Source organism: Apodemus sylvaticus, chromosome 16, assembly GCF_947179515.1.
Source record: "Apodemus sylvaticus chromosome 16, mApoSyl1.1, whole genome shotgun sequence".
Lineage (NCBI taxonomy): Eukaryota > Metazoa > Chordata > Mammalia > Rodentia > Muridae > Apodemus > Apodemus sylvaticus.
The window spans coordinates 34698246-34842424 of NC_067487.1; the positions used below are offsets into that span (position 1 = coordinate 34698246).

Here is a 144179-nt window from a genome sequence, read left to right on the forward strand (position 1 = left end):
ATGTGTGTGTGTGTATACACACAGAATTTGAACATGTGTGTTTATACATACATACATGTGCTCATGTTAGCACTACTAGTAAAGGAGTCTATAAGCTATGATACACTTAATAAGTACATCTGCACCCAAATGTGAGGCTTTTTAAATTTTATTTTACTTTTTAACTTTCTTCAGTATTACACATGCATAATGAGTATAATGAGATTTACTGTATTCATGTTCACCCTCCTACTATGACCCCATAGACTTCTCCCACTCCTTCTTACCTCCTATTTCTTCCTATCTAATCTGCCTCTTACTTTTAAGTTAGTGTGTATGTGTGTGTGTGTGTGTGTGTGTGGTGTGTGTGTGGTGTGTGTGTTGCAGAGTATTTACTTTAAGCTGCGCCCTGTTCCCAGAAATAATGGCTCTGAGGCTTTATGACATTTATAAACACCTTAGCCGTAAGCTTTGGCTTGTTCTCCGGCTACCTCATAACTTAATGTCCATCTATGCTACCCTAAGTTCTGCTGGTTACGACTGCTTGGCTTTCATGTGTCCCTCATGTCCCAGGGCGAATCCTCCCACACTTGGCTCGATCCAGATCCTTTCTGCCAACTGGCTGTCTCACCCTCTGTTCTACCCTTTCCTAAAGGCCACAGGTTTTTCAGTAACAAGAATATGTGATCCTGTATCAAAGAACTGTAAGAAAGACATCAAGAGAACATGAGCTAGTCGTTTGAGGGATCACTCTTTGACCAAATCTGGAGCAATTGAGAAATCATCTAATGGCAAATATAGTGGAGAGACGCTTGATCTGCATACATATTACTGTCAAGAAATCTTAATGAAATGTGCCTTCTCCTGACAGGGGAAGACCTGGTGGATGCCATTTTCTCCAACTGATCTATGTCAGACCCATTAATATTAGAATCTTATATCTGCTAGCATCTTCTGTTTCCTGAGAAAGGCTTCTAGAAGGATACCTTCAGCCAAGTTAAGAAACATGTCACTAACCAACAAGGTTGTTCTTTTTTAATGTCAAGGTTAAGCAAGACAAAGACAATCTGGGAAACAGCCTCAATCCAAGGAATTTAAAGGGCCAAACAACTCTCTACACGTGCTAAGAGTTCAGATCCTGAGCTATGAAGAAAATGGCTATGAGCACATTGTTAGGACAAGAGATGAAATTTAAATAGGGTCTATGGGCTATTTGAACTTGTACATGCAGAAAAAAACCTGTTAAAAATATTCTTAAAGCTGGGTGGTGATGGTGCAAGCCTGTAATCCCAGCACTCTGGGAAGCAGAGGCAGGCAGATTTCTGAGTTCGAGGCCAGCCTGGTCTACAGAGTGAGTTTCAGGACAGCTAGGGCTATACAGAGAAACCCTGTCTCAGAAAAAAAAAAACAAATCCAAAAAACCAAATATATTTATATGTGTATATATAATGTAATGTGGGGCTTGAAGAAGTGGCTCAGCGAATAAGGCAATTTCTGTGCAAGTCTGAGTCTCAAATTGGGGTTCAAATCCCGGCACCCATGTAAATGCTGGATGAGCATGGTGGTCTGCCTGCAGTGCGGCATAGACAAAGGAACCCTGGATGAAGTTGACTAGTCAGACTAGCCCAAATAGGAAGTGCTGGGTGCAAATGGAGCATGGTGTCTTGCCTGTAGGAAAGCTCAGAGAGGGGTGTCTGAAGCAAGCAGCTAGTCAGACCAGCCCATTTCAGCAAGCTCTGAGATCAAATAGCAAACCTTTTCTCCATGCATAAGGTGGACTGACCAAGAATGACTCCTAATATCAACCCTGGGTCTACACCTGCACCTACACACATGCAAACACATTCTCAAGCAACACACACACAGACACACACACACACATACACACACAAACACACACACTAAAAAAATTAAGTAACTTCTCCAAGCATATATTGAAAGTCAGACTATTTCATAATATTATCAATTAACTAAAGTTTTTAAAATACGTTCTTTAAAATTAAAATGTGTAAGGATACATTAGTGTAATTTTTAAACTTACATTAATTATCTGATATATTTGTATTTGTGTGTGTGTGTATCTGTGTGTTGGGAATGTATTTGCATATGTGCTGGTTCAGGTGGAAGTCTACCATGTCCGGATAGCTCCTCTGAGTTCAACATAAAATGGAGGACTCCCATTTTTTGGAAGGGCTTCCCCTTATTTGACCTTGTTTAGGGAGCCCTACCCCAGTCTTCTCCCAGAGAAACATCACTTAGTTCTTGGCAAACCTACACGTTCAACTTCCTCTTTCCCAGTAAGAACCTGCCCAGCCGGCTGGAGAGATGACTGGGTGGTTAAGAGCACACTGACTGCTCTTCAGAGGTCCTGAGTTGAGTTCCCAGAAACCACATGGTGGCTCACAACCATCTGTAATAGGATCGGATGCCCTCTTCTGGTGTGTCTGAAGACAGCAAGAGCATACTCACATACATCAAATAAATAAATAAATAAACAAATAAATAAATAAATAAATAAAGTTTTAAAAAAAGAAAGAAAGAAAAGAAAAGGACCTGCCCAGCAAGTACCTGGGATTCCTGGAATGCCTCTCCTTACAAACAAAGCATTCATAGTACGTTAATCTCCAGCTAATGATTTTACATTCACCCTCAAAACTCCTTCCCACGCTCCAAGGTTCACATACAGCCCTTGGTCACCCTGAATAAAGCGTGCACACCAGCTGTTTCACTGAAGATTGTCTAAGAGATCCGTTTCATTGAGTAGTGTCAAAAAGAGCTGTAACACAAAAATTCTTTGGAAAAGGCCTCACTTCCCTCCAACCCCCACCCCATTCTACCCAGCTCCCCCAACCCCTAACCCCCCCTCCACCACACTCACTCCCAACTGGATCAGGATCCTGCAGACCCTGGACTCTGACTCATCCTTCCAGGCCAGGGAGCAGCAGCAGCAGCATCTGGACGCCCTGATGAAGGAAGCAGAACCACAGCTGGTCTCGAAGCTGTGTGTGCATGTGTGTGTATGTGTATGAGAGTGTATGTATATGAGAGTATGTGTATGAGAGTGTATGTGTGTAAGTGTATGTCTGTATGTGTATGGGTGTGTATGTTTATGTATATATGGTATATGATTATGTGTGTATATCTAGTGTGTATGTGTATGTATGTGTATGTTTATGTATATATAGTATATGTATATGTGTATTTGTACATATACTTAATCATGTCCTTAGCTATATCAGTTTATAATAACACATCCCTTGCAATTTCTACTTTTTAATATGGACTTTTCAAAACTTACCCATAAAGCTCCCTGAAGTTTTCTTTACAGTTGAACTCATGATGAATAAGTTGAAATTTCTGACTGTTTCCCTTGGACCATTTTTAATTTTGACTATATAAAAACATTGAAGAAGCTTCTATATTTACAGGTGCTGAGCATTCTATGGCTCTGCTGAATAGATCCCATTTTAAAATTTTAATTTTTAAAATTGAAATCTGTTATATTTGAGACCAGCGTGTAAATATTTTCACAAACATTGTTTTGCCCTCATTCAGGGTACTTGCTTCAACAGTCATTTTGTTTTATATTCAAGATCTTATCCTAGACCCAGCAGGACTAGAACTCACCATCTAGATGTCCTTCTGCTTCTGGCTCTGGCTTCTGCCCCCAAGTGGCTGGGGGCACCACGGACACCTGCAGCCTTGACTGGCCTGGCGTCTGTTCACTGGTTGGCACCAGGGTCTTGAGCAGGGCAGGCAAACACAGCAGTTTGGTTTTTGTTTCCTGAAATGAAACTCCTTCTAAAACATGCTCTTTTACTATCCTTGTAAGTATTTAATCACAGAGACTTTACAAAATCATAGACCTTCTCGGGTGCAGCCTACTCCACAGTAGAACGTAAACTTTCCAGATTAAAAGTAAACTTCTTACCAGTTGAGTTTTCCCTCATGATGAGTTAATCACCATGTGAGCATCCATCAGTCAACTGGTATGTTTCCTCCCCTGCTTTTATATGAATAAATATTAGTTTCCTGTGTTTATGGGCTTTGTTCTTAATCATTGCAACTTATATGCTTTAAAAGCTGTGGAAGCTAACTAATGGTTTGGCTGGTCCTTTCATTGTCTAATTTGACTAAGTGCTTTCAACTGATTTTTAAACAAAATGCAACCAAACCAAAAGAGGTTTCTTGAACTTAGTTGACATTTAGTGACTTTCCAAGTAATTAAAAAAAAAAAAACTCAAACATTTAGAAGCTCCAATTAACGATACACAACAAAGAAAAATGTACACTGTCAGGCTAAAGATTCTGTTTATGTTTTAACATCAGCTTCATCACCACAAAACATCCAACTTCTTAAATACATGCAAAAATATTTCTACCCAAAAGGCCCTGGATTCATCTCCACAACCACATAGAAATTGTGTGTGTGTGTGTGTGTGTGTGTGTGTGTGTGTGTGTGTGAGTGAGTGAGTGATTTAACCACTAACAGTTTTATTTCAATAGGTAAAACTGTGCAGCAACTTGGGGACAATTCTGTGTGTGTGCCACACTCAGTCTGAGCACATTTATAATCCATAGATGTCATACTAGAACATAGGTCTATGTGTGAATGTGTGTATGGTACATCCATATATGTGAGTACACATGTGTGTGTGTGTGTGTGTATGTGTATACATACAACTGGAAGACAGAGGGAAAGATCTCAATTGTCTTTTATCCAATACCATCTCCCACTTTTTAAAACAGAGTTTCTCATTGGCCCAGACATGGTTAAGTAGGCAAAGCTGATTGGCCAGAATACACCAGCGCTTAACTATCCAGCAGTGGAGTTGGTAAGCTCCAAGAACCCACCTCCCCTGCACTGGGATTGCAAGCATTTTTCATCACACTTGGCTTGTTTGTTTGTTTGTTTGTTTGTTTGTGAGAGTTCTGAGGATTATACCCAGCTCATTATGCTTGTAAGGCAAACACTTTGCTGACTGAGTTATCTCTCCAGTCATAGAACATAGTTTTTAACACGGTGCTATGTTCTTCCAAAGTTTCTTTTCAAGCTGTTATCAGAGACATTCATGATTTCATTTTCAATGTTGAGTTTTTAATCAAATTTACCACAATTATATCAGATGCTACTCATTCAACAAATAAATTTTGGAAACTTAACTTTTGCATTCATAAAGTGTCATGTGGGACAAAATTAATCTGTGAACTGGAACGGACTGGATTGACTTCCTCATTGAAGAACCAGAGGACTTAAATGTAAAACTGGAATTAGTTAACTGTTTGCAAAATTCTTCAATGGCTCATGGGACCAACAGCTGAAGATTATTTTTACCAGCCATGGCTATTAAAAATGACTGAAATTAATTTAGGAAAACAGACATCTCAATGAAAAGTCACTTCAAAGCGTGATTGTATAAACAAACGTTTGCACAGCTGCACATGTCAAACTGTTTTCTTTGAATAAAATCCTCTTAAAATAACTTCTAACTTTGAAGTAGGCGCTGGTGCTTCTTTGGCAAATGTCTATCTTCTGCTTTTTATGTTACTGACATCACCAAAATCCCCAGATGGATGGCAAATGTCATCAAATACTCTGTGCAAAGCCTTACTTCACTGTCATCTTAGCAGCTTTCCATGACAGTGACAAATCACTAAGATAAACACAGTCACAAAGATGAAGAAGGGTTTATTTTGGCTCACGGTTTTGTAGGCCTCACACTGTGGTTGATTGGCCTGGTTGCTTCAGGCCTAAGGCAAGGCAGTACATTGGTGGGGAGCATTTGGTAGAGAGAAGCCACTCAACTCACAGCTAGTATATAAAACAGAAGGAATGTTAAATGAACACTTTCAGTGACTGAAGACACCTGACACACGCACACACTCTGCTCCATCTTCTAAAGATTCCATGACCCTGAGTGTCAAACTGGTGAGGAAGCCATTGGTGCATGGCTTTGTGGGAAAGCACTCCAGACCCACAACAGGACAATCATCAGCTATCTTGAGAAACTACATCCTAAACCTCATTTTCCACTTTTGGGTTTTTGGCTTTGTTTCACCATTGGTTTTGTTTAGGGTTTTGCTTTTCATTTAGTTTTACTATGCTGCTGAAATTACTACACAAATTTTGAATTGCCAGGTTGCAATAATAACACCATTTGTCTTAGTTAGGGTTTTACTGTTGTGAACAGACAACATGACCAAGGCAAGTCTTATAAAGAACAAAATTTAATTGGGGCTGGCTTACATGTTCAAAGATTCAGTCCATTATCATCAAGGTGGGAGCATGGCAGCATCCAGTCAGGCATGGTGCAGGAGGAGCTGAGACTTCCAGGCAGCTAGAATGAGGGTCCTTTTTTTTTTTTAATAAGTATTTTATTTTATTTTTGATTTATCGAGACAGGGTTTCTCTGTGTAGCCCTGGCTGTCCTGGAACTCACTCTGTAGACCAGGCTGGCCTTAAACTCAGAAATCCACCTGCCACTACCTCCCAAGTGCTGGGATTAAAGGCATGCACCACCACTGCCCGGCAAACATTTATTTATTTTGTATTTATATGAGTACACTGCAGCTGTCTTCAGACATACACTGGAAGAAGGCAGCAGACCCCATTACAGATGGTTGTGAGTCACCATGTGGTTGCTGGGAATTGAACTCAAGATCTCTGGCAGAGCAGTCAATGCTCTTAATCTCTGAGCCATCTCTCCAGCCTCTTAGAATGAGGATCTTAAACCCACACCCACAGTGACACACCTACACCAACAAGGCCACACCTCCTAATAGTGCCACTCCCTGAGCCAAGCCTATACAAACCATCACACCATTATATTTTTCTATATTTTTCTATATTTTTAGGTTTGTGAGTCCAGCACATACTTCTCGGTGTAACCCCTCCCATATTTCTTACTGATGGATAGTTTGAATCTCAAGGCTTTGGGAATCTTCCTGGCCGTGGCCCTGCACATAATGAGGCATAACTGACTAGACAGAGAAAAGGTAAATAAAATAAAAAATCTGCCAAAGAGAAAGAGTGAGCTGGAGTGGTGTAGACAAGAAGAGGCAGACTGGTCTACATAGGGAACTCCAGGGAAGCCAATGCTACATAGAAAGACCCTGCCTCAAAAGGAGAGGGCTCTTAAATAGCTCTGCTTTTTAAAAACTTTTTATTAATTATTGAAATTGCTAGCTTTGGATTATTTGTCATGAAACTAACAAGTATGAATTTAATGATTATAGGTTTGAATTTCAGCACGGCCATTCACTATCTGTATCCTTTGGATAACATTAATCTAATTCTGCTTCATCTGTCAAACAGAAATCATAATGAATATTCTATACCATGGGAAAATCAAGACAGTTAAATGGTATAACTGGTAGCTTGTCCAATATATAATTATATAAATAAAATATTGCTGTAAAATGTTGGCCTGGGCATATTGTTTATTGTATAAATTACAATATTATTCAATGAATACAATGTATTCAATGTTAAATATTACTGTTTATAACAATTAAAAATTGTTATGGTCTTTATCTATAATGATAAAAAAGATTCCTTGACATTCCAACAAAGATCTCTTTTTACAGAGAGTGGGATTTAGCTCAATTGGACAGAATGATCTACAAAAAAGAGAGGGAAAGGTCTCCTTCTAGGTAGGTAGGCAAATGAAAGGTTCAACAGCCACAAATATACATGCGATTGATTTCACAACTCCAACTATATGAATGAAATTAACACAGAAATCTTACTTGACTCCTTACACCCACATCTTTTTGGTGTGCATTACTTTTGTGCTTCAGGCCCATGATATTCTTGTGCATGTCTACATCAGTGTGTCTACCTCAAATATCAGATTCCTGAGCAGAAAACACATCTTCAGTTTAGCACATTGAAGAAACTCAAAAGCATAGTATCAGGAACCAGTGGGAGTCAGGAAGTGCTTTCCAGTGGCGGTCTTCCTAGCAGTATCCAACGTTCATTAAATACCCTTTAATATTTATTTATTTGTTTGTTTGTTTGTTATTTGTATGCCAATGGTTAGCTAGGTGGGGCACTGCTCCAGCACACGTGGGACGTCAGAGGACAACCCTGTGGAGCTGGGTTTTTTTCCTTCAACCTTTAATTAATTTCCAGGAATTGAACTCAGGTCGTCAGGCACCCATGGCAAGCGCTTTATACACTGGACCACCTCGCTGACACCCCACTAAACACCCTTTAAGTGTGGATGCTTAATAATGGCGGCAGCTAAGGCTCCACTGAGGTTCTTACTGTTCCTGGCACTTAATGGTGTCAGCAGCCTTCTCAGTGTGTAAGCCTATTTAACCCTCTATCACGCTGCAGACGACGCTGCTTTCATACTTACAACGGAGAAATGGAGCCCCAGGAATGGTACGTATTTAATACCTATCTGAGAGTCAGAGATGGGTTATGAACACAGAGGTAGCAGCACTACCATGCGTTTGGCTCTAGCCCCAACTCTCTGCATGCAGAAGGCACTAAGGACCACACACAGCAGTCTCTCTGGGTATCTGCACTCCCACGGGATACTCCGGGACAGAACTCACGGCTGGGAACATATCCCAAGATGACACACCCCAGAGGCTGTATGAATCCTGCTCCATTTAGGAATGTCACCTGTTTCAGAGTGACAGGCAAAGCAGGCTTCCCACATGACTCCCGCTCTGCCAGATCCCTCTTCCTTCCAGTAACACCAGGTGTAGCTACCTGACACTTTATATTTGGATACTGGAGGGGGCGGGGAATGCAGCATCTAAGTCTCTCCCTCACTGCACAATCTGAAGCACCCACCCCAGATGTCCTATTCACCATTGTTCTGGAAGCCATCCCGGTTCATCTTTCCCTCTCTCTACTTTGTTTGTTTTCAAAGCTCTTTCATCACAGCTTTTCCCTCTGGAACATAAGAGGGACAAAGGTGAAGGAGAAACGGTCTCGTTTTACCACATTCTCCACAGTGCTGGCGGCCTGCACATCTTGTGCCGTGACACATCTACAGCCCTGACCTGATATAAACGCCCCTCTTCCTGCCGCCCCTGGGCCAGGTCTAACTGCCACGCAATTAGTTAGCCTCGCCCCCACTCCCCACCCCCAACCCCACCCCACCCTCACCCCCACCACTTTGTTCCATTTCCCCTTCCTAAGAGGTTTTTCATCACTATTAAGCACTGTTCCAGAGATCGCTACTGGGCAGCGCTCATCTGCTAAGAGCCGCAATCCATGCCGTCTGCCAGACTCTTCCCCAAAAAGCCAGCTGGGCGGTCAGTTCTTCAAGAGGTCAGCTCATATCTTCCCTCATCCAGAAGCACAGTCATGCCCGAGTGGTCACTAAATGTCTCCACATACATCATTTCATCTACAGCTATTCAGGGAGAAATACGTCACTCTCTCTCTTAGAGCCCATAGCTGTGGCTAACGATGAGTACCTGAGAAAAAGATAGCTTCCGCGAGAAGCACTGAATACTCTCTAGGTTTATGCGCATCACCTCAAAGTCCTGAGAGGCTATTTGTGGATGCCACACGGGAAATGGGTACCAACTCTAAAACCTCAGACTCCAAAAGTGTTATCCTTGCTGCTACTGCAGCTAGAGCGTGAAGCTGTAGATCTATCTCTACCTTTGTTCCCCACTCCACAGAACCTGACGTAAACAACTCTCGTCTCCTTTAATTATCTTCATAGCTCCCCTGCTCCATCCATCACTACCCACCGGGGTAAAGCCAACATCTTGCTCATACTTAGAATCAACTCCCTCTCTCCCACTTCACAGATGCCCCCCAACATTTACTGGGTAGAAATACTTTGAGATAGACAAGGCTCATATATATACATATACACATACATATATGCATATATGTATATATTCATATACATCCTATACATACAAGTATGTTTGTGTATTTATTGATATTTAAGCTTAGGTTCGTATACAAACGGGACTCCAAAAGAAAATCTTCAAACTCTATCTCCCCGGCATTGTTAAAAACAACAGACAATTATATCTCCTGCTCTTCCACTGGGCATCGTAATAACTTTTCCTATTATAGCATTCCTCACAGTGTGTCAGTACAATATTTTCTCTGTCCCATCTGCATCCTTGAGGATTAGTGCTCCAGTTACTGGTTTCTGTGATACTTTCGTACCCAAGCAGATGTTTCTTGAATGAATGAAGATAGCATTAACTAAAAATAGTCCACTAAACCGCGAGGCGGGATGGTGTTGACTCTGTCAGTGTCTTGGAGCTGTAGAATGCTGCTGTTCAACGATACTTTAGACGGGAACGCTCAGATGCCTCATTTTCAAGGGAGAAGCTGGAGCGCGAGGTCACTGCCACGAACCAGAATTTAGACCTCCCGTCTTCTGGTTCTAAGTTGAGGATTCTTATCCTTTTGAGAATTTGAAATAGATAGGAGGGACGATTTTTAAAATCTCCCAAAATGTCTCCCTTTCTCCACTAACCTCAGAAACGTATCCTCAAACTGTTACCCTTCGGGACCCTATGGGAACTAGGGAAACTTTGCACTGAGATGAATGAGAATGTTTAAGTTGTACCCCGTGTTTTCCTCTCCTCTCAGCAGTTGCCTCTGCTTGGACTGTACCTTCCCCCGATAGCAGTTTCACTATGAATGACTTTCACTGCTAGGATCTTTAGTGGTGAAATTTCCACCCAATATAGATTGCTAAAACCATGAAAGCATTTAATCAAATCATAGCATGGCTATACAATAACATAGATTCTACACAACAGTTATTCAAAAGCTCATTAAAATTGTATTTTGATATAAAATTTTGAAATCAAAAATATTAACTATTAATGAATATATACCATATACCAATCACTATATAGGGGTTATATGTCTGTGTGTATGTGTGTGAAGTACTCTATCTTAGTCCTGATAGACCTAGAAAAGGAAATATTACCAGAGCCTCCATTTTATAATATGAGGACAGTGAGGCCAAAGAGAAACCGAGAAACTCACCCAAAATAATACAAATAAGGGGAAATTAGGAACTTTGGGAAAGGGGCTGGAGAGATGGCTCAGTAGTTAAACGCACTGACTGCTCTTCCAGAGGCCCTGAGTTCAATTCCCAGCAACCACATGGTGGCTCTCAACTATCTGTAATGGGATCCGATGCCCTCTTCTGGTGTATCTGAAGACAGCTACAGCATACTCATATACATAAAATAAATAAATAAATCCTTTTTTTAAAAAAAGGAACTCTGGGAAAACACTTATAATGTTAAGTTTTTAAAATTAGTTATTATTCTATCTGTTCTACTCAAAGTCAATGACAATTTAAGATTGTTTTCACAGATACCAGAAACAGGCATAGCTTTTGTTTTTCTAAGAATACTCGATATTTTTCAGCATTCTATGATGGACAGTCTTCTTATTTTACTTGCTTCTTTTGTTGGTTTATTCATTTAAAGACACAACTAAAGCTTTTTTAAAAGCCATTTATCTTACTCGACCAGAATTTTTAAAAGGGAAACAGGTTTGTCTTAGTGCATTTTTGGCTGTCACTGAATACCAAAGGCCAAGTCGTTTGTAGAGAATGGAGGTTTGTTCAGTTCATAGTTCCAGAGCCTGGGAAATCCAAGCAGTATTGTGTGGCAGCTGGTGAGAGTCTTCTTGACACACCACAGCGTGGCAGAGGGTATCTATCACATGACAAGGCAAGCATGCCAACTCCAGGCCCTCTCCCTGTGATGGCTATTTCTGGTTGTCAGCTTGACTACATCTGGAATGAACTACAATGCAGAAATGGATCCTGTGATCCAGATCTTGATGCTGGAAGACACAGGCTTCTGACCTGGATCTTGACATGGAGATATTGAGGTATAGGGGCCATGAAAAGCTTAGGCCCAGGCAAGGTAGTACATACCTTTAATCCCAGGAGACTGAGGCAAGCAGATCTCTGAGTTCAAGGCCAGCCTGGGATACAGCAAGTTCCAAATCCAGACACAAAGGCACACACCTTTAATCTGGGCCTATATGAGGACATTGGAAGAAGAGAGACTCCCTCTTCTTCACCTGCTTGTACTTGCTTGCCAGCACATCTGTTGGAACCTCCTTCTTCAGGATTGCAGCTTATACAGAAAGCCAGACGAAACAACTAGCCTTATGGGACCGACCAACAGTGTCTAGATTCTTGGACTTCCCATTCACAGCTGCCCATTGTTGGGTTAGTTGGACTGTAAGTTGTTACAATAAATTCCCTTAATGTATAGAGACATTGCATAAGTTCTGTGACTCTAAAGAACCCTGACTAATTCACTCCTTTTCTTATCAAGCCATATTGCCAATCTACCCTGTCATACCTCCCAAAGGTCCCACTTCTAAATCCATTAACATGAACTGGGTTATTCTTGTGGTTTGATATAAATCATTCCCCCCACCCCGCAGGCTCAGCTTGACCATCGACCATCACTCTGTTTGCTTGCTCACCGGGACAACACACACACACACACACATGTTTTTAAAAATATTTTTTATTTTTTTGTGTCTTGTTTGCAAGTATACATGTGCAGAACATGAATGTCTGATATAACAGAGATCAGAAAAGGGCATCACATCAGACCCCGGAACTGGGTTTGCAGAAAATAACCCAACTAGTTTCTCTGAAAGAGTAATATGTGTCTTAACTACTGAGCCATCTCTCTAGCACCATGGCATTTGATTTATCTTGAGATTTTTAATTACATTTTTTTCTTTTCCCCATTATTCATTTATTCACTTACATTGCCAATCACAGCTCTCCTCTCTTCCCAGTCCCTCTCTCACAGGACTCCTTTCCCCACCTCTTCCCTTAACCTCTGAGAAGGGATAGGCCCCTCTGGGTATCCCAAACACACACCTCTGGCATATCAAGTCTCTGCAGCATTAGGCATATCCTTCCCACTGAGACCAGGCAAGACAGACCAGTTAGGGAAACAAGATGTACCGACAGGCAACAGAGTCAGGGACAGCCACTGCTCCAGTTGTTGGGGCATGCACAGAAAGACCAAGCCACACATCTGCTATACACGAGGAGGGGCCATCGCTTCACCATCTGTTTGCTCTTTGGTTGGTGGCTCAGTCTCTGGGAACCTGTAGCGTATAAGTTTGTTGACTCTGATGGTCTTCTTGTGGAGTCCCCATTCCTATCATAAGTTTTGAAAGTGTTCTTTTCTTACTATGCAAGTCAGGCAGGCAGGCAATGGCAGGAAGCATAGAACATGCTTGTGCAGATATGAAACCTGAAATTTAATTTAGTAAAAATTTAAATTTTTTATTTATGTCATGTATTAACACACATGTTAATACATTAATTATATGTTCACTGGGACTATATTGCTTTCTATCTTTAGAAAACACCCCAACTTCCCATAGCTATTTCCTTCCAGGGGTGTGCACACATAGACACTCACAGACAGAGCAACAAACACAGTCACCGGCACACACGCAAGTGTAGGACATGGCTGGATCCCCACAACGCTTGTATAAGAAGCATGGTTTTCATTCTCCTTCTCTGACTCTTCTTCCTCTGCCTGAATCACACAGTGTCCCCAGGACTCGGTCCTGTGCCTTACTTCTCTTCCAACTGCTCCTCCTCTGGATGACGTCAACCCAATCAGATAACAGGCAATCCCAAAATGCATTTCTCTAGCTAGGATTCTCTAGCTCACACAAGGCAACAATGTTTACAGGTAGCTCCTCCCATTTTATCTGGGGTGAGGGAGGCAAAACTCTGTCCATCAAGTCTTTCAAAATAAATTGTTTTAAAAGGGGGAATGAACAAAAAAAAAAATGTGCTTTAAAATACTTTCCAAAATAGTTTAAGAGAGATCAAATATGCTTAATTGAAATGAGTTTTGTATCATGAATATGTGTAATAAAAATAAAATCATATATTTTGGTAGTCTTCTCTACTTATTTATTTATTTTTTACATTTGGGGGAGCACATTCATATCATGAAATGTGTGAAGGATAGAGGGCAACTTGCAGGAGACTGCCAGCGATCAAACTCGGGTTGTCAGGTTTGACCATCTTGCTGCCCAGCTTATTTTTCTTCAAAGTACAGTAAAATCGGACCCCCAACCTAACTATCCCAAACAACCCCCAATACCAAGAACAGGAAACATCTTTGTCTCTCTAACCAGGCTTAGCCTATAAAGGAACTGAAGCCCCATGAAACGGCACAGCAAGCATGTGCCTCAGGGAGGAAAGGCAGCCTGGCTCCCAAGCCCCAGCCTTGAGAAGTCACCCACATCCCACGGCCCCTCTGATCTCTCTTACTATGTCCCTGTGAGTCACAGCAAAGGCAGCTGTGTTGTTACTTTTCTCAGTGCTGTACACAATACCTGGCAAAAGGAAATTAAGGAAGGAAAAGAGGGAGGAAGGAAGGAAGGGAGGGAGGAAGGAAAGGAGGGAGGGAAGGAGGAAGGGAGGAAAGGAGGGAGGGAGGGAAGGAGGGAGGGAAGGAGGGAGAGGTAGAGAGGGAGGGAGGGGAGGAAGGGAGGGAGGGAGAGAGGGAGGGGAGGAGAGAAGGGAGGGAGGGGAGGAAGGGGGGGAGGAGAGAGGGAGGGGAGGAGAGAAGGGAGGGAGGGGAGGAAGGGAGGGAGAGAGGAAGGAGGAAGGGAGGGAAGAAAGAAGGGAGGGAAGGAGGGAGGGAGGGTAGGAAGGGAGGGAGGGAGGGAGGAAGAGGGAGCTTCTTGTGGCTCACAGTTTGATGGGACACAGTCTATCATGGTAGGAGGTACGGCTGTGGGAAAAGGCAACTTTACATCTGCAGGCAGGAAGCAGAAACAGGAATCCTGATGCCCAGCCCCCCATTTTCCTTTATCTTCAGTCCAAGTTCCTAGCCCCTATTCTCGGTTTATCTTCTTCATCAACCAACACCTTTCAGGAAACGTCCTCACCCACATCCAGAAGCGTGTGTTTCCATGGTGAATCTAAATCCCATCAAACTGAGAATGAAGATAAACTACAGAAGCAAACAACTGTGCTGGGTCTGGGTTTTGAGTTTTGCTCCTCCAGGACTTTGAGTCCTCAGCATTTGCCATCTCAGTAAGGTTTGGCTCTCTTCGTGCGTCTCAGCAGGGAAGGCTGATCTAAAAGAAGCTAAAAGTCTGTGTCCTCTCATGGAAAATATGCTGGAAAGAGATGGCAACCGAACACTGCCATCAGAAGCCCTGGCTCTTCTCTCTCTGTTCACGGTCATCAGCTTCTGCCTCCAAAAGTCCTCCTGGCCTAAGGTGGAACCTATAGTTCTAGCCTTCAAATGCATCTTCCAGTCTCACATCAGAAAGAAGCAAGAGAGCTGTGAAGCTCTCTTCTCTCTTTAGAAAGCCTTTCCATGGTGGCTTACGCCTGGGTTCTAGCACTTGGGATGCTGAGCCTGCAGGATCAGCATAAGTCCGAGGTCAGTAGAGGCTGCATAGCGTGTTGTAGGACAGCTTGAGCATGCAAACATAAACACAGAGTACCATAGACAGTCTCCCAAGCATTCACAGACCATACCCCGAAAACAAACAAATACCTTTTCAAGAAGTGCCACACAACCACTCAACTTAGATTTTCTTAAAACCTCATTGTACAAGCAACCAAACCAAGATTCAAAGAAAGCAGGAGTTATAGTCTGTAGTCTGACTGGTTAATCCACACCTAAACATGTACATTTGTTTCCTACATCAGAAACATATGTTCATCTGTGAATGTTCTATTTATAGTAGTTAAAACATAGAAAGAGCCTATGTCTCTCAACTGAAGAATAATGAAAATGTGGTACCTATACACAATTAAATTTGACTCAGTTGCAAGGAAAGTGAAATTATGAATTTTACAGATAAATAGATAGATCTGGACATCATTATACACAATGAAGCAACCCAGACCTAGAGAAACAAATACCCCATGTCCTCACTCATGTGGATCTTAGTATTAAGTCTTTATATTTGCACGATTAGCCAGGAGTGTCTGTAATCTTTAAGAAACCAGAAAGGAACCATTGATGAGAGGAAAGAAAGATCTTAAGGGCAGGTAGCAGAACACAGGTATGTAAGAGGAAGCAGAAAATAAAAGGGGAAGAGGTTTGTCTTAGTCAGGGTTTCTATTCCTGCACAAACATCATGACCAAGAAGCAAGTTGGGGAGGAAAGGGTTTATTGAGCTTACACTTCCATGTTGCAGTTCATCACTAAAGGAAGTCAGGACTGGAACTCAAGCAGGTCCAGAAGCAGGAGCTGATGCAGAGGCCATGGAGGGATATTTCTTACTGCCTTGCTTCCCCTGGCTTGCTCAGCCTGCTGTCTTATAGAACCCAAAAGCACCAGCCCAAAGGTGGTACCACCCACAAGGGGCCCTCCCCACTTGATCACTAATTGAGAAAATGCCCCATAGCTGGATCTCACGGAGGCACTTCCCCAACTGAAGCTCCTTCCTTTGTGATAACTCCAGCCTGTGTCAAGCTGACACACAAACCCAGCCAGTACAAGGTTGGAGTAGGAATGGTTGAGCAAGCTATGACTAACTCTGAGGATGTTTGAAAAACTCATATGGAGGGCTGGAGAGATGGCTCAGTGATTAAGAGCACTGATTGCTCTTCCAGAGGTCCTGAGTTCAATTCCCAGCAACCACATGGTAGCTCACAACCATCTGTAATGAGATCTGATGCTCTCTTCTGATGTGTTTGAGGACAAATACACTGTACTCATATACATACAATAATTTTTTAAAAAGATTTCTATATGTATACATAAATATATATATGTATATATTTTTAAAAAGAAAAACCCATATGGAAACCTACTGTTTTATAACATATACAGATAGAAGCATATAGCTACATAAGGACTTTATTTGTAGCTAACCTATACAGGAGATAAATTCTCCAGAATCCATAGATTATCAGATAAAAAAAGTCCTGTGTCAAATATAGAATACCTCCCCTAGAGTTTGTTTGGTTGGTTGGTTGGTTTGGTTTTTTGGAGACAGGGTTTCTCTGTATAGCCCTGGCTGTCCTGGAACTCACTCTGTAGACCAGGCTGGCCTGGAACTCAGCAATCTGCCTGCCTCTGCCTCCCAGAGTGTTGAGATTACAGGGGTGTGCCACCACAGCCTGGCTCCCCTAGAGTTTTTGAGTGGAGATGTCCAGGAAAGCCTCCCAGAAAAAAAAAAAAACAAGCTATTCCTATTTCTTTTGGTTTCCCAACAGAACTTGATGGTAAGACCTTATCGTTGAAGTTACTGTGGTCACAGGACAAAGAGAAATAAAGCTAAAACTGACCAGGAGGTTTTCTCCTTGCTGGTCAGTTTCCATGGTACTGGAAGGAGCTAAATAGGCTTCTTGAGGGCAAAAGTCATCAGTAGTCATCCTCAGCTGTGAACTACAATTGTGTTCGGCACAGAGACAATGTCCTCACGGGTATAACTGTTGCTTGAATGCTGTGAAAGTGACAAACTGCCTTCTGTTTGGATTTAACATTCACATCACCAAGAAAATGCATGCCTGGTTCTGTAAACCCATCCAAGAATCCATGGTTGGGGAGTTCCCAGGCCTTGGGGTGAACTTACTACTTTTGTTCTACTAAACAGACATGGCATCCAGCTGCCTTCTAAATCTGTATTCCTATCCACATAGATTAATGCTGCCCTCACATTCATTAGTGAAGTTTCTCTGTGCAGTGGACAATGGTCAGTAGAGGAACTCATACAACACTGACCAAAATACAAGGAAAAAGTGTTAGTGGAGTTTTCAGTCACGTCAACAGCCATAGCTTGCTCCAAGGGTCAGGGACCATCAGAGAAGGTGCAGAAAAATTGTAAGGGACACATGTTGGGAAAATCTGGAGCAAGGCGATGTCTTCCAGATACAACAGGACCACTGTATTCATAACCTCATAGCAGCCGTGGTTGTCTGCACAAGACCTACAAAAGATCAAACCATTCAACATTCCACCATGGAGTGGGAAAGGCTTCAGGTTGAGCCCCCAGCCCTACTGATACCTGTAAGGTAAGAGCTGTTGAAGGAAGAGGGGAGTCAGTTTTCTTTAAGAATGTGGCCTCTTTAAGAATTTGTCATTCCCATGACTTATGTCTTTGAATATATGAGCAGCACGCATTGATGGATTCTTTTTTTTTTTTAATGGGGTGGTGGCAGGGAAGTGGAGATGGATCTGGGAAGAGATGGTGGGGGTAAAGGGGGGTGTGAAGATGATTATTACACATGGTGTGAAACTCTCAAGGCATTAATAAAGCAGTTTTTAAACCTCATTGTATAACCAAACCAAATTGCAGGGAAAGCCAGAAATATAGTCTATAGTCTAACTGGCCAATCTCCACTTAGGCTGTATATTAGTTGATTAGAAGGGGTGAACAATTATCATCATAGGGCAATCGTGTGGATGCCAAAGAACAACCTCTGTATCATCATTCCTCCAGTATTCTCCATCATCTATCTTTCTATCCATCCATCCATCTATCTGTCTATTTTTCAAAAAAGTTTTCTCACTGGCCTGGATCTCACCAGGTAAAATAGTCTAGCTAGCCAACAAGGCCTGGGGATCTGCCTGTCTCTCCTTCCCCAGCACCAGGATTACAAGTACCTCTTACCATATTTGGCTTTTTAAATATAGGCTCTGGAAATCAAACTCAGCTCTTCATACCTATAAGGTAAGCTTAACCAACCGAGATAACCTACCCTGTCCCTCAGTGCATATGTTCTGAACATATCTTCTCCTGAATAACTGAGTTCTTTGTCCCTCTACCTAATGATTTTTCTTTGGCCTTGTATCTGATTTGCTTTTTGACCTTCCAAGATATGCATAACCATGATTGTCCTCAGTTTTACAATAGGCTAATGTCTTAATCAGGGTTTTTATTCCTAGACAACACAACATGACCAAGAAGCAAGTTGAGGAAGAAAGCATTTATTCTGCTTACACTTCCACATTGCTGTTCATCACCAAAGGAAGTCAGGACAGGAACTCACACAGGGCAGAAACTTGGAGGCAAGAGCTGATGCAGAGGCCATGGAGGGGTGCGGCTTACTGGCTTGCTTCCCCTGGCTTGCTCAGCTTGCTTTCTTAAAGAACCCAGGACTACCACCAGCCCAGGGATGGCACCACCAACAATGAACCCTTCTACCTTGATCACTAATTGAGAAAATGCCTTACAGCTGGATCTCATAGAGGCATTTCCTCAAGGGAGGCTCCTCTCTCTGTGATAACTCCAGCTTGCGTCAAGTTGACACACAAAACCAGCCAGTACAGCTAATGATAATAGCTACAGCTGACACGGCTCTGACGCACCATCCAATACAACAGAAATTAGGAGTTTTACATGATCCATGGTCCATAACCAGCTGGAGATAAGTCCCATCCTTCTAATGTATTGCTGGATATAATGGGTCCCCATTATATCCAGCAATTGAGTTGTAACCAGGAATGGTATGTGTTACATTGAGAAGATCAAACATAGATAGCTACAGTATTCTTACATATAATAATAAATAAACCTTTTTAAAAAAAAAAAAGATCAAACACATCCTCCTCTGATTAATTCCCTTTCTTGATATCTCAGGTGTGGTAAGAGCTGAAGGAACCACCTTGGTCTGAGAGGTGGAAGCTATGTGCCTCATAGAAAAATCAGTACAGCTCAAACCTCTTACATCTACACAAAACCATGGTCTTTGACACTCTTTGATACAGAAACTTAGTTATGCCCTAAATGAATGTAATAACGTTTATACTGGGGGCTTATTATTGAGTAGACACTGCATATCATATCATTTAATCCTCACAATAACATTACCAGAAAAATAATACTAAACAAGAAGAACCAGACACAGAATGGCTTTGTGACTTGCCCAAGACCACACAGCTAGTAAGTAAAAGACTTAGACTACTGTCAAATTGATTCAGAGGCTAAACTGTTAATGACTTCCTGTATCTTTGTTTGGTTCCATAGCCAAAATAGAGGTAGCGTATTTAAGCTTGAGAGGAATCTTCACAAACTCTGGGAAACATAGCATGCTGAATAATCATTCGCTGAATGAATGCTTGGTTGGTCTTACATTAGAAAAATTGTTTTTGTTTTGTTTGCTTTTTGGTTCCTAACTTCAGCATGGTGCAATCGCTTCTTTCTACCCAGCAGACCGGAAGCCCTATTTCATGCAGAACACTCTCCTAGTTGCTTAATAGCTGACAAATTTATCATCAGAGAATACCATATACGCGAGCACTCAACTGTCTGTGTCTCTATCCATCCTAAAACACTATCATCAGAGAGTCTCCAAGCAGTGACTGAGGAAAGTACGCAACCTGTTGTAATCATCGGTATTTATTTACACAGCTGTACTTTCCCGTGTTCAAGCAAAAGACTGTGGCCCAGAAACCAGAGATGGAAATAAAATTAGGGGGCTTTTTGATGACTGCTGTGCTGGATCCTGCAGCAGCCTGGGCTCTCAGCAGGGGTGTGGGGTCCAGGAACTTTCAAAGTCTGCCTTTGTGTTAAGGGTGCTGGGTACAAATGAATAGTGCTATGGCCTTTGGGCTGCGGGAGAGGTTGTTTTAAAGTCCTGCTGTCCTGCTGTGAGGACTGAATGTGTTCCTATCCTTGGGGCTCTTATCTGGAGCCCCAAGATAGAAAGGGGATCGAGCAGTCTGCCTGGACTGTTTTCGGGATGCCTTTAGCCTTCCCCTGGGAAAACCTAGCTGCAAACACAAATCAAGAGGAAGTTGAAGAATTTTTTTTTTTAAAGGGGTCGTCAAACAGTCAGGCTTTATTTCTTAGAGTAGGGAGACAAAAAGAAGAAATCGGAGCCAACTTTCTTTCTAATTAAGTTCCACGGACCTCCCAAAATACAACACAGATGCCATGAGGAGCACTAACAGGCTCTTTTAGTTGAGAGCACTTGAACTTAGTCGCAATTAGAGAATGGTTTTTGAAACCGAAATTTTTAAATCAAAATACACAGAGAAAGACCTTTTTAAAAAGTGATGTAATTCTTCGGCAAGTTAAGCAATAAAGCTTCATTCTTTTTTCTTTTTTCTTTTTCTATCAGCAAACTCAAAATAAATCCATTCTTCTTTTTCAACTTCTGGCTAATACACAGTTAAGATCAATTCATAGTATCATCTGCCACAAACATAAATTGGTGGACAATGTGTAAGTCTTGGGGCTCCATAGAGCCATGTTTTAGGATAAGGTACAGAGGTAAGAATGGACATGTTAAGAGGAACACAACCGCCCAGTCAGTTTGGGCACAGCCAAATCCCACGGGAGAGGAGAGGAGTGGGCAGATGTTGGGTGATAACTCCTGACTAAATCTTAGTTTCAGGTTCACCAAGCCACAGTAACATTAGGTCTTTTCTTTCATACTTGGAATCCATATTTATAATCTCATGGATAACTTTATGAGGATAAAGGGGGCACTATGTGGCCAGCACAATATCACTCAGACCGTCAAATCATAGACTGGATTCCAAGAAAGACAAATGATGCTATTTTGAGGCATGGGCCAGCAGAAGAGTTGAACTCTTAGGGAAAACTAAGCACTCAATGTCTACAATGTTATAACAATCATTATTTGTAAATCTCTTCAAAGAAGAAAAACAATATAAATTGATGACGGTGTGTTTATTAGGCAACCTTGGAAATCCTTACCTTATTAGAATACATCAGCTACTTATAAATACAAACTTATTTTCGAAATGTATTTGTGGGTTTATGTGAGCATGTGCGCATCTGTGTATACCAGTACACATGTCTGTGTGCACATATGGAACCCATAGAGTGGCCCCTTCTATCACTCTACACTTATTCCTTTGAGGCAGGGTCTCCTCCTGCACCTGGAACCCGCATTTTCTCATCACAGTCAGAAGCCAGCAAATCCCAGTGTTGTCCTGTTTCTACCCACTGAGCTGGGGTTACAGGTGCTTGTCGGGTTACAGGTGCTTATGGAGTCCCAGGTGTTTTGGGGGTGACAAGTGCTTGTGGGGTTACAGGTGCTTCTGGGGCCACAGGTCCTTGTGGGGTTATAGGAGCTTATGGGAAAGTCCTACTTATTATGTTAATTCTGGAATCTGAACTGTAATCCTCATTATTGCAAAGCAAATGCTCTTCACCAATGAACCATCCCTCTAGTCCATATGTTCACATTAATAATAATAATAACAATAATAATAATAATGCAAGAATAGCCAAGACAGTTGTAAAGAACAGAACAGTAATGTTTTTACATTATAAAGCTATAAAGGTTAAAACTATACTAGTATTCATATAGTGAGTATGCAAACAAACCAGTGGGTTGAATTAGAAAGTCCATAAATAGACCTATATATTGTAGAAATGTGCTAATTATAAACATGGCGTGTAAATCAGTAGAAAAAGTGAAGCCTGTTGTTAAATTGTGTTGGATAAGCCATCTAGAAAAAGTAAGTTGTATTCATACTGTATTCTTTATGGCAAGATAATTCCAGCTATGGTAAACACTTAAAATGAATGAAGTACTAACATCCAAAGAGAAAAATCGGTGATTTGTTTAAGGACTGGGAAAAGGTTTTCAGAGGACCATAAAAAATTCTCAGAAATCATAAAGGTAAAGAGTGATCATTTCACCTACATAAAAATAAAAACTAAGAATAACAAAACCCACCAGGCGGTGGTGGCGTACGCCTTTAATCCCAACACTTGGGAGGCAGAGGCAGGCAATTTTCTGAGTTCGAGGCCAGCCTGGTCTACAGAGTGAGTTCTAGGACAGCCAGGGCTATACAGAGAAACCCTGTCTCAAAAAACCAAAAAGAAAAAAAGAAAAACAAAACAAAACCCACAGAAATCACAATAAAACCAACTGACAGATTGAATATAGTTGCCAGTAGTTTTAAAAATCACTCTACCGCCTTTGCACAGGAGATGAGACCATACTCCGGCCTTTCCCAGCTTAACTCCACCAAGTCACTAGCACCAACCCAGCTTCTCTCTCTCTCTCTACCCACCTTGCTCCGCGAGGGGACTGCTACACCAGCCCTTGCCCCAGGAGGGGGTCACATTACCAGCCCCACCTGAGACCTTCAGATACAGGAGGGGATAGGGCACACAAACACTCAGCTTGTCACTTTACAGCTTGCCTTTCGTGGCACAAGAATTGCTGGGCACAGAATCTCCTGGAAAGGTATGCCCTTATCAATTAATCCCCCCCACACCCCATCCCCCATCTCTCCTCCACATCCTTGGCCACCGGCCGGTAGCAGAGGCCACTGGTCCTAGCTGTCCCAGAGGCCTTACAGGGCTGCAGCATCTCTTTTCCTCCAAGGCACGGCAGAAAAGCCCCTCTCTTTCCCTGTATCCCCCTTTTTTCTCCTGAGACCTGGAAGTCCCACCTGTACCTTCCATCCAGCAATTGACTCCAGGTCTTCTTTATTGACAAAATCAAGAACCAATTAGAAAACCAGACCTTAGTATCAGCACCTCCCCCTACAGAATACACACTAGAAACAAATCACAGATGAAACACAAACATGTCTTATTACATAAAGCTTCTAAAAAAAAAAAAAGACCAATAACTTAAAAGATGAACACACAGAAGACATGTCACGGACAAGTGTCCACAGAGTCACAAGGCTATGCATGCCTGCCATTGGGAAAAGCCATCAACAGTCTTCCCAGCTGTGAACTGTGTGAGCACAACACCCACATACCAGACGACTGTGCCCACAAGTGCAATAGTGCCTCAGACAAGGAGGGAGAGGATGTAACCAACTGCTTTCTGATTGGATGTGAGGCCCATCCCATGGGAGGGGACTCATGCCTGGTATTATGGACCTGGTTCAAATCTAATGGCTAGGGAGAATCTACTACTGATACTTCACAAACTTGACATGTAATCCAACCAATGGCCTCCCAGTGTCTACACAGACTGTAACCATAGAATAACACTGCTCTCTGCCTTGGTCAGAGAAGTTTCTTTTCATGGTGGGTGAGAATTAATGAAGGCATTCTCAACAGATTAAAGGGCTGAGAACAAGTGACTGTGGAGTGCTGAACCCTAATCACCTACATCGAGGACACATCTGTATCCCCTCTGCCAAGGCTCAGAGAATATCGTTGACTTTCTATTGCTGTGACAAAACACTATGACCTAGGAAATGTATAGAAAAAAAAAGCATCTAATGGGGACATGACATAGTGGTTATTCCTGGTTGTCAACTTGACTTTATCTGGAATGATCTGGATCGTGGATTGGAAATCTTGAGGTATAGTGGCTATGAATCCCAGAAGACAGGGAGATCTCTGAGTTCACCATCTGGGACATAGCAAGTCCCAAATCCAGGCATGGTGGCACACACCTTTAATCTGAGCTACACCTTCCAGAGACCTACATAAGGACATTGGAAGAAGGTTTACTCTCTTCTTTGCCTGCTTGCCTCCTGGGACTGAGCAACTACTAGATCCTTGGACTTCCATCCATTGCTGCTGCTGACCATTGTAGGCAAGTTGGACCACAGACTGTAAGTCATCAACAAATTCCCTTACTATATAGAGACTGCCCATACGTTCTGTGACTCTAGAGAACCCTGACTAATACACATGCAGTTTCAGAGGGTGAGTTCATGGCCGTGGTGACAGCTGGGAGACAGGCTCAGCATTGAGGCAATAGCTGAGAGCTTCCTGACCCAGAAGCAGGAGACAGACAGAAAGCTAACCTCAAAGCTGGCCTCCCAGTGACACGCCTCCTCCTCCCGCAAAGCCACACCTCCTAACCCTTCCCAAACAATTCCACCAGCTAGAGAACAGAATCTCCAAACACATGAGCTTATGGGGGCCATGCTCAGTCAAACCACCACAGTCACAGAAAAGAGAGGGAAAAATTTAAAACCAGGGCTGGAGAGATGGTTCAGCGGTTAAGAGTACTGACTGTTCTTCCAGAGGTTCTGAGTTCAAATCCCAGCAACCGCAGGGTGGCTCACAACCATCGGTAATGAGATCTGATGCCCTCTTCTGGTATGTCTAAAGACAGCTACAGTGTACTTAAATAATATAATAAATAAATAATTTTTAAAAATTTAAAGTCAGAGGATGAAGAGAGGTGCTATGAAATTCTTCTAGATATGATATCATTGTTGTGACTCTGAAGGCACAGCTGCTGTGACTGCATACACAAGGCCTGCGAAAGGCTTTTGTCATTAATGGGGGAGGGAGTTACCAAGCTCATCTCTCCCTAAGAAGCTACTGGCAGCTACTAGTTGAGAAAGGAGTCATTTTCTTCAGTGCTATGGCCACAGCTTCAGTAAATAGACCCCCAACTCATGCTCATTTAAACAACCCTAATTAAAGTCAGTGAGATACGTGTATACACATGGCGAACATACTAAAGTATGGGAGGGAAGAGATGTAAAGGCTGTCTGAAGGAAAAGAAAAGAAACCGGAGTGAAGTGGAGGGTAAGCAGACCGCAACATATTACATACATGCATGAGTTGTTAAAAATAACATTAAAACAAGATACAGCATAGAATAGTTTCTAAAGCTATCATACACTGCTCAGTGTCCTGCATCAGGGAGATAAGTAAATAAAACTCACCCTACACCAAATAACTCACAGAGGAAGCAGCAATATCAATGTATTGTTTTAGGAGTAGAAAACAATAACTTCTACTGAGAATAATTTGGACTACATCAGTCAAATATTTCATGTGCACACAAAATTCCCCTCTTAGAGCTGCCTCCTGCTAATGTGTCTTCCTGTGTCCAGAACAGCATAAGGAGGCTAGCATTGTCTAGAGCAATTCACATAAGAGAAAAAGATTGGGGGGCTGGAGAGATGGCTCAGCGGTTAAGAGCACTGACTGCTCTTCCGAAGGTCCTGAGTTCAAATCCCAGCAACCACATGGTGGCTCACAACCATCTGTAATGAGATCTGATGCCTTCTTCTGGAATGTCTGAAGACAGCTACAGTGTACTCACATATAATAAATAAGTAATTAAAAAAAAAAGAAAAAGACTGGAATCATCTGAATGACTTATTAGAGAGCGGTCTTAGTTAGGGTTTCTATTGTTGTGAAAGCACACCATGACCATGGCAACTGTAAAGGGCTGACTTACAGTTCAGAGGTTTAGTCCATTACTGTAATGGCATGAAACATGGCGGCGTGCAGGCAGGCATAGTGCTGAGAGTTCTACTTCTGGATTCCAAGGCAGCAGCATGAGACAGTGAGTCACTGTGCCCAGACTGAGCTTCTGGAAGCCCCTCCCCCATTGACACAGTCTCTTCTGACAAAGCCACACCTACTCCAAGGCCACACCTCCTAATAATGCCACTTCCTAGGGACCTATGGGGGCCATTTTTCTTCAAATCACCACAGGACCTTATTACTTAATGATACTTATTACTTAGCATATGACTTATGGTAAGCAGTTCTCATGTGTGTGTGTGTGTATGTGTGTGTGTGTGTGTGTGTGTGTGTGTGTGTTGTTCACTAATATACCAAAGGTGAGAGAAGTGCTTCACATCTGGTACAATCTCAATAAATACTTATTCAGAAAAGATTGTTCTAAGCAGAAATAAAAAAGAATGCAGAATCTTTTCAGATATAGAGATGAGATGATATTCAAATACTAATAAGGGAAACAGAAATATGAAAAAGCATGTAATATAAATATTAAAAATATACAATATAATATAATATTTGTGTATGATGTATATATGTTTCCCTTTTTTACATATAAAATACCTGCACTAAAATACAAAAGAAATAAATGATGTGAGTTGCTTATAGAGAGGGAACTTAAGAGCTGGGATTAGGTATGTAAAAATACAGAAACATTTCTTTTTTTTAAAAAAAAAAGATTTATTTATTATTATATAAGTACACTGTAGCTGTCTTCAGACACTCCAGAAGAGGGCATCAGATCTCATTACAAATTGTTGTGAGCCATCATGTGGTTGCTGGGATTTAAACTCAGGACCTCTAGAAGAGCAGTCAGTGCTCTTAACTGCTGAGCCATCTCTCCAGTCCCAGAAACATTTCAGTACATAACAATGTGTCCTTGAATCTTGAATCACACAAATATATCTATTCAACAAATATAAAAATATAAATGACTCACTATCTTAATCATACCGATGGTTGTACATGTCTATATAAAGCTAAGACTTACCTAACTGTTCTAGGCCAGCCAGATCTACAGAGTGAGTTCCAGGACAGCCAGGGCTACATAAAAAAATTAATTAATTAATTAATTAATTAATTAATTAAAAAAAACAAACAAAACAAAAAATGGCCTCACAACCAACCAAATAAATAAACAAATAACAAAGTTGAAAGAAAATATTGGCAAGTACAGTATACTTTTATAACTTCTGAAGGGAGGAAACCTTGCCAAGAAATACTCAAAACCTGGAAGCTATAGAGAAACAAGAAAGAATGAAAGATTCGCCATTTAGCAAATCAAACTCCTGACAGAATAAAAAGTCTCCCCATCAAGCTGAAGTCCCTGATAGTATTGCTTGTACCATATCAATGTTCCCCCCAAACCCCCCAGACAGGGTTTCTTTGTATAGCCCTGGCTGTCCTGGAACTCACTCTGTAGACCAGACTGGCCTTGAACTCAGAAATCAGCCTGCCTCTGCCTCCCAGAGTGCTGGGATTAAAGGCGTACACCACCACCACCACCCAGCAAGCATATCAATGCTAATGAGGCATCTTCAGATGCATGAGGAATATAAGTAATGAGGAATATGAGAAATCCTCAGCCCCTCTGCCGCACTGCCCCCCAACAAGACCAAGGACATCCCTTCTCACATCATGATAAAATGCATATTAGCGTAAAACCAAACCCAAAAGAGCACAAAGGGACCCATTCTTCTTTGAATACAGATGCACATTTTGTACCTTTTAAATTGTTTTTAATTTATATGTATGTGTGGGCGCATGTGGGTGTCCCAGAAAGATAGCAGTGTCAGACACCCTAGCACTGGAGTTAGAGCTGTTTGTGAGCCACTTGGTGGGGATGCTGGGAGCCCAGCTTAGGTTCTCTGGAAGAACAAGTGCTCTTAAGCATGGTGCCATCTCTCCTGCCCAATGCTTTGTTGTAACCCAATAAATAGAGATAGCACCAAGTCTAAGAAGTACTCTGAAACAGTGGAAAGCCTAAAAGACCTTGGAAATGCCTGGGATAATAATTGAAAGATAATATGAAGATGGCTGTGGTCTTCAGCCAAAAGACAAAGTCCAGAAACCAATGTGATATGCTTCCTCCGTATCAAGGAAGGAATATGCGAAATTTTGTTTAAAAGTTCATAAATAAACTTGCAATGCCTTTCCCACCCAAGTTCACAGACCCACATGTTCTAGCTGTACAACTTGGAAGGTTTCTGTGATACCAATGTCCCAGGGAAAGATCTTAACATAAATCTAGAAAAACCTGGTATGGCAAATCAATTTATCCATCAAGTTGCTTAAAGTTAGATAAAGAAACAGAACCCCTAAGCTCCGACTTACCGCTCAAATACAGGACTCTGGGCTTTTGCTTGGCCGGCCCTCCAGAGTCACATGACCCAAAGCCCTTAACAATGGGCGTCACTGTAAATGAACACAGTATCTCCAACCACTGCTTTGAAAAAAACCACTCAAAGAAGGTCTGGGTGGTGTGATTACATTCTTATCAGGTGTGTTTCTAAAATCCCGGAGAGATAAGAAATTAACAACAAGTGTGTCTGAAACCAAACCTAGTACACTGTTCGGTTGTTCTGAGTTCAGGAAGCATCTGAGACTCTTTGGCATTTTAAGTTCTTTTACAGTTAATATAATTGGCATTTTAGACTCCAAATCAGCGCCTTCCTTCCAGATTTCCACGGTCTCCATAGCTTCCCCTATGTAGACCCAGGTGAGGGCTCCTGCCCCAGATTATTATGGGATGTAACATTTGCATCCCATTAAACCTCTAGGGATATGCTGATAAACCCAAATCTAATCTCTAGCCAAGCCTCTCCCCTGAATTCTTACTTCTGTATCTAAATTCTACCCAACTTCCCTGTTTGATTACCACGTTTGAACTGCCTGACCACACCCTGAATAACCTGCTCACAGCCTTCCCCAAATCAGTAAAACTAGACTCCGCCAGTTGTTCAGGCCAGAAATCCTTTGATATCTTCCTTTCGGAGCCATTGAATGCTTAAGACAATTTGGCAGCTATGTGAAGCCAAGATCCGACAAGGTATTATACCAGCCTTTGTAGCTTCCTGGTAAACTTTCACTGTCGATGTTCAAATAACTCCATCTCACTTCCAGTCTTTCCCGTTCCATTTATGAACTGTCTCAAATGCCAGACATTCTCGTGCTTTCTTGGCACATCACAGAGCTGCAAATTCCATGTGACTGACAAGTCCCAGATGTAGAGTACCGAGCCTCGTCTCTCTAGAATGTCATTGCCACCTGGACGCCCCCATCTGGAGCCGTGAGAGGACCCAAAACAGGGCTCCTCAGAAACCCAAGCTCCCTTGTGTCTGCTCATTTCAGTTCAAGTCGGGCTTCAAACCTCTACTTCACCCTTAGAGATCCTTCTTTATACCCACTGTCCAACACAGAGGCAATGAGTTCTGTCCAGCCAGAGGGCCACACACTTGAAGATCTGTGATGGGGTTTTATTCTGTTTTCTGTTCCTAGCAGCTACAGGAAATGCTTACAGCAGCTACAGGAAATGCTTACAGCAGCTTCAGATTTGCGGGATTGACTTTGGTCATTGTTTGCTTGAGGTTTTGTAAGTTTTTGTTGTTGATTTTAGATTTTGGAAATGGCTTTTTTTTTTCCCCAGACCTGAAACTTGCTAAGCAGGCCAGGCTAGCTTTGAACTTGTGGGAACCCTCTTGCCTCTTCCAAGTGCTGGCACTACCATGCCTCTCAGTGAATGCTTTCTTGTTAGAGTCAGTTCCAGAGAGAGTGGAATTTGCCTGGAAAAAAGACAAGCAATAGGAAGGTGCCCTCTGCGGGCCTTCTTTCCATCCTCCATCCCACCCAAGTTCACAAGAGCAAGCCCCAGGCTGGGACCACACTGATATTACTTCTAAGCCTTAAATTTCTGGAAGCAGGAGAAAGAGCCCTGGAGGAATCTGAAACCAGATAGAAGAAAAAAACCTTTAAATCCAAACAGGCTTTAGGGAAAGACACAAGTCCAAACAGCCATCTATCTAAAAAAGGGAGACTGTATTCACTGTGTCCGTGATATGAGGGACAAGTTCATTTTAAATCAAGTATTACATCTAAAACATGTCGCAGATGACAAAAACCACTGTTCTAGGTGTAGTCTTTTCTGCCAGAGTCTGAAACGCTAGTGATTGTTATTCCTTGATAAGTCTATCTTTTTCAAGACAGGGCTTCTTCTAATGGAATAGGAAAAAAAAAAAAAAAAAAAAAACAGAAAACCAAAGCCAGGATAGAAAGGGGTGGAAGACAGGGCAGACATCCTGGGGTGCAGGGCTGAAGAATCCCCATCGCTGCCTGACACTGTTCCTTTGTTCCTCCTGGAGGCTGGACAGCTCTTGGACGATGGCTGTGTTGTGTGGCAAATGCTGAGCAAAGACTAAAGCTTTCTACAGTGTGTCTCAACGCAAGCCTACCCTTGACCTCCGACTGCTGCAACTGCTTACTGGGAAAATAAAGTATGGCTGCTCTGTTTGCTTCTTTTCCACTTTGACCTTGTACTCTCTTATACAGTACAGTCCCTTCTCTCTCCTCTCTCTCTCCCTCTCTCTCTCTCCCTGCCCCCAACCTCCCCTCCCCCACCCCTTCCATATATCACACACCTTTTCTCTTTTCTTTCAACAGGCTAACAGAGCACCTTATAGGCCTTCCCCTGACCTCCCTTTCAACAGTATCTTTGCTCCTGACATTTTCCCCCATCAGAAATGCCTTTTCTTGCTGTTCCTTACTATGAAAAAGTTGTTCATCTTTTGAGTTCCATCTGACATGCTGCCTTTTCTATGAAACCTTTCCCCACCCCGCCTCCATGACAAGAATTAATCTTTCTCTTACTTGCCTGGGTAATTTTATTTTGATAAACTAATGTTTACTTCACCAACCTGTTTATGAATATACAGAGCGTTGTGCAGGTTCATTAGGTGTCGTGTAATATTTCTATACGTTGTATAACGTTTAAATTGGGTTAGGTAGATTCATTCCTTAAACATGGGTTGTTTCTTTATGGTATTAAAAACAAAAAACAAAAACAAACAAAAAAAAAAACCTTTCAAAATCCTTTCTTCTGGGCTTTTGAAATGGACAGATTTGTTCTTACCTGTACCTTGCCCTTGTGCAATAGTGCCCCAGGGAACTTAGTAGTTAATCTCCACCGTCTGCTCTTTTTCTGCCTTTATCTCCTTCTGCGTCTTTTCCCTGCTGTGTTTCCTTAAGGACTGCCAATGTCCTGAGCCCCCCCCCCCCCCCACATCCAATCTTCCATCTACTGCTTTCAAGTGTCTCGGGGTTTTCAGAACTCTAAGAACAGTAGTTTCCCTGGGGATGTTATCTCGATGAAGTGAAATTGTGAGGCACCGTGCTCCTGGGCTTCAGAGGCTTGGGGTAAGTCCCAGCTGCATGTTCAAGCAGCTTCAGACCTCTGCACTTGCTAATTCTAGGAATCCAAGTTCCTTCATTGCTAATGTGGGAATAATAGAACTTTACTAACAATCAGATTGTTGAGACAAGCGAATGAGGTAACTAACTATAAAGGACTTTGGCACAGTGCCTGGCATCGAAGAGACTTAATGAGAGGTCGATATTTTTATGGTTATTATAGTATTCCTTTTTTAAAAGATTTATTTATTTATTTTGTACATACGAATACACCACCATTGCTCTCTTCAGACACACCAGAAGAGGGCGCCAGACCCCAGTACAGAATGGTTGTGAGCCACCATGTGGTTGCTGGGAATTGAACTCAAGACCTCTGGAAGGAGCCATCTCTCCAGCCCTATTATAGTATTCTTAACATTAAATCTCTGTACAGAAACTAAAATATTCTTACCATGTGCTAATGTATTTTAAATAAATTGGACTGGAGGGGAAATTTCACAAGTCCTGCCAATTCCATCTAACATGACTCTGAGGAGCAATCATTCTGTAGACTTGCTACCAAATAGAACTAGAATGTGAGTCTCGAAATGTCTACTAGTTATGTCAACAGAAGAGAAGGAAACATGTGAGATTAATCTCAACATGCGTTTATTTTATTTTTTAAATTTAACCTGTTTTCGGGCTGGAGAGATGGCTCAGAGGTTAAGAGCACTGACTACTCTTCCAAAGGTCTTGAGTTCAAATCCCAGCAACTAAATGGTGGCTCACAACCATCTGAAATAACATCTGATACCCTCTTCTGGTGTGTCTGAAAACAGCTACAGTATACCTACAAATAATAACTAAATAAATCTTTAAATTAAAAAAATAACCTGTTTTCAATGAAAGTTGAGTTTAAGATCATTCTATTCCTGAATCATCTCAATGCACCATTGCTTTTTCCTATCTTTCTCCAGTTTTACCTGGTGGTGGCCACCTTGCCAGGGTGGATGCCAACCTGGACAGTTGTGCCAGTAACCTTTTCCTGCTGTTTTCATTAAATGTAAAGGGCATTTTTCTTCCTGGGAACCTGGACTGTTTTGCTAGTCTACTGACCCTTAATATCCTCTCCCAACCAGATCTTCGTTCTTTAGGATGGGCAGGAGATTGGGCGTTGTACTTCGGTCACAAGTCTCTGGGAAGAGGATAAGACACAACCCTCCTGCTGGTGTGAATTGTGCTGAAATGCTTTTCTGGGCTCTTGCTTTAGCAGGAATTACCAGGAGAATGAACATCACTTAGCAGCCACTGCCCCAGCAATGGATGGAAAAGGGAAGGGTGACGGACTGTGCTCAATCCAGCACAATAAAATAGTATTGCAATTTTATTGAAATTTTATTTATGCAATTTTATTTAAAATAAATTTATATTGCAATTAAAATTGTATTGCAATATAAAATCAAAATAGGTGGTTGTTAATGAGACACTGTTCATTTGGAGGAAGACGGTGTCTCAAAACTCAGTGTGTGTTCGCATAAAAGGAATTATTCAGTTACCAGCCAAACTCAAGTTCCAAGAGACTGGTAGCTATCACGCTGGGCACCGTAACTCCACAGCACTACATGGAAAACTCCTGCCTCATCCCGAAATCCTGTGATATCAGACAAGCACACAGTGCAACTGGTATCACAGGACAATATGTTTTCCTGAAAATGGTTAATATTGGGCTACCAGACTTAGATCCTGTTCTTGGCGCTGCCATCTACTTGGTTGACTTTAGGCAAACTAAATTTTTTTTTGTTGTCATTTCAGTTCTTGCCTTCATCCTGGGATTTCACTGGGTTACAAGGCCATAAAACACGATCAGTCTCTCAAACGGATCTGTCTTAGTACTGCTTATTTCTCTCATTACTTAAATGACTGGTCATCTGCATTGATTTCACTTCAGAAACTTATTATTATTTTCCTTGCTGAGGAGGCAGTGGAATAGGACTCTCCTTTGCCTCTTCAGTAACCCGGAAGTGAATTATCTCATGGAGGTAACATTTCCATTATGTAACCAACCCAGAGCATCATTTCTCCCCTAATCTTTCAGCTTAGTACCATCTAGCAGAAGGCGGGACCTTGGTTCAGGAGTAAATCTTAAATGTATGCTATAACACATAAACTAACTTTATTCTGACCTTAACCCCGGGGTTACTGGAACAGCATCCAACCCAAAAACCATTTCTGCCACTGAGGTTGACTTGTGATCAAGGCCCAGACAGCTGCTACCATCCCCCTACTTTCTCAGCTCAAAGCTGCGTTTTCTGTTGCTTGAAAATTTGCATATTTTCTCAGTGCCTGTTCCTGATTCACAATAAACAATGCTCAGACCTCCTGCCAAAAAAATGTCCAAACGCGAAATAGTTGCTATAATAGTCGTTTTTGTGATGGCAACTTTGAGCTCTGAGCTTTTAAATTATAATTACTTTTTTTTCCCTTTACAAAAGATGTGTATCTGTCTTGATTGCTGTAATTATGATTCTATACCCGCAAACAGTTATAAAAGGCTCATGTCATCGCTGCGCCTTGTGAAACGCTTGCCTTTCAGCAAGCATCCTCTGGTGACTGTATTATGTTTGTGTTTAATTTGTGGCTGAGGAACCTAATGAGAAGTTATTAATCGTTGAGTATGTATAAAAATGTGTGTCCTTAAATAAACAGACCAAGGAGGAGAGGGCAAGGCCATTATTAGCATGATGTGATTTAGAATTGCTAAAAGGGACTTGAAATAAATAATCTAGTTGAATCTAGCATTATGGATGACAGTCAAAATTGGAACTTGACACTGAAGAATTATGGCTTATGTTGACCTGACTTCCTTGTTCGTCTCTGTTTCCAAACTGATGTGCAGAATCAACCGATGGACCAGGGGGACTTGGCAGAAAGAGAAAGAGTTACTGAGGGAGGCTTGAACCAAGCACCCTACCCACTCAGGTAGAGCAGCCTGCTGGAGTGTGTTTTAGATGGTGAAGATTATGAGAGGAAGACTTTACCTTTTTCCTTCTGGAACGTTGAGGCTTACTGACGAGCTTTCCTCAAGGGTTAGAGTCATGAAAGGACTGGGAGAGAGAACTAAAGCACAGTGAAGGATAATGAGTTAGAAATTTATGCCAAGGGTCTAGGGAGCACAAGGGACTGACAGCTACCCAGCTGGGCCTGGGAGTGGAGAGTTGGCTTGCCAAAAGGAAACACAGGTGAAGGACCTTCACCCTTCACTTTCATTTTCTCTACTTTTCTTTCCTATCAGTTCTTTAATAAAAAGCTACTGCAGCCTTCTTTTGGAAGTAGATGAAAAAGATTAGAAATTGAAGTTCCGAGAACTATTTAGGCAGAACTCCTCTTTTCACTATAATCCTGGGGAAGTTGCTTAATCTCTACAAATCTCCACTTCAACATCTGGGCCCACAGGACTAGTATTAACAGAAAATATCTCCAAAGTACTGTCATGAAGATCGAATTGGATGGTCTTAGGGTTTTATCCTTGTGAAGAGAAGCCATGATCACAGCATCTCTTAGAAAGGAAAACATTTAATTGGGACAGCCTTACAGGTTCCGAGGTTTAGTCCATTGTGGCAATGTCAGGAAGCATGGTGGTGCGCAGGCAGACACGGTGATGGAGAAGGAGCCAAGATTTCTACATCTAGATCAGCAGGCAGCAGGAAGAAAGAGCCACTGGGCCTGGAACACGTCCTAATAGTGGCACTCTCTCTCTGAACCTATGGGGCCATTTTCCTGCAAAGCAACACAGATGGCATGTATAAAAATGCTAATAAAAGGGCAGGAGGAATGGCTCAGTGGTTAAGAGCATTTGCTGTTCCTTCTGAGGATGAAAGTTGGGGTCACAGCACACAACCCCAACAGGTGGCTCACAAGCACCTGGAACTCCAAGTCCAGGGGATCTGATGCCCTCTGATCTCCCCACATGCACACAAAACAAAAGTAAAAAATGACTAACACAGCTAGGAAAGCCTATTTTAAAAATTACTCCCATGATTGACACTTGCTATTATGAAATACCCTTTCCCAGTAAACCAAGGCTTCAGTGCTATAGAAATCTGGCTTGTGCTAAGCAACTGGGAAAATACACTTTAAAATTTAAATAATATTAAGAGCAGTGATGGAATTTGTACTACAAAGTAGATCCCCTTGTAGCTTTCTTATGAAGGAAATACATCCATTGGGTTGTCTTAAAGTTCTGACTAGTCCAATTCTGAGCTACTTTGTAATAAAAATAAAAAGACTCATGGACTCCTCCTCTTTTTCATTTTCTTCTCTGGGTCTCTACCTTGGCTCTGACCTCTTTTTAGAGTCCATAAGAGGTTAAACCATTAGACTATGCCAGAGACACTTGCTGTAATAGAAAAGAGTGAGGCATGCAGGCCAAATGGCCCAGAGAGAGAGTATCTAGGAAGTGGCTGTGACTCCTCATTACTGATGCCTTCAAAGCTGTTGAGCCTCCCGCTTCCTCAATAGAGCACCAGTTTTCATGAACGTGAACATTCTTTTGGTCATGTTTCTCTTTTAAGCTTCATAACTCAAGGGTTGCTCAGTAAAGGCTTTACATCCTATCTAAAATAAAAATTACCCCTGTAATGCTTATTCTCATGTCTCCCACTGCTCAAAAGTATAGTTCATGTTCTTCTTTTAAGAGAATGGGGTTGAGACTGGGTCTTATTCTATGGCCCAGGCCAGCCTGGAACTCACTGTGTATCCCATGTGATGCTCTGGGATGTTCTTGCCTCTTCTCCAGGAATCTCCATCCTACCCACAGTGCCGCGCCTTACATCTGCCAGTGGGGGGCCCATGACTGCAGGGATCCAGCAGGGATCCACATAGTTCTCGGCCTCATCTTGTCCTCAATCTCATTAGGACACTGGCTAATAGGGCTCCCCCACAGAATTCCCATAACCCTCTCTGGTCTGCTGCATAATGTTTATGAATGTGTGGTTATGAAAGAAACCAACTCTTGAATCACAGTGATTGCTTCGTGTTGGTTGACTGAACACATAAACCAACAAACACTATAAACCTATTAACTTCCACAGTTAACACAGTTGCATTTTTTTTAGTCCTCGGAGGATTTTAAAATAAAATCCACTCAGTTAAAAACACAACAACCCCGGGGGTTCACCACAGATATTTCTGGGTTATGTGTGTATGTATACAGCAAAATAAAAGACCATCTACCCTCAGATGCATCTGCTCCTGCTCTATCTGGTCTACAGTGACACCTTGGGGGTAAGTCAGGTCCTTCCCATTTTCCTAGAGTTAGACTGTGAACTCTATAATCTGACAGTTGTGTAGATGTCTTAGTATTTATGCTCATGGTCACTCCTACTGCCTCCCAGGTAACGGAGTGGGGTGGGGCTCATTTATAGATGAATTGCTTTGTTGCTTCATTGTCTTGTTTTTCCCAGGAGAATTTACCTAAACCACAGGTAGCCTTTGCATGCTCAAAAGTTGGCCACTCTACTAATAAAGGAACAGCATTTGCCAAGCTTGTGTGTTTGTTTGGGGGGTTATTTGACTTTTTTCTGCAACTCCAGTGCTAATGTTTCCAGGCCTCTGTGCCCAGTATCAAGTGCTTGAAATGTAATACAACATTTGGTTCATAATGGTTTTGATCCTTCACTTATTTGGTGCTTCTATTAAGGGGGAAGGGGAGGTCATTTCAAAGTTCAGTGGTCCTGCTTATAAAGTAGAGGGATGAGTGGGAGAAGTATCCAAAACAAATCAGATTGCCCCCAGGACGTTACTGCAATAGTTGTGTTTTGTTTTTTAAGTACATGCAGAAGACGTAATTTCCAATATTTGGCCCAGACCCAAACCTTGCAGTTCATATGAACTCTGAACTGAGTCTCTTTGCATCTCATTTTCCCATTAGGTTTTATTACAACCAACAAAAATTTCAAGGGAGAATTACTTCCTTTCTCTATGAACACCAGACTCTTATGCTTTTTTTGCACAAATTGAAATAGTAAAATGGTACTAGTCAAACTGTAGGGATTTACAAAGGGGCAGGGGTGGGAGGAAGGGAGAAAGCCCAGGCAGGCTCTCCTCTGTGCAAACCAGAATGGTTTTCCAGGCTCCCCCCACTCCTCCGCCCCCACCCCCGCCCCTTTTCTTACTCTTTTACTGAGACTCCACTTAAAAGTGTCCTGTTTCCCTTTGGAGTACCTTTAAAATGCAAATCATACACAGAAAAGAAAAATGTAGCATAGTAGTGACAAAGGCATGACCCACTAAGATGATTGTCTTTGCACATCTAAGGTAGCCATAGGAAACAAGGAGCTGTGATTTATCACAGGAAGTGGTAAATAAGGGACACCATCTCTTAGATTATGTCAGCCAGTCGTAAGAGTTGCTAAATGCTCCATGTTGATCAGGCACAAGACAGACTCTCGCCCTCAAAGAACTTATCATTTAGTTGAGAAGCCCAGACTTGACCTGATCTGAGAAGAGCCCAGGCCAAGGCAGCATTTAATTAAGTGTTAAGCAACGGAATGCAGATGTTAAGGGATCTGAGGGACCAGAGGGAAGAAAGGACCATGGAGGGCTGAGGCTGACATGAGACTGAAGATTTTCACTAAATTGTTAAAGCGGTGTAATGGTAGGAAGCTGTTACAAGTGCTGCTAATTTGACAGGTCAGGCACTCTTACAACTAACCGTTGCGTTCCAACCAGTCACTGGCTGTTCCAAAGCACACACATGAATGATTAAGACTGGCAGGGGATGTTTTTACATAGCTCCCTGAATTTGCTAATGAGGAACAAAATTACATATCTTGTTGTTGGATGACAGACACAAAAACTGAGCAGACTTTGCCTGGGAATCTTAGGGAACCAGCAAATAGAATGTGGGTTGTGATCTTGGTTATGTTTTCCTGTTTCTAGTGAGCCATTTTCTTTCACCCCAACAAGCTTTTAAATCTGAGGAGGGAGGGGTAAGTCATTCTTAACAATTTTGCTTGTTTGTTTCTTTGTTTGTTTGTTTTTCTGAGTCACTGTATAGCCCTGTCTGTCCTGGAACTCACTCTGTAGACCAGGCTGGCCTCAAACTTAGAAATCTGTCTGACTCTACTGGGATTACAGGCATGCACCACCACTGCCCAGCGCAACAATTCATTTTTAGTTTATAGGTTGTCTATCTGTACAGTTCATTTTTCTTTTAAGAAAAATGGTAAAGTCAGGTGAGGTGGCCCATACCTTTAGTCCTAGCACTTGGGAGGCAGAGGCAGGTGGATCTTTGAGTTCAAGGCCAGTCTGGTCTACAGAGTTGGTTCCAGGACAGACAGTGCTATAGAGATATCATGTCTTGAAAACCCAAAAACCAACCAAACACACACAAAAAAAGAAAGAAAGAAAGAAAGAAAGAAAGAAAGAAAGAAAGAAAGAAAGAAAGAAAGAAAGAAAGAAAGAAAGAAAGAAAGAAAGCAGGAAAGAAGAGAGAGAGGGAGAGAGAGAGAGAGAACAAGAAAACAAAACAAGAAAAACAGCCAAGAAAATACCAGATACAGTCTCAAAACCGAGAGAACTGTCTAACTCCTGAAAACAGGGATGAAGTAATTCAGCATCCCTTAAAACACAGCAATCGAATAGCCACTTACCTTTGGAAGTCATGAGTGCGCATTTGCACTCTTGGTCTTAAAACACAGTTTACTTTATAGTTTGGCAGCCATCCTGATCCTTTTGTGTTTCTTACATTTTTCTGTCCGCAGAGCAGGCAGCCAGAGCCCAATCAGATTTCTTATATTGGAGTTTTAAACTGTAAAACAGGGGCATGTCTCACCTTGTGTTTTGAGTAATTTTATTCAAGTCGAGAGGGCGTCGGTGAGCCTCTCCTATACTTAATTGTATTCAGTATCCTTTCAAGATATTTCAGTTATGTCCCCAATGCTAAAAGGATGGGGTGCGACAACAGTTGTGTGGGCAGGCAAAAGAACACTCTCTGACATGCCCTGAAGGGGAGGAAACCTGAAATAAAGTGAGGTAATTAAACGTGGCCTTGCAGAAGTCTCCCAAACGTTCTAATCTGGACTTCCAGCGCGCGCGTGTGTGTGCGCGCGCGCTTAGTTTTCGATTCGTCCAGGTCCGGATTCTGCGTTTCTAATAAAAGTGACCTAACAAAGCGTGAACGTGGTCTAAGGAGCAAAACAAAGTCATAGAGCATGCTGCTGTTGTGCCGAGATTAATCAATATTCCGGGGAGCTCGGGCTCCCCCCTCCTCCTGCTGTTTTCATTTTCCCACTCCCCCTTTCCCCAGCACAGGCTCCGCCTCTTTTCTTAAATTGGCTGATAGTAAGTGGCGGTTTCCGAGCACATGCATGTTGTCAGGGCCAGCCTGCCCCGCCGCTCGCTGAGCTGTTACTCCGAGCTACCTGCTGAGGAATTCACCTCGACGTAGCCTGGGGTGTCTTCCACCCGCCCCAGAGCCAGAAAAGGTAAGCGCAGCCTCTGATAGCCCGCGGGGCTCAGTTTCGCGTCCCACTTTTCTGTTTGCCGAGCGCCGGAGTAAAGCTAGCCATATTGGTAGGTAAGGTCCTGTTAGCACGGAGAGCAGCCAGCATGCTAACTATGCAAACCCAGTCCTGTCTGGGTTTGAAATACAGTCATTCAAGGTTGGGGGGTGGGGGGTGGGATGAGGGGAGTAGATGGAGGTTCGAGATCTAGAATAAAATCAAGATTTAACTGGTGTACTTTAAGGGGGGAACTGACGGGTTAAGGACATCAGAACTATTAATTTAAAAACAAAAATCTGAACTCTTCTCTCTTACCGTCCTCTTTAAGCTTTTAATCTAGTGTAAAGTACTAAATACACTGCAGGTCTTACGATCAATGACCTTAACCTGCAATTTTATTTAAAAGTCAAAACTACTAAGTCTTTTTTTGCACCCTTGGATTTACCGAAAGCCTGCTAGTTGCGAGTTGCAGCTACCTCCCCCACAGACGCACACGCTGGCTCCGACTCTGCCAGATACACACGTCCACAGGCGCGGCCGGTCAGCACCAAAGACTAGGGATTAGGATTCATGCACAGCGGCAGGAGGAAGCCCATGACTTCCAGCAAGGAAAATGTTCTAGGCGTCTGTATTTGAATAACCTAAGAGCACTTTAAAGAAATCAGAAAGCACACGCTGTGATGTTTGGAATGAAAGCTGGATTCTCCCCTCCTCTGTTCCAAATATCCTAAATTTCAAAATACGGAGATGGTAGTGGAGGTTTCCTCAGAAGACTCGCGTGCCTCGCGGGTTTGCCATGAGCACAAATGTTGCTTCATGCTCCCACTTCTAATGATATGAGACTGGATTGTGATTTTTAGATCATTTGTAGATGTGCCCAGGGCAATGCGCTAACTTCACGGAAAAGCTTTCCCTATAAAAGCCTCAAATGCATTTCTACTGTCACCTGGACTCTTGTGCTCTTTTTATGGCCATATTTACAAGGTAATTGGCTCATGTTTCTTTCTTGGTGAAGTAAATAAATAAAACCAAAGACTCACACTGCATATGCCAATGGCTACATGTCAGTATCTCAGTTATCTCGCTTCTTTTTTTTTTTTACATAGTTATATCATCAACCAGATACAAGGCATCAGTTCTCAAGTGGAATTTTTAGTTCAACCGGGCACTTAATGAGTGCGTGGGTTGTGTGAGGCACTTGGCTAGGCTCTGAGGGACAGTGTGGGAATGTGGGTGTTTGGTCTCTTCTAACTCTGAAGGGCCCCTTACTCAGTGAGGGGATAGAGCAAACTGGAAATGGAACACAACTTTTTGCTCATCTATTCTTGTTGCATGTTTATTTTGTACACACAGGTCAGTAAAACACACATAATCTAGTCTGATATCCAAGCTCTTCGGTCTTTTAATTCTCCAGCAATTAGCTCACTGTCTGCCATCCTGTGAGCGGGCGCTGATTGCTCAGTCCAGGAGGCTGTAACTTTTTTCCTTTCTATTCCGCTCTAGTTGTCCTCTCTAACACCAAAGGGGAGATTTCGCTGTCTGGGGACAAGTTCAAGACACCGACGCGCAAGGACGCAATAAAAATTCCTAGAAAGATAAAATATGACAAAAAGCAACGGAGAAGAGCCCAGGATGGGGGGCAGGATGGAGAGATTCCAGCAAGGGGTGCGCAAGCGGACGCTTCTGGCCAAGAAGAAAGTGCAGAACATCACGAAGGAGGATGTCAAGAGTTACCTGCTTCGGAATGCCTTTGTGCTGCTCACGGTCACTGCTGTCATTGTGGGTGAGTCATTTGACCACAACCAAAATTACTAAAGCCCGTATATCCTGTTTCTCTGGGACTTTTGAAAGCCGGCGAGTGTTATCAGATAGACTGATTGTAGGTATTCAAACTGATAGTTCAGGATCTCCTCTGCATTTGAAGAAGTTGAGCTTTCTTTTTGTTTTGTTTCTTTTGTTTTTCCCCTCTCTGGAAACAAACAAACAAACCAAAAAAAAAAAATTGTTGGGAGCTAAACCCATCGCAATCTGAAAGAATGGTTGGTAAGCGTCTTTAGCTTCTGTTGATTGTGTGCTGAAATGAGAAATACCTTGGGAGGGTAAGAATGATAATTGAATCCCTGGGTAGGCTAGACTTGACCAAACATTATCGTTATACAATGCCTATGCTACTTAAAACTGATTTATACAAGAGGCCCAAGATGAATCATGGGCCTCTAATAATAATCATATACTTAGTTAGTGTGGCTTGAAACTGAGTATGGGTGCTTAAAAATGGAAGCCAAATCTGTCCTGTGTTTGGACGCTCTCGTGAAGTGACTTGGGAAGGTAAACTGGGAGATTGCAAACACAGGTCTCTTTCATTCATTGCCTCACGAAGCCTACCATAGCTAGCTATGTCATTTCTAAAATATTTCAGTCCCTTACTAATTTAGCATGGTTGGCGGCATTTCTTAATCTACATTAAGAAAACTTTTGTTTGCTTGGTTTACAGCTATTTGAAGTTTTAGTTCATTACTTAATGGACAACACAGATCTTACCTTAAAATATGGATTAAAAAAAAAAAAGAAAACTAAGTATCTAAAATTTTTGATCCAACCAGTGTAGACATCCTTAGGCTAGAAACATATAAACTGATAATAACTTCTAAAATAAATTTCTACCAACTTGCCTCTAAAAGGCACTCATGTAAATTTTTAATCACTCCAAGATATCCATAAATTTTAAAGAATTAATGACTTCATAAACAATTCAGAAACGCATATAACATATAGATATGACTTTGTCAAGAAACTTGACTTGACATGACTATGAATGACAAAAAGAGATGCCAGGAGAGGAAAATGTGTCATAGACTTTAGATTTATCCCATTTTAACACCTTTGGCCCTTCTTAGTAATTGTTGATTAATGAGTTTCCGACTCATTGTAGAAAAACTCAAAGGTGACATGTCCTGTTTAAGCCAGAGGAAATAATAGCTTTCTTCAGTAGGTTCCCAGCTTTGGATCCATTCCAGGAAAAAGGAGTTTTAACACTGTTGTTTTTTTTCCTGGGAGTCAATGCAAACTACCATGTTCTTGCTTCATTTTATGCCCTGAGACACAGCTCCTGTCAAGCCAAGAGATAGCATCATACTCACACTATTTATATAAGACTACCTTCTCCAAGGGTTTCGTGTGCTCTCACTTGTGGTGGTGGGTATGATACTACAGACTCCCTCATTTTGTGGATGGAATTCTCACAAAGAGATCAAGCAGCTGGCCCAAAGTCTCTATGCTGGAGAGGAGAAGCGACGTCAGTCTGGTGCCAAACGCTGTTCTCCTAACAGAAGAGCCATCTTGCTCTTGCCCTGCTGATTACTGACTTGGATGGGAAATGCTAAGAAGAGCAATGTCCAGTGGTGTGGAGGCCAGCAAGGCATCGCTGCTGATGCATTATAGTACAATGCAATGCACTATAGCATTAGCACGCTACCGTTGATTGACAGTTTGACTCAAGGGAAAGAACGCTCTCTCGTTCTTCTACAATTAGGTCTCGTTCCTCACACCCACTTAACGCATACCCACTTGCTCAGTATTAATACTATTTGAATGGTATTATTGCATGGCATCAATAAGTTTGCAAAAGAGACAGAATCGGCTATTCAAAATGGCGTTCTGAACACTCAAAGAGCTCATTCTGTAAGACAAGAATATGAGGAGACATGAAAGAATAGAGGAATGGAAAATAGAGGATTGTATGGGGAGGGAAGTTGGATTAATTGAGAAGGAAATTGTTAAATACGGAGACACAGCATTGCTCCTCGTGAGAAGAAAACACCAGGAATCGAGGGTCTGTTTTCTCTAGAGCTCTCACTTCCTAGCCCAGTGGGGCCTTTCCTCAGATTTGTGAGAATGGCTCTCAAAGTTGGCAGAGCTGGAGTCGATGAGTTGGCCGGATGCCCTTGGGGTTGGCTTTACTAATGGAAACTGAGGAGTTAGAAGCAGTAAGAAGAGGAAACACAAAGAGACACAAAAAAAGAGCTCATTGACAGTCAGAGAGACCACCGAGTTACACCAGAGGTCCTGAATAGCAAACAGACAACTTATAAGCAAACAGATTTAGAGAGGAGGAAGATGCCTTCTGTTATCTGTTAGTGTGTCTTCCACTGAAGACCCAGCCAAAACAAAGGCTCCACTTGTCACCAGAGGAGTCCATGTCCACATTAGCCCTTAGGAAAATAATGGGGAAGGAATATGTCTGGATGTCAGCTCTTTATTTGAACTTAAACCGGTAAAGGAGTCAAGACAGATGCTACCAAGTGAAGAAGAAATTATTTCCCCCAAATGTGATTGTGAACCATAGACAACAGTTTCCAAATTCTTAGACAGGGTCAGCAGTCAGGGAAAGGTGCTTAAACGTTTATCCAATTCATCTTGTGTTGTGTTTGTTTGTATGTCTGTTTCCAAATAAGATGAATATGCATTTAGTATGGAAATAGAAACTAGACAAAAATATTGTGGTCTAGGGATAGAAATGCATGACTCCATGAGTCTAGAATAAAGCAGAGAATTGCATTGATTTCAGCGCCGTGCCCTCTACAAGTACAAGCGTGCAGTCAGGTGCCATTTCTAAGCAGTGGCAAGGTGTGAACGTGTCGTGCTGTGACAAACCCTCGAATAATCAGGGACCGTTGGCAGCCAGATAGAAGGCGGCAGCAAGATCCAAGACCATTTAGAAGAGTTTATGAGGAAAACCTCCGACCACGTGTGTCTTCCCAGTTACTGCAAATGTTTGATTAAAACAACTAAGCGCTAAGAAGAGGGCTCTCAGGCTGGAGAGATGGCTCAGTGGTTAGGAGCACTGACTGCTCCTCCAGAGGTCCTGAGTTCAATTCCCAGCAACCATAGGGTGGCTCACAGCCATCTGTAATGGGATCTGATGGCCTCTTCTGAAGAGCCTGAAGACAGCTACAGTGTACTCACATACATAAAATAAATCAATCTTAAAAAAAAAAAAAAAAAAAGAGGGCTCTCTTCTTCTAGAAAGCACTTTCTCAATCCTGACTCTGGTTCATTACGTTAGAATGACCTCACATCCTGCTAAAAAGAAAGGGGAAATTCTTTGTTTTATTGAAGACACAGAATGTGTCAAGAGAACGTGTTTTCCCAACAACATGAGGTCAAAAGCAAGGGATGGGAATATGAACACAGCAAAACCCAGGTTTACCTTGTAGAGTTCCCACCGCTGGCTCTTCTCTTACTGATGGTCTTGCTGATGATACACACACACACACACACACACACACACACACACTACACACACATACACACACATTACACACACACACACAGACGCACACACATACACACACATTTATGGGCACATACACATTCACAGACATGTGTACACACACAGACACACACACATGCACACACACATTAATGGACACATTAAGACACACACACATACACACACACTCATTCACAGACACATACACATTCATGGACACACATTCACAGGCGCACACACACAGACACTCATTTACAGACACACACAGGCATGCACACGCTCATTCATATATGCACATATATACACATTCTCACACATGCACACACATACATTCATGGACACACACATTCACGAACACATATTCACAGACACATACATGCACACAGGTGTGCACACACTCATTCATACATGCACACACATATACATATTCACATGCAAACACACATTCATGGACACACATTCACAGACACACTGGTGTGCACACACACTCATTCACAGATAGCCCACACAGGCATGTACACTCATTCACACATGCACATATTCACACACAGGCACGCACACTCATTCACAGACACATACATGCAGGGAGACACACACACACACACACCACTCTAGCTCCAGCTTCATACAGTTATTCACACTCTGCATGCCGGTCTAGTTCTTGCTCACCCTCGATTTGCTGTCCCTTACCTCAAGACCTGTGCTGAGCCCTCCATGTGAGGAATGGGGAAGGAATGAGATCGTTAGAAAGGGCACTCGTGAGACGTGAAGACTAAATCAAAGAGGACAGTGGCCCTACTCTTACATGACCCAGTGGCTGATTGCACCGGCTAGCATACGAGAGAAAGATGCAAGAATCAGAGTGTGTTCCAGTCCTGAAGGAGCTGTTTGGAATCCCACTGAGTTCGAGACAGAACGTACCTGCTGTGACTAGACTGTGGCCGGGTTCACGTCCCCAAACACTCAGGCTGTTGCTGGCACATTGTAGAGGATGGGATGGCTTTGGATTATGGGAGTAAGCAGTATGTGAGGCCACCGTCCTGCATAAACTCGGCCCTTCAGCAAAGTAGTATCCTTCAGAATCGCCATCACATACTCTGTGCCTCAGACCCTTGCACTGCTCCAGATGGCTGGACTAGCCAAATAGACTAAGCCACAGGGATATAGTGTGGTTTGCTAGCAGCTGGAGGGCTGAGGAGAACTTCAAGTGAGACCACACTGGGCACCTGCTTGAGTCGTGGAGTGGGCACAGTCTGACACCCATGCTGATGTCCTTCCTGAAGCCCCTGGCAGTAGGCATCTCTCCACAGGCTGAACAACAGGAATCCAGAGAATAGTAGACAGTTTCTTAGGTTCCATGGTTTCTTCAACATCTCTGTAAGATGAGAACAGAACTTCAGAAAGCTGGGAGGGATGATAACCCTGACAAACCCTCCCAGACATGACCAAAGGCATCTGCGCTGCCGTTCATTAGAGGCTTCTGGGCAGAAGACTTGGGGCAAAGGAAGTCATCCCCTTGTCTTGGAGAAACAGCACAGGAGTTGGGAGCAAAGACTGAGTCTGCCTTACCCCCTCCCCTCACACACACTCAGAAGCAGACCCCCAGAAAGGTTATCAGAGCTGACGGGGGCAAATATCTGGTACGCAAGAGTTCCAGGGAGCTACTATCCCTGCACAGGTGGTCCTGTGCAGAGACTAAAAGGCGGTCAGAGCTCTGGCTTCTGTTATCAGACAACCAGTTTATAGACCAGTTTCATGATCCAAGCCTTTGTTCTGTTACATATAAAAACTCCCTACCTGGTTCTGTGTCCAAATTCTGCCTCACACAAGCCATGAAACCAAAGTGGATCCATAGTACATATAAGGGCCTGTGTTCTGCCTACTTGTTGCCATGGAGAGATGCATATATATTATACAGTTTTGGTGGGGTTTGTGGTCTAGAAAAAGCCAGATCCAGGGGTTTAGGCGAACTAAGCATGGGGATGAGAGAAGATACTTAACCTGGTTTGGGCTTAAGAATTGGGGTTCGTGTTTCCTTGGCCGGAGAAGAACGCCAAGGGAGTTGTCGGAAGAGACCTGATAGTTGTAAAGGGCTTTGAGAGGCAGGGATAAAAGCCAGACAGTGATACAATCATCATCCGACCCTTTCTGCCGTGGCCTCTTGAGCTGGGAGAATCCCCATGCGGCCATTATCAGAGCACAGAGTACCCAGCTCCAGTCAGGAGGTGACTCTCTCATGAGAGTGGGGAGTTTCTGGGAACACTGTTTTGTTAAATGTAATATACGCAAGAGTTTGGGGGTTTATTCATGTCACTTGAGGCCTAGAGGAGATATTCTCTCTCTCTGTTTCTCTCTCTCTCTCTCTCTCTCTCTCTCTCTCTCTCTCTCTCTCTCCACTCTCCTACTTTTCTCCAGTATTTTTGTGTTTCCTGCTCATCAGAGCTGGGGATTGGCAAGGGCAACAGAGCCAGGGAGAGGAATGTAACTTATTCCCAAGAGAGTCGGTCAGGTTGTTTTGAAGCAGACTGAAGACTTGATGTTCTTAGATTATCTCTTGGTTTTATTTGCTATGTTTTCCCCATTGTCAATCCAGACAGAGAGAAAAACCAGCAAGCCATTTCTAATTTTACTTTCAAATGGGCGATCAAATTGTTCAGAACAATTACCTACAGTCATAATGCCTTCCATTTTCACGAGGTTACAGTTTATGAAGTATGTACTCTCTGTAGCCATGTAAGCCACAGACAGCTTGCTCCCCCCCCCCCCCCAGCCTCCTGGTTCTGTAGCTTTCTGGAATGTAGCTTAAAAGCACTGAGCATCTTCAGGTCCTGGTACAGTCCCTGATCTCTACACACTCTACAATTGATGATTGAACACCAATCTCTTGGCCTCAGAACTCCTCACCACTTAAGTTTGAAACGATGTTCCCACTTCTAACCTCTGAGTTACAACATTCAAAGCACACTTTACCTTTCTCTAAATTATCAGGATGTATGGAACAGTATTTCCATGCCCACACTGACCAGAGCACGACCTTTTTCTGGGCCAGATGATCCCCTACTCCTTTGAGCCAGTTTCTCCAAAGAAACAAACCTTATCTCCTTGTGACTCTTAAAAGGTCATCACGTATCTGGTCACGTGTCTGATGGTTGGTGTTCTTTATTCAGGGTCCAAGGACATAGGGAGAGCACACTGCAAAAGCCATTTTTGCTCTTCTGTCAAAGTTCAGGGATGGAACCTAGGGAGTCTTTGTTGTTTTACTCATACAAACAAGACCGTAACGCGTTCACATTGTGCGGGGAGGCAAGCAGTGTTTAGGCACCGTCTTTTCTAGGCACTACATCCCAGGTGTGAGAGTACACTGTATTTACAGAGTAGCAGGGATGCTATCACTCATCAGGTATTTGATCTGGCATCCGGGATGCCGTATTCCTGCCAGGAGGTGAGGGAGCACACAAAGCATTTCAGGGCACCAAGTTGAGCCATCTTGCTCATTAAGTCTAAGCATTAAGAGTTTTATGTCAAAGTTCAGGGCAATCAAAACTGCCCTCTGCTCATTTCCTAGCCAAGAGGAGTCCTGCCTCCAAGATCAATCAAAAGCTATACTCTTCTTCAAACATGTGTGCTTGGGTCAAGGACGTGCATGGACTCCCTCGGTAGATTTATACAGCAAAAGTTGCCTTCCTTTTTTGAGGCTAGAAAGCCACATACTGTAAAACGTAATGTTAACTCTTGAAGTTCTGAAAAAGTTAACTATTGTAAAGGACCATTCACCTATTAAAGAACAAGAGAGACTCAAGCAACTTTTTGATGTCACAGAAGGTGGATAAAAGATCAAATAAGGAGGTTTAGATGAGACAGGGACACTATAGACGGGTAGAGGCAGAGAGGGAAGGCTCTCCCTCTTTTCCTGGGTAGCGAATCATATCAAAGAACTGAAAGTAAAATTAGAAGCAACAAATTGAGAAGCACAATCAGGCTTTGAATTTTAATGCTGAGTTCTTGTCTCCAGAGAAGCAACTCCATTTTCCTTCTCCCCAAGAGACTTCTTAGGTTCTCCTTCTTAGGCTTCCAGGCCACCAACTGCTGCCCTTCCCAGAGAGAGAGGACAGGGGCTGTCCTGAGAGAAAGGTCATCAGGGCTTTGTTAGTGAGAGGTCCTTGTAAGAAGAGGCTCGGGTATCCCTTATGAGGATGGAGATGGGCCATCCCTGGCCTCCTACTCAGCAAGGGTCACCAGAGGTCTTCGTTCACCTTACATTCCTTAAACCCATCATTGCTGCAAGAAGGAGAAAACCCAGGGATCCCGTGATTCACAAGCTTGCTGGTTCAATCCATTCAGTTCATTGATGAATGTGAGAGTAAAGGCAGCAGGATGCAACTTTAAATAGAGTCTATTAAAAGACGGCCTGAGACCTAAGAGACCTCCTGTGAGCTAAGAGACGGCCTGACACCTAAGAGATGGCTTGAGACTTAAGAGATGGCCTGAGACCTAAGAGACAGCCTGAGGCCTAAGTTGACTTTGTTGTTGTCGATTCATCTTTGCTTTCGTAGGTTTTCATTTTAGGTTTAGGAAAACAAAACAATACTGTCAAAAAAAACCTACTACTACTTTAGTCAGTAAAACTCCTACTATGTTATCAGTTCCCCAGCCGCCATGCTTCTCACAAGGTGCTGGGTGAAAGAGAGCATCCGGCCTTGGCCGCATGAGGCACTGTGTTTTCAGTTGGGGCATGGGGTACCTCGATTCTAAGGCCTAAGTATTGACTCAGCACACGCACTAATTAAGTTCAGAGTTCTTCTAGATTCAGCTCCCAATCGCCAAAAAAGATAGAGCTGTTGGTCAGAGTCGTCCACTCCCCAAGGATAACCATAGGCTTCCCCTCTACTGCTCAGACTAAGGAAAGTCTTCAATGAAGCAGTTTAAAGCACAACTTAAAAGAAACTAACTGAGAATGAAAAAGCAACTGCTTAGAAGAAATGAAGAGCTAATGTAGAAACAAATTCAATAAGTATTTTTTTTAAGTTGATAGATTTGGTGGCTTAGCCATTACTTGTATGTTTTTATTTAGTAAACATAAGAACAAGAATATACTTTTATTCTTTTATAATTCTGGGGTGTTTTTTTCCCTCTTGTACACATAGCAGCATGGTATAAAAACTTTGCTTTCTGCCTTTCTATTTCCCCTTGTATCTTGGATGTTACTTCTTATTGACACATAGAAATTCTTCGTTATCTCTGAACTACAGTGTCTGTGGGTACCATAATTTATTTAAGCAATTCATGGTTGATGAGCATTGTTTTAGCCTTTTTATCTCATTCATAAAAACACTGTGGTAGATAATATTGTATTGGATAAATATTGTATTATTATTTCATGCTGATAAAATAGATCTGTGTGTTATAGCCTTAGAAATGAAGTTGAGCCGGGCGATGGTGGCGCACGCCTTTAATCCAAGCACTTGGGAGGCAGAAGCAGGCGGATTTCTGAGTTCGAGGCCAGCCTGGTCTATAAAGTGAGTTCAGGACAGCCAGGGCTACACAGAGAAACCCTGTCTCGAAAAACCAAAAAAAAAAAAAAAAAAAAAAAATGAAGTTGATGAGTCTGAAGGAGTTTTGATAAGTATGTATAATTTCTGTTCCATAGAGGTTATAGCAATTCACTTCTTTGAATTGTAGGTTTCTGTTATTGTTTTAAGTTCTTTACTGCTATCACTGCCAGACTTAAGATAGAATGAGCTTGCCAGCATTCTCATGGGATTAAAGGCACAGTGGTGACATGTGCCTTTAATCCCAGCACTTGGAAGGCAGAGGCAGGTGGATTTCTGAGTTCGAGACCAGCCTGGTCTACAGAGTAAGTTCCAGGAAAGTCAGGGCTACACAGAGAAACCCTGACTTGGAAAAACAAACAAACAAACAAATAATGAATGAGCTTTAGGGGGGTATATGTCTCTAAGTTAAGGGAACCAAAGAAATCTTTATAAAGGAACACAATTTGGGGGGCTAGAATGAAGCAAATTCTGGTATTCTGTCTCCTTCCAAAGTTTGCATTTACCTCAGATGAGATGTCCAAAGCTGTTAATTGCATGAGTCATTGAACTTTTAAAGCACTTTCTTACCCCTTACTATCTACGACCTTCACTCAAACCAAAAGGGATGGAACAGTGTTTTGGGTTTTAATCTTTCTGCCTCAAACTTCTCCTTCAGTTTAGCAGTTCAGAAACTCATGTGTTATGCAACAAGGACTTTAGAAATAAGAGGCCCCTGGGGATCAGATTCAAAAAACTGAGTGCCACTGCAGCCCAGGCCCGGCCTGGCTCTCAGAGAACCATGAACAGGACCCAGAATCCTCGCGCCAATAGCCTGAGGATCTGAATACGAGAAGGGCTCGCTGAGTGTCAGAAATGAAGATAAACTCCAGAAACAGGAGTAGGTGATGATACTTGTATTGCACAGAGACGTGTGCATAAGTGAGCAGGGACCCTGAAGGCACGGAAGCAGGTAGGACTGGCTCACTGATTGTGCAAGCCTAGGGTAGGGTCGCAAATGGTCTTACAATGGGAAATTGGAAATGTTTGCCCTTACCTCATTCTAAGTCTCCACTCACTCACAGTAAAATCCTTTTCAAGGCAGGAAGTCAGCAGATTCTAAGAATGTTGGCTGTGCTCTTTAGTGTAAAAAATTATCTTTCAGAGTCTTTTTGTTTTGTTCTAAACAATAAATTGGACATGTAAAAGACCCTCCTGACTATTTGTAAATTAAACTTTCATTTCACACAGGGTTTTTTTGGGGGGGCAGTAGGGGTTTGGGGGTGATGCTGGGACTCGAACCCATGACTCACAGAGAGCTGCATCTCGATCTCACACACTGTAGTTAGAAAGCTTTTAGGGACAGAGCTCCTGGCTATTCTCAAAACTAAAAGGTTCTGAGACTGCTGCCTGCTCCGGCGTCTCCTCTCTGGCTGTCCGTCTGTCACCCTGAGCTGGTTCCTCTGAGGGATGAGGATGAAGCAAGGTGCAAACAGGTATTTCCCACCTCAGCAACAGGAAATACCAAAGGACAAAAGAGTGACCCAGGCCCGAGCTGGAATCTCTGAGGGCTGAGGGGGAGAGCTGAGAGGCTGCCTCCAACACAAAGAAGCCTCTTACCAGGAAGTGGTGGAAGTTTGAGTAGAAACAAAAGGCGGGGTATGGGGGTGGGGAATAAGGGCCCAGCAGAACTCTCCTTCAGGTAAATTCTCCTTGACCTCCTATGTCCTTGACCTGCTTGAAAAAAAAAACCAAGCAAATGAAAAGTTACACCCACCAGGGTCACCAGACTGGCCCAAGCTTGGCCTAAGACTTCTCCAAATTGAGAGACAAATCCTGAAATAGAAATATTTTATTCAACCCCTCAAATAATCATTTATTGCTATAAAACTAGAATAGAGGGCAGGAGAGATGCCTCCCTCACAGACTGCTCTTCCAGAGGACCTGGTTCAGTTCCCAGCACCCACACACCCACCCACAGGGCAACTCACAACCATCTGTGACTCCAGTTCCAGGAGGTCTTATGCTCTCTTCTGCCCTCCATGGAAAGGGAGAAAGGGGCCTTCAGCCTCCACGGGCAACAGACTCTCAAGTGGTGCATAAACCCACGTGCACGAGGTACCTGTACATGTAAAATTTTAAAAATTAAAAAAAACAACTGTAGTAGTCAAATCCGAAGAGACATTTTTTACATGCATATGAGAGAGCTTAGAGTTCTTTAGAAAAAATAAGCTGAATTCCAGTGAAAAATTTAGATATTTATGTAGTGCTTGGAGTCATGTAACTGCAAATATTTAGCTGAGGATTTTAAAGATCAAAAGGACCTTAGATACCACCAATTTCAACCTATTTCCATTTTTTCAGGTTAAAAAAAAAAAAAAGAACAACTCTAGTGAGATTATATGATTTGAAGACTTCCAGGGAAGGAGTCTGAAAGCTCATTTTTTGTAACATTGCTTACTACAACAGAAACAGCTTACCACACCTTTTCTCCCCATCGAAGAGAAGTTCTGTAGATTTCCTATGGGGATTAAATCATTTGCATAAACCCTTTGGTAGCCTAATTTGCTGGTGGTTCAGGCCCCAAATCATCATCCCTGAATTCAAGATCTTCCTACAGAGCTGCACTTGTTCTCTACAAGCCTAAAAGCCTGCCGTGCAAGTAAATTAAAGTTCTAGCAAAATCTTATCAGCCTTCATTTGGGAATCTAGAAACTCAAGCATATAGGATTTCATAATTTGTTCAAGATCCAGTTGCACGGTGCAGGAAGAAATCACACTGTTTTAAACAGAGGAGCTGTTCCTTGGAGTAGGACTGTGCTCACAAAGTGTAGTAGGAAATCAGATTGTCTGGTATCACCGACCCAAGAGATTCTTACCTTCAGGACAAGAGTTCCACATCGTCAGCCAAGAGAAAAGTCCCGTCCTTCATTCAGTCATTGACTCAGCAATACATTAAACATCTATTATGGACCAACAATTGTTTTAGGGACTTAGTATGCGTCAGTGAGCAGAACTAACAGAGATGTTTCTCTTGAAACGTGTGAGTTTTCTGGAGAGAGAGAGAAAATAAGTATTATAAACTGAGAGGGGAGAGATAAGAACTTCAGAAGCTAATGAAGCTGGCTTAGGAGGAGCAAAATTAAGATAGGCTTCACGAAGGAGATGCATATGCTAAACCGCGACTGTGGATAGTGAGTTAGAGGCGGAGGAAGCAGTCCAGCGGCATCACCAGCAGGAAGATGGAGGCCCAGTGCTACACCATCACCAGTAGAGCCTGAAGAGCTCGCTTAATTTTGGAGGTCCCCCAACTCAGGTTAAACCAAAGATTCAGGGCTTCAACGTGGAGGGATGAGGCAGCATAGAGCAGAGCACAGTATAGCATGCACTATAGCATCTCTTTAAACGAGAAAGTTGTCAGGGACCGAACAGAGCTAGCGGGAGGCAAGCTTCTCAAAGAAGTGCTGCAGTGATATTAAAGACATTCTAATGTCGATTTGTAACACAAAGTGAGGGTGTTCAGAGAAAGAATAAGACCTACTCAAGTGTGGATGTGAGCTTCTTTGTTTGTTTGATTGATTGATTGATTGTTTCTTTGTTTGTTGAGACAAGATGTCTCGGTGTGGCCCTGGCTATCCGGGAATGCACTCTGTAGACCAGGCTGGCCTCAAACTCACAGAGATCTGCCTGCCTCTGCCTCCTGAGATGAATTGTGTGTGACACCACCACCCAGTAGATATAAACTTCTTAAGGGAGAGTTGCACAGTTTAGGATTCTGTTTTGATGGCTTTCAAGTTATACTTCAAAGTCTTCCTAAGAATCTCTACCTTGATGTGTGAGGTCTTAAGGTGGTTCCAAAGGTGCCTAGGGTGGGATTATAACCTGATAGAGCAAAGCCAGGAGCCACTGGATTTGCACAACAGGTTTAGGACATATTTCTTTTAGCAAATAAAATTTGTGCCGAGATTTCTAGAAGATTATAAATTTGCAGCCTAGGAAAGGGAGAGAGGGGCCTTCAGTAAATGCTAATTGTGCTGGAATTCTCAATTTTGGGAGCAATTGATTCTTAGAGCCTTTAACCAGACTCCAGTATGAGGGAGTCTTCTTTTCCTACATCCCCATAATTTTCGAAACTTCCTCACAAAGAGCATACAGTGGGACCCGTCCAAAGTGATGGGAAAGCAATCTGAGGGGGGAGGGGCAACGGTACAAGCAGAAGCGGGGGAGGGAGGAGTGGGTGGTGACTTCCTGGTGCTGTGGAGCCCTCCATATGCCCCATCTGATGCCACCAGAGGCAGGTATCAATGACACCCTACTTTAGATGTTAAAGGGGTCCCTCTGGGCCCCTTTTATTATGTTATTAGAGAAGCTAAGTAGAAATAGGAAAACCAGCTGAAAGCCTCCCAGGCAAAGGGGAGCATTTATAGCTAAAGCCTTTATTTATTTATTTATTTATTTATTTATTTATTTATTTATTTATTTATTTATTTATTTATAGATATATACATGATACATAGATATAGATATATAAATGATACATAGATATAGATATATAAATGATAGATAGATATAAATATATAAATGATAGATAGATGGATAGATAGATATAGATATATAAATGATAGATACATAGATAGATAGATAGATAGATAGATAGATAGATAGATAGATAGATGATAGAAACAGATGCATAGATAGATGCGTAGATAGACAGACAGTTATGGACATACCTGTTTATATTTTATTTATTTATTTATTCATTTATTTATTCATTGGTTTATTTATTGATTGATTATTTATTGGTCAGTCAAAGCATAGGAAGTTAAGGCATGTCCAGCATCATGCAGGAAGGTAAAGGCAGAGCTGGCCTAGCATCCAGCATCGTTCACTCACCATCAGTAGAGTGTCATCGTGTGTAACGCATTCTCTGTGAACGCTCCCACACACTAGAAGCAGTGCACGTAGTAAGGCCCATAGACTGCTGCAGGTTTGAGAGACCCTGCCTGGCCTCCATATGTCACTGCCGGGGACTTGAGGCTTGTCTCTACGCAACAGAACACAGCAAAGCCGACTTCCTTCAGGCACTCTAGCCCCACCTGCCTTCTCTGGAGCCTTTCTTGGAGCCCAGGAATGACCCCAGAAGGCCTTCGTCTGCCAATCCATTCAATGCAAGGGCTTGTGGGTAAAAAAGAAGATTAGCAAGATGTTGCTATTCTAAACACTAGCATTCACCAGAAATTAATACAGTGACTTGGTCCTAACCAGCTACATCTCATCCTCTTTTATTTTCTGTGATTTCCATGATTTTATCAATTGACATTTTAGCAAGTTCTTAACACCTTTAACTTGCTGTGCATATTTAGGCTTAAAAAACAAGCCCATTTTGTTTTGGTTTAGAAAATGATAGGTTATTGAACTTCCAAGACAGTGGTCCTGTGCACTCTTCAGGGAGATGTTAAACGCCTGCGGGAATCCCTACTTCACTTTCATTAGTAAGAACCAGTATTTAAGCAAAAATTCACCACTGTTCTTAGGATCCAACCAGGCAGTGGATTTTCACTACCTTAAGTATCTCAGTTAAGAGATTTCCTAGATTCCAGATGTCACGTTTGAGCAAGAATGCTGGGAGAAGGCAGGCTAAGCCTGAGCACGATGACATCCGTGTTTCTCTGTCACCAAGCTACAAATGTGGATTAGCGTGTTTTGGCTCTCACAGAGTTATTCTGACTTCTATGGTCATTTTTGTAGACTAGCAAACAATAAAGATGTCTCCTTATTGCACTGCATTCTGGTGGCCACCATAATGCTTCGTGTTGGCTCTGGAACCATCAGGCAGTGTCTATGTGTCCGCTGACAGACATCAGTTTCTCAGGGAAGCCAGCTCAGTGCATCAGAGCTCATCAGAAGACCTCACCCTGTCATCGCTCATTGGTAGGGATAATAAGGTCACTCAGAAATCGGTGCATAAGATGGGGTTTCAGAGAAGTATAAATAAAAAATATATATATATATATATATATATATAAAGATTTGTTTACTTATTATATGTAAGTACAATGTAGCTGTCTTCAGACACTCCAGAAGAGGGCAGCAGATCTTGTTACAGACGGTTGTGAGCCACTATGTGGTTGCTGGGATTTGAACTCAGAACCTTTGGAAGAGCAGTCGGTGCTCTTAACCACTGAGCCATCTCTCCAGCCCTATTTTTTTCTTTTTCATTGCTGGGATAAAAATAGTCAGGAAACAGAAAATCTTTTAAAAGACGTATTTATTGTTATATGTAAGTACACTGTAGCTGTCTTCAGACATATCAGAAGAGGGCGTCAGATCTCATGAAGGATGGTTGTGAGCCACCATGTGGTTGCTGGGATTTGAACTCAGGACCTTCAGAAGAGCAGTCAGTGCTCTTAAGCACTGAGCCATCTCTCCAGTTCCAAACAGAAATTCTTAATTGCTTACAAAAGAAAGGGAAGGAAGGAAGGAAGGAAAGAGAGAGAGAAAAGAAAGGAAAAAACAAAAAGAATAGAAGAGAAAAGAAAAGAAAAGAAAAGAAAAGAAAAGAAAAGAAAAGAAAAGAAAAGAAAAGAAGAAAGGGTAGTTTTCCCATTCAGAGCATTTCCTCATGATCTGGTGCTGATAAGATAGCAGCCGACCTAAACCTGGAACTAGCCAGGAGCAGAAAAAAATGAAGAAAATGTCTTTGCTTCTCCCTGAGCATATGAGCGTGAGGGGAACTTCCTTTAGCAAAGCCATCTTAGCCCCGTTCTCCCACGTAAGCACTAGAACTTGTTCGAATTAGTTAACCTGAACAGTCTGTTTACCCCCAAGTGTTCTGCTTTGAAAGAGAACTAAAGGCCAGTCAAGTACAGTGTGATAATGGAGGCTCCTTAACCCACCGGTGTGACTTCGAGAGGCCGAGCACAGTGAGAGGCTGAAGCTGTGCCTTGGACAGCCAGGCCCCTTCAGCGGCTCACCGCGGGTCTTAGGCTGGCGGCTTCACCCTCTCTAACCCCAGCAGAGTGCCACTGTTTACCAGCTGTGAGGTGTTGGCCCTTGACCTGCCTGTTCTTGCTGATGTGCATACGGATAGTCCTGGCCTCAGCAGTATTTGTGAGGGTATGTGCTTATGAGAGACCTTGTCTCCCAGATGGAGGACACCAGCAGAATTATGGCCCTCTCAATCAACTAATCAAGGTACATAGGAACTTACAGAGACTGAAGCAGCATGCACAAGAACTGCATGGGTCTGCACCAGGTCCTCTGCGTATCCTTCCTCCCCGTCTTCAGCAAGACTCCCCAAGTTCCATCTGATGTGTGGCCTTGGGTCTCTGCATCTGTCTCCATCAGTTGCCAGATGGAGCCTCTCTGATGGCATCTGGGCTAGGCAGTGATCTCTGGGTCTAGTAGAAGAGCATTAGGACTCATTGCATTGGCTTTTTGGTTGCTATTGCGATCAGTGTTTGGCTTTATTCTAGGCCTCTGGGCTATGCAGTCTCTGGGTCCTGGCCCTCCAGGCAGTGCCAGGGGTAGGTTCCATCTCCTAGCATGGATCTCAAGCTGAACCAGGGAGGGAACCAATCTGTTGATTGGCCACTCCCACAATTTCTGTGCCACCTTTACCCCAGCACATCTTGTAGGCAGGATAAATTATAAGTCAAAAGTTTTGTGGCTAGGTTGGTGTCCCGATCCCTCCACCAGAAGTCTTGAATCATTATAAGAGATAGGACTCCTTGAGCCCCATTGTTAGGAGTCTTAGCTCTGGTTACCTTCAAAGATTCCCCGGAGTTTCCATTGCCCTACATTTCCAGTTTATCCCAGAGATGTCCCTCCCCCCACCCAAGTCCAGTTGTCTCTCCCAGTACTGCCCTCCATCCTTCCTCGACCTGACCCCCCCCTTCCTATCTCTCTCCCACCCCCCATCCAGTCCCTTCCCCTCATCTACATGTCATATTTGTTCTACTTTCCCTTTACAGTGAGATTTACGAGTCCTTTCCCATATCCCCACGCCCTTGCTACTTAGCTTCTTTGGGTCTGTGGATTGTAGCATGGTTATCCTTTATGGCTAATACCCACTTACAAGTGAGTCCATACCATGGTTGAGACAGGCTATTTTATTTAAATAAATTCATTTAATTACTTAAACTATTCCTTAAGGGGGGGGTTGGTGAAGGTAAACGTGGTGGCACATGTCTGTGATCTTAGCACTTGGGAGGCTGAGACAATAGAATTACAGGGCCAGCCTTGCCTATGCAGTGAGTTCCAAACCAGTCTGAGCTACCTAGCAACATGGTCTTAAAAAAGAAAGAGAGAAAAAAATGGGGAAAAGCAGATAAAAAGATCAGTGACTCACAGTGTGCCTGGTGTTCTCGACATCTCAGGGCAATCCAGCCATTCAGGCTGAGAGCAACATGCTACTTAAAGATACTGAGAACCAGGGGGATACATTTATCTGAACTACCTTAGACTCAGGCAACAAAGATGCATTTGCATAGAAGGGACTCTTACCAACATATAGTAGGAAAAGTACTGCCTTGTGTTCAAAGTCTTCCAGGTCAGCCACTTAGCCTGACTTCTTAGCATCATTGTATAATAGGCATGTGTTGCAAGATATTTCCTATCCATTCACATTGAGGCAGTGAGAGGCCAGTGATTGAAGGGGAGAGAGGAGGAGGAGCTAAGGAGGGAGAGGCTCGGTGGCCAGACCAGCAGAGCAGAGAGGAAGAAGCGGATATCCACATGGCTTCAGACGTATTTCTGGTGTTTTGGAGAGGTTAGAAATATTGGGATAAGACTTTATCATTGTAATTTGGCATTATGAAATTGGGAGTTTCTTATATATAAATATATTTGGTTAACTATTAAAGTTTAAGAGTCATGCTTTACTGGATACTTGGAAGGAGTGGTGCAGAGGCCTGGTGGGGCTGCACTCTATTTTAACCATTACCCACTACAGACATGATAATATCTGCCTAATAAAGTTGGGATGAGGGCTAAAGACTACCACTAACACAATAAGGGCTCAATAGATACCACTTTCCCCAATATAAGCCTGTCTTTCCCAAGGGTAGAAATGGCTCACTGGGTGAAACGGAGAATAAACACAGGTCCTAATCCTGGACAAGTCTGATTCAAAGTGTTTCCATCCTATCCCGCCTCACTCTTCATAGCATCCGTCAATCCCGAAGCTCTAACCTTACAAATGAATGCTACTTCGTCTCTGCTACTCCCACACAAAGAAAGAGCTTTTAGATGCAGATCGTAGGGCTAAGGTTGTAGCTCACAATGCACACCTAGCCTGTGTGAGGCCCTAATTAAATCCCCAGCAATAGAGGAGGAGGGAGATTTTTTTTTTTCAGTGAGACTTTTAAAAGGCCTCGTATTACAGAGATAAGTGTACATCCCTATTTGTTGCTGTAATATTCTCAATCGCCAGTAAATGGAAATGGGACCAATCTAGATGTCCATCAGCAACAGATGAATAAAAAAAGAATGCATGTACACAATGGGGCTACATTCATCCGTAAAGAAAAATGAAATTATATTTTCAGGAAAATGGATGGAAGTGAAATTATACCAGATTGAGAAAAACAAATTCCATATTTGTCTCTTATGTGAAACTGAGGTGTGTGTGTGTGTGTGTGTGTGTGTGTGTGTGTGTGTGTGTGATTACACTGTGAATCTAGAGGTCATGAAATTAGGAAAAGAATCAGGAGAGGAAAGAAGAGATCTTCAGAGTGGGGAGGGAAGAAGAGAGGGAAATAAAATCCATATATAAGAAAGCAGAAGTCGGTGATACCCCGGGGGAAACAGGGAGCTGGCTAGGGCAGGACTGGAGATGAGGAGCAGGTGGTGAAGGAAATGATACTATGTGAAAGTGTCAAACTGAACCTGTTACTCCGTATGCTAACCCACAAAGAAACTGAGACACTCTCTAGAGGAGCTGATGTCCAGGCTGCACCGCCCAGCAGGACCAGTCCCTTGGCTATAAGGAGACCATAGTGTCTTAGTCAGAGTTTCTATTCCTGCACAAACATCATGACCAAGAAGCAAGTTGGGGAGGAAAGGGTTTATTCAGCTTACACTTCCACATTGCTGTTCATCACCAAAGGAAGTCAGGACTGGAACTCAGTAGGTCAGGAGCTGATGCAGGGGCCATGGAGGGATGTTTCTTACTGGCTTGCTTCCCCTAGCTGGCTCAGCTTGCTTTCTTATAGAAGCCAAGAGCACCAGCCCAGGGATGGCACCACCCACGATAAGCCCTCCCACCCTTGATCACCAATTGAGAAATTGCTTACTGTTGGGCTGTGGTAGCGCACGCCTTTAATCCCAGCACTTGGAAGAGGCAGGCACATTTCTGAGTTCAAGGCCAGCCTGGTCTACAGAGTGAGTTCCAGGACAGCCAGAGGTACACAGAGAAACCCTGTCTCAAAAAAACAAACAAAACAGAGAGAGAGAGAGAGAGAGATTGGTTACATTGGATCTCATGGAAGCATTTCCTCAAGGAAGGCGCCTTTCTCTGATAATTCCAGCTTGTGTCAAGTTGACACACAAAGCCAGCCAGCACATGTAGGATATCACCTCTTGAGCCACTGTCTCCTTGGGTGTCTTTCTGGGTACTGTTCAATAGCTACTAGGCAGTTAGGAGAAGGAAAGGACTTTGTCAGTTGCACACTGACCATATATGAAACTATGTATCAGATCACTCTAGAAATAAACTTCCTCTGGACCACTATTGGAGTTTATCCTGAGAGGCAGTTAGAGAAGAGGCGAAAACATGAGAGGAAACGCCATGGCCTTAAGTCCTGGCTTTGCCACCTGGGTACTCTTGACTGAGACAAATTTGAACAAATTTTACATTCACTGAGATCAGGTTTCTCCACCAGTAAACTGTAAGATAGCATCTGCATCCTCCCGTTGTTGTGGGATTAAATTGCTAGCAGGAATGAAGTACTGACAAGGCCTGGCTTACAGTGAGAGCTCAGGGAACCTCAGTTACCTTATTTAAGTGGTAGAACCAATGCAGGCGGCCTCTGCTCCTGCAGATACGGATAGCTGTCCGTATCTTCCAAATCCGTTTTTCTCTCTTGCCTAGTATTCTTACATTTCCTGAGACCTGGGTCAACAGGATTTTCTAGTCACATACATCAAGGTGCTTTTTATTACAACATCACGGTCTAAAGTTGGAGAATGGTTAGCCGTGGTTGCCGAGACCCAAGAACTGAAATTGGAGTGCAGTAGCAATTGAAATGAACTTTGTGTTCCATTTCTTAAGACAGAGGAGCCATTTCATAAGAAATTGGGAAAGTTTAGTTTCCGTAAGAACTTCTTGTATTCCTAGGAAAACCTTGGGTTCACTCCTTCCCTTTGCCGCTCCTGACCTCTGACTTTTTAAAAATACTTCAATATTAGGTATTTTATTTTCTCTAGAATTTACTTGGGCATTGTAAAAAAAGTGAAATTTCAACACAAGGCAAATGTCTGGAAATATTTGCAATATTGAAGTGACTAAATTCCCTTGGGCAAAGAAAGTAAGCTGAAGCAAGAGGAGAGGGAGTAACTGGATTCGATACTAGGATTGATTTCTGGATGGCAGCAGGTGTCAAGACTCATCTAGTTTGTGTATGGATTTATTATTCTGAAAGAACATTTTGAAGTTTCTAGACTGAAGGAAAGCTAAGGGGAGAATCACTTTCCTTTCTTCCTACCTGCTCCTCATTGAGTTTTCAACAGGAAATTTGTGGGAAAAAAAATAATTTTGTTCCTTTTGAAGTCTTTCCTTGCCAGTGACTAGCCGGTACATACAATATGGTTGTCAAGGCGATGTCAAGACCGTGCTGTGAGGGAGACAATGTGGTGTGCACAGACAGGGAGATGCCGAAACAGATTAGCCATGGGAGCACCAGGGATTTTGGTCTTTTGTTTTAAAATTGGAAAGTTTAATTGTTATTAAAGTTAAATTAAATATTATATATAATTTAATTGTCTTTATATATTTATATAAGTTTTAATATATAAAGTTTAATTGTATATATATATATATTTATATATAATTTTTATATATATATAAAAAGTGTTTATGCAGTTCTACCATCTGTTCTTCTGGAACTTTCTCACGAGGCCTTTTCTTCCCATTTCATCTTACTCAGGACTGTTTGATTTGTCTCCAAGTTATACCCTAGTCTTCATACCTACACCAAGTCGGGTCAAAACAGGTCCCACTGCATTCAAGTTAGACAAAGACAATTTTCATTTCCTTAGCCCAGATAGCCTTTTTTTCCCCCTGCAAATGCTACTTGAAGGCCTGGACTCAACAAACCCTTCCACATAATGACGACAGAGACAGATATATCCCTTGCTCCCAATGCTGTATAAATATTTGCTGCTTAAATAAATTTCTCTTGTCAAACTTGAGTAACCACCTGCCAAATACTTGCTCATTTTTCAGAGGCTGTTGGCTTAGTTTTACAAGACTCAGTTTTCCCTTCTCTCTCTTTCTCTTTTGTCCCTTCAGGTACAATCCTTGGATTTGCCCTCCGACCATATAAAATGAGTTACCGGGAGGTCAAGTACTTCTCCTTTCCCGGGGAGCTTCTGATGCGGATGTTACAGATGTTGGTCTTACCCCTGATCATCTCCAGTCTCGTCACAGGTACCTGCGTGTTTTCTTTTTCTTTCTTTCTTTTTACTTTTTCGTTTTTTAAAAAGTGTGCTTATTGCAAAAGAATGCTTAGAAAAGTCAATGCTTTAGGTTTCTGCTGGATGCATGCTCTGTTCTTGAAAAATTAAAAAAAAAAAAAAGAAAAAGTCCCTTGGAAATGATGGAAAGGAGGCTTTACTAATGCATGAATGATTATGAACTCTCATATTTTTACCAATCACAAGAGGAAATGGATTTAAACAGCCACGTAATCTGGGTCTGCCTCACCGTGAACGAGGTGCCCTGCTAAACACCACACAAACAGCCTTTCTCTGACCACAGTGATGTAGTTGACAACAGCGTACAACAGGTCTGTTTTCTCACCCTCTTATCCCACCCAGATAACATCTGGTTGGACAGCCTATTAGCTATTGATGCAAGAATGCTTCTTCTCAGAGCCACCAGGACATGAGCGGGAGCCTTCTTGGAAGCCTCATCAAGAGGTAATGCCACCACACACTCGCCAACTCCGCTGCCACCGACACTTATCTTTTCCTGGTGTACCCGCATGATTTCATTTCCTTCTCCAGTTTCCCCATCCACCCCCACTACCTTTTATACTGGTGGGAGAATGGGGAGGGGGTGGGGGAATATCCCCATTGGCTACTCTGCCCACCGACACTTGGACTTTTAACCAGCAGAAGCTTCGCAGAATAGGATCTCTTCACTGTGACAGTAAGGCAGCAGCTTATGGGTTGAAGAGGCATTAGTTGTATGGTTGACAAATAAAGATGGGGCAAAGAATTGCAGGAAAAAAGAGAGATGCTATGGATAGCATCGTTTCCCGCCCACTCTTCTCTTTCCCCACAGCACATCTCTGACTTAGAGAATTTCCCTAAACATTTCCCCAGCAGGATGGTTTCTGAGTTTATAGCTGAAGCCCCAGACCTCAGGTACTACTGACCCTGGCCTGTTTTTCTACCTGGGGGTCACTGTCCTTGGGCATCTCTGTGCAAGCTGCATCTCTCTCTCTTCCCATGGGTTTCCAAAGAGAGAATCTTTCAAGCTTTCGGTGTAACAAGAACTTCACAGAGCAACTGAAAGGTCATAGGGCAGCGCTCTGACCGCCACATACCTTAGAGGGCTAGCCATTACATGCTCAGAAACTATGCCAGAGTGCTCCTCGGTGCCTTGCAGATCCAAGCTGGCTTCTGCTTGTCCAAGGCCTTAAACAAGTAACTGCATGTCCACAAGCTCAGCGCGGAGGATGCATGGCCCGCAAGCCAATGCTCTCGTCCTTTGGGGTACCTGTTTACAAAACTGGACAGGTCAGTTGCTGACTAGGGGTAATTATAGAAGCTACAATTCTTACTATATATGCTTTATCAAATGTTGGCATGGGACACATTTTCATTTTATTAACCATTTTTCTCTAAAGGGGAACTCTTTGCAGAAATCAGTTATAGCTCGGAGCCCATAGCCAACATTTTATGAATGAAACAGTGAAGTCCCTCTCCATCATCACTAGAAGCTAACTTGTAAGCTGTGGCTATGTCTTCCTTTGGACACACTCAGAGTGTGTCCAGATTCCTTTCTACTGTCCCTTCTATAGTGGAACCCCTGTTTCTGCTTTCTCACAATTGTGCTAAAAGCCCTTTTATGGGAACACACACCCAGAAACCCCTTGTACAACACAGAGAAAAACATTGTTTACTTTAGAAACAGCTTTAGCTGACCTCTTCCCTGAAGTAGAATTCCCTTGTGTTTTAGATACTTAATAACCAACATTATTAAAGGAATAAGAACTTTGGTTGGATAATTTTTCAGACAAAAAAAGTTACACTGATCCCTTTCAGTGGTTAAAAAGAAAGTTTGGGTCAAACCTTGCAGAAATTAGCAACACTCATAATATGGATTTTTTTTTTTTTAAGAGAAAGAGAACAGCAAGCGGCAAGCCACCAATATAAAATGAACACATAGCACAACCTAGTTGCAAGTCGGGAGTGGTCACATGGAGCCATTAAGGGAATTTATCTTTTATTCAGGACTGGGTCAAGGAAAGGGCCCAGGGGCAGTTTAGCTGGGCCAAAGATGTTTTAACAGTGTTCATCCTCTCCAAGGATTAATCCCCAGGCTACACAGTAATTCAGATACTTACGATCAATTAAAATGATTGATTGACTCTCCGAGACTTTCCTTTGTGATTTTGAATGCACAACATTTAAAAAGTGGGAACATAGAGGAGGAAATATTTGCAAATTACACAGACCCCCCCCCCCCTGCCCAGAGGATCTCTGGGTATACAGGGAGATGTTACTGGGGAAATGTGTTGCCCTGGGAGGTAACAAAGGCAGGCTCCAATATGCAAGAATGAGAAAGAAAAAAAAAAAAGCAGTCCTCAAAGCTCGCAGTCATCAAGTGGGTGACGTGTACACATGAAGATGCCCTTTCAGGCTACTGTATGTTTTCCTACTTTGATAGTCATGGATACAGGGAAATATTTTTCTGCAACAGAAGAGAGAGAGAGCTGGTCTAAGTGAGAAGATTAAGTGGATTGTGACTGCACTGTAGAATAATGCAGTGGAAAGTGGGGCAAGGAGGCTGTTGAGACTTGAGAAATATAAAATCAATCAGCTTCAACGAGTCGCCACTTTGTGTCCGCAAGAGGGAAACATGGACTTTGTTCAAGAGAATTTAGTTATCCAAGGTTTTTAAGAGAGCTTTTGATACAATTCACAAAACAGGACAATGTAACCAACCAAAGGATATCTCCTGGTTCAGTCAACCCTTGGAATACTAGTGTCAAAACCCAGGGTTGGCTGTCAGTGCTACTGCTTGTGAGAAACGCCCCACTGGTTTTGGACCTCTATTGCTTTTCCTGGTTTTTACATTACTTGACTTACCCACCAGTTAATCCTAAACCAAACACAGTTCACCTCCAGTGGAATTCGCTACCAGACACCATGCTCATTACTGTTAAACAAACAGTGATTGGGAAGGCTTTTTCCCTGCATCTTCTGAGTGTGGTCCTAACTGTTCTGTTTTAGATTAGACAAGAGCATCCTAGTGAGAAACCAGAGGTCACAGGGCCATACAAGAAATTCTCCTGTGGGAAGATGCTGCATACCTTAGTTCTATCAAGTTCAAAAACCTTGGGGTCTGTGCAGATGGAAACTAAGTTGAATAAATTTATATTGCATTTAGTTTTCAAAGATTCTAGAGAATATACCCTAGCAGAGGCACTGAAGTCATGCGTTATTGCTTAGTATTTGTATCTTTGTTTGTGTGGTTCTAGTCATCAGAAGTTAGTGCCTTGTACACAAAGGCAAAGACTCTCCCATTCTCCTGCCGAGCTACATCCCCATACCAACTTAAGAGCTCCGCAGCAGATCTTTGTACTTAAAACACTGTGTTTGTGAGCTGAGGCATTAAAGTTCTATGAGGCACATTCTTGTCCTGGGTTGAAATCCAGTCTTCCCAAACATCCCTGGTGTGTATTAGCATTCCAGAAGCTCCGAGGAGAATCTGGGAGGAAGCCCAATGGCTTCATTTGTACTCAAGTACCTTTCCCCCCCCCCCCCCTTTCTTTTCTTGAACAAGAAGAACAGGTCTATGCCAACACCCCACACAATAAAACAAGGCTTTGGCACCATTTTCTATTGGTTTGGTCAGGATATGCAGCCAAACTAGCTATTTCATGCCAGAAATATGAGTTGGCTTGGCTGGCTTAGCCTGATTTAATGCACAGGCTAATAATTAAATGCCATTTCTGGTTATTTTGAGTGGATATAACTAGCCTTACTCCTGAATTTTTTTTTTGTAAATTGGTGCTCTCTTGTGTTATTATTCTAAGTGTACATCTTCCTGCGACCAGTCAGCACAGGAAAGCTTTACTGCTAGCCCCCGTTTTCTGTAAGGGAAAGTCTTTTGGCAGACAGTCTCTCATCAGACATAGTGTAAGAGAAAGAGATGAGGGAGGTGTATGAGGCATGGTTATGAGAGCAGCGGTTTGAAGCCTATGTTGGGGCATACCAGAGGTTGGATCACAGAATAAATGAAGTTCATCTTGTTTCATTCATTCATTCATTCATTCATTCATTCACAGTTTTATTCTATGTCAGATATTCAGCTAGGCACTGGACGGGCCTGAATATAAAGACAAAGTCCCTAAGTTGATGTACACGGGGTCCATTGTGTACATTTACTTAGATGGAGGGAGGCTTCCCAAATTCCTCAACTCACAGAACAATATATATATGAGCAAATTCTCAGAGAACCAATTTCAATGCTTCTCTCTAAGCCCCAAAGGAAGAGGCATTTTTTGGTTGATTTTTCTTTTTTCCTTTTGTCTTTTCTTTTCTTTTCATTCTTTCTTTCTTTCTTTCTTTTGGCAATTTCATGTATGTATTCAATATATTTAAATCATATCCACCCTCATTCTCCCCTTGGTCCACTTTTTAGAACATGATTCCAAATCTGATTTTCTTTATTTGAGGCATCTCCTGCCTGACATCAACTGCTCTAGAGTTTACAACAAAGATGTCATTCATATTCACCCTTAATCACTTGTTTAAGCTAACACAATTTTTACACCGCTTCAACTCGCAACTAAGAATGCAAAGTCCCTGTCCTTTATCTTGTGAAAGAGATAATGAATTATAATGTTACGATGTCCTGAATTGATACTGCTTCTGAGACCCTCCCTGTCATATTTTAAGAAGGAAAAGAGAGATAATTTGCAATCCATAAGATGTTAAGGTATACTAACTATGAGGGCTTTCTCTTTCCTCTAACCCAAAGACTGGAAAGGTGATTTAACAGAACAGCTTTCTTACTTTCGTCTGATTTCATATAAAAGAGGAAAGTGTTTCTCTTTCCCCAGAAATTTCAATTTACCTCTCATTGGTAAATACTGATGTTGCTCACCCTTGCCTACAGTTTTCTCCCAAATTAATGTCCCGCTTCTGCCTAGACATTTCCAGGAACAGGAGATCCTTGGAACTCACTTGTCCTTGTAAAACTAATGGTTCTCTTTGTACCCAAAATAAAATGAACAAAAATTTAAAGAACCAGAAAAACAAAATACCCACTTTCCTGTAATCCCCTTCCCCATGTTTCAAGCTCTCTTGTGGTTAAATATAACTTAGACATTTTCCTTGCAAATGCATAGACCAATCAATCCTGTGAGAGGTAAGAATTGACAATGTGCAAAGCCAGCGAGCCAGAATTGCCAACAAAGGATTCTTCTAACAGAGAAAAAAAAAGGAAATGAAAGCAGTAAATTTTCATCTCAAAGTATGACACTGGCTTCAGAATAATGACACATCACAACCAACTAAAATGTTGTCATTTAACACAAGTAATCAAAAACAAAAACCTGACCTAGACAATTCCTAATTCTTGGGCTTTTGAAACACATGTTGAGTGCCTGCAAAAATGAGAGCCAGGGTCACTTAAGGGAAATTTAATATTTTGAACTATTGGTTTGCCAAGTATCTGGCATGTATCTAAGGCCAATTTGAATACTCTGGGCATTTATAGACAAGAACTCAAGGCAGGCTACTTATTTCCATTAGTGGAATAAAAGGCACCACTAGCAGAAGACAGGGGTGTGTTTAGGCTTCTCTGGCATTTTTTGTAACATAGATAGTGGGGTGCATGTTGTGGGCTCAGTGTGAGGGTTCAGCCCAGCCCCTGGAATGTGCTCTATTAGCCATAGCTGTTGACAGCAAGAAGAGTGACAGCAAGGGCTGTCCACTCACTGCACACATGGCAACCCGACAGCAAGAACAGAGAACTCAAGCTCGTGGGCTTGTAACAACAGCTGTGGCTTCTGCAAGCCTCTTTTGTCTATGATTTTTTCAGTGACCACTCTCCCATTAAAATAAATTAAATAACCCGGAAAGCTAATCCAGAAACAGCATGGAGCCAAAGAGAATTCCTCCCTCACCACTGGAGGCAATTGGTTTCTGCCCTGCAGCCTGAGATTCGATTTCCTTGATCACAGCTGCATAATTCCAAATATTATCGTTGGTTATACAACTTCCCAGTCTTCCCTGAGAAACTCAGCCCATGTAGGGCACCCTGGATTCCATTGGGAGTAACAGCTCCCACAAAGGAGTCTTCCTTGCGCACCTCTTGGGGCAAACTCAACCTCTACCTTAACATCCAAATCCAACTCATGGAGACCTAGAAGGAGTCGGTCATAAAGATGCTTCATCTCAAGCCCCTAGGCTGTTCCTAGAAGCTGTTCACAAATGTGACAAAGAAGGCTGACAAGACCTACCTGGAGAAAAAAGACTTACGGTATAGTAAGAAAAACCCATCCAAGGAACTAGGCAACCTCCCAGCTTCTTGCATCAGATATAAAGGAAATGAGAGCAATGTTTATGAGCAGGAGTTTAGGGATAGTCTTCAAAATCTGGCTGTCACAGAACTGTATTTTTCCAGCCTGACAACCTTATTCAATAAGCAGTTACTAAGGCTTTGGATATGCCAGGTATTTTATTGCCAGGACCTAAGGATACCCAAGTGGAGAAAGCAAAGGCCCTGTCCTCCAAGAATTCTTAGTCTGGTTTGGGGAGATTAATTCACAGTTGGGGTATGGAGGGTAATAGGGACAGGCAGAATAACCCTCATTGGGGACATTGTGGAGGAGGCACAGTGCTTTCTATATCAATTATGGCAGTCAAGACAATCCCCCACAGACATACCCACAAGTCAACCCGATGTACAGTCACTCACTGAGGCTCTTACTGGATGCTTCTAGGTTGTATCAAGTTGCCGATGGAAACTAACCACCTGTCTTAGTTAGGGTTTTACTGCTGTGAACAGACACCATGACCAAGGCAACTCTTATAAGGACAATATTTAATTGGATTACAGGTTCAGAGGTTCAGTCCATTAGAATCAAGACAGGAACATGGCAGCATCCAGGCGGACATGGTACAGGAGGAGCTGAGAGTTCTACATCTTCATCTAAATACTGCTAGCAGAATACTGGCTTCCAGGCAACTAGGACTAGGGTATCAAAGCCCATGCCAACAGTGACACACCTATTCCAACAAGGCTACACATTCTAATAGTGCCGCTCCCTGGGCCGAACATAAATAACCCATCCCACTATCACTGACTTAGGTCCTCTGACATCTGTAAAGTTCACGGTCTGAGAAGACTCACTGCTCCATTCAGATTCATCATACTCTCTGGAGGCTGCACTCAGTCCCAAATTACTCTTCCCACAAGAGTACTTCAATTACTTTGTCAAAAATGGGACCCCAAAATTGATGTTTACTTAATAGTTCTCAAGGTGGTTCTACTGTGGACTTAGGGTTGAAAGTTATCATGTTATAGTCTCTGGAGAATTGTCCTCTCATTTCCAGACCTAGGGTCCCCACTCAGTGTTGCCATTTAGTTCCATCCCTAATGAGTTCAGTTGCTCCCTCTTCCAGGAAGCCATCCGTGTCTTCCCCCTCCCCCACTCCCTTCTTTAGAAGGTTCTATTTCATAGTTACTGCAATATTGTCTGCCTCCTGTTCTCACAAAGGCTTCAGGAGAGTATTTGCCTTGTCTGTTCTTTTGTTTGCTTTTTGTTTTGCGAGACAGGGTTTCTCTGTATAGCCCTGGCTGTCCTGGAACTCACTCTGTAGACCAGGCTGGCCTTGAACTCAGAAATCTGCCTGCCTCTGCCTCCCAAGTGCTGGAATTAAAGGCGTGCGCCACCACTGCCTGACTTGTCTGTTCTTTGCATTGCCTAACGAATGATTTCTTGGCAAGGTGAACAGCACCCTTGACAGACTTCCCGAGACACTGTGCCAGCTTTGTGGTTCACTGCCTTCCTGACAGTTTCCTCTTTCGATGTTTTAGTGCCCTCAGCACTTCACTCTTCCTCCTTGGGTGCTTTGCCTTTTGACACAACTTCTTCCATAGCCCCACTGAAGTCTCTTGACTCCTCCAAGATCAAGCTTAGCCTTCAGACCTGGCACAAAGTTGGCCTTGCCGACTCCACCTGAGAGCAAGGCTCTCCTCCCTGGAGTAGCTCTGGTAGTTAAGGAAATGAGTTAAGGACATCAAAGAAGATACACTAGGCTTAGTTTTTGGAAAGTCCAAGTCCTTGCAGACAAGGACAAGTGAAGGCACTTCATTTAATTGTTCAAATCCTTGTGTGTTTGAAATGATTGATTAAAAAACAGATAACCTGAATTTGCTAACATTGGATGGTTGAACTGCAGTTTGAACATGTTTTAAGGGCGTGCTACAAGCTGCTTTGTCATTACATTAAGGCTAACTACATCAGAAGATATTGCAGAAATTTCCAAGATTGAACTATAGGCATCTATATAGAACACAAACCCCTGGTGTCAGCATTTCTACACCCCATACTGAGTGTTTATGAAAAAATGGGGGCAGTAACAGCTGCTATGTTATATTTCTCTCTTGGCTCCTTTTCACTTGAGACTAGAATGTTAGTCATGTCTTGGGACCTAATGATTAACTATCATATTCATGCCTCTGGTTTGAACGCCACCAAAAAAAAAAGCCAGACTTCAATGTAGCAATGCCTAAGCAAAAGCTAAATGCATAACATTGTTGTGAAGACAATTAAAATGCTTATCTCATTTTATCATCACCGGGAACTGAATCCTAACACTTGGGAGGCAGAGGCAGGCGGATCTCTACGAGTTCAAAGCCAGCCTGTTCTACAGAGCAGGTTCCAGGACTTCTAGCCTAGCCAAAGCTATACCGAGAAAACCTGTCTAAAAAAGACAAAACAAAACAACAGAAAAATATATTGAATTCTATATGAAGTATTTACTATGGGAACGCATAACTCCTATGCAGTATAGGAACAAAGCCTTATTTTCCACAAACGTGAAGCTATTACATGTAAGTATGAGTGACAATTTTAGGTTTTCCAGTACCACGTAGATACAGTGCTTCAGGGCTGCTGAGTTCCTTTCTGTTAGCAGAAAACTAGAAGAAGGAAGGGATGACAATGTTATAGTGAAGAAACTGAATATTAAAACAGTTTGATCTGCTACCTTTAATCTGTTATTTTTTTTTTCCTCTGAAGTGGGCACAGGGTGTCATTTTATTTTACCTGAAAGCATATACCTTATGGAGCACAGGTGTTCTGTAGAGATATGTCTTACAGCCACTATATAATTTACCATTAAATGAGCACCTAATCTTTAGGAAATGAGATCAGGTGTTTGGGAAGAACCTCATACATACAGCCAGTGCACAGCTCTTCCTTATATGACAGACGAGATTCTTTCAAAGTGTGTCAGACCTTCTATTGTTAGAACGTACTTTGTTGCCAAAATTGTCACCTATATGGTTTTGCCCTGTTGCTTAAAGGATAAAAACTTCCTTCACAATTGAAAACCAAGTTACTTCATTTACATGTCTTCTAAAATTTTTTTGTTGGTATCTATAGCCTTAGATTTTTTTTTTTGATTGCACATATTTTTTTAGGTCTGTTAGAAAAACATTCACATGCATACAACTTATTGGCACATACAAGTGAAAGTTTACAGTGTGGTGGCATTTTCTATGTTTACAAAGTTGCACAGTCATGATGACAATCAATTTTAGAGCGTTTTTTATCACCTCAGAAAGAAACTCCACACTCCTTGGCCATCATCCCAAAGTCCTCCGTTTGCCTCAGTGGGTCACATGACAGTGTACATGTCCTGAAGTACATGCTCCTTTGTGAATGACTTCTTTCACGTTAGCATGTTTTCAAGGCTCATTCACATTCTTTTCACACATCACTATTTTGGTCCTTTTTAGAGCTGGTTGAGAGTCTGTTGATGGACACAGTACATTGAGTTTTAAGCTCATCAGTGGACATTTGAATTGTCCTTGCTTTTGTTTTGCACGATTTAATTTTAGCTATTATAAAGAAAGCTGCTATGAATATTTATAGGCATATCATTTTCTCCGATAACACAGTGTGTTTTATAGTACCTTTCTTGGCCTTTAAAAAAATCAAGAGTAGTTTTTTAAACAACTGCATAATTTTATCCACCAAAGTAGGGCAGTTCTATCTTTGCCACTTTCTTGCCAATACTACTTAGGAACTATCATTTTGTTGACACATATATTTTTTATCAAAGCCAGTACAAAGTATTATCTCTCTCTGACTTAATTTGGATTTTTCAGATGATGACATTGAGTATCTTTTTGTGTGCTGTTGTCCATATTAACTCTCCCTTGGAGGAGTACCTCTTCAGATCCATTTCTGTGTAGTACTGGATTGTATGTCCTTTGTATGTTAAAATAATATTTTTTTAAAAACACCCATACACTAAATAATAATAGCCAATACTCTATGTATAATTTGTCATAAGATGGGCATGATTATTCTTGATTCTTTTAGTTAATGTTGCATGTGAACACTCATAAATACGGAATGCCAAACATAATAGAAAGAAGAAAACACTTGCAAAAGTTAGCAGTTTTATGCCCATCTGTGCTTACTTTTGAAATAAAACTTAGCTCTTCCTTTAGAAAAGTAACTGGGTGACTTTGTCTAACATAGTGATATGTAATTTAAACTACATTCTGTTCATCTAAAGCACAGGGAGACTAATGCTTTTATGTGTTTTGTGTTTTAGCAGAAACCTAGACACCTGTGGGGTAGTGGTAGCCTTTGTACACGAACCTTTGCAAGGCTCCTTTAAAATATAAACTCTAAGCTTGTCAATTGTGTATTTTTATGGAAGAATACGGTATGTATTTACATCTTTAGTTACAGTTATTACAAATGAAGTTAATTTTTAAATGATGCGTGTAACACAAGTTTGAATAAACTTAACTCTACTTTAAAAAGTGTGCTTTAAAAAAGGCCAAGGAGGATAATTGTATATATGACTTTGTGCAATTAAATTTTAAAAGCCCTGACCCTAGACAAAGAACCATGGGCAACTAGAGAATGCTGAGAGAAGGAAAAACAGCCTTCCTCAGGGAAATGCATGCCCCTCTAATTGGTTATTCAATGCCAAGTAATAAGACCGGAAATCATATGCAAGTCACATAACACAGGCTGAGACGTTTATGTTTATTTATCCAGACGTGTGTGTGTGTGTGTGTGTGTGTGTGTGTAACAATTAAAGAAAAAAGAATCCATGGATTTGAGACAGAACAAGGAAGTACAGGGAGGGAAAAAAGGGAAAATGATATAACTACATTTTAATTTCAAAAACAAAAATATTTCAAGGCTGATGTAATTTAAATATGTTTCATCGGCATATATTTATTGTATGTGGTGATGTTCATAAACACATTTTTATGCCATCACCATGTTCTTGGACACTACCGCCCATCCTCCCCTCCCTCAGCCCCTGCTACCGCCATTGACCCCCACAGACTTGCAGCTGTCTTCATGTGGACACCTGTGTTGGCCATTTTAAATGTTCATTGGAAGGATGTCTGCTCAGATTCCTTATTGGCTCAGCAGTTAAGAAAGAGCACTGACTGCTTTTCCAGAGGTCCTGAGTTCAATTCCCAGCAACCACATGGTGACTCACCACCATCTATAAAGGGATATGACAGTCTTCTGACATGCAGGTGTATGTGCAGAACATGCAGACAAAACACTCATACATTTTTTAAAAATTGAATACACTCGATTACATAGCAATTACATTGTGCGAAGGGGGGCATACCTATAGGCAATCCATGATCCACAAATGATAAAACCATGGTGTCTGTATGTCTGTCTGAGTCTGGCTTATTTTGCTTAATACGATCATCTCTATCCAGTTACATCTGTCTTCCAGCAAACAACAAACATAATTTGATTCTTCATTTTTCCTTCATGTTTGCTTGCTTGCTTTCTGACAATATCTTACTAAGTAACCCCAGCTGGCCTGGAACTCACTTTGTGGGGAAGGTCGGTCTTAATACTCACAGATATCAGCCTGTTTCTGCCTCCCAAGTCCTGGGCTTAAAGGCAAGCACCATCACACTTGGCAATTTTGATTTCGTGACTGCACAAAAGGCCAAGGATACTCTAAATGCTTCGTGCTAGCCTATCGATATAACCTACTGCGGTTTACTTTGTTGCTACTGTTTCTGTGTCTTGTTTAGTTTTCAATATTTTGCAAGCGCTTTCAAAGCTCTTCACTCTCTCCTCTAAGTTAGACAGCTTTCCCCTGTCTAAGGTTTTGCTTTCTGAGATGAGCCATTCAAATACTTGAGTTATCTAGAAAGAGACGTGTCAGAGGCAATGATCAGCTAGCTGTCTCTTAAGACAGTCTTCAGCTGCCCCTGTAACTGACCTAAGGAGGTGATTGGGGTCAGAGTAGGTGTCAGGAAAGGCACAAACTTCAGGATAAAACCCACTGGATTGTACATACAGGAGTTGCCTCTAAGGAATGTGGATGCTAAAACCAGAGTGCTGATAGGAATCTCATTGGTATGAAGTGGATTTCCCAGGCCGCCTGGTCTCCTGGTACAGTTCAGCTGACTGAATGACTGTGTTGCAGCAAGCTGCTTGGATCTTTGGAAATAGACTGAATTGATAGTCTGTAAAAGTCTGTTTCTGATGAGTTAAAACTTAAAATTTGTTGTTTTCGATTGAGACAGTACTCAACTTGTTTTCTGTAGGTCTGTGTTAAGAGTCTGCCAGAAAAGATCCTCAGGTTCTGTTCTTCCAGCATCTTTCTCTTTCAAAAGAGTAAATGACACTTCACATCTATATTTTATACTGTGCATCTTAGATGGATGACCTCCAAAGCCCTGTGTGTTTGTCTGTGCATGTGTGTACATGTGTGCATGCACGCGCATGTGCGGGCTACTGTTGGTGTGCACATGTGGAGAGCAGATGTCAATATCAGGTATCTCCCGCCTCTTTTTCTATTTTATTTATTCTATTTTTGAGGTTATAATATAATTACATCATTTTCCTTCCTCCTCTGCCTCTCATATACCCCCACCTTGCTGCCTTTCAGATCCAGGGCCCCCTTTCATTAGTTGCTTGTTACATACATATATGTAGAGACGTGTGTTTCTAAACACATAAATAAAACCTGGTCTGTCCGCATAATGTTACTTGTCTGTATGGTCTGGGGGTTGACTATTGGTATTGGATAACCAGTTAGTGGTTTCCGTGAGGAAAGACTATTTTCTCCTGCTGTCAGCATTCCCAAATTACCTGTAGATCTCTGTGTAGGGTTGAGGCCTCCCATAGGCTTCCTCCATCATGGTTTTGGGCAGGTCATGCTTAGGCAGTCATGTGGGTAAGGTTTTATGGGTGTAGCTTCCGACATTACTAGGAGGCGCAATTCTCACAGTAACTCACAGCAACTTTCTTTTTGTTTGTTTGTTTGTTTTGGTGTTTTCGAGACAGGTTTCTCTGTATAGCCCTGGCTGTCCTGGAACTCACTCTGTAGACCAGGCTGGCCTCGAACTCAAAGAAATCTACCTGCCTCTGCCTCCCAAGTGCTGGGATTAAAGGTGTGCGCTACCACCGCCCTGCTTCACAGCAACTTCCTAATCTTCTGACTCTGACAGACTTCCCACCCCCTTTTATAAAATGATCCCTAGCCTTTGGGTTGAGAGTTGCTTTGTAGATATGTCCTTTAGGACTGGCCTCCACAACTCTGCATTTCAATTAGTTGTAGGCATTACATGTCCATGCCCTGTGTCCACAGAGGTGAGAAGAGGGTGTGAGATCACCTGAAACTAGAGGTATGGAGAGGTGTGACCTGTGGTATGGGTACTAGGAACCAAACTCACATCCTCTGCAAGAGCAACAAATGCTCTTAACCACTGAGAAATTTATCCAGTTCCATTCTCCACCCCCTCCCCCAATCTTGTCAGATTAGGATTATAATCTGACAAGAAGATTTGATATGGTAAAATTAGGAGCCACTAGGGTTGAACAAACGGTTTGGGACCACACTCACTCACACTCACACATACACACACACGCACACACACACACAGTGAGGAATCTTTTCCCAAGATTCCTTGGGAAATGTAGATTAGCTGGAAGGGAGAAAGATCTTTAAGCACATGTCACAAACTGTGTTAGAAATCCTGACTATCAGATACCAAGAGGCTTCAACCAGACTCTGGCGTGAGGAGGCCCTCCCTTCTCTCTTTTTCTATCCTGCCTCATAAAACCAATCATTCTTCAGTCTTGACTTTAGTTGGTGACAAGATGCTGTAGTGTTTGCATCTAACCTACACAATCCTCCTCATTGTACACTATAGTACCTGTGATAGACTTAGAATATCTAAGTACCGTTAAGGCATGGAGACTTTTATAAAAGTTTGGACACGTTCGGGACAAACAAAAGTGTTTTCCAAATGTTTTCAATATGTGATTGGTTGAATCCACAGCTATGAAATGCACAGATGCAGAAGTTTGAGTCCCTAGTAACATTGAAATGTAAGCAACCAAATGATCTTTAAAGAAACAGAGCTGTGCGGGTGAGGGAAAATGAAAGATGATTGAGCCTTCCAATGTGTCAAGGAGGGCCACACTGCCACCCTTAAACCTTCTGCTGGTGTAACTGCCAGAAACAAGATGGGTTATTAGTGAGACCGAGGATGTACTGGGAATCTCGGATGTACTAAGAACACTGACTGTATCTTGCACGCTTTCTGCGATGACAAGGAACGCCTGTTTTCCCCTAACAATTGGTTGGTTTCCTCTATTTTGCTTCTGCAGATTATCTTTTCTGTGTTGAAATCCACACAGGGGCATAATAAAATACAAACCCTCAGAGAGAGTGAGAGAGAGAGAGAGAGAGAGAGAGAGAGAGAGAGTATCCCAAACTTTTCTGACATCTGAATGTTCAACATTGTTTCATATGGCCTGCGCCTGCTGTGGTTGGACAAAACCACACTCTCTGTGTACAGGCTTTGTCCTTCTGCCCTGAGTGTTGCTTTCTCTGGCCCTGTGCGTTGCTTTCTGCGGCTCGGCACCAGTTGCACAAGACACTCGAAGGCAGAGAAGTGGCTCTGCCTTGAGCTTTGCAGTCAGACTGGACCTGCAGCTTGCACCCGGGACTGGGCACCCAGCAAGACTGTGTGTGTGTAAAGGTTCCTTAGACTGCCTCTCCTTCCTAGTGCAACAGGGAGAACTACATCACAGTGTCACCTTGTAGTTTCTAGAGTAGGAAATTCCACGCTTCCCCTAAGCCTTTGAAATGTTTCTATTTCAACCGTGCCTAAAAATAATATTGAAAGGGTTACTTCTGAGGAAAAAAATATAAAAATTAAAACATACACACACACACACACAATCTTGAAGCCTGTAGGTGCAAGCCTGCCCTGCCTCAGTGGAGAACAGTGTGTGATGTGGTTGGCATGAGAGAGACAGAGGGACTGGCAGGAATTTAAAATTACGCTGGACTCACCCACGTTAATTGTGCTATTGAGGGATAGAACTGGCTCCACGGACTGTTTCTGGTTGTAATGTTCTCCATTCCAAAGCCCTCATGTCATAGTCAACCGCCCCCTGTCTATCTCCTCTAATAAAATACAGGGGCTAGGGAACATTATCTATTGTGAAATACGTTTTCATTTGTTTTCCTTTAATTACTCTATTAGAAATGTTTTCTCTCTCTCTCTGTCTCTCTCTCTCTCTCTCTCTCTCTCTCAAATAACAGTCAACATTTGATCATTTTCCTCTTAAAATACCCTCTGGGTCCTGAAAGTTCTCAGCAAACACTCACTTTTGACCAGTTTCCAATTTCAGCCACATACTATTCACAATCCAACCTCCTAAGATAAATTAAATGAAATAAATTGCCTATTTTCTATGTACAAAGGGCAAAATTAGCTGCCATGAATTTCACTGGAACAAGGCATCCTCGATTCTTCCAAACAAGTGTTTTTACTTTTGACATTCCATCAAGATATACTCAAATTCAGATGGACTGTTCAATAAGAGGAGAGTTTCCTTTGGCATCCAAAATCGCTCCAAACACTGAGCGAAAGAAAGGAGGAGTCAGGAGAGGAAATGCATCCGTGAAAGGGAATCTTCGTTGGCAAGTGAGTTCTGCCTTTCTACCCACTTAAGTTTAAGACAGAGCCTGGTGTGGCAGCCATGCCTGTAATCCCAGGACATGGAGGAAAGAGACAAGAGGCCAGCATGGATGAAACAAAACCAACCTTAAAAATGAAGAAAGGAGAGAGGGGGAGAGAGAGGGGAGAGAGAGAGAGAGAGAGAGAGAGAGAGAGAGAGAGAGAGAGAGAGAGAGAGAGAGATCAGTAACTTTTCCAACGATGGTGATTTTGATCTCCAGAAAAAGAGAGATTGGTATTCAACTGAAGGACATTTCCTTAATAAGAATCCAGACTCCAGAGAGCCATTTCATGATAACGAACTAACTAGAGTTGGTTTTTAAGAAAAGGCATCAGTGGTTTGATTATCATCATCTATAGTCATTCCCTACATCCCAGCTTATCACAGTAACCTCGTGGCTTCCCTTTCATGGCGACATTGATTGGGAAAAGGCTTTGGAAGTCTGTTCTTTGAGTCATCAACACTTGCCTGCAGCACTGCAGTTAGACCATTTAAATGTTTTGTTTGGTGGAGGCCCTGAATGGTCCTAAGCTGACTGTTTGGTTTGTGCAGATTCACTTCTTTGAGGACCAAGCACATAGAGATGCAGGGAATAGTGTTTTGTTCTTCTGGACACTTATACATTGAGTTCCTTAAGTTTCACTGTCTCCCGGGAGGTGGAGGTGGAGCTTGGGAAGTAGCTCAGTGGTAGCACGGTACTAGCGTGCACAGAGCCCTGGGTTCAATCCCCAGCATAGCATAAAACTGGGCATGGTGGGATTATACACCTATAATCCCAGTGCTGTGTGATAGAGGCATTTAGGATTAAAAAGAGGCACAAGAGGCAGGGCTTCTTTTCTGTAATTTTGTTACCAGCTAAAAAGAAAGGTATTTCTGTCTTCTTCAAGAGCTTCTTCATTCCAACAGATTTATTCTAAAACAACCCAATCAATGTTGAAGGATGGCGTATAGTTCAGTTTGAGAAAATGCACTGAAGGAAAGTCCAGATCAGTGCATCTTAAAGATGTGCCAGTCCCCAGACACTGACGGGATAGAACAGACCACTCTTCCTTTTCTTAGTTAGTGAGCGCGATGCAACCGCTCGCTCTGTTCTGACTGTTGATGTGGAAGAAGCAGGATAGACTATGCACACTTAGGTCTTAAGGACTCTGAAAGTTCCTCTACTATCCCCATAACACATTTCCTCTTCTCAGCACTTGGATGAGATCTGCCACTCCAAGTCGAGCTCTCGGAGGATAATGAGCTGTGGAACGTTCCTTCCCAACTTGCTTTGATGTACTCACACGTTTCTAGAGCATTGGTGTTGATTACACAGGGTTTCTCCTTTTTAAAAGAAAAGGACATATACAAGTAGAAGTCACCTATTTTAGATTTTGAAAGAATAAAAAGAACTATAGCAAAGTGTGTTTTGAAGAAAGAAGAAGATGAAGAAGAAGAACAAGAACAAGAACAAGAAGAACAAGAACAAGAAAATGAAGAAGAAATCAAAGATAATACAGAAACTCAGGGTTAAGGCAGGAATCTGGTCCGTTGTTGGGCTCCTCCTCCACTGGCCATATTGGCCGAGACTACCTCCTTTGCTGGCTTCTGACTTTCACCACCTCCTGCACCCTCATTCAGGAAGCAGCATATTGATTCTCATCTACAATGACCTTTCTTCCGGTCTGCCTGATCTTCTCCCAACCTCTCTCTCTAGGGTCTGGCTCCTTTTCCTGCTGACTTTTTTTGTTCTGTTACATGAAGTCAGGATGATCTTTCCAAAGCTCAGCTCTGAGCTTCCTTCCTCCCTACATTGCTTTTGGAAGAAAGTCCAAACTTCCAAATGCCTTTGGTATGGTCCTGTCTTCGTCTTTCCATCTCAGTTCCCTTGCATCCAGCCACTCCCTGCGCTCCTGCCAATGCGTCCACCTGAATTCTTCTCAGCTTCTTCACCTACATCCCCCCCTCCTCACTCTCGGGTCTTACCTTGTAAGTCACCGGCTCCAGGAACCCCCTCCCACTTTTGCATTGTAGTCACGTGGTCTCACTCTTTATCTTCCCTCTTCAAGACAACTGTGACCTGAATGCAAAAACCACTGCATTCAACAATCCCATCCCTAAGGACTAGCAACTGTTGGGGTTTGTTGAGATTCTTGACAATCTTAAGTTATTTTATAGCACTGTGAATGTCTCCACTTTCACTTTCGAAAGTGTTCTATACTGCATAGCAGGTCACAGAGCTACTTTTGGGAGGAGGAGGAGAAGGTATTAAGTTTCCCAGGTCTGGTACTGCTTCATTGAGCACTATTAGACCAGGAAGTGGGGTGCGGAGGGAGATCCACTCTTAAGAGATTTTAATCCTACTGCCAATTTATGCAGTTGAATTTCCTTCCTTCAACCCTCCCTTCTTCCCTCCCTCTCTCTCAACAGGCAGAAGGCTTTGTAGTGCTTTCCTGGGAAGATTCACTGACTCAATCAATCTTTTAGTCAATATTGTGGAATGTCTGCTTTAAGCCGGGGCATGCAGTCCGCCCTAGGATACATGAGTGTGTCAGCCTCCCGTGAGAACAGTAAGGAGGACACGAACGTTTTCTGACAGGCATTTGGGGATGTGAAGAAAGATATATTTTGGCATCGCAGCTCCAGCTAGAGTGGGCACGCACGCGCACACACACACTTGTGTGCACCCACTTCCCCCCTCACCACCATTACTATTTGGTCACCCTCAGCACCTAGGACCAAATGTTCTCAAAGTTTGGGAGTTACATTCACACTCCAGCATAGTAGCAGGCTCTCGGTGACTTTCAAGGGGAGAAAGGTCATCTTTCCCTCTCCCAGAGCTCAGCACAACAGCTTAAAAATAGAACAACGTGTGATTAGCGAGCTCTTTTCATCCCGTGCATGGTAACAGGTATACAGTTACAGACACAAAGCACTGGATTCACATCTTCTGTAGGCCTCCGGAGAGTTCCCATAGTTCCCCACAGAGCAAGAACTGGGCCTGAAAGTTCGATGAAAAAGGAAGTAACCCGATCTAGCTACGGGTCGGTAACACACGCATGGCTTCTTCCCAAGTCGCGGTAGAATGGAAGGGTACAAGTCAAGGAGCTTTTACCAGGAACGGCTCCCAGGGAATTTACACACACACCTTTTTCCAGACCCCAGAATAAAGTTAATACCTCCAAAAGTTAATACCTGAAGAAATTAACATGGCTGCTCTATGCTCTGGGAAAACTGCAGCGCCTCTGCTGGCGAGCCGGGGTACAGCATTGAAAAGCTGTGTGAGAAGGCAGGTAGAAATCTCCTTGGCCTCTTAATTCATTTGCTAAGATGGCCTCCTCAAGTGCCTCCTACCTCTTGAACCTGAGCGTGTGTGCTCAGAACGGTCTCCTCCCCCGCCCCCGCCCCCGCCCCTCCAACAAGCCCTTTTGTAAATGTTTGCAGCAAGGGAGCAGCTTCCCCCAGCAGCTCACTCCTCTGCGACTGCTTTCCATTTGTTCCTGCCCTTCCCCTGGGAGATGGCTCAGACTTAGCTGTGTGCAGATGCTAGGTGTTGCGAGAGATGCTATCCCTCCAAAGATGGCTTATTTCAGGTCTCATAGTTAACATTCCAACAGCCTTTAGGATTTTTCTGTCTTCCCATGTTCGTGTGTTCACAAAAAAAAAAAAAAACAAAAAAAAAAAACAAAAAAAAAAAACAAACAAAAAAAAAACAACCACATTTAACTGCTGTTTCTCTTCACACCGTTTTTTAACCTGTTCGTTAATTCTGAAAAAACCACTGCTAACTCCTTGGCTCCTAGTCAAGTCTAAACACACGTGAACTAATCTGACTTGGCGTATTTAAGGGGTTTAACACTCCTTCTCTTGAGGTGAGCTTCCCTAGCTGACCCCAGGAGTGTTGCCACAAAACTAATTTAAACCTTGTTAGCTCCAAATCCTCTTCTCTGGGTCTCCTCTCTTCTCCTGCCACACAGGCAGAAGCCTTTCTCAACCTCACATCCTCTGAGGCTGGTCTAGCATGACGGCTGTACTCCCGAGTGGTCAAACTTTGAAAGCACACACACTATGTTGCTTTCTGTCTGTTGCCCCTATAGTACAATATAGTACATACAGTAAGTGCTCAATACGTGCATCTCAAATGAGCCAAAGAGGCTCAGCTAAGAATAAGGAAAATGATAAAATGATAAGGCCTTCTTCTTCTTCTTCTTCTTCTTCTTCTTCTTCTTCTTCTTCTTCTTCCTCCTCCTCCTCCTCCTCCTCCTTCTCCTCCTCTTCTTCTTTTTCATTCTCTTAACCTCAGAAGACTCAGAATCTGCTCCAGATGGACTCTGAGACCCCTTCTGGAGCGGCTGAGAAGCACACCCCCAGATTGTTCAGGTACACAGAAAAACAGAAAATGCAGTGTGGGTTGTCTGTACTGGTGAGAAAGTTCTTATGCCTCAAAAATGAGACGTAATGCTCATCTGTCCGTCATCTGATTCCTCGTTCATTAACACTCCATTCACCTCTCCTCTACCTCCCAATTTGAAAGAGTTGGCATTTCTGCTCTTTTGAAAGATTACCCAGAGCATCCAGGAGACAATTTACAAAGGACAGTGGGATGGCTGACAGGCCTCTCAGTGGCATAGCCCATGGCATTTCTGTTCCTTCCCTGTCGAACCCTACATAGCTCTGGACTTTCACTGAACATGCCGTAAATAGTCAAGACAGTGTCGAGACACTGACAGCGTGCGTGTTCGTGCTTCCTTCCTTTCTGTCTGCCCAGAAGCATCTTCCTAGCTGAGGCTATTCATTTACTCAGCATCCAACTCCTCTGGCAAGATGCTAATGAGCGGAGGCTTGGCACTGCTAACCTTGCCCTCTAGTCCCTTCTTCTTGGACAAGATGTTGACATCAGAAAAGTTGAACTGGAGCCCAATGACAGGTACAGAGAACATGCAGGCCACTGTGGCTTATTTTGGGTAATCCTTGATTCATTTTGTTTTCCTTCGAGACAGGGTTTCTCTGTGTAGCCTTGGCTGTCCTGGAACTCACTCTGTAGACCAAGCTGGCCTCGAACTCAGAAATCTGCCTGCTTCTGCCTCCCAAGTGCTGGGATTCAAGGCGCGTGCCACCACTGCCTGGCTTCATTTTTAAGAAGGTAAATTTAGCGGCTACCAGACTCGTGCTATACTAGACTCAGCCATGACTGGCTGTGGAAGCCATGTCCACATTTGGAGCTTTTTTGTGCGGTGGAGCATGCCGTAAATGGTTGCAACAGCAACAGTGTGCGTGTTCACGCTTCGTTCCTTTCCATTCAGAACCGCGTTGGCACTCCGAGCCTGGCCCAGCAGCAGCTGCCTAACTGAGGCTAGTCATTCGTTCAATATCCAACTCCTCTGGCAAGATGCTGAGTAATCAGAGTAGCAGTGAGAGTAAGGGAAAGACTCCCTGCTTGGGGAGGGAGACTTGGTGGGGACCTAGACTTCAAGCCTCCTTTCCTTACCTGAGTCTGGGCCAGTGTCTGTGAGAAGCAATACTCTTAGATTCTGTTTTAACACCATGAACATAAACTCCAAACCCCTTCTTGTTTTTCTTGGTGGGAAGTGTTAAGCATAAGGGCTCTTCATACAGACGCGTAGAATCAGCCGAGAGAGCACTACTTATTTAAAGAGCCAAGGCCCAGGTCCTCCACTGGCCACTGCTGGCAGGTTTCAAAGATACCAATGTGTGTCTTTGTGTTTTCAGCTGACATGTTCCCTGAATGGGAATTCTGCCCACTGCAGCTCATGGGTGCTGTTCACTGGATGTCTTAGTCAGGGTTTCTATTCCTGCACAAACATCATGACCAAGAAGCAAGTTGGGGAGGAAAGGGTTTATTCAGCTTACACTTCCATGTTGCTGTTCATCACTAAAGGAAGTCAGGACTGGAACTCAAGCAGGTCAGGAAGCAGGAGCTGATACAGAGGCCATGGAGGGATGTTTCTTACTGGCTTGCCTCCCCTGGCTTGCTCAGCCTACTCTCTTATAGAACCCAAGAGCACCAGCCCAGGGATGGCACCACCCCCAAGGGGCCCTCCCCACTTGATCACTAATTGAGAAAATGCCCCACAGCTGGATCTCATGGAGGCACTTCCCCAACCGAAGCTCCTTTCTCTGTGATAACTCCAGCCTGTGTCAAGTTGACACACAAAACCAGCCAGTACACTGGACATTAGAATTTTTTAAAAGAAAAAGAAAAGAAGGAAGAGAAAATGAAAGAAGGAGAAGGGAGTTATCAAGAAAACACATAACTTTGAAAGATGGGGGGGGTCGTTGTTGTTGTTGTTGTTAATGTAACTAATTTCACCTTAGTACCCTTAAGACCAGCCTTAAGCTGACTTGTGTTAGCGAAGGCCCATGAAGCTTTCATTCAGCCCTGGCTGCACCGGTAACAAAGTGTCATTTTGTATACCAGCGAGCCTTTTGGGGTCATTGGTACCGCTTGCCAAACCAGGAGGGCCTGGGCTCTAACTTAGCCCCAGTTTTAGATGGCTAATTTTGGCTTTCTGATGACAGACTTGGTTTCCAAGGGTGTTTGTGGATTCCCTGTGGGTTTATGGTCTCTGTAACTCAGTTGCCCTTGCATTAAAACGAGGGCAAGATTAGGAATGTGACTTTACAGTACTGCTTGCTTCAACTTGTTCTCAGCTCTGAGGTCTATGCCCAGCACCAAAAATAAAACAAAATATAAAATAAAATAGTTTCAAGCAAGTTAAAGGCCACACTGTGTGGTTTACTTCAAGTGGAACCAGCCTGGACACTGATAACTCTCAATGATTATGTGGGGTGCTGCTTGCAGCTGAAGATGCTGATGTTAAACCATTTGTTATTGTCACTCAGACCATTCAAATCTCCACAGATCACTCAAACGCCCTCCTTTATCTGGTAAAACAATTTTTTTTGACTACAGGTTAGTTCAGATTGATGGGTGGTATTACAGTTTAATCTGGCACAATTGCTAGCAGTTATAAATGGCGTACCAGCTACTAAACTTGAATACTTAGCATATACACTAAGATACTTTTACAGAAGTTATTTCCTAAAGGCTCATCCTCAGCCTCCCCCTCCCCCCCCACACAAAGCATTGCATAATAACTTTTGTACTATGAGAATTGTTTCTATCTTTTAAAACATGCCACAGTGATTTTTGCTTGTGAGATTCCTGATAAAATTTGTTTTGGCTATTCTTTAACATGTAGAATCTTCCCTAATGCCTTTATTAGTAAGGCAGGGTTGGATACAAACCGTGACATGACCAGATGCAGTGGCCCATCCGTGTAATCACAGCAACTCAGGAGGCAGACACAGAAAACATGCTTAAGGCCAGTCTAGGCTACATAATGAGTTCAGGACAGTCAGGGCCACATAGTGAGACCCTGTCTCCAACAAAAAAAAGAAATAAAGAATATCAAAAAGCAGCCATCTAGATTTTAACCCAACTGGACATTTGAATCTTGAGTATTTAAAGTTTCATGCTAACCTGGAACCACCCCTTGAGAAAATTGCCCTGGGTGTACTTTTCCCAGAAAAACCTTATTTCATCAACAACTCGAGGACATGGGAAGCACTCTCTGGTGTCCTGCACAGCATTGGCCCCCCTCCCCCATACGATGGCTTTCACAGCAAATGCCTGCCTACACTCACAATGAAATCCACTTCAATAGGCTACAGTGCTGGACGGAGACCAACCAGAAGTGCAGCCGGCGAGGGATGTACACTTCTCCTTTTAGATTCAAAAGGCAGTTGCGCAATTACAGGATGGGAGCCACTGAGCTTGGCAGTAGCTCCTGGGACTGACTGAACGCCTAATTCGAACCAACAGTAGGAAGTGATGGCTAAAAAAGGATGAATATAGCTGTGTGCTTCCTCTGTAGAAATATTAATAGTTCACTCTACTCTGCGGTGCTCACACTGGGTTGGGAGTAACGCGCCGGATTCCAAACGCATTCAGTGGGGGGACTTCGACAAAGCAGAGTAGCTATTAAGAGGGTGTTGGATCCAGTCCAAGATACTTTAACGGGGCTCCTGTTTCCGAGCCGGCAGTGTGCTAACTAGTGCGGTCAGTAAGGCTGGGAAGAGTCGTTGCTGGTTTCTAACCTCAAGGACTTGGGAATATAAAGGGAGAGCCAGACAGGTAGGCGCGTGACTGTACAACAACGCAGACTAGGAAAACGGAGCACAAAGAATGTGCTGTGGGAACTTGGGGTGGCTATAGGGTTTGTACAGGAAATGAGGAAGCCTTGGAAGCAAAGATGCAGAGACAGGAAAACTCAGAGGCATCGCCGAGGAATACTGAGCAGTCTAGGTTGGCTGGAAGAGCAGGGTAAGCCAGAAACGACCTGTGAAAAGCTTAGGACAGAGCGTGAGGACACTGGCTGGGGGTGGGAAAGGCACTGCAGCCAACGAGCCTTGGGAAGCAGTGACACGCAGAGACACTTAGAGAAGGGTCTTTAGTCAGGAGGAAAGATGACCGCATGCGCCTGCCGGGCGTGGGTCAGATTTACTCTAGCTGCTTCCAGAAGCAAAAGTGTGACTCAGAGGGTTTCAGGTGTTCCCAAGCACTGGTTTGATGTATTGTTTTTTAATCAAAACTGCCCAGGTGGAGTACTGTTTCAGAGCCGGGGAGTTGGTAGCCACCGAGACAGGCAAGCCTCTCACCGGAGGGGCTTCATGATGAATTAATGCATGAATAAGTGAAAACATTCCTTCAACAGTGAACACCACCCTAGAAAAGAGAAAGATGTCATCTCTACAGTTTTGCCACTTCAGCACATTTCATTATTGTAGTGGGCCAGCCACCGCCCTGACTCATTCATTTAAAGCCCGAGTTTGCATCTTGTTTCTCTTTACCTTGCTTGTAAGTCCCATATTCTTTAACAACTGTACCCACCCCAATGCATTTCCGGTGGCTACCTCAACATCCACCCTATTTCTACATTCAGAGCTAAGTTAATTTTTTCTACCAATCAGTCCCGTACATTATCACTGTCAAGTCAACCAAATGTCACTTCTATGTCTTTTCTTTCTAGATACCTGGTCTATTGGTAATTAACAAATGTAGTTTATTGAGGCACGTTTAAAGCCAGCCTATGTTACATAGTGAGTTCAGGATAGCCAAGGTTACATAGTGATCTTGGGTCAATCCTAGAATCCCTGGTCCATCGGTAATAAATATAGGTTGACGTATGAAACTGTCCAATTTTCTTTGCGAAGTTTTTTTTAGAAATCCTAATCATCCCTTGAAAAGCCTTTAAAATAGGAAAATGGTGGTAGAGGGAATGCTACAGAACTCAAGCAGCCGCCTCAGAAGTGGCTCCCCTCTGTAGAGAGCATGAAGTTGTGAAAGTGTTGGCCCCGGTTTGAAGAACATATCAGGAAATGTCCACCCATTGTTGCCCTTGTGCCTAAGGTAAAACCAGGGCTTTTCCTGTTCCAAGGGGGAAAACGGAGATGGGAATGGCTGACCGCTTCCAGACCCGAGGACTGTTTTACTGTGTGACTGATACTGCTTTATTGTTTGGCTGTGGTAGCTGGGAGAATATAATCTCTGAGTCCCGGCGGGGTGTGTCAATTCCTTTATAGATTAGATATGAACAATCAATGCGCTTTTAAATGCTGAGAAAGCTAATCAGAACCCAAAGGGAGTTGTGTTGGCCACAGCCAAGAAATAACATCAAGATAAAGGCCACTGAACTTTCCTCCTCCATCTACATTCCTTGTTCCTCTGCTTTTCAGCTTCCAATCTGTTTTTTCTCTTTCCCCTCTTCCTGTCAGTGGGTCAACTCTCTTTTCTCCACGCACACTCTTTTTCTCCCCTCCCCAGCCCTAATTCCATAAATGAAGACTGAATTTGGCACCTTCCAGCTGATCAGAAAGTGGACTTGAATTTAGCTTTTAAGTATTTTTGATTTTTGGTTTGGTTTGGTTTGGTTTGGTTTGGTTTTTTTGAGACAAGGTTTCTCTGTGCAGCCCTGGCTGTCCTGGAACTCACTCAGTAGACCAGGCTGGCCTCGAACTCCCAAGTGCTGGGATTAAAGGCATGCGCCGCCACTGCACAGCTAAATGTATTCTTTTGAAGAGTAAATGAGACTCATTTTTAATTTAGGAGATGTTAAGGTTCAAGCCCAGGACAAGACGGTGCGGACACATCAAAGCGGCCTCTAGGTTCTCTCGGCATCCCTCAGTCCTTACTTGTGACAGGCAAGAGCCCTGGGTGTTGCAAGTCATCAGTCCATCGGCAGCCATGACTGCAACATCTGGAGTGTCTCATAAGTGTAGATCAGCTATGCAGGAAGCAGCTCTAGAGGACCCATGAGGTGGTGGTTGGTTGGCCGGGGAGGAACCGTTTGAGACAGGCTTGAGGGTACTTTGCCTGAAGTACCCTGGTACTGATTCTGGGTATGCTCACAGTGGTCCCACCCAGGCACAGGCTCCTCACAATGCGCATGCTCCCAGGCAGGGGGCCTCCTGAAGACCGGGCTTTTCTATCCACCAAATCTGCTTCTACAGTCCTCCTCTTCAGTTGCTTCTTCCCCCAACCTTATCTAACTATCCGTCTCTCCTCATCTACTCAGGAACTGACCTCTCACCCAGGTTTTGGAATCAGATGAATGAGAAAGGGAAGTAACGAGGAAAGGACATATAACCACTCCTAGGTATGGTGGAGGAGGAAGTTTATTATAGATATGTAGGAGAGCACAGCCAGAGGCAGGCACATCTGGGAGAGTCCAGAGTGCACAAGACCCTGAACCCTGTGGGGAGACTGGGAAGGGAAAGGAAAGAGGAGAATCAAATACAGCAACCAGTAGGCCAGGAGTACAAAAAAAGGGCAGGCATCCAAAATGTCTGGATTACATAGGGAAGAGCCTTTAGGTGGAGGGCAGAGGGTGAGGTACGCTAGCCATACCCTGTAACTGGTAGAGACTGAGGGCTGCTGGGAGAACCTGGAGATGCTCCGCTTTGATATTTTAAACAGGAGCCTCAGTCGCGTGTCCTGGGTTTGAAACTTAACGGGGAAATAGGGTAGCAAGGTTTATTCTGCTTTTTTTTTTTAAATGCATCTTTTTAAAATTCCCAATTTCATGCTTGGGCTATGAATTTGAACCTCAGGCCCATTCCAAAGTTGGTTCTGGCTCCAGAATTTTGGCATCCCTTTTGACCCTAGAAGGTGTGCACTGGATCGGACCTGCACTTTATCCTGTCTTAGCTGTTCTTCTAGGAAGCTGGACCAGGTTAAATTGGTTTTCCGAATCTCTGCTGCTTTCAATTTCTGTGCGGCTTTTATTGAAGTTCCTTTTCTTCTGTAAGGGACCAGCTTTGCATGGGAAGGAAAGGCACCCTTCCTGCCCCTGAAGTCTGACCTGTTCTGTACTCCACCACAGACATCCTTTGGTTAACTTTGGACAAAGTTGTAGACTCTGATCACAGTCATTCAGCATTCTGGCAGTTAGGAGACAGAGAGTCGTGGTCATCTTCATAAGAAAGGCACACAGGAAGGTCGATTCCATAGCAGGAAACACAACCCAACTGTAAAGAGGTCTGTTTTGGAAACTGCAAACTACTCATCCAGTGGTTGGTTGCTAGTTGTGATTTGGGAGGGGGGAAAGACAGAGGAGGCCCTCAGCTGGGGCCCTGGCCCTCAAAGAACTTCCTCTCATTAACCCAAAGCTATTGACCGCCTCTGCGGGCTCTTCCTATTAGTGAGTTCGCCTACTTCCCCACTATTAGGGGCTCCTGGTGGTGCCACTGGATGCCTACCTGCCCTCCATGGGAAGGCATGTCTTCCCACCAGACAGAGGATTATTTTCAAAGGCAGCTCTCCAGGTGTGATCAAGAGTCTCTGGTCACCTTACTGTCCCCTCTACCCAACACACTTGTCTTTTTCCTGCTCTTTTCCATGGCACCGGGTTTTCTAAATCTTGGCAGGAAGACAGTGATCTCTTTGTGCTGGCCTGTTACAGTGAGGTAACCAAAGAAAGGGTCTTGGTCTGAGGCCGGCAGCCGTTACTAATCACTATTCCCCTGCCTGTCGCGGGTCCACTCGCCTCTCCCTTTGCTCTGCTTAGCACACATAAAGAAGATGAATTACTCTCTGGTTCCTCTTCAAAAAAGCATATTGTGTGGTACATTCCAATACTGTGAGCAAAGGATGGGCTAAAGTGAAGGGTAAATGGGTATCTAAATCACCTCGCAGGGGGTCTCGCACCCGCGGCTGGGAGCCTCTGGGAGGAGAATTTCAGAGTTGCCCCCGACGACCATTTCCGGCCGACCTTGCTAAGAGTGACAGGAAGTCCCTGGGGTAGGCTCCAGAGTAAACAGAATACCCAGAATCACCAGGCTGGATTAGGACCAGAGGGGAGAGGCGGGGGTAGTGTGCGCTAACTATCAGGAATCTCACTGCCTGAATAGCTAAGAGAGGGCACTTCCAACCTAAGGTTAAGCCAACAGGCACATTGGCTATAATATGAAGTAGCAATGGTGGACCTTGGTTTCCCCTTCCTTGCTTCTTTCTATGTAAGTTAAGAAAGAAAACTTAGAACAATCCCACCCTAGCTATAGGTGGAGAAAAAGCAAAAGGATTGTCTGCTTAGGTCTGAGGAGAAAAGTGATTTATTTGGCTATTTCTGCCACTAATAATATTGTCCACTCCACTGATTTTTCCATTGACCAATCTTTCAAAAAGAGTGTTTCTCGTTTACTTGTCTGCACTTCATTTTTCTATGGAACGATGGAGCTCGGAGATGTGTTATCAAGTTTTAAGGAGCAAATTTAAAAAAAAAAAAAAAAAAGATTTTCCCGACAAATAATGTGCCATCACAAGCAACAGAGTATTATTTGCCTATCGCCTTCAAGTATACAACCGTTCAGAGATAAAAGACATTCGAGAATAACAAAGTGACAGGTTCTTCAATATGATCAGCTATCATTAAGAAGGAGATTTTGGCTGGCATGAAAATACTTGTAATTGGGCTGGCAGAGAAAGCTACAAAGTCCTCGTCAGCCTTTGTGGAGATGATTTAACTTCCTTGAATGGCTCAAAGCCCACAAACTGGGAAGGCTGAGAGAGAAGGGTTGTCATGACTGCAAGCCAGCTTGGGTGTCGTGGTATGTTCTGGGTCAGCTATAGCTACACAGTGAGTCCCTGTGTGTGTGTGTGTGTGTGTGTGTGTGTGTGTGTGTAAGAGAGAGAGAGAGAGAGAGAGAGAGAGAGAGAGAGAGAGAGAGAGAGAGAATTCTGGGGGAAATGACTTATTAAGAAAGAAAGCTTGGGCCAAGCATAGCTCTCGATGAGGATCCAAATTTGGATCTCCAGAATGCACTTTAAAAGCAACGGGATCCATTCTGTGTTGGCCATTTACTCCTGGGCATGAGGCCTGTCCCCAAGTGGGATCTTATCTGGTTGGAACTAGTGCAGGTCTAATGCATGCTGTCATAGACAGTGAAGGGAAGACCACAGTATATGGTTTCTCTCTTAAAGCCCCTGCTGTCATCTGAGGGGTGGGGGTGTAACCAGCACTTGTGAATCTGAACCTGGATGACAAATGCGTCCTACAGTGTGGCTGGCACATCCATAGTCATGGCTGGGAGGCTAAAGACAACTCCAGCACATACTTCTCATCTTCACAACGTGTGTTTTCTGTGCTAGTTTCTTCTGTTAACTGACTAAAAGAAAAAGTCACAATCCACTAAATCAACTTCGCAGCCTGAGAAGTAAATGCCTCTTCTTTAGAACTCACCTTTCTCTGTCTACTTCTGCTGCTTGCTTGTGTATCAGTTTAGTCACTCTTCTGTCAGAGTCTTGAAAGAGAGAACAATAGCAATTATCCATGTGCACTGGCTGGTTTTGTGTGTCAACTGGACACAAGCTGGAGTTATCACAGAGAAAGGAACCTCCCTTGAGGAAATGACTCCATGAGATCCAGCTGTAAGGAATTTTCTCAATTAGTGATCAAGAAGGGAGGGCCCATTGTGGGTGGTGCCATCCCTGGGCTGGTAGTCCTGGGTTCTTTAAGAAAGCAAGCTGAGCAAGCCAGGGGAAGCAAGGTAGTAAAAAACATCCCTCCATGGCCTCTGCATCAGCTCCTGCTTCCTGACCTGTTTGAGTTCCAGTCCTGACTTCCTTTGGTGATGAACAGCAATGTTGACGTGTAAGCTGAATAAACCCTTTCCTCCCCAACTTGTTTCTTGGTCATGATGTTTGTAGTGGAATAGAAACCTGGACTAAGGCACTACATATGCCCACCTGAAAGAATAGATTATATCAGCAAACAGAGAAACTGAGCTAGAAATGTACAGATGCTGCCCAGCTGCAGTCCCGGCCTGTCTTAGACTTTCTGGTTTGAGATACCCACGCTGACCTTGAACTTGCATTCCTGAGCTCCTGAGCAGCTAGATTGTACGTTACCAGTTTGACACACCCATACTTAACCATTAATTTGAAACCTGTCTTTTAAAGATTTCCTCAAAGGTAAATAGAATCATAGAGCTTGGTATTTTCTTTACTGTTTAATTTATAGAGCCAGAAGAAAGTAGTATAATACAAAAGATGTTTGCATAGTTGTAGTCAGGGATTTAAAATGACTTGCTGAGGGTTCCCTCCCTAAGCCCACTGCCCTCTCTGAGCTTTCAGCCTTCTGGTCCAACCCCTTTGCAGGTGACTGTTTGCTCAATACTCAGCAGTGAGCAGCTATCCGACATACCAGGACTCACTTCTCTATGCACGGTAGAAATATGAAATAAACTGTATTTTTAGGGTTTAACTTCCCTATCTTTAGAAATCACATAACCTTCTATTCCCATGAATACGGTATGTGTTCATCTTTGAGTTCTTTGCTGAAGGTTTGCCCATCTTGAAATTCTAGGAGGGCTGGAAACAGGCGGCTTTCATTAGATAAGTGTTTGAGAGTGTCTTGTGGAGAAGGGGGCACATCTAAAAAACTCAGAACTGAAGCAGTATGAGCGTCTTGAATTAGCATCTGCTGATCGCCACCCTTTTCTAAGCCCCCTGGGCCCGGTCCAGGGCCCTCGATAGAACAATGCAATATCATGAGGATACGTGGAAAGACAATTCAAAACAGGAGGCTGCTTTGGATTTCTTGTTTCAAAACCAGAAACAGGACTGTGAGGGAAAGCAGACTGAAAGGCGCTCATCTGAAAAGCATACATTTGTTAGCAGATGGGCAAGTGAAATCCATGAAAATGATGGAACCTCGGGAGCTTGGAGTTATTTATGTTTCCCGTTAAAACTTGGCTGAAGACATATTTCATTTATCCAAGTCATAGAGAGCATCGTATCAAAAAAAATGTAATTTACAATTCAGAGTTCCACGCAGTATGCAGGAAATACTCCCTCTCTTCCCCCTCTAAAATATCTCATGAATTTCGGTACATATTTGCCGTGATAAGCTGATCACCAAAAAGACCTTCTTCATAAGTAAAACAGTTATTCTATATTTGCTTCGAGAAGTTTGCTTCACATCCCCAAGTGACTACCACCTCAGACACTCAGGGGTTTGTAGCAATTTTTAAATCCCTGTGGTCCTTAACTCTTAAATATATCAAAGGTTTTTAGAAAGTTACTCGCATGATGATGGCTTATTGATGAATAGATTTTTTTTTCAGAAGCAAAATTTGCTCATAGCCAGAAAAATCACCCTCCACCCTCCATTACAGCAAGCCTGCCTGCTCTGAGCCACTTTTTCAGGAGTGGAGGGAGGGTCGCACTGCCAGATCACCTCTCTGGCTATTTCTCCCGGTGACTAGGAGTACTCAGCTTGGCCCTTGGGTACTCTATGGCATTATAGAGGAACAGAGCCTTTCTATAATGATATCCCTACAATAGTGTCCTCCTCAAGCCAAGGGCTAGATGTCATCCCAGCACATGAAGTCTCGGGAGAGTCACCATGGGTAACAAGCAAAGCGTGATGCGGGCAACGCCCAAAAAGACGGAAAGCAGGAAGACGGCCTTTCAGAAGCATGGTTTCTGTCCATAGCGGTTTATTAGCTAAAAACCACGGGGCAAGTTACTCTCTTCTCTGTATTCTTGATTCTTTACCTGCAAAACAAGATTGATGATATCTGCATTATGCCATATCATGGAGTTAAATGAATATATACCATTAGGATTTTATGAATGAACTGGCAGATGAACATAACAATTCAAAGTATACAAAACGGGTGGGATATGTTGTTGTGCCTGAAAGAGCTGCAGGTTTACTTTAGCAATGACACAGTAGAGGATTTTTTGGATTCCAGGATTCTGGTGGCAGGGCTTTTTCCTAATAATGATGTTTGCGATGTCAACCAGCAAAAGGACACCAGTGAGTTAGTTCACTATCTTAACAACTCTCTCTGGAATGTGTTTTTTAGACATGTTAAGCTAAATACACAGCCTCTGTGACACACCCCCACACCCAAGTGACTTCCCATCTCCCCACTACCTCGATGTCCTTTTCTCCCCTATATTTCAAACTAAATGACAAGGGTCTATGCAAACTTTCCCTCTCTAAACATTTGGGACATTCCTGCCAAAGTCCCCCTTTCCACAAAGTGATTTAGTGCCTTAACCTTGCTGCAGACTCTCTTTACGTGTGTTTAGTCTCCGCTGTAGAATTTGGTCTCTCATATTTCATCACGTTGGGGGGAGAGGACGGTTACCAGAGTTCAGGTGTGGGGCAAGAAGAACAATCCCTGCTCACTCGAGGTTTTGTCTTCTAGAATTCTCCTATCATGTCTGGGGCCCCATTAGTTTCAAGGTCATGGTATGAGGAACAATTTGTACACCTCTGCTCTGCTGTTTTCTTGGCAGCAGTGCTCTTAATGGGGTCTTTAGCTTTTCAAGCTGGAGTGTGCCAGGAGCGGATGTGAGGGAGTGGTCCTGTGGGCACATCAGACTTCCCTGGAGAATTGGTTAGTGAAAGCATCTTCTTTGGTTGAAACCATAGCAGTTTATTTTCTTTCAGAAGTGGCAGAGTCTCCTCCTGTGATTAACGGGGCTCATTTTGTGTTCATTGCTAAGAAAATGCCTTCAGATGGTTATCTCCATTATTTAAGAAAGTATGAAAAGATACTTCTGTGTTGGTTTTCATTCAAAACATTAAAAAAAAAAAACCCAATCCTATAAATCATTTCCTGAAGTTTCTGTCCCTTTGCTGTGGGTATGATGATACCATTTCTATCTCTCTGGCCAGGGTCGGGGGGGAAGGGTATGGAATCCTCTTCTTCTGTCTTGCAACTTTGGACCCCATTGTTATCTTGACCACACCGGTGTTCTCTCTAAATAGCTATAGGTTGACAGTCATGAACAGAAGCATCAGAGAAGACATCTGAGAAGGACTACAGGATAGGAGGCAAAGGAAAAGAAACCCTCCTCCAGGAGGAAGACAGTCCTGCTGCCTGGTACCTCCTAGCCCAGATAGCAACTATTGCACTTCTGCCCCTCACCAAGCAGGCAGGGACAGAGTCGGGAGGCTGACACAGCACAGTGCTGTCAATCCAGGCCATCCTGAAAGAGCATGGACCTCCTCGTGGGGCTACCATTGCAATTGCAGCCAAGGAAAGATACTTTATCTCATGAATCAGACAAGAGTGAAAATGGAGATGAACACTTCTGCTGAGAACAGATTAGCCCAACTGTAACTGGTTGAAGCTCTGAGAGCTGTCATCTCAGTAAATGGATATTTAACTCTGGGTTTCAAGGATAAGAGGTCAAGTTCATGCACTAAATAAAGCCAGCCAGCCTCCTCATCTGGGAGAGCTGCTGTGGGCCATCACACGGCAACAAGGTTACCAAACTCAGTTACATATGGTCTAAGACTCAGTCCCCAGCACTAAAATCTTAGACTTTAGGTGCTATTAAGTAAGTGCTTATGAAAGCTATAAATGATATAATTAGAATATTATTGGAATTATAAATTGAAAGTCATAACTTTAATCCCTCCTTCCAATACCTTTGCATCAGCATGTTTAGGCAAATCTAACCAGTTACTTAACAATCATAAATACTTTTCCCAATACTTATCCTAAATATATTTGTATAAATGTGGGTATTGATATCTGAAACTGAAATACATTAATGGGTCTGAAGAGATGGCTCAGTACTTAAGAGCATTGGCTGCTCTTCCAAAGGACCCAGGTTCAATTTCCAGCAGCTTACAACTGTCTGGAACTCTGGCTCCAGGGAATTCAACACCCTCACACAGACATACATGCAGCTATTCATATATGCACATAAAAATAAAATAAATAAATCATTTAAAAAGGAAAGACACTAATTAATTAATTAATTAATTAATTAATGGTTTTTTGAGACAGGGTTTCTCTGTATAGCCCTGGCTGTCCTGGAACTCACTCTGTAAACCAGGCTGGCTTTGAACTCAGAAATCTGCCTGCCTCTGCCTTTCAATGTTATTAAATGAGATCGAATAAAACAGCAAAGAAGCAATAGAAGCTTTTAGGTCCCAAAATGTTTGCCTGAAGTACAAACTGAAGACAGACTGACAAGTACTTGTAATGAAAACAAAGGTTATAGAAGAGATACCCAGACAACTACACAAAACACATATAAAAAAGTAATTCTTCACTGGGTAAACATAGCCTATCCTGATGGAAATCAGTTTAAGAAATTCTATATACATATTCACACACACACACACAATTACACACTGCTTACACACGCAGTAGGTTTCCCCAGTAATAATAATGGAGGGAAGAAATTAATTACACCTCAAGCCTTTGGGGAAGCAGCTGGTATTACTTAGCCACATGAAATCAACTCCTGAAGTTAAACATGGGTGATCACATGGTCACTGACATTCCCATAGTAGGTATTTCTGGGAGGGATGAGGAAATCAAGGGTAGGAGGAAATGCTGATTCCCATGGTCTTCTACTGGAGAATTCCTTAGGCTGACTTCCTGAAAACCTTCTCTGTTTGCCTTTCCCAGGAATGGCGGCTCTAGATAGTAAGGCATCCGGTAAAATGGGGATGCGCGCAGTGGTCTATTACATGACTACCACCATCATTGCCGTGGTGATTGGCATAGTCATTGTCATCATCATCCACCCTGGGAAGGGCACAAAGGAGAACATGTACAGAGAAGGTAAAATCGTGCAGGTGACCGCGGCAGACGCCTTCCTGGATTTGATCAGGTATGTCCTTGAAAACCCATCCCTGGGGTGCACTCTGGCTGCCTGGTTCCTCTTAAACTTTGGGAAGCCAACCGAACTCTCAAAGAGGGATTTTCCAGAACCAGCCTTGTCAGGCTTGAAATAGAAGTCGCATCTGGCCTTTCCTTGAGCAGAAGTTGATATTGCATATGTCTTCTTTGTCTTCTTTCTTTCCTTTTTTTTTTCTTTTATTGGATTTTTTTTTTTACTGAGTATATGTCTTCTGATCCCACATACATGATGTGAGAGGAAGGCGTGACTGATTTGGAGAGCCCTGCTGTAGGCTTCAAAACCCTCGGCACTAAGTTCTCTCCCCTGTGCACGTCACCCTGGAATAATTGGATAATTCTTAATGTTCTTTTCCCAAGTCTTACCATGTAAAGCTAGTTTTTAGCAAACTGTGACCCGCTCCTTAGACTCCAGTCTTAAAATGAGTACTCTGTATCATTGCCCCTTACAAACAGCAGCACACACAGCTCAGCAGGGACTTCAGTGTTCATCCGGTCACTCCTGGCTACTGCTCCTTCTTTTATACTGTTTGCAAAGGGAAGTATTGGCAGTGAAACATTGTAGTGAAACATTGAAGGATGCTCTTCAGGAGTGTATTATAAACAACTAGACACTGATTACAAATGAGTCTTACTATCACTTGCAATGGAGTTGATGATCAACAATGGAAGCCCAAGTTTGGGCCTGGCATTTCCCTTCTTTTTCTCCATACCAGCCCTTGTATCAGTCAGCACCTAGCAAGAAGCACACTACATCTTCAAAAGAAACTTTGAAAGTCACCGTGTGGTACAAAATTATTATCTCAGCACTGGATGACTCAGGCAGGAGAATCACGGGTTCGAGGTCAGCCTCAGCCAGGCTACTTAGAAAGACCCTGTCTTTAAACAGAGTCTGGGAGGCTCCAAGGTATAACGAGACAAGTAGGGACTGGTTTTGTCATCACCCCTGTCTGTGAAAGGACACAGGAAGGAAACTGTTAGCAGAGCCCAGAAGGAGCTGCAGCTATGGGAAACAGGCCTCAGGATAGCACTCTAACTGTAGTGAGAGGGAGAGCTTGTCAATCAAACTGAACCAGGGTGCTGATGGAATATGTATATGGACCTTTTATTTCTCACTGCTCTGTAAGCTTTCGCTTCTGTGGAAAACTATGAGTTGCATGGGCCATACCTAGGAACCACCACGCATCCAGCTTCAAGTCACAATTTTTGTTTTTCCTTTTGCTACTTGATTCAATGCATTCCTTACCTTAGACACAGTGAAGCGTTATGTAAGGAACAACTTTGTTACTGTTGGGGGAGTTTTGCAAATGACTGCTGTTTTCTTTGCAGGAACATGTTTCCTCCCAATCTGGTAGAAGCCTGCTTTAAACAGGTAAATGCTGTCCAGCTATCAAGTCACCTTTTAAATTTTTCTTGGGGGATTAGAAAGACAGCTCAGTCAGCTCTTCTAGAACCCCAGCTAGGTTCCCAGCACCTACATCCAGTGGCTCACAACCCCCAGGAACTTCAGCTCCAGTAGAGTTAACACTTCTGGCTTCTTCAGGCACCTGCATTCATATGCACACACACACACACTCACACACACACATACATACACACACACACACACACTTAAAATTAATAAAATGTAAAAATTCCTATTGGATGTAGCAAACCAGCAGGGCCATCTCCTTCCTCTGCAGTAAGAACTACTTCTCTGGCCAACCATATGAAAAGCACCAGGATTACCTGGGAAACTTTGGTGACGATGGTCCTTTACTTGTATTAAAAGTGGCCTAGTTGCCAGGCACAGTCATTTTTCACACAACAGCACATTGGGTTATTATTTTAAAGAGGATTAATTGGGAGGCCCTCTCTTTTTCCATTCCTTATGTTTCCATGCACAAATGCACCAAAGCAAGCCAATTCAAATATAAATAAATACATTAACGACTTGCTTTAAAGTTAGACTCTTATATTTCTGGATGTGATTTAAAAATCATTGACCTACTTATTAAAAGTCTGTGAAGAGCCTTAGGGATTCTAAAGAAGCGCCATATCAGAAAGGGATGGCATCATCGCTTATGGAATGCCTGCTGCGTGCCAAGCGCCAGCGGTATATTTAGTCCTCACATGAACATGATGAGTCTCACGGTCTTCATTTCACCCGTGAGGCAGTTCATTTATGAGAATGGGGCATTATGTAACGAGCACAAGTTCTCACAAGTAGTAAATGGCAGACCCCAAATTCAGATCCGTGTGTAACCTCTTCCTACCATCCCACATGGCCTCCCGGAAAGCAACCCGGAGACTCCACCTGGAGGCTATGGTAGAAACCAGCCCTTTCTTCATCGAATCAAGCACTGCTTGGCTCTCTACATGGTGGACACAAATACCATCTAGCGTTCGGGAGCATAGTTCATTCTAATACCCTTGATTAGTAAAGCTTTGTTTTCCAACCTATGAAAGGGAAGAACACAGCAGATTAAATTCTACTTCCCAAACACTGCTCCATGTGGTATGAAATCACCTAACCTTTCAGTTTGGGACATACAAAACATAACCAAACCCTGATCTCATCCATCACTGTGTTTTACATATGTCAGACAACATCTCCTACACACACACACACACACACACACACACAGAGAGAGAGAGAGAGAGAGAGAGAGAGAGAGATGCTGGTGTGTACCCTCAGACTAGTTGTAAAAGCTAAGCACAAGCAGACTGAACGATTCAAATACACTCCTTTTTTAAAAAGTGAAAGAAAGAAAGAGAGAGACAGGAAGGGAGGGAGGAAAAGAAAGAAAGAAAGAAAGAAAGAAAGAAAGAAAGAAAGAAAGAAAGAAAGAAAGAAAGAAAGAAAGAAAGGAAGGAAGGAAGGAAGGAAGGAAGGAAGGAAGGAAGGAAGAGAAAGAAAGGAAAAGAAAAGAAGAAAGAAAGAGAGAGAGAGAGAGAGAGAAAGAAAGAAAGAAAGAAAGAAAGAAAGAAAGAAAGAAAGAAAGAAAGAAAGAAAGAAAGAGAAAAAGACAAAAAGTAAAGTCAAGGGCAGGAAGAAAGAGAATAACAACTCCAAGGCTAGCCTGGGCTACCTTGAGCGAGTTCAAGCCTGCACTGGGTCATTTAATAAGATATTGTCTCAAAGTAGAAAGCAAAGGGCCGGTAGAATGGCTCAGCTGGCAAAGGCACTTGCGCTAAGCTTGATAACTTGAAGCCAATCCCTGCGCCCCACGAGTTGGAAGGGGAGAACATACGCTCCCGAATTGCTCTCTGACCACCCTGTGGGCACCGCGGCATGTGTCCCCACACCCACCAGATAGACACATGCAATGAAATTTTAGTTAAAAATATTTAATTTAGTTAATTAAAATCGTTACAATAATTTAAATAAATAAAATAGTTGAATAAAATACATATTTTATAATATTTAAATAAAATAACATTTGGATAATATATATCTATAAGAAGAAGAGATGTAGATACAGTCTAGGTGTAGACTGCTTAGAGAGCACATGAAAAATCCTAAGTTTAGTTCCCAGGACCACAAAAATCAAAAATGCTCAGGCAGGAGAAAAATCTAACTTTCTTTATTCAAGAACTACAATAACAATAAATAATAAATCCCTTTCAACCCAACAAAGCAGCCCAGCATCGTGGGTCTGTCTGCTCATTCGCTGGCAAGGGGTGATATGAAAAATGCTGATTTCTAGATCTGTTAGATGAGAAAAGCGCTGAGCCTCACAGACTTGCCTTTAGTTTGTATGCATTGGCAGGCCTGTGAGGGGAAGCAGATGTATTGCCCTGATCTCTCTGGTTTAGACTAGACTGCAAATAAGGTTGCAGCTTCTGAGTGGGCTCTGAACTGTGTCAAAGGTAAAGAGTAGGTGGACTAAGACAAAAGGACCAGGATTGAAAATGTGCCCCAGAGAAGCCACAGAATCCTCAAATACCCAAGGGTGAAGAGACTGAGAGTCAACTGTACTAGAATTTTATGTGTTTTTAAAATTCCCACCAATCCACAGTATTGACAGCTGTCCATGTCCTTGTTTGGAGACAGTGGTTTTCCAGTAGACCAGAAAGTCTCCTGCTCATTCTTGGTACAAAAATAGCCTAGCGCTCCATGTGTGGCCATGCCTTCCTAGATTCTAAACCCAGTCAGCACTCACACGCCATTACTCAATGATGCTTTCCAACCAATGCCAGGGTGGGAATTTTACTTTTCTGGAGCTCAAAGGGGGATAGACTTAATTTTATCCACTGCAAGTTCTCAGTACTGGCTGACTGGAACATCTATGCAGGAGCTATGGTGTGAGGGATGAGGGGTCATGGGTTAGCTTAGGAGAGAAGTGTCTTGGAGCAAGCAGGTTACCCTCACCAAGGAGCGATTAAGGATTAGTATTTATAGCATCAGGACTGACTTGAAGACTGGTCACTTGAGGATCTTCACTCCCATCCTCTGAAGTTTCCAACCAGGTCTAATCCTGAAGGCCATTGTCACTGAACACCATTAGTATACATTAATGTTATATACTTTACATTTTACATAATGGTGTTCCCTGTGGTGCCTAATGTGGTCCTTGCCACAACCTTATGAGGTAAAGTCAGTGTCTATCCTGTTATGTAGCTGTGGGATATAAAATGAAAACCGGTAGGTTATTTTTGTGCATGATCCCACTGCATGATGTCCGTAGAAGGCATGAGGACTCAAGGGGCCCTCTGAAAAATCTCATAGTCATTCTACTAAGTTTCAAAAGATGTTGAGTCTAATATCTTTAGCCAGATATCCCCTCTTTATTGTAATTTGTTATGTACTTGTGTGTGTGTGTGTGTGTGTGTGTGTGTGTTGAGAAACAGAGATTTGGCACAAATTAGATAGATCATACATAGGTAGATATATACATATTGCTATAACACTATCCTTTGAATAAAAATAACATTATCATGATAGAAAATTTGGACAGCAAGAAAGTATGATAATCACCTAATTTCTATTATGCTTCTTATTTCTAAGTTTAAAACCAGCTATGAGAAGAGAAGCTTTAAAGTGCCCATCCAGTCCAACGAAACACTTCTGGGTGCCGTGATCAACAACGTGTCAGAGGCCATGGAGACTCTGACCCGGATCCGGGAGGAGATGGTGCCCGTTCCTGGATCTGTGAATGGGGTCAATGCCCTGGGTCTAGTGGTCTTCTCCATGTGCTTTGGCTTTGTGATCGGAAACATGAAGGAGCAGGGGCAAGCGCTGAGAGACTTCTTTGATTCTCTTAACGAAGCCATCATGAGATTGGTAGCGGTGATAATGTGGTATGTATTTCAGGGTGCCCCCTAGCTGTGTGCAGGAGGCTTATTGCAGTCTGTGTCTGTTCTGTACCGAGAAAGATGCCACCAAGATGGGTACTCACAATGATCTTCCTGTGGACATCACAAGAAAGGCAGTGTATTTCTTATTCCTGGCACTGCAGAGGCCCTGAACCTAAATTTCCTTCCTTGTTTTGGAAACGCTTGACTTCAGTGCCCCATTGACCCACTTCCATGTGCTTGGTTATTTATTTACACAGTTCCTGAGCGTCTATTCTGTGATTAGAATAGAGGACCAAGCACAGTAGCCACAGCAGCAGAGAGCAGAGAAGGTCTCTACAGCTCACACGCTTCTAAGAATAAGCAAATAAATATAATATTCCTGTTAAAAGTGGTGAAATGAGAGAGAGTAGGCCATCTTGGGTGGTACAGAAAGGCTTGAGGTGACTCTTTCTGCTCAGATCAGAATGATCCCAGTAGGAGAAAAAGCAAACACAGGCCCCAGATCATTGGAATCCATCCACGTAGGGGGTGGATTCTCCCTTCTGTTTGAACCCTAAGAAAGTGTATGTTGCAGAGCTGAGGCAGCATAGAAGGCAAAAGAAGTATCGTAGACTACCAAGCCACGACTTAGGATAAAACTTCCCTTAATAAGATTCAGAGCAGGAGACAGAAGAAAAGATAAAATCCAAAGGGGAGAGGAGGGGAGTATTCACTTTGGAAAATAAACTCTCCTGGGCAGGGAGAGGGAGCCTTGCCTGGCACAGGACGAGTATAGCAGTCGCTTTTCCTTCATCCTTCATTTTTAATATCTAGGGTCTTTCTTGGCACCCGGGGCGGGAAGGCATCAGTCGCTAAGAAAAGCGTTTACTCACCAAGATGATTAAAAATATCCTTTGTCTCCAATGCCCACAAAAGCCCATAGAAATCCGTGTCTTTAGGAGTCTGCACAAGACGAATATGAACTTGGCACAAAGACAGGTCAGAATGTGGTCCCCACAGGAGCCTTCGATTGGAAAGCTCCTTTGAAATCCTGACCGGGCTGAAAGTGGACATTTATCTTCATATTATTAAAATCCCTGCACCTTTCACCTCTTCTATGAAAGGAGCCCATTCAGGCCGCTGAATGAGCCTCACATGCGGTGCTTCTAGCTATACATTTGCCTACCCACTCAACACTGAATTATGACATTTCTGAGAACAGGTACTTCTGTGATTTCCTGTCCTGCATTTTTAAAGGACCTCTGAAAGAAGCGTTGTATTTTGCTAGTTTCGGCAAGTCCCCCGCACTTCCCAGCAGACCCTTCTCCACAAGGGTGATTGGCTTCTGCCTTTGGCAGTGTGTTTTGTTGTAGCTTAGAGCACACATCACACAAAGGGATGTCGGCCTTTGAACAAGTAGGGTTAGCTCAGTATGAGCCATCTTGGGGTCAGTTGCCCATTCTCGCAGGGACTGTGAGTAGCAGCCTGTGGATAATTACTTAATTCAAATGCCTATAACCTGACTGCAGTCATACATCCACACACTTTATTAATTTTAATAGCCCTGGGTTTATTTTATGGCCATCTATTTATGGCGAGCAGCACTAGTATTTAGTTTACATAGTAACATAAAATTTCCTGTGAAGGGAAATTTACTTAAGTATGAAAGGTTACTTGAAGAAAATTAATGAGTAATATTTTAAGTGGAACATTAGCTATGGAAGAAAGCAATAAAAGTGGCCCTACAGTAGTGGTTCTCAGCCTTCCTAACGCCGAGACCCTTTAATACAGTTCCTCATGTTGTGGGGACCACCAACCATAAATTTATTTTGGTTGCTACTGTTATGCGTTGTAATGTAAATATCTGGGCTTTCTGAGAGTCTTAGGCCATCCCTGTGAACGGGCTGTTTGGCACCTAAAGGGGTCTTGACTCACACGTTGAGAGCCAGTGCCGCAGAATACGGGCGTTAAGTGTACATCTAACACATGGGCATTGCATGGTGTGGCGTGCCATGGTGTGCTGCCTGCTTTTAGCTTGGGAAGCAGGCTGTGGTGTGGAAGTGATTCTGAAAAGCGTGATATTGATAATAGTGTTTTGTTCGACGTGCTTAGCAGGGGTCAAGAGGGAATGGGAATTGCAGGCAGCTGAAGACCCAAACAGGGAGCTATGTTCAAGATAATGGCGGTGAGGAGCAAAATTCTTCTCCTTCCTAAGCTCTGAGGCAAATGGGGATAGGGTAGCGGTGTCCTAGAGCAATTTGGAGTAAAGGGAAGGCCTGATTTAGAAATAATTGGTGGAATTTTATATTTTGAATAGAAAAGAATGACATCTGTAGTTTCTACACATCTTAGCTTGGAAATCCCCTGTCTTCCCCTTTTTGTTTTGTTTTATTCTTCTTTCTCTCCTACTTGGCAATTTACATGCAACAACTTATAGGAAACGGAACTTCCAATTGAGCGTGTGTTGCTTTGCTGTAGGTACGCGCCCCTGGGCATCCTCTTCTTGATCGCAGGGAAGATTGTTGAGATGGAAGACATGGGTGTGATTGGGGGACAGCTTGCCATGTACACCGTGACAGTCATCGTCGGCCTCCTCATTCATGCGGTCATCGTCCTGCCTCTCCTCTACTTCCTGGTAACCCGGAAGAACCCCTGGGTTTTCATCGGAGGGTTGCTGCAAGCGCTCATCACAGCCCTTGGGACCTCCTCCAGGTATGTGTGTATACGCGAGGCTTTACTCCTCTAAGGAAGTGTGTCTAAGCCTTTACCTTGGATCTGGGCCTAGGGTTGGGAGTAAGTAGAGGCATTTTGTTCTGGGTTTTAAATTTCAGGAAAATTGAATTGGCTTTTTCACCTCTGATACTGATCTTACCTCTTTGGGACCTGGAAATGGCTCTCTGTAAATCCTTTTAGGGGCAAAGGGAAAGGGAAAACCTTTTCCTATCCACAGGCTTGCTGTCTTCCATTGACATTGGCCTGAGAAAAAGGGAGAAAATGATATAGCATGGGCATCTATGGGAATCATCCCAAGAAATGCTTCGGAGGAATCCAGGCACAGACGAGTGCCCAAGTGCCCCTCCCTGCGAGGGCACCGCACTACCCCTGACCTCCTAGCACTTTAGACAATGCTGACCTAGTCAGGATGTGAGAGGGGAAGGAACTGTCTGTGCCAACACAGACAAAACACAGAAGTCCCGGGGAACACTCAGCTGATGTGCCCTGTTTTGCTGTCCTCAGTTCTGCCACCCTACCCATCACTTTCAAGTGCCTGGAAGAGAACAATGGTGTGGACAAACGCATCACCAGATTTGTGCTGCCCGTGGGCGCCACCATTAACATGGATGGGACCGCCCTCTACGAGGCCTTGGCCGCCATTTTCATCGCTCAAGTGAACAACTTTGACCTGAACTTTGGACAGATTATAACAATAAGGTACAAGGGGAGGTCTCTGTTCATCATTTTCTTTAGAACTTTTTTTCCCAATGCAAGGATATGTATACTCTTCTTTTTAAGTAATTAGCCATACCACACACATACCACATACTCCTTGATTCCTTTGTTTATCAAATCAGAACTTACAAACACATCTAGCTCATTTTAAAAAATACATACAAAATATATAGTACAGATAATTTCATTTAAAAAACATTAAATTTGAAAATTTGAAAACCTATTCTCCTGGGTTAATTTTTAGGCAGTGTAAGGTGACTAACAGATCACACAAGTAAGGCTGAGAACTCAATTTTATGGAGAGTCATTTAACTGACACTTAGGATGTCCAATGAAGAGTTGTTTTCCTGTTTGCACTTTTCTCAAACTTCCTAGTTTCCTTCTGCACAGGCGGCCATCATTTCTAGCAGCTTTCCTCTTAGTCTGCAAAGACAGGCCATGTGCGCACACACAGCTAACCCTTTGCCCTTTCTTACTGCTGGAGTCGGTGCATCGAGCCAGAAAGACCAAGACCATGAACAGAAGGCTTTAAAGACTCCTAGTCCAGATCATCTGTGTCCTTCGTGTGGGCTCTGTTTAGCTAACAATAACAATATCAGAAATCAGGCTTTGGGTTTTGCCACTCTTTATTAGGAAAGTTACCTCATCCATAAAAATGTTAAAATAATATTACAATATCTTCTAGTGAGATCTAGAAATTAATATTTTGCCATTTTGTGCTCTCCCGCTCTCGCTCCCTCCTTCTCTCTCCCTTTGTCTCTCCCTCCCCTTCTTCCCTCCCTTCCCCCTCCTTCCTTCCTTTTCTTCTTCCCTTCATATTCCTGTCATATTTCACTTACACCATTCAGCATTCATCTCCTAAGACTGAGGATATTCCTCTATGTACCCACAGTAATAGAATCTCTAAAGTATTTGCAGAGTACTGTCTATCTTCAGACTTCCCCAACTGCCCCTCCCCCAAGTCTGAGGAACAGGTTTCTTGTTCTCGATGTTATACCCTATGTTCTATGATCTCTTTTCATCTCTGTCACTCATCCCACATTTTCCTGATATTTATTTAGAAATGGCTTCTATCCTGTATGCATGTATGCCATTAGGAAGGGTCATAGCTGTAGTAAACACATTAGTATAAAAGGATGAGGTTAGGTTATCATGACCAGGGATCGTGGGCTGACTGGGGATCCAGAGGCCCACAGCGGAGACTGGAGAACAGCGCCTTGGGACAGTGTAACCTATTCTTATAGGCATCTTCACATATTGGCTGAAGAGCCCTGAGTTAAGACAAAGGTTCAGGGGCTGGAGAGATGGCTCAGCAGTTAAGAGCACTAACCACTCTTGCGGAGGTCCTGAGTTCAAATCCCAGCAACCACATGGTGACCCACAATCATCTATAAGGAGATTTGATGCCCTCTTCTGGTGTGTCTGAACACAGCTACAGTGTACTTATATATAATAATAAACAAATCTTTCTTTCCTTCTTTCTTTTTTTTTGGATTTGGTTTTGTCGAGACAGGGTTTCTCTGTGTAGCCCTGGCTGTCCTGGAACTCACTCTGTAGACCAGGCTGGCTTCAAACTCAGAAATCCTCCTGCCACTGCCTCCCAGAGTGCTGGGATTACAGGCGTGTGCCACCACCACCCGGCTAAATAAATCTTTAAAAAAAAAAGACAAAGGTTCAACTGCTTGTGAGCTCATAATGAAAATGGTATCAGTGACCTAAACAAGACCTAAACAAGGTACAAATCCACTCCCTTCATAAAGCCTTCAGGGCTGGTTGGCCTTCCACAATATAAGGGACAAAGGCTGCAGCTGCAAAGTTTCTAGATATTCCCTTCACCCAAATGATCTATGGTGGCTTTTCAGAGGTTAGCCAATCACTTCCCATCTGTGTCTTACCAGCAAGAATCTAGTCTGTGCTCCAAAGGAGGCTGGGAAGTGTAGTTCCTATTCCAGGTGGCCATACCAACTAGCCATTCTACTGCTGTAGCATGGAAGGATTAGAAGAATCCTAAGTGTTTTACCCTTAGCAGACTCACTGCTTTATTAATATTGCTGCAGCCTTGCCAATGCTTTATTATTCCTGAGGAGACATTTTCACACTCTCACATCACCCTATCAAATAAATCTTAGACACTTAACATATATGTAAACCGGGTCCATATTGATCTCTCTCTCTCCCTCCCTCCCTCCCTCCCTCCCTCCCTCCCTCTCTCTCTCCCTCTCTCTCTTTCTGTCTCTCTCTCTCCCTCTCTCTTCCCCTTTCTCTCTCTTTCTCTCTCTCTCTCTCTCTCACACACACACACACACAATTATAACACTACAGGATTTTGTTCATAAATCATTCTGCTTTTGAATTAATAAACTTAACTTTGCAGCCACATCAATCATAGAACTCCAGTCTCTTAAATAAGGCAATTATTAGAAATAAGTTGTCACTCTAATTCTACAGCCCTTCAAAGCTCAGGTTCACCTCTAAGTTCCATTGCAGTGCTGGGGTGACTCCAGGTTCTCACGACTGTTAGGCAAATGCTCTACCACAGAGTCTCTCTTTCTCTCTCTCTCTCTCTCTCTCTCTCTCTCTCTCTCTCTCACACACACACACACACACACACCCCTCTGTTGCTGGGTATACCTACAAAATGATTTTAAGGACATGGAAAAGAATGTAGCCACCAGTTTCTTCACTTTAAAAATGTTCACAAAATAAAGCCCACTTTACTGTGGGCCACCACACCATTGTGACCATCAAACGAGGCAAAGCATGCTCAGCGTATTAGCTGATGCATAATTAAAAAGTGCACGATTGCCAGGCGGTAGTGGCACATGCTGTAATCCCAGCACTCTGGGAAGCAGAGGCAGGCAGATTTCTGAGTTCGAGGCTAGCCTGGTCTACAGAGTGAGTTCCAGGACAGCCAGGGCTGTACAGAGAAACCCTGTCTTTAAAAAAAAAAAAATGCATGATCAATTTTAATTAGTCTGACCATTAACCCAGTGAATTGTTTGTTTGTTTGTTTATGTATTTATTTATTTCCATTCTTCTAAGGCAGGTCCTCCACTCAAGCATGGGTACATGAGTCTTGCGAGGTACTCTCCACTAAGGAGACATTTGTAAACTTTTCTGTTTTGGTCCTCTGTCAACAGTATAACAGCCACGGCCGCAAGCATCGGGGCAGCCGGGATTCCTCAGGCCGGTCTGGTCACCATGGTCATCGTGCTGACATCTGTGGGCCTGCCCACGGATGACATCACACTCATCATTGCAGTGGACTGGTTTCTGTGAGTATTTAGGGGACTGTGTGCTGGCACACAGATCCCACCCGCAAGCCTATCCCCCTCCAGGACCCCCACACTTCTAGAATGATATCAGCTTAGTGGGCTTGCAGAAGAACTGAATGGAAGACACGCAGGCTTGAAATGGGATCATCCTTATCACCAGACCCCCCCAGTCCTCACCTAGAGTCCCAGCCTAACAGACAAACTCCCTTCTCTCTCAGGCGGCAGGCTGGCCACATCTGGCTGCTCTCCCTCCCACTCCATAAAGCCGCTCACTGTCTGCAAAGCTGACATAAGTCCGCCAGGCTCTCTCTGGGTTGCACAACACATCCTCAGCAGCTGGAGCTGCAGAGCCCACGTGCCCGCTCAGGCCCTTCCTCCCTGTCCTTCCCATTCCAGTGAGATAATGCAGGGCAGATGTGTATGTCTGAGACCCAGGAGGTGAGGGATAGCTGTGCAGACAGTGGGAAGCGAGCTCTCATTATCAAGTGAAATTGCTTTGGGGCTCTGAGGAAAATCCCAAGAAATGCACCCTCCACGTCCTCAGACCCCACCACATAGGGCCGTTCTTCAAGCCTTCGTTCCTCACCCATCCAAGGACATTGTCTGTCCCTTGTCTGTCATAAATTCCCTTCTACTGGGGAAAAAAATTGTTTAAGGGAGGCTCAAAGAGAGGCCCCAGGAGGACACATTGGATGCCGGAGTCCATGCGTGATGACGTCACTAGAGCAGTCCACGTGCGATGACGTCACTAGAGCTAGGACGAGTCCCTCGGTGCGCAACAAGGCTAGGAGACAGAGCTCATCCAGGATACTTGGACAGTAGTCAGCCTACCTGAGCACCCTAGTTTCCACCTCCCTAAAAATGGAAAGGCCCATGTTTTCTGCCTCCTGCTGACACTACAGGGATTACACTGTAGGGATTACATTGCTATAGGCATGGTCTGGCTCCGGGCATCAATTGACAGAAACCTGTGTAGGCCTGACTGTCCTTGAACTCAACTCGGTAGACCAGGCTGGCCTCTAACTCACAGAGATTTGCTTGCCTCAGCCTCCCAAGTGCTGGGGATTAAATGTCATGCCACAATGCCTGACATTTTCTTTTCTTTTTCTAAAGTTAGAATAATGATTCATTAAATGTTGACATAAATAACAATTTTTGTGAAAGATAATCACTCCTAAACAAAAAGTTTTGTGAAAGGATATTGCTGGATTACATTGTGTGAGTCTCCAAAATGTCTCGGTTAATATCAGACAGTTACAATTACCCTAGTTTCTCCTGTATCCAGTGTGTTATGATGTAATATATCCTGGAGCCTATGCAATACCACAGATTCCTGAGAAAACATGAGCAAAGGGAACTAGTGAGCCCATAGTATTAGTATAAAAATGTTTTTTAATCCCAGGACACTTCTCCAAGGAGACTCTGTACCTTGCTATGAGACCCATTAGTACAATGGAAGATGAATGAAAGAAAGAGAAAATGTTAAATAAACCCAGGAAAGAGGACTGGGGAAATGACTCAGTTGGTATGATTGCTTGCTGTGTACATGAGAGCTTGAGTTACATCCTCAGTACAGTGCCCATGTAAAAAGGAGCAGGGCGCAATGACACACACAGTCTACAGCGCTGGCACTGGAAAGGCAGAGATAAGAGGACCTTTGGGGATGGCTAGCAAGCCAATCTAGCTAAATCTCCAGGTTTAGTGAGACACCTTATTTTAAAACATAAGGTAGAGAATAATTAAAGACCACGCATATGCATGCATGTGTGCATGTACATGCACACATAGGCACGCACACACACACGGGGGAGGGGGGTCCTCACTCGTCGCCTTCTGTTTATAGCCAAACTAAATAGCTGGAAACTAATCACCTACTTGTGATTAGTTGTAGGTGTTGTGTGTCCAAGTATGAAGTCATTCCATTGGAGGGATACACTACCCAGAACTTAGATAATTCTAAAACCTTCTCCAGCCAATTCACAATAGATGTTGGGATCTGGTGGTTTTCATGGGACCCTCTCTTTTCCTTCCTTCCTGACTCTCCTTGCAGGGACCGCCTCCGAACCACCACCAACGTGCTGGGTGACTCCCTCGGAGCGGGGATTGTTGAGCACTTGTCCCGACATGAACTCAAGAACCGAGATGTTGAAATGGGGAACTCGGTGATTGAGGAGAACGAAATGAAAAAGCCGTATCAGCTGATTGCCCAGGACAATGAACCAGAGAAACCCGTGGCAGACAGTGAAACCAAGATGTAGACTGACAGAGAAGTGCTTTCTTAAGCACCAAAGTGTTGGGAACTGTTCTACAATGTATCCATCTCCCTGGGCTCACTCTCCCAGTGAGCTCCTCTTTCCTCCCTACTCTGATAGGATTGGAAAATGTCCAAAAACAGAGGAGGGCTCTGCAGCAGCCAAAACATATTGGTTTTAGCCTACATTTGAGAATTTTAAATCATTTCATATTATTCTTACCAAGTAAGTTACTACAATCAAACACGGTTTTGATATTACAAATTGAGATGGCAAACAATCCCGTGTGATTGTTTTATAAGTAAAAGCCTTACAAAAAAAAAGTTTTAAAATCAAACTTTCAAGATCTAAAAATCCTTCAGAACACAACTGAGTTTTAATCTTAAAACATTACAACTTGATGAGCAGTTATCAGTTACCCGTCTGGTAGCTGAGAGGTTTTTCCCCTTTTCTTCTGACTCCTGTCCTGACTTTATCTGCATTGGGGCAATCCCCACATGCACACAGCACAGCTGTGAGGAGGAGCAGAGAGTGAGGCTCCCAAATGGTCCAGAGTGAGCCTTGTCTCACCCCTTGGCCTCAGTGTTCTCAGCAGAAAATGAGTGACTCCTAGATACGATAGGCCTCTCTAGCCCAGATTTCTGCAACATCAGGAAGGACCCTGCCCCAGTATAACATGAGGATCTCAGACAGGACACCTCATGGGAGTGGTCATTTCACTCTAGGGGCAGGCTGTGTGTGGCTCTCTAGATCCTGGGTCCAAAATGTTGGTTCTATAAGTAGTCAGGTGGGAGGCCATCCCAAGAGGCCATCCCCTCGGCCTATTGTTCTGTTTGGTTTTCCAATACTAGAAGCCCTCCCTTCATGGGTACTCTTTCCAAACCCAAGGGAAGACAGCCTCCCGCCACATCTTCAACTGACATTAGATAAAGAGAAAACGAGCCAGTGCGCTCGTGGTCTTACTGTGGAACACTAAAGAGTGGAGGAAGAATAGAGTGTGGCCAGCAGTACAAAAGAGAGGATTCTTTTTAAGATCAGGAAAAGTTGGTTTTCTTTAAAGACTAAAATGGAGAGATACATCTCGGCATTTTTTTCTGTTAGCCTAAACACTTGGTCTCCAGTTCCTAACCAGTCCCCAGAGAAACAACATATAATACCACTTCTTTCTTATCTCACAGCCAACGCTATCTCTGGGACAGATCCAAAGCTGAGTGGAGGGTCTCATTTTGAAAAAAAAAGTTGTTTTTTATTTGTTTTGTTTTTACTATTTTAACCAGAAGTTCTTAGGATGACAAAACAACAAACTTCTTTGTATAGAGTTGTCTCTTGACAAATCATTCAAAACTCTCATCTAGAGTGGAGTTTGCTTGTTTATGTCCCTACCAAAAAACAAAACAAAACAAAACAACAACAACAAAAAAAAACAGTTGAATCAGCATGAAAATAACATCACTAAGGATGGAAGAAAAGACAGCAGGGGAATTCCTTTTAGACAAGGCAGCTCCCAGGTTTAAAAGAGATTATTTTAGGAATAGCCAGTCAAAGATACTCAGTGGGAGCCACCTGACAGTACCAGGTGTGTTAGACTTTCGGACCGAAAATAATGAATGGACATGATTATGCTAACAGACTGAGCATCTAGAATCGATTCTCCCTGTCTACAATTAGAGATATTTTCTAGCGATCCTGAGCATGACATGCATATAAAGGTTAACACTAGGCTACGGTGCAGTAATCATTTAATGGCAAGCTCTATTTGGGAAATACACTACAGAAGTTAGTTCATCTATGTGCCAGTCATTTTCCCACACTAGTAGAACAAACCTTAATCACGACAAATTAATGCTGTTTACCCAGTGTGATATTTTTTTTATACTAACCATTTCTTACGGAACCAGGTCCTCTAGGGTGATCCTTTCGCCCGTCCATCACAGGCTCTGCATGTGTGTGTGGACCCACTGTGGACTGGGAAACATCACTGTGTAGATGTATTTTCAATAAAGAAAAATAGTTTTACATGAATGCATTTGTATGTTGTTGTTCTTTTCCCCGTTGACGGAAATACAGCAGTGAGCTCAAGGAGTGTTAGAGAAAGATGCCTATCTGGACAGTAAAATCTTGGACAGCAGAATCAGCTGAGGCAATGTGTAACGACAGGTTCATTCTCCTAAAACAGGAGGTCAAACGGAGGAGAAGATGAGGGACTCATGGTGCTACAACACTTGTACTTTGTTGCCCAGGTTAGATTCTGATTTTTCAGATAAAAGGGATCATTTCTGTGTTGGGACTAGAAAAACAGAACTCTACGGTGGGGCTCTTTCAAACAGTGATTTCCTGTATAACCTTCAAATTAAATAGCTTTATCTCTGTGATTGCTGCTGCCACTTAGAAAGAGAATGGGATTAGGTCCCAAAAGGCATTTCCAAAGCAGCCCCGGTTACTAATAACCTCTTATGGAAGACTATTCTCCTTCAAGCTTCTTAATAAAGAATTGGTGAGCAAAGCACAAAACCAGCTTGAAGTTCTAGCTGTATAGCCTTTAATCTCGCTGGCCTCCAGCAGGGGGCAGTCACCTACAGACACTTTTCTGAACAGCCAGCAGAGCCAAGGCCATCTATGGAAAGACTTCAGTGGAATAACTCACGCTTGATATTATAAAGTTTAGCACATTTTCATTTTTCTTAATTTTCATCAGCTTCCCTATAGGATATTAAGAGGTTTGCTTTATAAAATCACTGTATTTGAATCTTTTTCTAAGGCATAGATGATATTCACATAGCCAATCTGGGAGTAGGAAGGAGATGGCTCAAAACCAAAAGAACAAAACCCCCTTATCAATAAGACATCGATATCTGCAAGCCTGCTGAATATTCTAGACGTAGGAAAGCGTTCTGGGAAGCACAGAGAAAGTCAACCTGCCAGAAAGTAGGTCCCCGACCAATGTCTCTTCCCTCTGCAACCTAAGTGGAGTCGGTCTGTGAAGGCCACAGAGCCATCTTAAGAAACTGGCTCCTGTGAGACTGGACAGGGCCATTGTGTCTGAGGAACAGCCGATCTCAATCTCAGTCCCAGTGTGACCAGAGTGAGAAGGAAATAGGGAGAGAGCCCCACACGGGTGCTCATAAATCTGTTCACAACAGAACTGTGAAAAAGAAAATTCAGGCTACTATTTATAATTGCCAGAGGCTGGAAAGAACCCAGGTATCCCTCAACAGAAGAGTGGATGCAAAAAATGTGGTATATCTACACAATGGAGTACTATTCAGCCATTAGAAACAATGAATTCATGAAATTCTTAGGCAAATGGATGGAGCTAGAGAACATCATACTAAGTGAGGTAACCCAGACTCAAAAGATGAATCATGGTATGCACCCACTAATAAGTGGATATTAACCTAGAAAACTGGAATACCCCAAGCATAATCCACACATCAAATGAGATACAAGAAGAAAGGAGGAGTGGCCCCTTGTTCTGGAAAGACTCAGTGAAGCAGTATCCAGCAAAACTAGAACGGGGAAGTGGGAAGGGGTGGGTGGGAGGACAGGGGGAGAGAAGGGGGCTTATGGGACTTTCGGGGAGTGGGGGGCTAGAAGGGGGGAGATCATTTGAAATGTAAATAAAAAATATATCGAATAAAAAAAGAAAATTCAGGCTAACATTTTCTACTGTTACTAAGCAAATACATTAGTTTTTTGTTTGTTTTTAGTTGTTTGGTGTTTGTTTTGTTGTTCTCTCTCTCTGTCTATCTCTGTCTCTCTCTGTCTCTCTCTGTCTCTCTCTCTCTCTCTCTCTCTCTCTCTCTCACACACACACACACACACACACACACACACACACATATTTTAAGTTTCTAGGCCCTCAGAAGTTAAGGACCTCCTTTTCCTGTATTCAATCTGTCACTCCCACAAGGCAACAGGCACCCTTGCTAAGAGGGGGTGAGGGGAGTGGGGGAGACTCTAGCACCCCGTTGTTTGTTTGGGTAGAGTCTGAAGGGAGCTTGGAAGGTTTGTTTCTCCATAGAGGGGAGCTTTGTGGGGAAAACCCCGATGGGGCCCCAGAACACAGGGCCTCTTTCCGGGCAGCCTGCAGGGCACTTGACCCAAAGCTGCTGTCAGTCATGAGGCCTCTGTGTTACTAGGCTGTATTTCTACGGCTTCCACCCGGGTGGTCCCAGATCTGGATCAACAATGCCTAGCTCTGTGTGGCCTCTTCTTCTTCGGGGCCAGGGCAGCTGAGTGCCACGGCTGGGGTACACTGAATGAATAAGTCCACAAAAAGAGAATGGGGAGGGAAGGGAACGGGTGAGTTGTGTCCTAAGAAGCGATGAGAACATCCACTGTACCTATCAGGGGGAGCCCAGCCGGGACCCCGGGACCACCCTGGATGATTCTCTGGCTTGCTGCCTGAGAAGCCACCTGAGCTACGCCTAATTCTAAAGTGCAGTAGCAAGAGGGTTTAATCTGTAAAAGCCATCCAATGGCTTAGAATTCCTGAAGGATCTCCTTTCTGTCACCTTACCTATGCAAAGTCTATCGGAATGGCTTCAGTTGCCTTGTGGTCAGCTTTTCTCTCCCATCACCTCTCCAAGATCCTTGTCAACCTGCAGGTCACCACCCCTTTTGGGGGGTCAAACGACCTTTTCACAGGGGTTGCCTACGACTATCAGAAAACACAGATATTGCCATTTCTGACAGTAACAACATGACAGCTATAAAGTAACAACAAAAATAACTTTATGACTGGCGGTCACCACAACACTAGGGGGTGGCATCATTAGGAATTAGAATCACTCTAGACTATAAAGCCTACAGACCAGAGAGGACTCTCATTCTCCCATACTTTCTCAGACACATTCGCACTCTGAAGACAATATGTCAACACCTTCCAACCATAGGACAGAGCCAACCAGCCCACAAAGCTGCTACCCCAGCCTTCGGTTTTAGAACATTCATCTTTCACTAAATTCTAACTCTATAAGTAGGGCTGTCAGATAAAATATAGCATGCCATTAAACTTGAAATTTAGGAAAGGAACAAATATGGTCTTAGTGTAAGTGTTGAATAAATAATAAAGTGAGTATGAGTACTGGGTAGTCTATTATTTGATAATTTGGGAAGCCCACATACAAGTGAAATGAAAAATAGAAAATAATTCCTATTTGCCTTAGTACAGTGGACACAATATGGGAAGAGTCTGTGTTGGGGGAGGGGGTCTTCGTTACAACCACTTCAATTTTTAATTGCTAAGTGAAAGCAAGCCAAAACATTCTTTAAAACTCCCACATCTAGAATTTCCTACAGTTTATTTGTCCTGGTGATATTATCACTGATTATGTCCTTGTAAATCTTGTGGCCACCGTTTAAAAGCCTGGTGAATCACGTCTGAGGCTCCACACAACTGTCTCAAATAAATAAAATGGTGTTTAGCTTACTGTGCTTGAAGTACTTTAGAGCTGACGTCTGCTTTTCCACCGTCTCCTTCTCCCCTTCTCTCCCCATGCCCTCTCGCCCCTACTCCACAGACAACATTCTCTGTAACCCATTACAATACAGAAATGCCGCCGGCATTGTTTTCATGAGATGACCCACCTCCCCCTTACTTGAGGGCGCCTTTTAGAAAAGTACCTATATGCCTGTCCTGTTGCCCTGTTCAAACCTGAGCATTGTCCAGGAGCTGTAAAGAAGGAAATGGGGTATTTTTTAAATCTTTTCCAGACTCTGAATGGCAGTCATCCACAGAAGCCCCTACAGGTAAGCCAGGTCTGATGGCTGGGGAAGCAGGGTCCAACTGGGACAGCGGAAGGAGCACTGTCTCCCACCGAAGTGATGGTGGGTCTGCAGCCGGTTTCAAGACCGCAGGAAGTCTACTGGAAAATGTCTTCAGGTGGCAACTGAGGAGAGCTTTCTCTAACTGTGTAAGTTTGGGGAAATCGTAAAGTCCTGAAAGTGCCCAGCCAGGAGCTTGGAGATATAGCCTTTGTTATTGCAAGAGAAAATAAGGACCATTCAAGGGTCAGCTCAGTTTAGAGCCTTGAGCTGGTCAAGTAGCTGTCTTCTGTCAGGAAACCTGAAAACTATCACCATTGCATTGAAACTACGGAATCCCGATGGCAGCTTGTCTTCAAGTCTAGAACTATGTACCAAACAGACAGAAAGGACAGCTATCCTAAGGGAAATATCACAGGCCTGGCAGTCTATGCCTGGGGTGATATTTTGGCAGGTTGAGGCCAAAGTATCACAAGTTTGAAGCCAGTTAAGAACTACCTAAGGAGATCATGTCTCAACCCGAGGGAGAGATGGGTGGAGAAAGAAAGAAATGTATCCTGAAACTTAAAGTCCTTCAGCTTCAGAAATGTTGTTTAAACCGAAAATCTGGGCACAGTTGGTTAGTCTATACCATAATATACCTGACTTCTCAATCAGCTTGCAAAAGCCGCCGGACTTTACCGTACATTAGAAGGGACATTCATAAAGTGAGCGTTAGATAACTGGCACCTTACAAAGGTCAACTTCTTTATCTCAGATTTATATACTTATTCCTTTTACAGGGGTGGAAATGAAATAAATGGAGTAAATAATACATTATTTATATGCATGTGTGCTCATCAAATTCTCAGCTCAGCTCTTAACACTCCGGACGATTCTCGAAGTGTTTGTAACGAACTAGGCTAATAAACGTAGAAGAGGCTTCGCGGTGACACCGAACGAGGAGCGGTGCTAGACTCCGTGAGTCCACAGATGTGATGGAAGGAAGCTCATGGGAAGCTGCAAAAACTTCTGTCTTCTGGGAGGGAGGCTGTGGGGAGGAGTCCCGGTCACCCCTGGAAACCAGACTCTCCAAAATCTGCCAGAGCTCTTCTGGAGGGGCCCAGGCGCTGCACCGGGGCAAACCCGACTCCCCTGCCAGTGTCTGCGAGGGAGGCTTTTGTCAGTGCTGGCGCTCTCAGCAGCCCTGCGCTGCATGGTGGTTTTGTGAAGCGCATAATTCGACACTCCGGGGAGACCACCCAGCTTGCTCTCTCAGAGTCTCCCAGAGAACAAAACTGTCCCTCTGTGTGCCGGTGACCTCCCCCTCTGCCGGCCCCCCTTCCCACTGCTGTCCCTCCCAGCCAAGTGGAAATGGAAAAGCCAGTCAAGTCTTCTCTGGTGGGAACCAGGAGATTTGATAGTAAAGCAGCCCAGAGAGGAGGCCGCCCTGAGCCTGGAATACTGCTGCCACCCTGTGGCAAGGGCCGGCCGGCCCAGAGCAGCCCATACCAGATCCAACACCCAGCATTCGCGAGAAACTCATCACCGAAGGGCTCCAGGAGGACTGTGGAACCAGAAATAAATAGCTCAGAAGTGCGAATGGAAAGTGAACTTGAAGAAGTCTGTGTCTAAGGTGTGATTCCCAAAGTGTAGGACGAGATGGATAGTCGCTGAGAATTTACTAGAAAGGCTAGCTCCCAGGCCCATCCAAGACCTGGGTAGGACTCTGGAAGGTAGAACCCAGCGGTCTACACCAAGGTTTTAGAAGCACTGATCCAGAGTCTGAGAAGGCAAGGACCACGAAGCCAGCCAGCCCCCTTGCGCAGGTTACTTTACCCTTGCCATGCTTCGCCTCTCTTCGAGCATTTCTATCTCCTAGGATTATGGCAGAATAGATACAAAACAAAGGAAAAGTCACCGGCATACATACATACATACATGCTTACTGGTTCAAAGACTTACAAATACTTTTTAATTAAAATTTAATTTTCATTTACATTAAAAAATACATTTATTATTTGAGGTAATAAATTTGTTCATGGCACCACTCAACCCATTGAGAAAACCCAGATCCTTCATTTATTTGCCAGGTATTTATAAAGTGTCTACCATGTGCCAGGCACAGTAATGGCCATTGTAGATAGGTGGAGCTCTATTTTATTCAGGTGTAAAATAGATTTTTGAAGACTAAACTAGGGTTGGGGTTTTAGCTCAGTGGTAGAGCGCTTGTCTACCAACCGCAAGGCCCTGGGTTCGGTCCTCAGCTCTGGCTTAAAAAAAAAAAAAAAAAGACTAAACTATGTCTCACCTCCAATGTTTGTATATTGAAATTCAACCCCTGTGGGGATGTATATGGAGAGAGAACATGCTCAGAGAAAGGCCATGTGTCTGAAAGCCAGGACAGCTCAGAGGTCAAAAACAAGCTGGCACTCCAAGGGCCCCCCAGACTGTGACCAATAACTGTGTGTCCTTTACGCTGCCCAGTCTGTGGTGTTGGGCAGCCCAAGCCGATTAAGATGTAGGATAGGTATAGTCTCCGCTGGGAGGCGCACTAGTGCAGGGTGAGGTCGGCCGGGGAAAGTCTGTAAAAGATCTTAAGGAAGTAAGGCACCAGCCTTGGATTTGGAGGGAAGGAAAATCTGGTGGTAAAGCATCTCGGGTATGCATGGTGCTCTGCGGGGAGGGGGGGCGGGGGGGGGCGCAGGGAGGGAGGGGGAGAGCGAAACGCCACACGAAGGCAGTGTGTCTGAATGAAGGGGGTGGAGCCAGACACGGACCAAGGGTCCGCTTGAGAGGGTCTTACAAATCACATGGAAGAAGAGGGCTTTAGTCTAGGTGCACGAGTTGCCTCCAGCAGTGTAAGGGTTAAACCATCCTCTCTTTAGATTTGAATGCGCACCTCTGTTAAAATTCACACAGTGGGCCTTTAAGACGTGAGTATGCAATGGGGCTTCTCCTTCAGGACAGTGGCTGGGAAAAAAAAGTCTCCACCAGCCTTCTGTTCCTCACACCCCAGCCTTCCACCACGTGAGGACAGCGCTCTCCGGTTCCAGAGAATGAACTGAAGATAACCAAACCTTTATCTTCATTTCTCTAGCTACGAGCATTGTGGGAAAGTTATTCCTTGCTCTTTATAAATGCTCCAGTGCCGGGAATTTGATTACAGCAAATGGGACTAAGACGATATGTAAGTTCCCTGCTTGTCCTCCAGTGTGCAATCCCAGTTTTTGCCTGTGCAAGTCAAACCTCCTGTGTAACTCAGTCGCCTCCTATCGAGAGGGTTGACACCCTATCAATACCATCTACTGCTCTCCCTGTCCCCCCCCCCGCCCCTTTCTCTCTACATTCTTCAATCAGCCCTGGGTGGTCTATCAGGGCAGGGTCCCAGGAGACTTCCTGTTTCTCAACCTGTCCTTCAAATTTCACAGGAATGAGAAAAATTCGTATGTGCCAGTTACGCCCTCTGCTGGTCAGGGCGCAGAAGCGATCAGGAAATGAGGTCGGGGAACACAGTGTTCTCCTCAGCGACTCCCCTTGTGCCAACCGTTCTTTCTCCAGCCGTGCCCACAGCTGGCAAGACTGGATTTGGCACTGCCCACCTCTCCTTTTGCATAAGAACCCTGCTGTCTGGCTTATGATAAGTAAGAAGGGAAATGAGGGAATTTAGCAAATGGGATTCCTTTGTAATATATGCTCTCAAACCTATTGCCTTGAGACAAGATCCTATTGTGAGAACCAAAAAAACCTGACTACTGTCAATTTCTCTCTACTGTAATTATTCCAATTTCTTCAGACACATGAGTAGTAGCCTTAGCTGGCTTGGCTGAAAGTATTCTGACAAGTAAAAGAGAAAATTACATTAGCTCATCCTCAAATATTATGTCAGTGTTAGAGGGAAAAAAAAAAAAAAAAAAAAAAAAAAAAAAAAAAAAACCTAAGGCCTGGCAGTAAAGTCTTCTCTGGGGTTCTTTTTCTATACAAGTTTTTCAAAAAACTCATCTCCTGCTTCCTATTTCTCCCTTGGAGATTTATTCATCTATGAAATTCAAACCATTTGGGCCTTTTATGTCTGACTGAGTTTTGCTTCTATAATTTATTCCATGTAGATCTCCCTTGAAATTGCAGCTCATGCCAGCAGGTCACCCAGGCCTTCCTGCCCTTCAGAGGCCCTGTAAGATAAAAGGGTAAAAGCCCTCACTGGAGAGAGAGAGGGCCGCCCTAGACATCAGATGCTGAAGGAGCTTGGCCCCACTTCCAGCCCTGGCACACTCCACGCCTGCATCCTGTCTGGTTCTTCCCTCGTGAAAACCTAAGTGAGGAGAGTGGTGGTTTCACATAAAGTTAACGGAGTCTTCTCCAGGACTGAGGAAAACTTTGATAAAGGAAAGAAGGCGGTAACCACTGGCTTCCTGTCCCAATGGGAAAGCAGAGATGGCATCTCCTACATGAATCCCATTGCACAGAAGAAAATCAAGAGTCTATCTTTGGAGAATGAAAACAACTCCCCTGAACATCAACTTTCTGCTCACGTTGTTCTGCCCCCACCCAGGGCTCGCTGTGAGCTCCTGGGGGAAGGATCACTCCTGGTAGTTACATTTGTGCACTGGCTGTGTAGCCTGAAGCTCCAGACACACATCAGAACCTTTTTCTTCTGAAATTTTATTTATCTATCTGTCTGTTGTTTGTCTGTCTATCTATCTCTCTATGTATGTATCTATGTATGTATGTATGTATGTATGTATATATGTATGTAATATGTATGTATGTATCTATCTATCTCTGTATCTATCTCTGTATCTATCTATGTATATATCTATGTATGTATCTATGTATCTATCTATATATCTATGTATCTATCTCTCTATGTATGTATCTATGTATGTATATATGTATCTCTCTATCTATGTATCTATGTATCTATGTATCTATGTATCTATCTATCTATCTATCAGAGAAGATATGTGCAGAGGTCAGAGGACAGCTTGAGAATCAGATCTCTCCTCCCACTATCGAGATTCCAGGTACTCAACTCAAATCATCCGGCTTGACAGAAAATTTTTTGACCCACCAAGCCATCTCTCCAGCCCCAGTCTCCTCTTTCTACACACTGTATCACCTGCACTAGTAGCCTCACATCTCCGTACCCAGCCTCATCTCCTCTGAGGAGCAGCGTTAGAATCAAAGAATTTTACAGAAATTTAATCCACACCCTCTCGGCTCATGCCCAGCATCTATGGTACTGAAAAGAATTATAAGTTTATTAGGCTGAGATTAAGCGGAACAGCATTCACCAGTCTGGCGGCAGCACTCTTTGTGGTCGCACCACGTCTGAAAGGTCAGCGGCCCAACAGATGACATTTCCCACTGTTAACATGCATGTCCACACTAAGGGTTGCGTACCTGCGTTTTTCGTCACCCAGGGCAGTGTCTGCAGAGGGAGCAGTGCTGCCACAGGATGGCAGCAAATCGTCACCATTGTGCTCCCCAGCTCTTAAAGCCACATCAGTCTATGGAAGCAGGTAATTTAGTAATACAAGACAGGTTCAGGGCATTAATGCTCTGGGGAGGAAAATTGTGTATAAACACATCACAAGAAAACAGTGACACAGATTGAGACTCAGAAAAGCTGGTATGTAAACAAGCAAACAAAAAACAAAACAAAACAAAACAAAAAAAAAAAAAAACCCCACCTTACCTAAGCTCCTATAAAACAAATCCTAGGTCCCTAGTCGATACTCCAGACTTTCCCATCACCCAAGATTCCCTAGTTATAATCATCTAGGCAAGACATCTGGTCTACCAGTTCCAGGCTCATGATAACTATGCACTAACTCATCAATATGTGGGGTGCCTACTGTTTGTTAGACAAGCACAGATCCTATCAGGGAAAACAACACAGTAATGATATTGATGTGACGATTAAAAGTGGAGAGTGAGACAGGGCATCCCAGGGAATAACACTATGAGCCAGGTCTGTCTTCATCCCTCCAAATCTCTAGGAGGAATTTAATCCAAAGCACCATGACACACAGACCACACAGCAGGACTACTCCGTGCCTACATGCTTCTGGCCTATGGTTTTGGTACTAAATCTCCCTTACACATCAGAAATGCTCTTGTTTAGTTAAATTATAATGTTCTCTTGTTATGTATAGCATAAAATCTTCACATTTAGAAAGGGGAAGAATGTGCTAAAAAGCCTTACATATGTCAACATCTCACAAAGAAACCTGTAAATAGACCTTAATTTATTTACTTACCTATGAGAAAGTGGAGGCTTAGAGAATGTGTAGTTTATTCACAGTAAAGTTGCTGGTTAAGCCATGTCTATATCTAAAGTAAGTTCTCCCCTTCTGTGGCCTACTCTAACCCTGGAAGCTAACTCCGGATAAGTATTGCACACCCAGGACTTAGTCTAAACCAGTCTGTGGGTTTGGAGGTTAATGGGCCCCAGATAGCACTTTTAAATAAAAGGATATGAAGTCAGTTTTGACAACTCTTCTTTACTTATGTGTATAAGCTTTTACTGTAAATAATAGTTCACAAATCACAAGTTTAAAGCTTTAGTTCCGAGGAGCATTTGCTAACCAATAACTAATAGCTGATCAATGATTTTCCATGTTATGAACTGCAAGAATTTGTGGACCTTCCAGTTTCCAGAACTTTCCAAGGATCATTTTTTTAGAGGCAGGCTTCGAGGAGCATTTGCTAACCAATAACTAATAGCTGATCAATGATTTTCCATGTTAGGAACTGCAAGAATTTGTGGACCTTCCAGTTTCCAGAACTTTCCAAGGATCATTTTTTTAGAGGCAGGCTTCAGGGAGTAGCATGGATTTTGAAAAGCCAAATGCTTTCTTACCACACATTTTGAAAATTCTGTTCACCTGGCAGTTGGTGGCATCTGCTGTGATCAGACCAAGGTAGTACGAGAGGCCCACTCAGCCCTTACCTTAAGGAGTAATAAACAAAGAAGGGTCTTGTGCCAGGTTTCTCTTAGCATAGTATCTGGCCAGCAGGCAAAGGTGTTAGTAAGGTTCTAAATATTGTGGCACAGTGCTGACACGGGTCTCTGTCACCATTGATTTAAACCCTCCATTGGCTTCCCCAGCTCCAGAATTAAGCCCACATTCCTATAGAATTGCATGGCCTTCATTCTGGACCCCTCCCTACTCATCTGTATCCCCAAACCTTGCCCTTATCAGGGCTAAGGGGGCAACAGACTCAACTTCTTATTCCATCCCTGTGGCAACTGGGCTTTCTGAATCCTAGGCTGACACACCTGTGTTTACATCACTGCAACTCCAACTAACCCACCCCATTCCCAAACACTACCCACCCTCTACCTGATCATCCACTTCTGAGGGCAGCAGGTCCCTCAGAAAGTCTTTCCAGATTGTTCCCTTTTTTGTATTGGCTTCCCAGCCTACTATTAATGTAGTAAAATGTCTCCTCCTCATTTCTAGCTGGTATTTTTCTTTGGGATACAAAAAGTATTTTATTTCACATTGTTCTCCAATCTAAAGCATAAAATTTTAGATGATTATAAATAGATAAGTAGATAGATGATAGATAAATAGGTAGATAATAGTTAGATAAATAGATATGATAGATGATAGATAGATATGATAGAGATAGATGATAGATTGATTTATTGATAAATGATAGATATGATAGATGATAGACATGATAGAGATAGATGGTAGATACAGATAGATGATTGACTGATAAATGATAGATAGATAGATAGATAGATAGATAGATAGATAGATGATAGACAGATCAGTGAGTTAGACCAATGTCCTGTGTTAGCATCCATTTCAATACTAAGCCCTTCTTCCAGTATTTCTCAATTGGAATCTGGGATGAAGCAACTCTTAAGGAAACTGCCCTCTGGGAAGGGTCTTTCCCAGGTCAAAAACCACTATAGCTAAAAGGTAGCTCTGACTCTGATAGGATATACTTTCCTTTAAGTCAGTCCTGTTCAGTGTATTGTTTTGTTTTGGATGTTCCATCTCTAACTCTATCTCTTCCTCAGTCATGCCTCACCTATAAGTTCCTGGAGGCTCTCCTGGGTGCTGGTGGGCTTGGCTTGCCCAACCATAGCATTGTCATTACGAACCTGCTTGGCACAGGGATGGCGTGGGATTTTAAGAAGACTCTACACAGACAAAGATATTGGTCTGCTTGCCAGAGCAGGAAAGACTTGCCCTTTTCTTCCTTACCAACCTTATAAATACAATAAAAAAAATCTTTTTCTAGATTCTCCGCTGTGAACTTTAGATACCCAGGCTATAGATATGAGGTTTGAGTTGGGAGTCAATCAAGAGCTTGAAGTGGTGCTTGCACTGAGATTTGAAAGGCTTTGGCAAATATTCAGCATTGCTAATACGCAGTCTGGCTGAGAGAATAGAATGATGGGTGGTCTGAATGTCCTTTGCAAATGGAGATTTTTTTCAATTATTACCAGTTTTTCAAACATCTATAATAAGTATACCATTAGGGCTAGAGAGATGGTTCAGTGGTTAAGAGCACTGACTGCTCTTCCAGAGGTCCTGAGTTCAAATCCCAGCAACCACATGGTGGCTCATAACCATCCATAATGAGATCTGATGCCTTCTTCTGGTGTGTCTGAAAACAGCTACAGAGTACTCATATACATAAAATAAATAAATAAATCTTAAAAAAAGGAAGTATACTATTAAACTTTCCAGTTTGAAGGACAACCTTTACTTACGCAAGGCCTTGTATCATCTTTATCTATGAAGAGATACATAAGCCACAAGAAAGGGTTAACTTTCATAGGAAAGACATAAAATTCTGTCTTCTTATATACCCATAAGCATTGGTCACTTTATTATAAAAAAGTGCCTCATTTGGAGCAATCAGCTTCTAGCAATCTACATATAAGCAGAACATTACGTTATAAACATGTTCACTTTTCTCCACTTCACGTGCAAGATAATCGAGACAAGTAAAGAAGGCAGAAGATGACGCTAAGTAATTTGGAGGCATTATTACCAAGCGAGGCTGCCGAGGTTTTTTTCTTTTTGACAAATTGAAGGAAGCCAGCAGAACAGATCTGGTTTCCGGAGAGCGCTTCACTTAGCGCCCTCTAAGTGGAGACACATTACTCCTAGAGAGAAAAATCAAAGTTCTCTAACCACCAGAGATAAAAGGACGAATTTGGCTTCCAGCAGTACCTTTTTTGACAGCTACTATAGTCTCAGAAAAAGAAAATAAGAAAATTAAATTTGACAGAAATGAAGGGGAAGGAAAAGAGAAGAAAGAAAACTTTTTCCCAGTTAGCATCTCCATGTCTTTGGAGAGAATTTAGGGCAATTCAATACCAGCCCACTTCAGCAGCGTCTCTCTGCGTTCCCTTTTAGATGTGACTGTCATCTTAATGCAGCTGCCACCGTGTGGGCAACAGGCAGTGCCTACATGTTAGTCCTCAGACTGACTCTATGATGACTCTCTCAAAACAACTTGAGAGCAAGCCCATGGTTCACCTGGAAATGAATTGCACATCCCTCTATCAGACATCATTTGTATAAACTCAGCAACATACTTCTGAGGAATTTTCAAGAGGATCTAATCTGCAGGGGTGGCTTCAGATGGAGAGGGTAGGTCGTTCCCTGTTTGGATAACTGCACTGTCCAATAGGCAGTTGTTATTTAAACAGCCAATGTTATTTCCAAGACAATTAAAGGTGGATCTTTTTTTATCCCTACCCCCGCCTCAGAAGAGAGAGAAAGATCCCAAGCTGAGCTGAACTCCCTGTGTAAGTGAGCTAGGCTGAGGGGGCAATCACAGGGATACTCCGCCCTTCTTACCTTACCACCTGGTAAGAAGCAGACCCAAAACTTCAGGCTAGATAGGCAAGGACTCTACCCACTCAACTACATTCCTGGTCTTCTGAAAGCTAATTCCTGATTTTAAACCAATCCCAACTCTACAAACTCAAGTTGACTCTTTAGTCACAATAGCCAACAAATGGCCAGCGGCCACAACACTGCACAATGCAACCTCTACATAGAACATTGCTATCGAGGCAGAGAGCCTGATTTTTTGGGTTCTTGCAGAATGTGAAGATAAAGGAGAGCTGGAATTTGGCAGTGAAATGCTACAAAAGAAACACAGAGAGTCCCTCAATGGAGAAATGGATACAGAAAATGTGGTATATTTACACAATGGAATACTACTCTGCAATTAAAAACAATGAATTCACAAAATTTTTAGGCAAAGAGTTGCATCTGGAAAATATCATCCTAAGTGAGGTAACTCAATCACAAAAGAATACACATGGAATGCAATCACTGATAAGTGGATATTAATTAGCCCAGAAGCTCTGAATACCCAAGGCACAAATAGCATAACAAATGACTCCCATAAAGAAGTAAGGAGAGGGCCCTGATCCTGGAAAGGCTTGGTCCAACATTGTAGGGGAATATAAGGGCAGAGAAAAAGGAGAGTGGTAATTGGAGAATGGGTGGAGAGAAGAGGGCTCATGGGACAAACGGGGAGGGGGGAACTGGGAAAGGAGAAAGCATTTGGAATGTAAACAAAGAATTTAGAAAATAAAGAAGAAGAAGAAGAAGAAGAAGAAGAAGAAGAAGAAGAAGAAGAAGAAGAAGAAGAAGAAGAAGAAGAAGAAGAAGAACTTACTAGAAAAAGTCCAACAAGGCAATAATCAGGCTAAGCAAATGGACCAAACTCAGAGGGCTAAGGAGAGAGAGTCACAAAAAAAGAAAGAGAGAGAGAGAGAGAGAGAGAGAGAGAGAGAGAGAGAGAGAGAGAGAGAGAAAGGAAGGAAGAAAGGAAGGAAGGAAGAAAGAAAGAAGGAAAGGAAGGAAGAAAGAAAGGAAGGAAGGAAGGAAAAAAGAAAGAAAAGAAAGAAAGAAAGACAGCGACGGAAGAGAAGTTGCAGTGGACATTCGAAAGCAGCCAGAAGGGAATTTGAGAGGAGAAATAGTTGCTGATCCGCCTGCTCTGTGTACACTGAGCCACACCTCGGAGACATAAAGATGGATAGTGATCTGTAGTATTGCTTGAGGGCAGGAGGATCAATGGAACAGGATTGAAGATCCAGAAATGAACCCACACACCTATGGCCACTTGATCCTCGACAAAGAGGCTGAAAGCATCCAATGGAAAAAAGATAGCCTTTTCAACAAATGGTGCTGGTTCAACTGGAGGTCAGCATGCAGAAGAATGCGAATTGATCCATCCTTGTCTCCTTGTACTAAGCTCAAATCCAAATGGATCAAGGACCTCCACATAAAGCCAGACACTCTGAAGCTAATAGAAAAGAAACTGGGGAAGACCCTTGAGGACATCGGTACAGGGAGAAAGTTTCTGAACAGAACACCAATAGCGTATGCTCTAAGAGCAAGAATTGACAAATGGGACCTCATAAAATTACAAAGTTTCTGTAAGGCAAAGGACACCATCAAGAGGACAAATCAGCAACCAACAAATTGGGAAAAGATCTTCACCAATCCTACATCAGATAGAGGGCTAATATCCAATATATATAAAGAACTCAAGAAGTTAGACTCCAGAAAACCAAACAACCCTATTAAAAAATGGGGTACAGAGTTAAACAAAGAATTCTCACCTGAAGAACTTCAGATGGCGGAGAAGCATCTTAAAAAATGCTCAATTTCATTAGTCATTAGGGAAATGCAAATCAAAACAACCCTAATCTTACACCAGTCAGAATGGCTAAGATTAAAAATTCAGGAGACAGCAGGTGTTGGAGAGGGTGTGGAGAAAGAGGAACACTCCTCCACTGCTGGTGGGGTTGCAAATTGGTACAACCACTCTGGAAAGCAGTCTGGCGGTTCCTCCGAAAACTGGGCACCTCACTTCCAGAAGATCCTGCTATACCACTCCTGGGCATATACCCAGAAGACTCCCCACCATGTAATAAGGATACATGTTCTACTATGTTCATAGCAGCCCTATTTATAATTGCCAGATGCTGGAAAGAACCCAGGTATCCCTCAACAGAAGAGTGGATGCAAAAAATGTGGTATATCTACACAATGGAGTACTATTCAGCCATTAGAAACAATGAATTCATGAAATTCTTAGGCAAATGGATGGAGCTAGAGAACATCATACTAAGTGAGGTAACCCAGACTCAAAAGGTGAATCATGGTATGCACTCACTAATAAGTGGATATTAACCTAGAAAACTGGAATACCCAAAACATAATCCACACATCAAATGAGGTACAAGAAGAAAGGAGGAGTGGCCCCTGGTTCTGGAAAGACTCAGTGAAACAGTATTCGGCAAAACCAGAACGGGGAAGTGGGAAGGGGTGGGACAGGGGAAGAGAAGGGGGATTACGGGGCTTTCGGGGAGTGGTGGGGCTAGAAAAGGGAAATCATTTGAAATGTAAATAAATTATATCGAATAAAAAAAAGATGGATAGTAATAAATTCAGAACAGGAGGGAAGAAACACACTCATTACAAAATCACGTTGATGCAAGTTACAGCGGAAGTTGAGACGCATCAGGAGAGCGCTACGGAAGAGCTCACAATCAGAGAGGAGGTCACTGAATGGCTGAAAGCAAAAGAAGAGGATCAGTGGGTAGGATGAACTCCAGGAGAGAAATGGCAGGGATTGGAGGGAGCTGTGAGACAAAGATGCCCACAACAGAAGCCCAGCCCAGAGCAGAGCCCAGCCCAGCCCAGAGCCCAGCCCAGAGCCCAGAGCAGAGCCCAGCTCAGAGCCCAGAGCAGAGCCCAGAGCCCAGAGCAGAGCCCAGCCCAGAGCCCTGAGCAGAGCCCAGCCCAGCCCAGAGCCCAGTACAGGCAAGGGCTCTGAGTTCCAGCAAAACGACATTATGTTTTGCTTTTAATTAGTTCCCTAGCACTACTTTATAAAGATCATTTATCTTTATTTCCTGAGGTTATGAAATGTGATAACTTTAGGAGTCAGGATTAGGTCCTCAGTCCTGGCTCTATTGTCCCACACCAACTGTATGACTTGCCTGGCTTCTCTAAGACCCCAAGCTAGTCATCAGCCACAGGATTCGGGGCTATTAATAGCTGTTTGGAGTCCTGGCAAGAGGACTGAGTGAATGGATTTCAACTGTGCCTAGCCGAGAATAGGCACTGTGCAGGTGTCGGTTTCCTCCCTTTCCCAAAGGCACTGTGGCGGATACTCAGTTCAGATCCCGTTCAGCTCCAGACTGCTGCCTCTTGCTGGCAAGGTGAGGATGCAGATGCTGGATTCTCTGGTGACAGAGGAGTGTGGATGTGTCGCATCGCTGCTCGTACTGAGCGTAGCAGCGCCGCAGCTGGTGTGAGAACCGCAGTCACTTGGTAGGCCTCCATCCACACTTCCCAGGCTGAGGATAAACATTTGCCAGTTGATTTTACACTAACAGTTTGGAAATGGTAGGAAGAATCCACGTGGGACCTTTGCGTGGAGGCGTAATGGAGGGCGGTTTCTATCTGTGCTCACTGGTCAGCGTTGCGTAAACTGCATCCATGGGAGGACGCTTGGCACTCTTACAATTTAGTCACATGTATATTAGGTTTGTGGAATTATCTTTTTAAATAACACATCATCTGCTGCCTTTTCAGCCATCTCGGTTCCCAAGCCAATGTCTAGCTTTCTCGAAAGCAAGAAGTACTCACAGGGTATTAAGAGCAGTCTGATGCTAGTTGTAAAACGAAGAAATAAATTGTTTCCTGTGTGCCTGGAATCTAAAATCCACGAAGAAAAGTGGTCAGAGTAGGTAAGACTACCAAGTGCATTACAGTGTAGCATTTGGCGTCAGATCCTGACCTTATATTCAGTGTTGCCGTGGGAGTCTGGCCCTACTTCACATCGATCACATCCTGGGGCTGGGGAGAAAGCTTAGTCAAGAGATTGCCTTGCAAACACAGAATCTGAGTGTGGTCCCCAAATTCCCATAAAACACTGGGCACAAAGGCGCATGCACAAGCCGCTAGTGTTAGGAGACAGAGGCAGACAGTCCCTAGGGCTCACCGGCCTGCCGCGGTAGGTAAATCAATGAGTTTCCAGGACAGAGAGAAACTCGCTCGCAATCAAAAACAAATGCCAATCCCCCATGACCTTTCCACCTTCACTGGCGTGTACAACCGTACACATGAGAGAACGCCCACATGGATACAGGCATTCACACACACACACACACACACACATACTACATGCTGGAAGCATGCTAGAAAAATCCCTTAAGGTTCTGCAACCATTACCTGTTCTGAGTTATCCCAAAGGGATGCAATAAATAATATGCCTTATATTTTTTTCAGCAGTATATTATTTTTTCTTATATAACGAAACGAATGTTAGGAAAACATGCAAAGTCGACCCCAGAAGTATCTTCACTGGCCTACTTTGGAAACATTAACTATTTCCTGTTTTCTCCAAGGTGATAAGGCTCCTCCAGTTCAAGTTATCTAAATGATTCTTGGGGCTGCTATAGCAAATTATTGCAGACTTAGTGCCTAAAGACAACAGAAATTTATTCTCTCCCTGTACCAGAGGGCAGAAGCCCAAACTCAGATTACTGGATGGCAGTCGAGGTAGCAGCAGGGCCGTGGTCCTTCCAAAAGCCCTCCTGGAAAACCTGTTGCTTCCAGCGTCCAGCTGCTGGTGGTTGGAGCTTTCCTTGGCTTGTCGCCATGTCACTCCAGTATCTGTTTTTGTGGGTTTGTTGTCTTCACTTTTGTGAGGATCAAATCTCATTTTTCCCTCTTACAAAAATTACATTGTTGACTACACTGGGTAAGGGGTGGGCAGTACCTCCATCTGAAGTTCTGCAAAGATACTTTTCAAACTGGGAACAGCCATTCCCAGAAAGAAGGTACAAGTAGATCTTCTAGAGATTGGATTAGCTGATTAGAATGTCAGTGACTGAGAGATTGGAATGTTGCATGTCTAGAGCATAATTATAATTTATCATGGGCTATCTTTAGCCCCCTAAGCAGCCTTCTCTGTCCATCTATGTATCAAGCCCAATACCCGTGACACAAGTATTTTGGACTATATTAATTTAATGAATCCATAGTTTCTACCTACTGGAAGACCAAGAGACATTGGATAACATCTGAGACCCTTTAGCTGAAATTTCTCTGCCTTACTATATATAATAACTGCCAATACATCTGAACATATATTTGAAAAGCACCTTGATTTATACAAACTTCATGAAAGTGATTCCATGTTGGAGCACTGAGTTAGGGATATCCTAAATCTGTGCTGTGGTAACTCATAGTCAACTCCAGAATAAACTATCTCAGAGTTCTTTAAGGGGTGGGGTTGGGGGGGGGAGTTGTGGTTTTACATCAACATGACAAATGACATTTATAGGTCCCAAGGTTTAAAACTTGGTGTCTTTGAAGGACTGTAATTCAGCCTACTAGAGTAAGTATCAAAAAATACTGAAGTTTTTCATCTTACAATTAATCATACACACAAAAACAAATTACTCACAATCTCAATGACCAAAGTGCTGACCACATCTTATTTATGTTAAGAAAACTAAGAGGCAACTATTCTGTTAATTCTCTGTTCTGTACTAAACCTCTTCTTCCAATTGGAGGAAAGAGGGCTTCTTCCAATAGCCAGCCCTCTTTCCTCCAAGAGACTTAACCTGGTTCCCTTTAAGGTCATCTTAGTGATGTGGGATGATTCCAGCTCGTCAGTTAAATTCTGTACCTCCAGATGCTGCCTTTCATTGTCCCACGGGTGAGGGTCACTTAAACCCCAGTCTGCCAGCCCCTCCTGTCCTGTTGCACTGGGGATTCCAGCCCCTATGGCAGAGCAACTGACGAAATCTCCTTCGCAGATGATGTAAGGCTGGGCTCTCGGGGCCGTGCCTGAGCAAGTTGGCTCTGTACTCCTGTGTGACAACTGGGTCTGCTTGCCTGTGGAACATTCACCAGTCCCCAGAGCCCTGGCTTTGCAAGCAGCCTGTAGAGATTTACCCAGGAAGCAGAAATCTGGAGAATACTAGGTACAAGCCAAGGTAATGCACAGTCCAGGGAGGAGAAAAAGACCCAGCCCCCTTTGTTGGCTGCATCCTCTCCAGAACCAGTTGTCTCATCTAAAGGGGCTCCCCTAGGGGGAATTCAGAGTAGAGCCATGGTAGTTTTGCTCTCTCAAGTGATCAGGCATTGAAAAATGATGACTAATACCAAACCTACTAGGAGAAGTTGAGTTCACAGCTCAGCACCTGACTACCTCTCACTTTTACTCACCAGTATCTGTTTTACGGCAGAGAGGGAGTCGGCTAACTTTCAACGTGAAACAACCAACCACTTCCAGAACTTTCATTGGCCACCAGTAATTGTCACTCAAGGAAAGACTTTTAAAAATAATAATGAAACATAACCCCAATTCCCCATGGTCCACCTGCCACTTTTAATTTTCCCAGTGGCCAACATCATATTTACCAATATATTTTAAGCCAAGCATGAAAATATTAAGAACGTCAATAGTTCTATTATTTGCAGCCCCAACAAAAGACATAACGGAGCAGTTAAACCCCATGTCAGACGGGGCTTACTACACAAATGAGGCCATCCTCCCCGAAGACTGTACTGAAGAATGAGGTAGCTGATGGAGCTAGGGCTTAGCACCTGGCAAGAGGTACCGGCTTGATTAATGGCAGCTACCACTGTCATTAGCACAGCAGTGGGGTCCACCTGGAAACTCTGCAGAATTAGGAAAGGGAGACGGAAGGAGGAGAAATGCACAGTGAGAGGAGGGGAAGAAGAGGAGTCTGTAAGAGATACCAACAGAAGGAGCCTCCAAGCTTCCTCAGTATAAATCTACCCAGGAGGCACCGCCCAGAATGAGCACTAGATGCCACTGATTGAGTTTAAAATGTCATACTTTTCCTTCATATCAGAAAACACAGACTAAGGCTGGAAATGCGATTAGCCCTGTTTATTTTCTTCTCTTAATAAAAACGAAAGTCCCAGGTGGTGATTTTTTTCCCCATCTACCCACCCCTGAGATTCAATCCTGGTACTGTGGTTTCATGGGTCATTTACCTATCTGTAATATTTGGAAAGTGTAGTTCATCAGGTAAAGTGTCTCCCTTCTCACGAGGCAACCAAGATCCCCTTGCTCTCCACAGGGAAGTGGGACAACATTTAGGCCAGCCCTCCACCCCTCCAGGCTGTCGGTGTGCTGGAGTGAGAGAAATATCCGTGGGTGGGGCTGCGCATTAACCATTGATGCTCTAACACTCAGTATGCCAACTGTTGGTCCACAGAGGATTTAAAGAGTTTCTCAACATCAATACACACACTGATAGCGTGTAAGCTGGGATAAAGACCAGCAACATATAAAAATAGAAAATCAAGTAGAAAATCCCTGGTCGTCACAGGTGCTACAGTTATGCCTCAATTCAACCAGAGAAAGAGGTTTCCAGACAACCAAAGTGGTATCACAGGAACTGGACCCAAGAGGCTCACCTCAGACTAGACAGCAAGGGACATCTAGAGTCTCCAGCATCACTTGGAAGATAGCAAGTACCTGCACACAAGAGGACAGCAAGTGTGGGGCGGGGCTTGCTCCTGACCTTGCAGACTAACCTACCCTTCTTCCTCTGTAATGTGGCTCTGGACACATTACAGAGGACTAACCTACTGATAGAGATGCTGGTGAGGGGTGGTTCCAGATGCTTTTGACACCAGGTGGGCAAAAGAACAGAAAAAACATCTGTAGGCTACCTGTGGACAAAGCCAGGGATTTCCTGGAGAAACACTTAGCTCCTAACATGTCAGCGATGAGGTGCTAGGGTCCCAGCATCCTGAATCAGGAGTCAGAACTCTCACACTCTTGACACAGAAAATGCTCAAAGCATGGGTTACCAGTCAGTCAGCAAGGTATGAAAAAGCAAAACAAAAAGTCTCAGAAGTGCTCTTGTGAGGAATAGCTTCTGCATGAACTTGTCTGGGTGGATTCCTGCACCACAGCCCACAGAGGGGCAAGGCGAGTGAGTCTGCAGCAGATGACGACTAGCCTAGCTGTGGAGTGAGGCACTTGAGTGGGCAACTGCCAAGAGGAATGCTTTTCATTTTAAAATGGTTAAGCCAGACGTGGTGGTACAAAGCTGTCATCCTGGCCCTGGAGGCTGAGGCAGAGGGTGGGGAGTTCAAGGCCAGTCTAGGGTATATATTAAGACCTTGTCTGGGGTAGGGCTATCACTACTGAGTAGTTCTTAAAAAAAAAAAAGAATAAAAGAAAAGAAAAGCAACTAGTTTCGAGTATCCTGTTTGTGGGAGAGCTCTCTGATATCTAACAAGAGCACACAGGTAGACAAACTGGAAGATTTATATATTGCCATTCTCCTTGTCTCCAGGAATTTAAGAGCTGTTTCCAAACATCGATACACTGTGATAAAAGTTTGTACATAGTTAAGTGGCAATAGAAAACAACCCAAAGAGATTGTCTCATTTCACAGCAGCCTGTTCCAGCCAACGCTGCTTTTGATATTTAGTATACAGAGAGCCCGCCCCATCTGAACTAACAGCACAACTATTTTAAAAAGCAATGGACTCTTCACTTATCGCTTCTGAAGCACTAAGTATGGAGGAAGGGATCCCCAGGTGTCTGTTCCTCATGCCCTTGTGCCTTATTTCCTCAGAGTCCATAAAACAAAGTCACATCCTAGCCCCTGGAATCTGAAAATATGCTAAATTATGTGGCAAAGGGGAATTCGTGGCCTGTCTGGACCAACTAAACCAAATTCTCTGACTGTGCAGTTCAGGGTTGTCAGAGGATTCCAAGGCACGTTCTTAAACTTCCGGGTTTAAGGATCACATGGTTACTTTGTGTCCATGAGGATAATCTTCCCCATTCAAAGTCTAGATTAACAGCTCCATTCTACCTTCAGCCTTAATTCCTCTGTGTCATATAACATGATAGAGCAAGTTCCTTAGTCACGGTTCTAGTGCTGTGAAGAGATACCATGACCAAGGCAACTCTTATAAAAGAAAGCATTTAAGTGGGGCTGGCTTAGGTCCATTCTCATCATTGCAGGGAGTATGGTAGGACGCACAGTGCACCTGGAGAGAGAGAGAGAGAGAAAGAGAGAGACAGAGACAGAGAGACAGAGACAGAGGGAGGGAGAGAGAGAGAGAGAGAGAGAGAGAGAGAGAGAGAGAGAGAGAGAGAGAGAACTGGACCTAGCACGAGAAACCTCAAAGTCCACCCCCCAGTGATATACTTTCTCCAACAAGACCACAACTCCTAATCCTTCTAAACCACTCCCTGATGACTAAGCCTTCAAATACACGAGCTAAAGGGGGCCATTCTCAGTCAAACTTCCACAGACTTCTGTAAACTTTACTAAGTGATAAACCATTACATTTATGATTATATATACATATATATGTATATTTTTTCTAGATCATGGACTATGTAGAGCAGTGGTGGTGCATGCCTTTAATCGCAGGACTCAGGAGGCAGATGCAGGCAGTTTTTTGAGTTCGAGGCTAGCCTGGTCTACAAAGTGAGTTTCAGGATAGCCTTGGCTACACAGAGAAAACCTGTCTTTAAAAACAAACAAACAAATAAATAAATAAGTTTAGATCATGGACCAAGAGCACATGAGACTTCTTTCACTAAGTCTTGTCATCAACACAGGGAGCAATGTCTGCTATTCTATATCAGAACTTAAGTTTTTTTCACTAGTGATGTCTTTTTACCCAAGAAATTCTTACATGACCCCAGGCATATCCTCCTGTAAAGTAATGTCTACAAACAATAAATAATAGAGACATTTAATTTTAAACCAATTCTTTGTATACATATAATTTATTTAAAAATCAAGGTAAATTTTCACACTGGTAAGATGGGCATGATTTATTATTATTATTATTATTATTATACCATTTATTTACTCCTTGGTTTTTTTGTTTTGTTTTGTTTTGGTTTGGTTTGGTTTTTTGTTTTTGTTTTTGTTTTGACAGGGTCTCTCTGTATAGCCCTGGCTGTCCTGTAACTCACTCTGTAGACCAGGCTGGCCTCAAACTCAGAAATCTGCCTGCCTCTGCCTCCTAAGTGCTGGGATTACAGGCGTGTGCCACCACTGCCCAGCATGATTTATTTTTTTATAGACAGCCTGGTTTAATATTTTTTGAAGTATGCAGAACACCTTCAGCTCCTGTCAGAGTTGATTGATATTTTCATTTCATGATCCTCTGCCACAGCTCTGGACCTGTGGTGGGACCTCAGAGAGAACAAAGCTAATAAATGAGGTTTACTAAAGTCTCATGCAATAGCCAACTTTATTTAGAGCATCAGACAATTTATACTCTGAAGGTTAAGAAGAATAACATGAATAAAAAATACAATCACAAGGATGAGCTGCATATAGAGGCATATAAAGGATAGTTTAAACACTTAACTGGTAACATCAGCGAGGAGTAATGAATAATTGGAAGTAAACTCAGTCCTATCGGATACCCCTGGGGGCGGGGAGCACAAAAACACATTCTAAGAACAATTTCATGTTTTGAAGAGACTGAGATCACAGATCCTTATCTGTTTTCTTGGAGCTTTGCACAAGTATTCAGACTTTTCCACATTTAGCTCCTTTCTTGGACCATGTTCTGACTGTAGCAATCACATTGCTTTACACAAACAGAGTATAAATGGCAGATGCATGTTTAGAACTATTTCAAAAATTGTTGAAAAAATCTATCCTATTACCAAGCCAGAAGCCATTTGATGATTTGTTATGGGACTCAAGCCCTCAACACAAACAACAAGTTTTAAAGTCAAACACTGTAACACAAGACACCCAAAGACACAAAATCGATGTCTTTGCCTGGTTTTTGCGATCTAACCATTATGACTGTCTAAGAACAGAAAACTTTGTTGTGTACAGTTAAAATCTCTGCAGACCCACTGATTTTCAGTAGTATCAGCTACCTCTGCTCCTCTTTTACACAGGACTTCAATGCATCACTGACCCAAGAATGTACTTCTCACCCTTCTATTCACAACGCTTTGGTGAAAGGGCCACTTTGATGGGTTACTGGTTCATGTGTGGCATATATGTATAAATAACTCTTCTAAAGGTTTGGAATCCCCCCCACACACACCCTATCCCCTGTATATCACAATTTCCTTCCAAGTACATACCACCGTCTGGTTCTGTGTCCAATCAATAAGACAGGCTTGAGTCACAATCATTTCTCAAGTTGTGCCAACTAAGAAAATGAATTCAGAGTCTTTTAGAAATTTCCCTATACCAGTGAATCAAGTCCAATGAAAAATTTGCTTCTTTCTCTGTATCTTACATTCTTATTGTCCAGTCTTTTGGAGGTGGGATTGGTAACATAAATGAACAAAATCTTGTGGTTCCTTGTGTGCATGAACCTGTCTTTATGGGGCCTCTTAGAGTTTTACTCTGTTACAAGTCTAGAATGATAAAAGTCTCCAAACAAATGATTAATTAGGCTTATCATCGGCCAGAAGATACTTCTGGCAAGAGAGAGTTGATGAAAATTTGGTTGATTTTCATAAATCCCACCCAAAGGACCCCATTGCAGCTCTTGGAGTCCTATTCTTTCCCATCCAAAACCTAAATGTTTATATGAAAGACTAGAGATACTGTGGTCTCATTCCATCAATCCACAGATCACTGGATACTTTATTCCAAGTGACCAATGGATGCTAACTATTTTGGCATGGCCTACCAGGCAATGCCAATATTTCACACTTTAACACTAACCTAATCAATGCTTCCAGAACAAAGGAATTTGGAACTCTAATTTCTTTAGTCTGTGGTCCCCAGCCTTCTGAGTATCAACAGAAATTAATTATAGCTCTACTGAAGAGCACATAGGCCATTCTAGCGAGATTGAGAATTTTTTTAAAAGATTTATTTATTTATTATATCTAAGTACACTGTAGCTGTCTTCAGACACACCAGAAGAGGGCGTCAAATTTCATTAAAAATGGTTGTGAGCCACCGTGTGGTTGCTGGGATTTGAACTCAGAACATTGAGAAGAGCAGTCAGTGCTCTTAACTGCTGAGCCATTTCTCCAGCCCCGAGAATTGAGAAATTTGCTATAGGACCTTGAAAAAGCTCATTTAACCATTGGAAGAGCCAAGGAAATGGGCTAAGGTTGAGATTTCAGAAGCAGTTCCTACAGCTCCATAGTAGAAGTGGGTCACCAAGGGAGCTCTTAATTCTCCCAAGTTTAGGAATCTGCCTCCTCTTAAACCACGGTCTTACAGTCAAAATCAGGAAGTCACACAGAGTGGAAGCTCTCCCGGACAGAAAGTTGGCTTCACACCAGGCCAGAAATGGTTTTATCCTCACCTGTTAAAGGAGATCTCCATGGCCTGCCTCTTGACACCAGAATGCAATGTCTCTAAGACTGGTTTCTTTGTTTTTGTTTGTTTTGTTGCAAAAGAATAATAGAAACATCAAAAAGTGTGGACCCTACTCCAGTCTGTCCTTCCAGCTTTGCACCCATACAACATCACAGTTAAATATAAGTTCAACCCAGAACCCTGAGGGAAGGGAATCTGGGAACTGGGATGTGAACACTCCACGCTCTTTGGTACAGAAAAGCATGTTAGAAGGCAAGTAAGGTGCACATTGGGAGCAGATCTACTAAACTGGTCACTGATCCCAAATATTGCCATCTTACTTCGAGCACTGACAACAAGACATGTAAGGTAACTCTGCAAAGCCGGCTTCAAGCTCTCCGCCTATCTACTCTGATCCTTTGACAGTTGTGGGTCAGTGGAAGTTATTGATTTGTTTCTGTTTGCTTGATGTCATTGAGAAATGGCTCCTTCACCCTGCTGGAGCACAGAACATTGTCTGTTTATCATGATGAGGTCCCCAAGGTGCTTCTAAACCATTCAGGTCCCTGTAAGTGATAGTTGGGAGCATTGTAGTTTGAAATGCATTGTACAGTTTACTCATTTCTGAAAACTAATACAGGGAACCAAAACACTCCCTTTTTTCCATTCACTTTCAAAAACAGAGAGTTTACTGTCTTGAAGAAATACACTTTCATGGCCTCTTGCCTTGAACTCAATAATGTACCACACAGAAGAGGCCCTGTGGGGATGACCAGTCTATCTTTTTCAAGATATCCTCTTTCTTATCTTGCATTCAGTTGTCTTGAAACTCCCAAGGTCTCTAGAGTAATCACTCTGCCTGAAACAGAAGATCTTTGTGTCTCTCAAAGGAATAACTAGCCCAGAGAACAACAGCCCCACCTTCAAAGTCAGCTCTCAGCACCAAGACCTAGTTGGGTCTATAAATATTCATTTACGTAGGGCACGAAGTAGTGGGCAGAGACTACCCATCGCATAGCCTACCTGTCAATTTCGACTTTGGAAGATCAGGTCATTGTATTCATGCCTCTGCCTTCAGTAGAGACTCTGTCAAATCATCCCTAATCTAGAGAAACTGATTGTAAGTTGCAGATGACATGAGACACTAAATAGCCATTTTCTTTTTAAATTAGTCCCCTCCCTGCTCCCATTACCTGTCAAGACACTGATTGAAAGGGAAAGGCAGCTAAAGGGGGTGAACGGGATCAGTTTCAGGAGCAAGATCTTGCCAAGGTCCATATCAACTCAGAAAAATATTTACTCTAAAAGTTAATTGAAGAGGCAGCTTCAGCCCAGAAATGTAACATGTATTGACATAAGCAGAGCAGTCTCTCTCTCTCTCTCTCTCTCTCTCTCTCTCTCTCTCTCTCTCCCTCCCTCCCTCTCTTTCTCTTCCCTCTCTCCCCCTCCTTCCCACCCCCTTCTCTCCCTCTCCAAAGAAGGAAAGGAAATGGAGATAATTATTCCAGTAATTCAATAGTTCCCTCTCCACCTGAATTATTAGAATAATTGCCTCTCACTGGTAGAGACTGGATTACAGGTTTAGTAGCTGTTCTGGGCTCGGATCCTAAGAACAGTCATCGCAGTACAGTTATCTTCTCTTTCAACATTCCTGCTGTGAGCCCCATGCTGCTCCACAGTATATGTATACCCCCCTCTTTCTTATGTCTTTAAATGCACTCTGATCCCAGCTTTCCTGCCTAATCCTAAATCCTCTACTTGTCTATCAAACAGAGGCAGGTCCCAGCTGGTACTGGCTGGTACGACTCCAAAAGAAGGTATTTAATGTGTGTGTGTGGGGGGGAAAACAGAACCATTGATAATTATATGCCATTCCTACTGCTTTATACAAAGTCAAGGAAGGAGCAAGAGAACACATACAATACTCATGTGCACACACACACACAAACACACACACAACACACACACAACACACACACATGCACTCGCACGCGTGCGTACACACGCACGCACATGGCACGCATAGAAAGAGCAGGGATTTCTTCCTGGAATTCTTCCTAGCTTGCTGCTTATGGTGCCTTTCAACTCCCTCCGCCCCCAAAACACACTCCAGTGCAGGATTTCTGAACATTCTTGTTTTTCTGACCTAATTTCTGTCTTGTATTTTAATATCCACCCCTCTCTCTCTCTCTCTCTCTCTCTCTCTTTCTCTTACACACACACACACACACACACACACACACACTGTATTTCTAGCATGACCCAGTACTCCTAAATAACAGCAATTTAACTCTAAGGCTCCTTAACTATGTGACTTCCAGTCACAGTCACCTATAAACTGCTGGGCAAGTTCTATTCCCCCTCCCCCATAAATTAATCTGTAAAATGAGAATAGTAAAATAGTAAAATATTTACCACAAAGTGCTGTTTTGAAGGGTTAGATCTTAATGCAGTGCTTAGAAAAGGTTGTCTGAAGCAAGGTGCTTTCCAGCCCACACCAGGTCTCACTACTATGGACACGCTCACATTATTAAATCCTGATTCTAAGTGCCAGCTGTGTCTACGGTGCCAGTGTGGGTCACTCTGCAGCGCTACCACAAAATCCTGAGGAAACGACTTGGAAGGAAAGATTTGACTTATAGGTTCAGAGTCTTTTCAGTCCATGATCAACCAGTCTATGCCATCGCTTTTAAGGGCATGGCAAGGCAGAACCAACATGGCCCAAAGACTGCTTGGGCTGGAGAGATGGCTCAGTGGTTCAGAGCACTGACTACTCTTCCAGAGGTCCTGAGTTCAATTCCCAGCAACCACATGGTGGTCCACAACCATCTGTAATGGGGTCTGATGCCCTCTTCTGGTGTGTGTCTGAAGACATCAACAGTGTACTCGTATAAATAATCTTTTTTTTTTTTTAAAGGAAGACTGCTCAACTCATGGTAGCTAAAAAGCAGAAAAATGCAGAGAAAGGAGGAGGGCAGGGATTAGATACACTCTTGAAAGGTCTCCCTCAATGAGCTACTTCCTCCAACCAGGTCTCCTAGTAATCCATTCAGCTATGAAATCATGAAGGATTAATCCATTGGTGAGGTAAGGCCTTCGTGAGTCAATTACCTTTCAAAAGTCCACTGGCCTACAACCAAACCTTAGGGAGCATTCTTAGATTCAAACCACAACA

At 43.2% G+C, this 144179-nt stretch overlaps 1 protein-coding gene across 1 annotated transcript; it reads left to right on the top strand.

Annotated features, from left to right (window-relative positions):
- The first annotated feature begins 39850 nt into the window (after positions 1–39850).
- On the top strand, positions 39851–114945 carry Slc1a3 (solute carrier family 1 member 3). Its single transcript, XM_052159404.1, has 10 exons — positions 39851–40008; positions 41530–41809; positions 63338–63475; positions 98457–98661; positions 100017–100059; positions 103678–103970; positions 106425–106658; positions 107184–107378; positions 110537–110671; positions 112722–114945. Exons 2-10 carry the CDS (start codon positions 41629–41631, stop codon positions 112927–112929), a joined length of 1632 nt encoding a protein of 543 aa, XP_052015364.1. The 5' UTR covers positions 39851–40008; positions 41530–41628; the 3' UTR covers positions 112930–114945.
- Positions 114946–144179: the final 29234 nt, after the last annotated feature.

Coding starts and splice junctions, on each gene's coding strand:
- Slc1a3 (XM_052159404.1), top strand. CDS start 41,629: ATGACAAAAAGCAACGGAGAAGAGCCCAGGATGGGGGGCAGGATGGAG. Junction 98,662..100,016: donor GCCTTCCTGGATTTGATCAG/GTATGTCCTTGA, acceptor TTTTCTTTGCAG/GAACATGTTTCCTCCCAATC. Junction 106,659..107,183: donor GCCCTTGGGACCTCCTCCAG/GTATGTGTGTAT, acceptor TGCTGTCCTCAG/TTCTGCCACCCTACCCATCA.